This window comes from Liolophura sinensis, chromosome 1, assembly GCF_032854445.1.
Source record: "Liolophura sinensis isolate JHLJ2023 chromosome 1, CUHK_Ljap_v2, whole genome shotgun sequence".
NCBI classification, from domain to species: Eukaryota; Metazoa; Mollusca; class Polyplacophora; order Chitonida; family Chitonidae; genus Liolophura; species Liolophura sinensis.
Window position 1 is genome coordinate 5,958,198 of NC_088295.1, and position 144,179 is coordinate 6,102,376.

Consider the following 144,179-nt stretch of genomic DNA (forward strand, 5'->3'; position numbering starts at 1 on the left):
TATTGTGTTACCAAGCGTCATTGTCACACGATTATTGCCGTGTTACCAAGCGCCATTGTGACACGATTACCGTCTTGTTGCCAGATGCCATTATGACACAATTATAGCCGTGTTAACAAGTGCCACTGTCACACAATAACAGCCGTGTTACCAAGCGTCATTGTCACACTATTATATTCGTGTTACCAATTGTCATGCGCTTATTGTCGTTTTACCAAGTGTCATTGTCATACGATTATTGTAAATTTGTAATCTAATAATTCTTGAGTGTGGCGTTAAAACTCAATGAAATCCAGTAACCTCAAATCAAGCAAAGCTGTTAGTGGTGTTCACGTACATCAACAATGTTTTCTATTAGTTTACTACGAAGACATACTAACATGCCTAATTCTGTCATCAGAGAACCATCTTTATAAAGCTTATACCAACGGAAAAATTGGATAGCGTGCCTGGTTTAACTCTCAATGCTGCATTCATGGATATTATATTTAGCTCATTTTGAAGGGCTGTGGCGAGTGGCATTAGGTCCTTTTGTAGGGCTGTAGCCAGATACCTTAGAGCTCAGGATAAGTGAGTGATCGGCTAAGTACACTCTTCAAAAAAAAAAGAAACGCAAAATGAAATTCAAAAATGATACTTACAATTTTGTACACATATGTTAACTCAAACAGTTTTGTAGGGTTGCACATTGTTACTGGAATGTTTCAGAAGATCATCCTTGACCAAACGCTGATCTACACGTCCTTGAATAACATCAAATTTACATTGATATTTGGGTTTTGCGTTTCTTTTTTTGAAGAATGTATTTAGAGATGTGACGAGTGATTTTGGCTTACTTTCCAGGACTGTGGAGAGTGACTTGGTTCCGGTTATAGTGCTGTGGTGAGTGATTTTAGCTCAGTTGATAGATGAGTGAGTGAGTGATTAGGGATCAGCTTCTAGGGCTGTGGTGAGTGACTTTAGCTCAGTTCTAGAGCTGTGGTGAGCGATTTTGGCTCAGTTTCTAGGCTTGTGGTGAGTGAGCTCAGTTTATAGGACTGTTGTGAATGAATTTGGCTCAGTTTATAGGACTGTTGTGAGTGAATTTGGCTCAGTTATCTACGGTTGTGGCGAGTGAATTAATCTCAATTTCTAGGGCTGTAGTGAGTGACTAAGGCTCAGTTTCTGGGGCTGTGGTGAGTGAATTTGCTTCAGTTTCTAGGACTGTTGTGAGTGAATTTGACTCATTTATCCTGGGTTCTGGTGAATGACTTTATCTAAGTTTCTGGGGCTGTGGTGAGTGAGCTTGGCTCAGTTTCTAAACTCTTGTGACTGAATTTGGCTCAGTTATCTACAATTGTGGTGAGTAACATTATCTCAGTTTATCAGTCTGGGGTGAGTGACTTTGGCTGAGTTTTAGGGCTGTGGTGAGTGACTTTGGCTGAGTTTTAGGGCTTTGGTGAGTGAATTTGACTCAGTTTCTAGGGCTATGGTGAGTGACTTTGGCTCACTTTCTAGGGCTGTGGTGAGTGAACTTGGCTCAGTTTCTGAGCTCTTGTGACTGAATTTGGCTCAGTTATCTACAATTGTGGTGAGTAACATTATCTCAGTTTATCAGTCTGGGGTGAGTGACTTTGGCTGAGTTTTAGGGCTCTGGTGAGTGAATTTGGCTCAGTTTCTAGGGCTGTGGTGAGTGACTTTGGCTCACTTTCTAGGGCTGTGGTGAGTGAACTTGGCTCAGTTTCTAGAACTGTTGTGACTGAATTTGGCTCAGTTATCTGCAATTGCGGTGAGTAACATTATCTCAGTTTATAGGGCTGTGGTGAGTGACTTTGATTGAGCTTCCGGGGTTGTGGTGAGTGGATTTGGCTCAGTTTCTAGGGTTGTGGTGAATGATTTTGACTCAGTTATCTAGGGATGTGGTGAGTGATTCTGGCTCACCTCCTAGGGCTGTAGTGAGTAAATTTGGCTCATTTTGTAGGGTTGTGGCGAATGACTGGCTCAGTTTTTAGGGCCGTGGTGAGTGACTGGCTCAGTTTTTAGGGCTGTGGTGAGTGACTTTGGCTCAGTTTCTGGGGTTGTGGTGGGTGACTTTAGCTCAGTTTCTAGGACTGTGGTGAGTGACTTTGGCCCTGAATCTGGGGTTGTGGTGACTGACTTTGACGCAGTTTCTATGGCTGTGGTGAGTGACTTACCCAACGAAGCAGAGGATCAGACAAATGATCCAGGTGAAGGTTCCGGTCGTGTACGATGTAGCGGTGACGACGTCAGCGTTACAGTGTGGACACTTGGTCCGGACGGGGGACTCTCTGTACCCCTGTGCCACGGCGATGACAGGAGGAGTAAGGACAACCGTCGTCGACCCCTGAACTAAAAAAGCAAAATGTACACTATGATAACTATAAACGCAAACGTATATTGTCTGTATGGATCACGTCCGCTGCTCGATCAAAGCTCTGTGCAAAGAGTTTTAACCAGTTATGGAGAGATTCTGCAATGAGCCTACATATAGAGCCAAGTAGGGCTCTTAACCAAGTAAGGTTAGGTCCTGCAGTCAACCTACATATAGAGTCAAATAGGGCTCTTAACCAAGTAAGGTTAGGTCCTGCAGTCAACCTACATATAGAGTCAAATAGGGCTCTTAACCAAGTAAGGTTAGGTCCTGCAGTCAACCTACATATAGAGTCAAATAGGGCTCTTAACCAAGTAAGGTTAGGTCCTGCAGTCAACCTACATATAGAGTCAAATAGGGCTCTTAACCAAGTAAGGTTAGGTCCTGCAGTCAACCTACATATAGAGCCAAACAGGGCTCTTAACCAAGTAAGGTTAGGTCCTGCAGTCAACCTACATATAGAGTCAAATAGGGCTCTTAACCAAATAAGGTGAGGTCCTGCAGTCAACCTACATACAGAGCCAAGTAGGGTTCTTAACCAAATAAGGTGAGGTTCTGCAGCCAGCCTGCATATAGAGCCAGTTCGGGCTCTTAACCAAATAATGTTACGTTCTGCAGGCAACCTGTATATAGAGCCAGTTAGGGCTCTTAACCAAATAATGTTACGTTCTGCAGGCAACCTGTATATAGAGCCAACTGGGACTCCTGACCAAATAAGGCGAAGCTTTGTAGTCAACGTGCACCGAAATCCAGCGAGAACAGGACGCGGAATGATGGAGTTTTGCGGTCAAGATGCGATGCTTATTGAGATATGCGGACTCATTGACGAAGGCTTCAAGCTCTTGAACCTGCATGTGCAAATCTGTCGGGGTGTGTGTGTTGGGGGGTGGGGGGGGGGGGGGTATGGGGCGGCGGTAGTGAGGGTGCGTATTTGTTTGTGGGGGGAGGCATTAATGTAATTGCGATAAAGTTAGTCGGCTGTTGTGAAAACGCAGTAAAACTATAAACAAACAATACAACAAATATAATCCCTCCTGAATATATCTTACAATACATAAAGCGTGGTAAGTTTGAATTAAACTTAACCCATTCCCCAATGGTACCCGATTACATACTGGTCACTTACTTGGCTGGCCATAGCCAGGCGGTGGCTGGGCGTAGGCCGGTGGAGGTGGAGGGCCATTGGGAGGATAACCTGAGAAGAACAAACATGTCAGTAAGGCTGGCCAAGTGAACATCAGAATACCGTGGTATTCCATCTTTACACCATCTCCTCATCCCCTCTCCCCAAAATTAGCATGATATGAGGACATATACATGTATTTTCAAACATAGATTTTTACAGATACGCCTATAAATGAAAGTACACATTTGACAGTGATCATTGAGTCATGAGAGATATCTGGAATATAAAACCTGTTCAAAGAATGTCACTCACATATAATATAATCAATGTGAGCCCTTCTATTACGTCTTTCCTGGATGTTCTTTTAGCCTTAAATATTTTAAAAAATCTTTGAACTGAAAACCTTCAGTGATATACTGGTAATATAGCTTTTGTAAAAGTACCATAAACCTTCAAGTACCTATTTTAAATCTGTTTTGATAAATGAAGGCTATTGCGTAGTTAGTACCTTAAAAATGTGGACATTGAGGAGCGCATCTTTGTATTTTACAGCATTTGTAAGTATTTTCAATCCTTTGTCAAACACTTTGATCAATTGGAGAAGTCAGATCCGTATGATCGATTGCTTCACTTGCCGTTTTGCAAGTTCTGAAATATTGCTTTAGAACATAAACGATTGTGTGTTTTTTTTTTATGTATACTTCTAAGTTTGGCTTCTATATGTTGTACAGTCAGATGTTGTAGTATAATCCAGCGGTACACCTTCTTTTGCTATTTTCTCACTTTACTAACTCATGTTCTGCATTCAATAGTTCACAAACACTTCCTGAGAAGTGCCCGTGCTTTGCAGGACGGTTTGATTCTTCCAAAGCACGCCACTTTAAGGCTTCAAAAGACACGACTTTCCCACCAGTATTTAATGTATCTCTTACATATCCTGTATCATAAAGGTTCGCCAAGGTATAGTTACGTGTACTTATCGTATTACACGTTAACTAACCGTAATTACATTTGGCGAACTTTGTTGCACATTATTAGTATATTGTGCCTAAAGTAGATTTAAAAATTTTGAAAGCCACAGTAGACCTATACGATGTCGTTATAAGACAGACAGTTGACAAACGGTCATACATAACGTGTGAAATTCGGACTCTCATCAATTTAAATCCATTAGGGGTTTAATCTAACTATATTATTTTAATGCTTAAATAGTAGCATATGTTTATTTATTTATGTGATTGTTGTTAAACGCCGTACTCAAGAATATTTCAGATATACGACGGCGACCAGCATTATGGTGGGAGGAAATCGGTCAGAGCCATGCGCAGGCTGTTGGCAGATATTCCCATGTACAGCCGGAGAGGAAGCCAGTATGAGCTAGACTTGAACTCGCAGCGACCGCGTTTGTGGAAGAATCCTGGGCTATTGAGCCCTACTAGCGTAGCATATACACACGCCCAGTTTACCATTGCGGCTTAAGGAAAATTGGATTAAAATAGCAGTGATCTCAATTGCGATTGCATTCACTTGTCGGGAATTACTCAAAATGCAAAATGTCCATTAATCAAGGCCACAACCAGGCTGTCAGACTATGGTAAATTTCATAAATGTTAGAACCACTAGCACGGTGCATATCACACGTTACACATGGTAAAACACCGCCAAAAGGAATTTAGTACTTGTCTCAAAATGGTAGATGCGGATGCTCGTGGGTTTCCCCCGGGCTGTGCCCGGTTTCCACCCACCATAATGCTGGCCGCCGTCGTATAAGTGAAATATTCTTGAGTACGGCGTAAAACACCAATCAAATAATAAATAAATAATAATCTTTGCTGAAAAAAATCAACGCTTGCAAGAAATGGATAATAGTAGCAGCGAAGAGGACATTCTTTTAAATGAAATTTTCAGAAGAAAGTTGAGGAAAATAAAGGCGTACAAAAATGTTTAGCGCCATTAATCACGAAAGAAACAAATTCGGCCAGTTCACAACGTTGATAAGTAGGGAGCTTATGTCCGACTCTGCTTTGATTGGTCAGAAGAAAAAATCGGTCACGATTTTTCTCCCTGGAACGACAAAAATAGATCCGATTGCCATTTCCCCGAATTCGGTGTGCGGAAGGAATTTGGTGCAGGAGTGATGTGAACGGATGTATGTTTTAACTATAATATCCATTTCCTCACAAAATCGTAACGAAATTTGCTTCGCGGTCCGGACGGAATTCCGTGCTGGCGTGAACGCACCTTTAGAGTAGAGAGGAATTCTTAACATACCTCTCTCTTTGTTACTGCCGTCTATCGATTTTTACCAAACAAGAAAAAAAGATCCAAAAACAAATGTTTATCTCTGAAATTGTAGTCGGCTGCACGTTTTTAACAATACAATAACAGTGTATTCTTATGAAACAAGTTTCATAACTAGTTTGTAACTCAATAAGGTTATGTCGGGGACAGTTGGTTACTGTGTCGGAGCTGGTACATGAGTACTCTCTAAAAACGACTGCGTATACATTTGCACATCCACAGTGACGTGTATCAGCGGTACACACATATATAGGCCTACATAAGTCACTGTGCATGTGTTACATGAATTACACAATTTGTGTACGGCTGATAAACAAAAAGAATCAGGATGTGAATTTTTGTCACACCACTGTGTGCCACTACATACTACTTTTTAGAGAGTACTGAGCCCAGGTAGGAGAGAAGCCAGGCACCGGTTCCTTCGCCCTCCTTTTTGGTTATACATGTGTAATACTTTTATGTTACCGTCTTTTGACGTAAGAAAGTATAAATAAACAAAGGACTCGAAACAGCGTCTCCATTCAGAGTCACTCTATTCCCTCACTTCATCACCTCGAGCAGTCCCGTAGTATGTTACTTACGTAATATTAGCGAATCGCTATGCTGCAACGTCATGAATATTAATATAGGGGAGCTGATCATGTGATGTAAACATACACATGTGCTATGATGTAAACAAACGCACGTGGCAAACTATGATAATATCACAACATGTAGTACTGTTTCATTTTATTAAATATAATAAAACTACAATTTTATTGTTTTAATAAAATCACTTCCGTATGGAAACCACTTAGAACAGGTAAGATAGTAATCGAGGCTTCTCGTAATCAATTCTAAATTCAACATACACATGTAACTCTTAACTGGTGTCGAAAATATCTTAATATTGATATTTATATTTTGCCAAAATTTTACTGAATAATTTTTAAGAAGTTTCGGGCTTATAAGAGAACAGCTCTAATGACAATGGCCAACTTAATCGCTATCAACTTATCTGGTGAACCGAATGTGTGTTCAGTGCTGCCTACATACAGAATCTGTGCTGGTATGCTTTTCTTTCGGCTTACAGACCGCCCGGATCAATTATGTTAGTTTCACACTAAACTCTGTACACATGCGCAATAAGAGAATAGTTTCTTACCAGGTTGCTGCGGCTGAGGCTGTGACATGTTCGCGGGATTAGGCTTATAATACAGAGAGGAGACGTAAAGCTGCCAGTCCGTCTGACAGGCGAGAGAGTCGAACTTGAAGCGGACTGATCCGGTGATTCGCAAAACCCCGCACTATAGTAACGTACTAGTGCCATTGATCTGTCTATCCATAACTGTTTGTTGATCGGCCACCATGGCAATGATGTCGGTATAGCGCTATCAATCTGCTCACCTTGTATTTAAACAATAATCGACCTTAATTGATCTCAGTGAACTGAATAGGCGTTCTTTCGCACGAACGACCTACGATTGGTGGGCTAGGTGCAGTGTGTCTGTCCATGGAATGCATGACCAAGTATTGTTAGCAATTTGATAATGGCGGCCTGTGCTTTTCCTCTAATCCCCGATAGAGCTCAGTGATATGTCCTATAGCGATAGTCCATACTGGTAGTGCATGGGATCGGGCCGATCGACACTGGTGAAGAAAATACCAAAGGTACTCAAAATAATCATCCAGATCGAAAATCAACAAGATTTATATAGGCCTACCTAAATACCACCGCTGAAACCAATAAACGAGTTTCGTAACTTACTTGATATATATATACCACAACAGTATTATGCCATGTTTTGGAATATTTCACTTTATGGGGTTCGTGTCTATGGGAAGAGAAAACTATCGCATTTGACTGCCCAGGTATACACTTTGCAAATCTCGTGGCGTAAAGCTGCCGCCGAGATTGCGGTTGGACTCGAGCCTGTGTCCTCATTAGTTACTGATGTGACTTGTTGATCCACTGGTTGGTGCTTAACGCCGCTCTCTGGTGTAAGCAGACGACTAAGCTTTTAAGATGTGTAAGTCTGCACCGAATGAACATACCTTAGGCTGCATGTATTCACCCGTGTGCACATATAAACCTCTGAATGCTTATATAACACTCCATCATGTGCTACCCAGACGGATCGGTATAACACTCCATCTTGTGCTACCCAGTCGGATCGGCATAACACTCCAACGTGTGCTACCCAATCGGATCGGAAAGACAAAATACATGCACTTTGGTTCAAGCTTACAAAAATACAAAGTAAAGTGCCCAAGCTTGAAAAAAATCCTGTTTCTAGAACGCTTTTGAAGTTGCATTATACGTAGAATGTATCCTGGCATGTATTTCGCGGCTTTTATCTTAAAAGATGGACAGGTAAATGGCAAATTTTCTAGAGATGACGGCCCGTGTTCTCCGTTGAACTTCACGGAAGACTACTTAAACAGCCCAACAGGCGCAACCAATCACTCGTGGTCGACAAAGAATCGGGAACAGTGGATGAAGAATTTATTAATACATGTATTAGAATTGTACCTGTACTGTTTATAGTGTTAATATAATTTTAATGTTTGAAAAAGCTGTAATGCGACCCGCATGAGGAATTTTATTAGCGAGGTAGAGCTTTAACAAGTGCGCTGATCAGACGAGGCTGATATTTTGTGAAAGGTAATTATTTGGGCTATTCTAAAAAATAGCAAAAATTCGATTTGATTTTGCAAAAAACTCTCCTGCATAGTCTCTTCAAGAAAAACGCATATGTAGGCCTGTACTTAATCGATGTGTCGTATACTTAATTCTCGTATTTATTACACAGCTTAAGATTAAAATCATAAATTGTAAATGAAACTCAGAAAATGAGAGAGCTCAGCTTGTTGTTGATACGTCAGGTTGTTACGAACTAAGGAATCATTGCACAAATTTTAAACTTTCTACAGTAAAACATTTTAATAGCAGCTGTGTTTGTAATTTTGTCTTAAAACGTTTGATAAATACGGCCTTGTATTTATTAAGCAGCTTAAGAATTAAGTCATAAATTGTAAGTGCTAATAAACTCAGAACAGGAAAGAACTCAAATTGTTGGTGTTACATTGTTCTGCAGTAAAGAATCAGTGCTTAAAAAGCGACAAAAAAGAACTCAGACTGCGGCTGGTAAACTGTTCGCCAGTAGAGTCAGCATACAAATTTTAGACTCCCTTGAGCATTTTAATTGTAGCCATGTCTGAAATTCCGACCTGACAGATATACACTCTACCACAAGGATCAATGAATTGTCTTAGACTTAAGTCAAAGATGATCTTAACGTGTGGTATTTAAATGTAAACACTAAGGACCGGATATTAATTGTAACGCAGGGAATCTGCCCCAGCGCAAGAAATTGTGCACCTCAAGAAGCGAAACTCACTATAGGTGTGAGCGACAGCTGTTGACACGCTCGTGAGGATACTTCTTTTTTTCATTTTTTTTCTCACTCTTTGTTAACACTTGTCCTATTACATAACAAGCATATGACTCAAATGAATAAGGCTCCAAACATGCACTGCGGCCATGTATCTTTCTTGTATTAGACACTGTTGAGTGGGAAAACCACTTCACCACCAATGTAGCTTTCTTGTATTAGACACTGTTGAGTGGGAAAACCACTTCACCACCAATGTATCTTTCTTGTATTAGACACTGTTGAGTGGGAAAACCACTTCACCACCAATGTATCTTTCTTGTATTAGACACTGTTGAGTGGGAAAACCACTTCACCACCAATGTAGCTTTCTTGTATTAGACACTGTTGAGTGGGAAAACCACTTCACCACCAATGTAGCTTTCTGAAAAACTCTTCAGCATGTCGTTCAGCATCAATAAGTAATATATAACAAATACAACTCAATCATATAATTCCACTATGCACATTACCCACAGCATGTCAGGTTAATGACAGACTACCACATGTGCTCTCAAGCAGGCTTCACGTATGATTTCGCTATAGTTGCCATGTGGTATGTATCACCGTACCTTAACTATTATCCATTCTAATTCATAATAACATCCATTTAATACAAAATGACCAACTCAAACACAAGTATGTTTTCAAACAATACTATTAAGATTCGAACTCTTTCTCTACCTCATACATATCCCCACAGTGACTTACTTAGTTCGCTGCACTATGAAGGGCGCCTTAGAGGCTTGTGAAGACATAAGGATTTTAAACTTGCCCAAAGTGTTCACGTTATAAACTTCATGTTTTACATATGAACACAAACATTATTCCAAACGAAACTTTGACAGCACACAGAAATGCATACGGGAAAGTTTCGGTAGAAAATATTTTTCTGTTTATCGTCGAGCTTCCTACCGTAATTTAAAAACCATAGTGCCTCATTTGAGCCAAAACTTTGCGTTTTTGATCGAGCTGGCATTCTTGGTGGGTTATAACTAAGCAACTATTTGTTTCATGGTCATATATTTTTTGATGTCGTATGTTAAATGTGATGACAATACAGTATTTTGAGTAATTCTAGACCCGTCACGTCTTATAAATTGCAATTAACATCACTGCATTTTTTAAAATCTAATTCTGCTTAAGCCATGGTTCTCGGGGTCGTGTAAACTGCTACTATCTATGCATTTACATTATCAATCACCTGTTGACCTACATTCAGTACACATGCAGGGTATTTCGAAATACCGGTCGGCCCACTCAAAGTTTGTAGGTTTATAGGGAACTATGATAAACTCGGTGATGACACAGCACAGCAGCACTTTTGGCACAGCTATGAAGAAATCACAGAGTGTCTGCACAGTCGTGGTATTATCTATTCAACGAGTGTTGATTAAAGCTTATTAGTTACATTTGGCTGTATATAGTACCACTGGCTATATCTACATAGTTAAATGCACAGTGCATTATTCAAAATATTTAGACTGCCCTGCACAAACTTATTTATTCGCATTTAACGGTTTTGTGAAATGCTTTGCCGCAGCATTCGTTAAATAATTACTGATGGGCCACTATACCAGTCACAAGACATTGTAGCCTTCATTCTCAGCAACCATGCCTCTAACAGTGGCATAGGAAGGAAATTGAAAATGGGGAGACGGGAAGTATCTATCACGGCACAATAGGCGAGGGTCTAGGGGGCCGCTCAGGCCCCGGAAACTGCGCAACCATAGGTTGCCGGAGGTGAGATCTGAGGCATGCACTTTCGGGCACCGACAGATGTGGTTTGAAGATTATAAAGCCGTGAAAATGACAAAGAGTTATAAAAGTCTCCGCGATCCTACATTGCCATAGACGTATTCTTGAATAGCCAGTCAAAGTTGGAAACCGAAGTATGCGGTTTTAAGAGTACAGAGTCCTAAATATGACATGGTTAAGCAATAGTGTGTGTGTGTGTGTGATGGTGGTGGGGGAGCTTAAATGTCCATCACACCTCACTATGCGGGGGTCCACGGACCCGCTTGGCCCTGGAAGCTCTGGGATTCTAGGCCGTTTTATGGAAGATTTTTCCGCAATTCAAAGTTAATTAATGCCATGAGACGGGGGAATGTCTAAAAGAATGTGGAGCCTTAAAACCAACAAAATAAATAAATAAATAAATACTAATAAAACATTAAAAGCCAGTGCCCCAATTTAGGACATTTGTGCTCCGAGTTGAAAAGCTGAGGCTCCGACTTTAACATGACAGCCACAGATGAGGGCCTTTCGCGAACTTTTTCACTACGTAAGTCCCTTTAAAAAGCTTCGTAAACGGCCTTAACTGTTCTCGAGAAAATAAAGAGTTTCAAATAGTGCTTCCATGCAGTTAAATAGCTGGGGCTCCGACTTTTAATATGACGGCTATTGGTCAGCTTCTTTGGTAAATTTTTTTCATTATATCCCTTTGAAAAGCTTCGCAAAAAAACTTGACTGATCTCCAGAAATTAAAGGATTCAATACTTTCTAATAGTATGTTGAATAGTTTCTAATACTTGACGTTATTCGTGAAAACCATATAGAGAATCTAGCTCTCAATTGTATGGTAGCCACAGTTGTGCATTTAATCTAACGCAGCTGTAGATAAATAAGAATCAGTTATGTAGGCAGTTAATCCGTTTGATTAAAAAGTAATGATTTTATCTGGCTTTTTTGGAAGAACTGAAAATTTAAAACAAGCCGCTGCGTTACAAGTATATACCATGCGTTTCTTGGCGGAGTAAATTTTCCCTCACACACACACAGTGAGGTGAGCTGGAGACCGGTGATAATATACAGCTTGTTGCACGTTAAGGCATGCGTAGACAGGCATGTGACTCGGGTCAACGGTTTCTTGATCTCTACTTGTGGAACAGATATCCCGAAACATATTCGTTGAACCTTTATATGTAGGCCTTTACCCGAGGACCCACCGCATGCCCTTACTTGACAAAACACCGTGACACAAGCATGTAAATGTGAGGAACCGAGAGATTTTGCACCGTCATATGTATGCCTGTAAACCACCATACACAATCATCACAGAATGATTTGAGGAACCGGTAGTTCAATGTCATGAGTTGTAAGAAAATTATTCTCACACCATTGCTCTTGTGGTTAGTAAACTTGGGTAAATAAAAATTTCTGACTGAATTTATAACCGAGTGGTGGTTATATACCATATAGCCTACTTCGACAATTACGATGAACACAGCAAAACAAGTTTCGTCGTATCGACCTGTGTGTGAAGGCAAACAGTTATCACATCCTTATGGATGTAACCCCTCTTCGCCAGGTAAAGTGGAACGTTGATCAGGAGCCGCCATTTTGACTTCACTTAAAGGAGAAGAAAATGTAAAAACTGGCACTATAGCCTGAAAATAGCACATTTTTTTCTATCTGGTGGTGCTGCATAATTTTGCGATTTTTTCTGGCCATACATGTAAAGCCTGAAAACGGCAAAGCTGGCATAAATCGCGGAGTCCATCGCGTCCGCCATCCAACACCCTGTAATTTATGCCGGGGGTGTGTTGCCTCTCAGCCAATGAGAGTCGTTAAAACTGCCGGCTTGTTCGTGTAAACTCAGACCCTACGTCTAAAGGGCCGTTTCCACCAGAACCGCAGCGATTCCCGCTACGGGACCCGTCGCGTTTCCCGCAGCGTGAACGGTTTCCACCGAATGCGGTTCTGGCGGGAAATCGCAGCGCTGAAAAAAAATACCCACAGCAAATGAAGACCCGGCGGTGAGCTCTAACTTTATAGTCGATATGGAAAAGTCAGACTCAGAGTTCGAGGATATTGTCTTGTTTACGCCGTCGCTCGTGTGAAACGAAAGCGCAAACATCGATTTTGGGTGCACGAAATATTCAAAGCTCGGAAGATTTACGGAGAGTATCATCACCTGGTGAGAGAGCTGTCCTCATACGAGGACAAGTTTCACGAATACTTCAGGATGACTCCACAGCAGTTTGAGGATGTATTCGTTAAGATCGAGAGCAATATCAACAAAGAAAGCACAAATTACCGCGAATCGATCACAGCACGACAAAGGCTCGCAATATGTCTAAGGTGAATTTATATTCAGATTTTACAGGTGTACACAAATAAAACCGGTTTTACACAAACGGCAGTTTAATGGGTTTTGATCTCAAATAAATATCAGAATGTGAAACGTCACTTAATTTGCATGTAGGCCTTCAGCTCTAGTGCTTGTACATATTAATCGGGTATGCATTCGTCTCGGGGCTGAACATCATAGAATCATAGAAAACGACTGATTGCTGATCTGAGAAGACGGAGTGTCACTGCGCTGATACGGTGGATCGTACATTTGACAACTGACACCCTGCGATCGGTTAGGGTTCGCCACTTTAATAGGGGTTAGAGAGAACGACTGTTTTAGGTACAGGTATTCCACTTCGGCATCATGAATGATTTTTGAAATAGAAAATCGAACTTCCGCCTGCCTCGGGGTGGTAACTTTCGGATGGTAGGCGCGAGAGACTTCAAAAACATCATCATATCGTCATCGTCGACTTGGGGGGCGCGTTTTGGGCCCTCATCGGTTTTTTTCTTGATGTAATCTATTATGGCCGTATCCACACTTTCAACGGGGAGAGAATTTCGCCTTTTCTTTGGCGGGGGTCGGGGTGTAGGCTAATGGTGCTCGGTTTAGGCACTGTTGCCGGACTTTGTGCTGCGTTTTCCGGTTCCACCTCATCGATGGCAAGCTGTGTATTTTGTGCATCGTCCAGCGTAAATCCATCGTCCTCGTCCTCTGGTCCAATGTCATCGTTTAAGTTACTGCTAGTTGCCCTTTCATCCAGAGTTGGAATGAGAAACCCGAGGATATGCTCATACTTGTACGGTTTTTTAGCGGTAGCTGCCTGGCCACTCTGGGTCTTGTTCTTCTTCACATGTTTCGCCATGCAGTCACGAATGTTTCGCCATTTCGTTTGAACATCAGGACCTGAAATAAAAATATACAGTTTTGTTTAATATTTTTTTCAGGTTCCTGGCGACTGGAGAATCATATTGAACAATATCTTTCAGCTACCGTGTTGGGAAATCTACGGTTAGCAAGATTGTCAAGGAGACGTGTGATGCTATCTGGCGTAGGCTGCAACTCATCTACATGAGCGAACCGACTACAGATGACTGGGAAAATATAGAAAAAGGATTTTCTGAGCGTTGGAATTTTCGCAACTGTTTTGGGGCACTAGATGGGAAGCATGTTGTAATCACTGCTCCCCCAGCTTCAGGATCCACGTATTATAACTACAAGGGTACATTTTCAATCGTGCTTCTCGCCTTGGTGGATGACCAGTACTGCTTCAGCGTAATAGACGTTGGTGGGTATGGTTCGAACAGTGATGGCGGGTTGTTCAAGAGCAGTGCTTTAGGTAAAAAGCTTCAAAATCACACACTCGGCCTTCCCAATGACAAACCGTTTCCGGACGCCCCAGAACTAGGGTCATTGCCTTATGTACTGGTTGCCGATGAAGCTTTCCCACTCACGACCCACACAATGCGCCCAGTACCCGGCCGTGGACTGAATGATGAAGACAGGATTTACAATTATCGCCTTTCGTACGCTCGACGAATTTCCGAGAGCGCATTCGGTATTTTAGCAAGTCGATGGCGAATGTATCAGAGGAAAATACCACTGAGCCCAGAAAACGTGGATTCCGTTGTGCGAGCGACATGTGTGCTTCATAACATGTTGCAGAGTCAAAACCAGCAAAGCTACTCCCAAGCAGTTAATGAAAATGAACCCATACCAGACGGTATTTTGAGGAATTTGAGTCACCGTGGATGTCATGCAACTAACGACACACTGGAAGTTAGAAACAAGCACAAAACGTACTTTTCGTCAGCAGCTGGCGCCGTCGCTTGGCAGCGAGAATACTGTTTCGGTCGTGCTAATTAAATTCTCACCATAGGATCAGGGCTTGAATTTAAATGTTTTCAATCTCTAGACTGCATGGCTAGTGCGACAAGAAATTAACTAGTCCACTGAGCATGTAGCTAGCCCACATCTTTGAGGAGTTGGAAATCACTGACACATGTACATGCCTGTTAACTTACAAACTGGTATTTATGAACAATATTACAGGTGACAAGTCTTTATTTTTCTGATGGATCATGGAGATCATAGCCAACAGATTAAAAGCCGATCATAAAGAATATTGAAAGTATTCTGATAGTTTACTGTCCATTCTTTACCCTGACTAGTGATTTTATGTATTCAAAATGGCTATAGCCAGTAGGGCTAGTGTGCCATAAAATGTACTAGCCCAACAGCAAATTTTACTAGACAGGGACTAGGGGGCATATGTTAATTTCTTGCCCCGAGGATTGTCTATAAAACGATGAAGTGATTTCCACATAATTTACTCACCTGAAATTCCCAGCTTTCCCCCAATACTTGACCAGATGTCTTCTTTCAAGTCCGCTCTTTTGTAATTCGGATTCGACTTATCAAATAATACCGGATTCTTTTCAACTTCCAAAATTATTCTCTCCTTTATGTCCATGTTTCTGTTATGTGATATTGCCACGTCTCGCCTACAGTGGATGTGCACTGAGACACACCCAGGGTTAGTGCATTACAACCTCTACCAGCCAACCCCACGTAATGACGCAACAGAAATCGCGGTGAAATCAGTCGAGCGAGCGACTGGATGCGGGAAACGCAGCGGCTTTTTGCAACGCGATTCCCGCAGCGGTTTTGGTGGAGACAGTTGTAAACATTTACATAGAAGTGATCGTCTGCGGCTGCCGCAGCGATTATCGTGCTCGGTGGAAACGGCCCTTAAGATTTTGGTTTCCCGATCGTCAAGCGGAAATCACCGAAGCAAGGTTAAGTATCGGCAGTTGGCAGGTGAAGTACATTTTCTACCGGAAATGTACGAAGTGCACTTGGGCGGTTTCCGACGGAAATTCTCCTCCTAACACAGAAAACTTCGCAACTACTTCTTAGGCAAAATGGAGTCGCCCACAGCGGATTTTGGCGCTGAATGTATTCATAATTTATCAACATGAGGTACATATTAGAATTTTCTTTAAGGCATGCACATGCGAGGAAATGCATACTCTTTTCAATGGTATTTGTTTGATATTTACATTTTATTCTCCTTTTAATGATTTTTCTGTCGTCACAGCACTAGTACTTGGAACTATTACTTGATACACATCCTTATTATGAACTTACCTGTATCAATCTACACATTTCCTCATTTAACCACGTTGCCTGCATTACAAACCACAGCTCAGGAAATTTTCATTCGCCGAGTCGCTAACGTATTATAACTTTCACTTTCTGTCAAACCAATCACAAACACCAACGATGAAAATATTTTGTTAAACTTATTTTATTTTGGACTTTATGTTCACTTATTATTGATATTTAAACACTTTCAACAAGGATCAAGATTTACATTATTTAAAAATATGAGAATTCTATTAATAATATCCCCATTAGTTTGATTGTAGCCGTTTGTACAGAGTGGCGGCATTGGTGCTGCATGCCTGAAGGCACTCTAATCTAAGAGCCGTGAGTGAAGGGTAGAAACATCCGTGTCAGCCTTCTATCACTGCTTTGTCCCCACTCACAGGGGCACTGAAAACAGGCTAAATGTTAAAGTCTGAGCAATTTCCCCTTATTTCTGTTCTCTTCTCATGCAAAAATGCTGACAGGATATCATATATTATAAGAACAGGATCCAATAGACAATACACACAACCCCATAAGAAAACAATACCATACACAGTTAAAACATTAGAAAAAAGATCCATGATATATTGAGAACAGGATTTCATACATGTAGGCCTACATTGTAAGACAACAGCTAGGCAAACCCCTCAGCATGCTCATACTGTTACATTTATATGACATGTCCCAAGCAGATTACCGCCAGTCAATTTAATGGTTTACATGTCAACAAAAGTTTTAAACTCACAATCATTGCATTCAAGGCCAGTCATGCCAGGCTACAAAACCTATCGTAAAATTTCTAACAGTGGAGAATATTTTTCAGCTGGTAGCAAAAGCCAAACCTCCATCAGGTAAGGCTTAAAATAAAACTATGTACATCAAGGGTAAAAAGGATGCATATAAAGAGGTTACAATCTACATTTGGACAAAATGTTGAAGGTAAAACGAATGCCTAATTAAAACTTCATAGACTTCTAATCGGCTCTTATCAAAACAAAGAAAGTGTAACAATTGTTGATTAATTGAGCTGAAATGTACTCCCACATAGTTCAAATTACAAACGTAAGACATCCAAATGGGACAAGAACGAATGACCCGTCAAATAATTTGGTTCGCAAATGTATATAATCATAATAATTAAAGGAAAAAAATAATGGTCAAAATATTTTTAACCTGCACTTTTTTGTGTTCATATTGACTCCAAAAAATGTGACTACTTAAAACTTGTTAGCTGGAAAGTAGGTGGTTTTCTAACACACACTGACAATGTGGAAATAGGTGTACAAAGTTGCATACAATGCAATGTAGCAGGCATCAATCACAGAACAGCTTTAAGTATCGCCAGTGGACTTGGTGGTGTCTATGAACAGACACATAACAGTCTTGTTACAGACTGCTTCCTTTGATCATGACAAAACACAGCTGGACAGGCACAGGGGTTGGAGATTAGTTGGATGCATGATTATATGGCCAAAAGCCTTCAGTTCTACTGCTCTGATTCTCACAGGGTATACCTCTCCTTATTTCCTCATCTCTAAACAGTACACACCAAATGTCTTCCCCTCAAACACTTTTATACACCACTTAAAACCTGTATTACACACTACAAAAGGTAATAATAGGCTTAAATATAAAAATCAATGCAATTCGTTATGAATTTTGTGGTATGTTGTACTATCCATGTACATGCACAAATCAGGATAAGATATGCCTGTGATTAAGATAGATGGAAACTGGTATATGAATAGTTAAGCTTTTGCATTCCATTAACTATGCAGCACAAGTATATGTCTAAAATTGATCAAGCTGGTAAACCACAGTGTGATATGGTTACTACATCTGTTGTTACTTACAAAAACATGGTTATTTTCAATATCTTCACTCAACTGAGACAATGAAAAACCGGTGTTAGTATCTGTCACAAGGTAACTAAGGGAGGCCTATCAAGCAGAGGAAAGCAGATAGAGAGGCTGAGCTGTGCCCATCACCAGTGACGAGGAGAGAGAGGCGGGTTACATCCTGTTCCAGCGAGCGATCTGCTGGCGACAGTTTGGGCAGGAGTGGACACAGTCCTTGCAGCCATCCACACAAAATGGGATCAGGCAGCAGCCCAAGTCACATCTGTAATCAAAGAAACAACATTTATTAGCATGTCATAAATCAGGTAATCATCATCAAGTTAAAACAGAGAATGTTTCCACAGTACAAAACTAGACTTTGACAGGCTCTTGTTTTTACATGCTGTCTTTCATATCTGAATAAAAAAAGACATTTAATATAAAGAAAAGCATAAATTCATGCAGATGCTGATCTAGTACACTGTATTAAGTCAACATAAGGCTTAAAACATAACACACGTACAGCAATTAAACAGCAAAACAAACATGTTACTCCTCGTACCACATGTCAATATAAATCCATGCATTTACCATTTTAATACCTATATATGCATGGGTCTTGGTTGGACCTCAACCAGGTTTGGTGGTCCCCATTAGAACCATGTATGGCCTCCTATGACAACCAACTGCTGGGCCATGCTACAACCAAGATGTGTGGGAGCATATAACCGACTGGTGCTACAAGAACCACCTGAAGAACCTCATGATAAGCAAGTGTATGTCCCACTTACATCCAGCTGCTGAGTACTTGGAGGCAAAAGTGTTAGCATTATATCCCACAACAGGTTACGATTCACTGATTATCATCATTGTATTGCATTATATGGCTTAGTAGGTCTGTCAGCCAAAAGGTAGACACTAGCAAAAACGTGCTGTAAATGGGAAGGATCATGGCACAGCAAAGAGCTGTAAAGATAATCGTAAGAGAAAGTGATTGGATGATCCGCTATACGATCAGCATATATAGTGGCGCTAATCTATGACTTGCAAGGGTTGAAGTATCTGGTAACAACTAGCAGCAAGCTATACAACAATAAAACTACATGAAATTCATGTATATCCAGAAGCTTCTTGTTGACATATTGTAATCCACAGATACATATATTACAGCTATACCTATATGCAACATGTATATGCATGTTTGATCTGAGATTGGTGTTAAGACATGAATGAACATGGCAGATCTCTCTTGGGTGGCCAGATGAAGCAGGTGAAACAGAAAACAAAACCAACACAACAACAAAGAAAGACAAGAGAATAAAATGAGAATAAAAAAGAGCATGCAAATAATTGGTGTGAATGAAAAAACTGGGTGTTACATTCCTACACCTCATCTCCATCTTTCCTATTTCCACACTTCATATCTCATTCTCACACCTCATCGTAGTTTCTGCCAGTCCCACACCTCGCTATTTTTCCCATTCCCACACTTCACCTGTTTCCCATTCCCACACTTCATCTGTGTCTCTCACACACCACATCCATGCATCTCCCCTTTAAACAATACATGTATATCCCTTTCTCTCTAATTCTCACACCTCACCCCTAACCTCCACATCTAATTCCTCTCTTCATCCCTTTCTCTCTCAATCCCACACCTCGCTCAATCCCACACCTTATATCTCCCTTGTTAACTTCAGAAAAGATGAAATGCAAGCCAATACTGTCCCTAAAACTTTGTAACTAGACAGACACAATTAACAGTAACAATACTACAGCATGTTAAGTGGACAGGACTAGAGCACAGAAGAGTGGGCGTTTCCCCAATGTCCAGGGAATGATGAGTCACAGACAGCGACAAATGTGGACTTCTCCAAAAGAGTGAGAACAAAGAGAACACGGTGTATATCCAGATATACACCACACTTTGGGTAAACTTTGGGGTGAATTTTAATTGTTTTCCACTCTTCTGAACCCAGACTTCCTTGGTCAGCAATACACTACAGACAAGTTTGCATGAAAGTTTCAACTATGATCATACATTGGACTATGTCCGCTCTGGACTGGGCTATCACATTCTGTTCCAGCGGGCTATTTGATGGCGGCAATTGGGGCAGGAGTGGACACAATCTTTACAGCCATCAACACAGAACGGAATAAGACAACATCCTAGTGAGCAGCTGTGGAGAAATAAAAGGTACAAACAAACTGTAAAATATACCCGTCTATATTCATGTGTACAAACAATCACCCTCAACGTGACCTTCAAGTACATCAACTGTCAAATCCACGTGACTAGCGGAGAACACATACAACATGCCTAACAGACGCATGCCAAACATGGAGAAAAGCATATAACTCAAACCACAGAAAGCCAAATCTGTCCAATTTTCAGACACACTAACATGAATGCCACTTGAGAAACAAAAGATACAGATATGACAAAGTATCCACTTACACAACTACATCCACTACAGTCCTGATAGTAAGCCCATCATCTGTAGTCTAAACACACACAGTTTCTATAAACTGATCACACTTTCTGACTCAAAGTGTTACTGTGGAAGAATGTTATTGTACCAGTGTGTACAGAGACAGCATGTTAATGGAAAAACGTTTTATTGTAACATTGTGATACTGTAGCTTCAAGTTATTGTAAAAAGGTTAACAAAATTAATAAATTTAACAAATTATTACTGTAGCTGCTTAGAAGAGGTTAAATGTCTTTCACCCCACACATATTCAACTGTAATTCCTTCTAAACTGTGCCCATGTGTATAGAAAAACATTATGAAAATCAACAATTTTTTTGGAAGAACTAGCATTTATTTAAAAATAACAAATACATGTATATTCAAGGCAGTAGCATATTATGAAGTTATTTTGCAGAGTTTGCATAAAGGGAATCGCTTGCTAAGCCAGATATTCATTAAATTGCTTATTACTTTGACTAGGTTTTACATGATCACAGATCCCATCGCTTCCATGCCAATCTCTCCCAATTCCATTTTCATAGATGGATGAAACTGATCCTCAAAATGAGGACATTCCCACACTTCATTAATATCATTCTGTTGTCTTCCTATCACAGGAAGAACCGATTTACAAAGTGAGCTGTATGAAAACGGCCAGTACGAAATGAGATGGAAAATATCAGAAAATCTTAGAACTCTTGATGCCAGGCATTGTATTGATGTCCAAAAGTACACTGATCAGCTAACAGAAGAGGGAAAAGCAATTAACCCAAAGCAAGACAACCAGAATGAACTCCCAGTACTTCCTGGCTACGTTTACTCAAGAAAATAACTTCCAGGAAAGTAACGTCATTTATATGTATTCAACAAATTAATCTTCTGTATACAATAAATGTTTCTTTTTTTACTGGACAGATTTTAAATTAACGCGACTAGACACATCATTAAGTGTACTACCAAAGTCAGGCCATTAGCTTTTCTATATCTTGTCTAACAAACAATAAGGCTTTTATGGTGCATCAGTTCCAATTTGACCGATTTATGTCAAGTGTTGTACTTGGAAGATTATTTACATTATCATAAAACAAAGGCCTCCGCGGTTAGCATGCAAGTGCAACACAACTATCCAGGAGCCTCTCACCAATTTGGTCTCAATTTTGTCCAGTTCATGCTGGCTTCCTCTTCGGCCATACATGGGAAGTCAGCAACATGCACATGGTCATGGGTTTCCGCTGGGCTCCGCGCGGTTTCCTCCCACCATAATGCTGGCTGTCGTTGTATAAGTGAAATATTCTTGAGTACGGTGTAAAACACCTTTCAAATAAATAAAACAAGTCACACTGATTTGTGTAATGTAGAGGTCTGAGAAGGAATATGCCCTGATGCTATCCAGTATTGGTGCTCCACTCATTAACAGAGGGTTCTAACAGCCATGGGGTTCACAGAATCATGGAGTTCACAAAGTAAGGGAGTTATTATCACCAAACGTTTCAAATGGCCAGGAAATTAGTTCAAAAGTCAACCACACTGAATTATCAAAGTAGCACTGATCCACGGTAAATGTTATATGCAAATGATACAGAAGTTCAGATACATACCCCACAAAACACAGGATGAGGCAGATGATCCAGGCAAAGGTTCCGGTCTCGTAGTAGGTGGCCGTGACAATGTCCGCTCCACAGTGAGGGCAGCGTGTGTGTACAGGCGACTCCCGAAACTGCTGCACCACAGCAATTGGGTTGGGCTGAACCACCACAGTGGTGTTGGAGTACCCACCCCCAGGTTGGCCTAAGTCCAAAACACAGTACAGGTGATCATTCATGTTACAGAAACAAATCTACATTGCATGGCATACTTAACGGTCAGCATACAACAGAGCAGTTACCTACCCAAACAAGTGTAGTCAGAAATTAAAATGCACATGTTTATTGATTTATTTATTTGGTTGGTGTTTTATGCCGCAATCAAGAATATTTCACTGATACAATGGCAGCCAGCATTAGGGTGAGAGGAAAATGGGCAAAGCCTGGGGGAAACCCACGACCATCCACGGGTTGCTGGCAGACCTTCCCACATACGGCCAGGGAGGAAGCCAGCTGGACTTGAACTCACAGTGACCGCATTGGTAAGAGGCTCCTGGGTCATTTGGCTGAGCTAGCGCGCTAAATTCACTTTTATTTGCTTGTCCAACATCAAACATACATGTGTCTGCTATTTACTGAAACTCAAATTAATCACATTAAATATTATACACTGGCTAAATTTCAGCATCCATTTCCACATGTACATTTGTTTAACAGATCTTATTTTTCATTACATGTTTTCTGAAACACAAAATCACCTGTAGATAGCACTAACAATTCCCAACTGTTACATTTAAAAGACTATATATGGTCAACAGTACAACTACATACATGTATGGACAAAACGCTTGAGTCAGAAAGAATATAGTTTAAACCAACATAATACGTATACGTGTACATGCATTAATACCAGTTATATCACCTGACTACAGAGCTCACTACTGCTTAGTAATCATGCTGGCTATTCAAACAGTACACATATACACTAGTTATCACCTACAACTCCAAAAATGCAAAATCCAATGCTCTTGTACAGTACAGCTATGGCAATTGTGGATCCATGTTCAAACTCTACCTTCATCATACGTGTACATTTTGTATGCTCAGTCCTTTACACTAGCATACCTATGACACATACATGTATATCACAGGCAAATACTATGACTATTACACTAAGCCCATGACAAAACGGTGAGACGTACGACACTACCTATAAAGTGCTGCAATTCTTCAACCTATCCGCATGTATGCAAGGTTTTTATTCAAACATTATTATGTGTAGACTGGTAAGATTATACTTATTAGTCTGAAACTGGCCGATCCAACCAATTTGACCTAATGAATAATCTCATGACAGCTGTATGCTACGGCAATCTCATGGCAGCTTTGCAATCTCATGACAGTAGTACAATATGGTAATTTCATGGTAGCTGTGCAATTTCATAGCAGCTGTACAATCTCAAGGCAGCTTTGCGATCTCATAGTAGTAGTCTAACATAGTAATTTCGTGGCAGCTGTGCAATCTCATAGTAGTAGTATAACATGGTAATTTCATGGCAGCTGTGCAATCTCACAGTAGATGTACAATCTTAAGACAGCTGTGTAATCTTATGGCAGCTGTGCAATCTCACAGCAACTGTACAATCTCAAGAAAGCTGTGTAATTTCATGGCAGCTGTGTTATCTCTGGGAAGCTGTGCAATCTCATAGCAGCTGTACAATGTCACGGCAGTAGTATAACATAGCAATTTCATGGCACCGGTGTAATCTCACGGTAGCTGTACAATCTCATAACAGGTGTATCATCTCATGACAGCTGTACAATCTCACAGTACCCATACAATCTCATGGCAGCTGTACAGTCTCATGGCAGTAGTATAACATGGTAATTTCATGGCAGCTGTGCAATCTCATGGCAGCTGTACAATCTTATGGTATAGTATAATATGGTCATTTCATGGCAGCTGTGTAAAATCACGGTAGCCGTACAATCTCATGGCAGCTGTACAATCTCACAGCAGTAGTATAACATGTTAATTTCATGGCAGCTGTGTAATCTCACGGTAGTTGTGCAATCTAATGGCAGCTGTGTAATCTTATGGCCGCTGTACAATCTGATAGCTGATAATCTCATAGCAGCTATGCAATCCCATGGCATCTGTGCAATCTCATGGCATTCGTGTAATCTGAAGACAGCTGTGTAATCTCATGGCATCTATATGATCTCTTGACAGCAATGTACAATGATCTCATGTACTACGGCAATCTCATGGCAGTTACAAAAAAAATCTCATGGCAATAGTATAATATGGTCAGCTGTACAATCTCAGGGCAGTTGTACAATCTGATGGCAACTGTACAATCTGATGGCAGATGTATAATATGGTAACTTCATGGCAGCTGTGCAATCCCATCGCAGCCATGCACTCTCACGGCACCCTTGTAATCTCAAGACAGCTGTGTAATCTCATGACTTCTATATGATCTCATGACAGATGTATTCTATGGCAATCTCACAGCAACTGTACAATCTAAAGGCAGTAGTATAATACGGTAATCTCATGGTAGCTGTATAATCCCATGGCAGCTGTATAATCCCATGGCGCATGTATAATCCCATAGCAGCTGTAAAATCCCATAGCAGCTGTAAAATCCCATGGTAGCTGTATAATCTCATGGCAGCTGTATAATCCCATAGCAGCTGTAAAATCCCATGGCGGATGTATAATCTCATGACAGCTGCATAATCCCATGGCAGCTGTATAATCCCATAGCAGCTGTAAAATTCCATGGCGGATGTATAATCTCATGGCAGCTGTATAATCCCATGGCAGATGTATAATCCTATAGCAGCTGTAAAATCCCATGGCGGATGTATAATCTCATGGTAGCTGTATAATCTCATGGCAGCTGTATAATCCCATGGCAGATGTATAATCCCATAGCAGCTGTAAAATCCCATGGCGGATGTATAATCTCATGGTAGCTGTATAATCTCATGGCAGCTGTATAATCCCATGGCAGCTGTATAATCCCATAGCAGCTGTAAAATCCCATGGCGGATGTATAATCTCATGGCAGCTGTATAATCCCATGGCAGCTGTATAATCCCATGGCAGATGTATAATCCCATGGCAGCTGTATAATCTCATAGCAACTATATAATCTCATGACAGCTGTATAATCTCACACCAGCCATATTTTCTCATGGCTGATATATAATCTCATAGCCGCATCAATTTTTTATTTTTTAAAAACAATCTAAACTTGCTAAAAATATCAGCCAAAAATAGTCAATATGAAAATTGGAAATAAAGCATAACTTTTACAGTTGTGATGTTTTCACTACATGTGGCACAGTGCAGCATGCTCTGTTCATGCCATGCAACACAATGATGGAGACTGTACACATACCACCACTGGATGGGCTGGTTATGGGAAAGACTATTAAGGTGCAATACCTGGTGCAGGCTGGAAACCCAGAGAGGGATCTCCGTAATATCCAGCTACAAACAGCAACCCACAAAATCATAAATGTGCTGATCAGCCTACATTTACTTCTGATGACTACTGTCATACATACTCTTTGATTCATAATCATAAAAACATGTTTAGTCAAAATCATCCATTTTAAAATAAAAGCAGTCCAGGAGAAAGCAACAATACAACTCCATCCTTAAAAAGAAAAAAAATCTTGTTTTCTTTTACTGTTAAGTGAAAGAAGTAATGTACATGTATTTAATTTTGCTATATTATCTACTTGTCAGAAAGTCCTTATCATGCTGAGCACCAAACCACAATAGTTCCAGGATTGCTAATCTTTTCTGAATTCTTGGGTATGACTAGGCAATTACCGATTATGCAGACTCAACATAACAATGCCAAATCAGCACCTTCAGGAGTCAAAGGAATCCACAAAATGTACACTCTTTGGTGTATTACCAACAAATCTCCCCATCCAATCACCTGTTCACCACCAATCACAGGATAACCAACCAGTATTTCAATGTTACAGGGTAATGAGCATCATTTATGTAACACAGAGAACAGAACAAGAAAATATACAATTACAAACATGGGTTGGTACACTCATGTACATGTATAAACAGTGGGTGAATCAAACTGAATTCCAATGTAAATTAAGCTTCAAACCCAATTTCACAACAGAGTTCTGGAAATCGGCATGGCTACTGCCTGCTTAAATGAACTCACAACTGAGCTGACATACATCCACCAAAAGCTGATTTGCTCTAACATGTGTTGAAGTCTTGTGTCATTAAGATTCAAACCAAACATTATTAAATTAGGCTAAGACATCACAATACCACATTTACTTGCCTGACCAATGACAATGGGTGAATGAATAGATGGATATGCCCGGACAGTTGATGAAGAGCTATGTTTTGAAGCTCAAACACAAATTTAGTGACTATCGGTTGATTGGTTCAGGAGATATTGTGCAAACAATGTAAAACCACATAAATGGGGGCCTTATCATAGAGGGGCCAATTACTGTTTTAGTTTGGGGTGGGGTATGACAGGAATTGTTACTGAACTTTACCATGGGATTACTCACTTGTCAGGTCCGATTTATATCCACCCGTAAGAAATCTCAAACATTTAATACAATGCATTAACTAAATAATTATTAGAAATTAGAACAATATCACTTATATGCAGGTACACCACATAGAAAAGCTACAACAACTGTACATAAGTCCAACTAACACAAATAGTCAATACTACACACTCTAAATTAAAAACACTAACATGTTTGTTCAAGCATACTCTGAAGGCCTTATTCTGTGTTGACTAATAAAATTATGCTTTTTGTGAAGCCCTGAAACTTGTCAATCCAACCAACATTGTTTTATCTCCAAAATCAAACTACAAAGTTGCATAAATTGCACTGAAATTTTCTTTTCATATGGCAAAAGGTTGAGGAATTAGGGTACCACAACTTCTCAACCATACAGGTAAATACACACATGCAGGCACATATACTGTGTACTGACTAGCCACTAGATAAACTACATTGGCATGTATCCCCAAATCCACAACTTTAATCTTCTTCGTAACACAACTGGATGCCCAAACACAGCTGTACTACCACAGAACAGAATCAAAGTTAAAAATTTTATAGATTTGATTCACATATTTAGGAGTTTAATTTTAGGCCAATACCCAATATGCTTAGTGAAACAGGCTCTTGGTATACGTGCATGAAATATCATGCCTGACAGTGTTCCTTCTACAAAATTTGTATATACCTTAGTTTATAATCAATAACAGAGCATAAATCTTCCTTTGGTATACAGTTCACAATAATTTAGCTGGCAAGATCATTCATATGAGGGCGTCTCTAAAAATGTTTAATGTAATCCTTCCTACCCACCACAAAGGATCTTACTTGAATGTTTTACTAAGGTTTCTTCCAGAAAATTCTTTTTACCTTTTTTTTCAGTTTCAGGGCAATTTGCCAAAACCGTACATGTACTAATCACTACTCATGCAAAGGAATAGAGCTATATACTGTACATGCAAGTTTGCCAACATGCTTCATAATGCACACCTACCTGGATAACCTGGGATATATTAAAGAGGGATAGATAGGAGTCAGAAGGGGGTTAGTCCATAACATATACAAGTACATGTAGAATGCAACTTCCAGAAGACCAATCCAAATATAAAAATTGAAATCGCATGCATAAGGCGTCTGGAATTGTGTAAACAAAACATGTGGAAACAGTTCAAGTACTATGTAATGCACGCCAGTTTAGCTCCACAAATTAAATCCTTCACTCTTCTTACTGGTGAAATTATAAAACTGATTTCCACAGGAAATGTGGCTCTTCCACCCAGAGATGTGCATGTGACATTGTAGGATGGACAAGATTTCATTAAAAGTGAGACATGCTTGAAAAAGGAGATTTGGAGGTTTGGGAATCCTGAAGATTGGAAATCCTTCACCCATTAATCAACACATATACTAATATAATCCCATTTAGAATATGAAATTTAGATTAGAAATATGTGTATTTTATTTCTTTACTTGCAGATATTTAAGGTTTTATTTATTTTCTTTTTTTGTTCTTGATATTCCTCAAGTGTTTCACTGATCCACTTAATTATGCTATATTTAGAACTAACAGTAGCACAGGTGGTCATGCCCTTAGATGGATGTCAAAAGAGACGTTTTATCTGGTGCATGCTCATAGCATTCTTGAAGTGCAAGGTGTACATGTAACAGATGGTTAACACAGACTAATCCGAAAAATTTTCTGGATGAATTTCTGATGCCACATTATAGTTGAATGTTATAGGACACCATCAGTTTGGGTAGACAGCCACCTGCCAGGAGATAGAGGGGGAGGGATAGCATAGCATGTAACAGAAGAACACACAACAAGGAGAGGGATGAATGGTACCTGGTGGAGGCTGGTACTGTTGTCCCGGGGCCGGATAATACCCAGCTACAAGAGTAATCCACAAAACATCACATATCATACAGCTACAGTATATATAACAGGGATAATGCTTGTACAGTACCCAGATCAAAGTCATTCAATACTCCTCGATTTATACCTGTAAGGTGTCATCAGGGTAAATGCTGTATTACGTACAGGGCACATGGTCAATTTAAGCATAGATAAGCATGTTACACAAATAAAGGCATAAAAACCAATCAAGTATTCTGTAGAATTAGCAGTGCCAGAGCAAGGCTGTCATTGTCTGTTACCTGGTGGTGGAGCATAGCCTCCTGCAGGTGGGTAGCCAGGCTGGGAAGGTTGTGCTCCTCCATGGGGCGGACCATAGCCTGTGGTAACAGAACACGCATCAAAATATAATAGGCATATATATATGCAGCATTGAAAGTCTAAAGTGGCATAAAGCCATAATCATTCATTAACTGCACTGAATAATCAATGGCAAACTATGAACTACACATTTGCCCACAGAGTGAGTGCGTGCTTAACGATATACAACAACAATTTTTCAGTCATATGACGATGTAGGAGTTCTTAGAGTGAATGTAATGTGGCCCCTTGTTGCAGGACAGATTTCCACCGCTCTTTTGTCTAGTGCTGCGTCACTCAGATGACCTACCGGAGGCAAGTCAGCAGCCCCACCTGAGCCATTATACTTATATACATGTATGTCAACCAGTCGTTGCACTATTCCCTTAATGCTGAACGTCAAGCAAGTAAGCTACAACTTTCTCTTTTCTCTTTTAAGGCCATAGGTGTGACCTGACCCAGGATTGACCCTGGATCTACCGCCTCCCGAAGTGGACACTCAACCGAGTCATCGTGGCTGGTCATTTGCCCAAAGAAATCATTTACATGCACTGCTCTACATGTACATACTGCAAGTCAGTGACATTAGATGTAAAAGAGGTCAGTAGTGCAAGAAACCCATTCATTACATGTACATGCAAAATGGTCTGGACAGTTGACTTAAACTGTCACTATTTCATGATTACTCTTACTAATTACATGTACATCTGCACAAATCACACTTTTTGGCATGGGCATTTTTGGTATTTCCCTTTGAGAAGGCCAACACAGCTACATCACAAAGTTATCATACACGCAAATTCAACTGCATACCAATTTCCGGCATACTGCTTGTATAGTTCTTTATCAAGGTGGAAAGTGAGGCTAAACATAAGGGTCAGGTCACAACCAAGAACCAGTACCAAGCCTGTGCAATGGTACCTTACTCACCACATCAAAAGAGTGAAACTTCTACAGGCTTTCTTTGTGAAATATACACTACTTATCCCATGTATAACTTGTCTTAAGATAAATTACCAACCAGATTTTCACAGGGTTAGAATGAGCTGAATTCTTATCATGTTATGTTGGCAGGTGTAAATTTAATGCCTAGTGGTTTAATTTCCTAGCCCTGTTCAGTGGCCCAAGGTTCCTTCAGACAGGCATGTGTCCAGGCTTCCACCAGCAGAAAAATATGTTTAGCCACTGTGGCTAAAATGTGTAAAACATTTTTAGGATGGAAGGAAACCAGAGTACCTGAGGTAATCCACTTCCCTTTTCGCCAGGTACCATGTACAATTCATGAGATAAAGCACAATGAATGTAGAAATATGAGTCTTTATACCCAGCTCCATGCTTACCCTAATTATTCAAACTTTTTGCACATGGAAGAGCAATTTTCAATACAAATTATGCTCATTTTGGGGACATAACCACATTCGTTGGATTGGCCAGTTTCAGGAGTTCACCAAAAGTATAATTTCACCAGTCTACATAGAATATTGCCTTCAGAAAAGGTTGAAGAATTACAGAAATCATAGGTGGAACAGCCATTACATCCAAGACAGTGATATGGCTTTCATAAAGCTTACATGCACATATTTAGCTGTGACCTACATACATGTACATGTACTCAAATCTAGAATGGTGTGCATTCACAGCAATTCACCTTATTAACAGTGTACAAGTGAGGTGAACAAAATACTTGTGACAGACAGTGCCTCTGTGTGTTGACCTAGTTAATACAATACTGACAACCTGTATACACAGTCTCCATTTTCTAAATGTCTAAGAACATGTACCAGTAGTTTAAAAGAAGTACATTTAATATATCACATTACTTGTACAAAGATTTACAAGCTACACAAACTTTTTATTAAAGCACAACATTATTTCTATTCCAAGCCTGGAATAATTTTAGATGCTCCAGAACATAATGGCAAATCTTCCAGCTCTTCACATTAGGCCACACCAACTTAAAAGGTTGTTTGAGAGACAGAATAAATCTTTTTTCAATACTGAAGGGTATTAAAATTAACCTTGGGTTATCTTATTTGTTGATAATGTGGTCTATTCCTGCAATTTTTTCCTTCCTCCATCAAAATAAGGTAGATTTTCAGTTTCACTTTTATTACATTTTTAAACCATTTATGGTGGGCTTGCCTGTAAAACACAAGATAAAACTTGTGTTGCCTTATTTAAAAAGCTACTTTATTTACACAGCAGTTTTGCTCTATATCAAAGTTATATAAGGAGGAACAAAATGAGTGGTCAAAATTTACAAACAGGTTGACAAATTTTGATCACAAAGGTTAGTTTATACATGTATATATATATATATACAGTAATTTTTACTTTAATGTTAAGGAAACAGCAGACAGGGCTTGATCTACACTACAGCCTCAAAAGAAAAGGCAGTACAATTGGCAAAGAACACTTAGGATCCAAAGTCTGACTAACCACTTAGCACACATAGCTCACTTTCCGATACATCATTTGTCCTTGCCGGATCACTGGTTAACTTTTGAAGCATAACTATAAAGTATATTATATCTGAAATATTTCTGTCAACAACTGTTCACAGCATCATTGCTCTTAGTAGTAAATAAACATGACTTCAGTCTGTTTTTATATATCCACAGTAGGCAGTAGGATCTGTCCCAGGCACCCCTCGCTCTCTGCACATTTTATTTCAGATCTTACCCATCGTAGGGGGTGGGCCTCCTTTATCTCCACCAGGTGGGGCATTATAATTCCCCGGGTATGGAGGTGGCTGGTCAGACATTTTCACTTCCTCTGAAACATTATACATGAAACCGTAATTGATACTTATACATTCATGCTGGTTTCAGAGAGTTCATTTTTTCTACCAGTATTTAATGTTGCTATCAGTCCAGAATATTAATTTTATTTTATTGTTTTTGAACACCATGCTCAATTTTTTTTCCACTTTAATATATGATGGCAGTGAGTATTATGGAAACTAAACAACTCGCGTAAATCACCAACCTATGGAAAGTTACTATGAACTTTCTCATGCGTGACATACAGATCTGCACGCCATATTGGTATAAGACTAGCTGTCTTTAATAATTGTAACACTGCATATATGAGGTCAAGTGCTTGTTATTATCCTAGCTAAGTTCATATGGCAAAGGGAGGTATTTCTGAGAAGGCTTATTCAGCACTGCAGCTAGCTAAAGACAAACAACAATGTAGGTTATACCAGTTTTCTCTTTACACATTAAAACAGTTAAATGACAGTGAAAACAACTTCCACTTTCAGTCTTGTTTAAGAAATTATGGACAGAAGGTAGTCTAGATTCTATGAATAACAACTCCATTCATTCTACATGTACAGTCATGGAAAAAATTATTAGACCACCCTTGCTTTCTCCCATTTCTTGTTCATTTTAAAACCTTGCACAACTGAAGGAACATTTGTTTGGGCAAAGAAAGTGATGTAAACAGAAATAGTTCATAAGGGTTTTATTTAAGAGGTGATATCTATCAGTTCTCTATGACTTTCTTGACAATGACCAAAATCACTTAAGTTCATACATCTGTAGATGTGGCAACTGTATTCTCAAAAACATTTTGGCATTTCATTTTTTCTCCTGTCTCCTAGTCACGTAGTCACATGACTCTCAGTCTCATACGGGAGTTAGTGCTTGATTGCATGCCCATTGTTTTTGATGACTGCAGCCATGCACCTTGGCATGCTCTCCACCAGTTTGTTACATTGCCCTGCGGTCACAGTAGCCCATTCCTGTTGCAAAAATTCGAACAAATTTGCTTTGTTTTTGGGCTTGTGGTTCTCCATTTTGAACTTGATAATATTCCACAGGTTTTCAATTGGATTCAGATCAGGTGACTGAGCAGGCCAATTCATGGTTCGAATGTTCCGGTTCTCTATCCAGGTTTTAACTGACCTTGCCGTGTGGCAAGGGGCATTGTCTTGTTGGAAAATCCAGTCATTCGAGCCAGGAAAGAGTTTAGCAGCTGATGGAAGAAGACTGTTTTCAAGAGTAGCTCTGTATGTGACTTGGTTCATTCTCCCTTCACACAACTGCATCTGTCCTGTTCCACCCATACTGAAACAACCCCAGATCATCACTGCTCCACCCCCATGCTTTACAGTAGGAGCAAGGCAGTCTGGTTTGTAGGCTTCCCCAGGCTTCCTCCTAACCAGTAAGTTGGCTGGAGTAGGCATCAACTCAAAATTGGATTCATCACTGAAGAGAACTTTAGCCCAATCATCAACAGTCCAATTCTTGTGATCCCTCGCAAAACGCAAGCGGGCCTTCCGCTGCCTCTCATTGATGAAGGGCTTCTTCCGTGCCCTGTGCGACTTTAGACCAGCTTCAAGAAGTCGGTTTCGAACTGTTCTTGCTGAACAAGTCACATTTGTTGACAATGCCCACTCATTTCTAAGGTCTCTGGAGGTCTGACGACGATTCTTGATACAGGACCGGATGAGTGCTCGGTCATCTCGTGGGGTAGAAAGACGTTTCCTGCCTCGACCAGCTAGCAGTTTTGTAGTACTTGGTGTAATGAACTGCTGTCTTAGAGATCTTCAGTTTTTTGGCCACTCGTCGCTCGCTTAATCCAGTATCCAGCTGTGCCAAGATGGCTGCCTTTCTGGCTCCACATAAGTCTTTCGTTTTAGGCATTATGGGAGCTGACAACTACCGAGTTGTGCTGCGTCTTAATATATAAACAAGAGACCCCTATTTATGTAAGCCTACATGTAAACAGGAAACCACTCTTTATGTAAGTCTGCATGTAAATGGAAAGCATGAAATTGCCTCGCATACACCCTAGGAATACAACTGACCTTAAAGCATATCAAATACGACAAAGTATTATGGAATCAGCTGGATTTTTGTCGTATTCATTGTAATCTTCGGTTAATACACCTTTAGGGTTGCCAGGCATTAAAATGAACAAGAAACCAAAGAAAATATGAGTGGTCTAATAATTTTTTCCATGACTGTATATCCAGGTAATATTTTGGCATCACTGTAGATATCATCCCATTTCTGAAGCAAAATGCTTGCCCCAGAGATAATGGTCTCAGAAAAGGAGAATATTGGTTGGGCTTTTGGTGTTTGTAAAGTTTAACTGCGGACAGTTCTAACGGGGTCCCTTCGTCTAGTATCTACAAGTTATCATGTTCGCTATGTTCTTAAAAACAGTGTTATTCACCAACGCATTGGCACTTGGGAGTGTGTGTGTGGTTTGTTTTCTTTTTTGTGTGTTGTTGGGTTATGTGAATATGTATGAGCTACTTTATATGCCACCTACTTATCTATATCCCGACAGCTGATGATGTCTCATGAGAATCATGGCACTCTAATTCACCTCCTCTGCTCACTGATGTGATTTTATGGTGGAATCTCTAATACTATTCTCCTAATTTACTATCCTCACCTATGAAACTAACTGACTCGCTGCGTGGTGGTCACACTGACTGCTAGAACTTCGTCAGTGCCTAATGCCTTGTTGTCAACAGTGATTTTGAGGCGTTGTGTGACCTACTTCTGGGTATGAAATGCAACTGAGGTTTGGTAGTGAAGTCCTCAAGAAAACTATTACATTTCGTTTGCCCTCTCCAAGAACAACTTCAACCTTCTTAATTCAATTCCTAAAAGTTACTGCGGGCTCTGCCTGGTTTCCTCCCACCATAATGCTGGCAGCCGTTGTATACATAAAATATTCTTGAGTACGGTATAAAAGACCAATCAAATAAATAAATAAATAAATCAATGCAAAAGGGCATAAAAAAGAACTTGAATTTTTAGTGCTGGTAAGTTTGGGTGCCGTGAGTGCAGACCTCAATGAGATCGGCTCCAGCGAGCTGGAGTGCGCAGACATGGGGCGATTTGTTTGAGAGGCATTGATGGACTCAAAGTTACAATGAATGTCCGAATTTTAAAATAGCAAACTGAGTCCATCTAGATGTACTAGGTATGTTAGTACATCGTAAGATCTGTTGAGCAACACACCTGGCTTCAACTATAGGTGGGTCTCGACCAGGTAGGTTTAACTTTTATGAATATGAACTTAAAATAACGTACTTGTATAGTCCCACATGTATGCGCAAGGATCAACAAGTGTGTAACTTAACTTCTGCTAAAGACCGTCTAATTGGTTGGAAAGCCCATGCGATACGGTCAGTGTGTGGCTCCTACCAGGACAATTACAGTGTAATCAGTGATCTCCAGGAACAAAATGGCGGAAATAGTTGTCAACCACAAACGCAGCCCCATTGAAAGTCTTCGTTACCGATATCAGCGCACTTCTAAGCAGCTTCGCACTTTGTTTTCGAACAGATGATGGGAGACGACACAAAAGAAGTGAAAAATATGGCGTTCCATTTAAGATGACAATACTTACGAGGCACAAAACGAACACTGGATTGATCGAGTAAGTTTCCTGCGGTAGGGTTGTTGCCGTCTGATGTTGCAAGTCCGTCTTCCGGGAGGGTCGTGTGCAAAGCTAACACCGCGTGGAACTGTGGGTAACGGGGGTTCTGGATATTAGTATCAGCGTACAAAAATGATGGTATGGGGGTTTGAGGAGCGTTTATGAAAGACCTACCAACACATAAAACAAGAAGCAGTAATATTTATTATTTACATTAGTCCGGAACATTTGCGAAAGTCTTTGTTACCTTTTGTACTCGATCGTGCACTCGTGAGTCATGTGGCCTAGTTGAATAGATCTGAATTTCGCAATCGAGGAAGGCCCGCCCCAACAAGAAGGAGTTCAGTTTCAGCCCGGCTTTGTATTGGGTGTATACATTACATTATGATTGACGACGACAACACAACATGCATGACATCGAGGCGAAGCCGAGGTACAATAATGTATCGTCTAAGTGAAGTCAGCCATTGGCTGTATGGCAAGTCTTGATACGATATTGTTCAATTAAAGGGCCTTTAGGCCCTTCAATTAAAGGGCCTATAGGCCAATAAACATGTAGGCCTACAGTGAAACACGTGAATGGATCATGGTAATGGCTTAAATAGGCCTATAACGTTAGTTGCTTGGAAAATTTTCTTGTCCATCTTTTCACTTTAGTAAGGCCTATATGCCCATTCAGTGAACGGATAGACAAATTTAATAATTTGTTCTGATTATATAGCGCTCTCTCTCCTTACGTGATGCATCACTGGGCACAATTAACTGGACGGAAGTACGCGTAGATCAACGGAACTGGGTATAACTGGATGCTTCGAGTCGCAGAAAAGTAGAATAGGTTTAATTCCGAGCAACTGCTGAGTTGACAGTTGACGGTGATTGCAAGCGCGCATAGATCAACCAAAACCGTAGTTTCTTTCAGTTGGTCCTAGTTGCTTCCAGTCGCCAAAATCCCAGTTGCTACTAGTCGCAAGGTCGATCTACGTCTGGCTTGATGGTGTTGTAGATGCGACAGCATTAAGAGGGAAGACTTCCTAGAACACTTGTATTTACAATCCCTGTGTGCATAACACGAGTTTAAGGGGATTTTTGACCGTCTTAAGTATGAAATTTCCCGTCATGTGCACGATCTTTAGTGTCTACTTACCTAGCGTATATAGTAGGCCCTAAGTCGAGCCTGCGGCGATGTAACGGGTTCCAACTTACTGCTATATAGGCCTAAGCCCGCCGTTTTTTGGATCTTAGAATTTCATTTGTTTTATATATACCTCTAAGAGATCTACTATACACAGAGTACTGTATTAAATTTTGTTTCTAATCACACACTCTTTCGCTCCAATCTTTGTTTTTGGAGATAGGCCTAGATTTCATTAGGACAGGGGAAAAAGTCCTATCTGAGCGCCGAACGAGTTCAGGCCAATAATCTCTGGCACATTGCTCGGATAGTCTATGGTGGAAGGAATGCTGATGTGACACGCTCGTAATAATCGCGAGCAGGGGAGGCAGGCTTTGTGAACATGGAAACGCATATGTGGTACCGATGTATCTGATTGCACAAGACCAAATCCACCTGTGAACCTCGGATCAACCTCAACGTCTTCACTGCCAAGGTTTATCAAGCTGAGCAGTGAATAAACTAACTGCAGACTGACCTCAGCCCCTACTATTTATTTTTATTTAAATTAAGATTAATACAAAACTAGGAGGGTAGTGATTAAAACTGTTTATATTTGGAAATCTTTGCTCAGGGTTTGACAATCTGAACACACTTCACTGTGTACAGGTAATATCTCAGTATGTAATGTTTAAGGAAAAGACCAACGGAGTTGGACTGGGTTTCAGTTGTTTCTAGATGCTTTTTCATGACCATAACACCAGCGTCCACTTTAATCAGTTTTAATATCAGCGATTAATTAATGTAAAAGAAAGTTAAAATATGAGGTAAGGTTCATCATACGGACAACTGAAATTATGCGTAAAAATACTTTCATTTATTTTTTTTCAGATTTTTTAACGACCGTTGAAAGGCATTCAAAGATTTGAAATCTATGGTGGGCTTATGAGCCATACTGAGTGACTGTATCTAGGAACTCTGACGTCACATCACCTTTTTCCCTGATGTTCACCAGAAGAAAGAAAATTGTGGGAACATTATTTCAGCAATCTTTTACTCATGGGTAAATGAGTTATTCCAACATTCAGTGTCGTGATTAGAGCAGGATAAACGTCCTGTGACGTCAGAGTTCCTAACCTCGGATAATATGGTCCTTATAACCAACCTTAGAATTCAGATGCTTGAGTGCCTTTACCTCTTTTCACAAAAATCACAAAAAATAAATGAAAGTATATTTATGCATAGTTTTAAGTGGTCTATTTAGTGCAGTCTCAAGCTCTAAACCAGACCGGCCTAACCTACGTACGGTACCCTACCGGGTTTCGGCCTGTCGAAATATGAATTCGTATACAAGTGGACCGTGATGTAATCAGTGTTAGCCAATGAACGCTCCGTACGAGAAAAAAGCCCTCGCGGAAGAACACACATTTTCATTGGTTGAAGTCGGGGGTGGGGGGGGGGGGGGGTGTCTTAATTAATATTCATCATCAAGTAAGAACTGTCAAAAGTAAGTTGTCGATCGAAGAACACGAATTCGAGGAAATTAGCAGAGAAGCCGAGGCCCTTGTTTGCCAGAAATTGGAGATAAAGGAGCAGCACACATTTCAGAGACAGTGTCTGCAAGCAACTGTACCGGGAAAAGATGTTTTTGTGTGCCGGAGGACTCGAGCAGGGAAATCATGTTTTCAGGCGCTGACAATGGAACCTTATACCAACAACAACCTCAACAAAACTCTAAAGATGCCCTATTGTAATCGTTGTGCCTTCCTTGATGAGCCTTATGAAGTCTCAAGTGAAAGCTCAAAACAGGAGAGGCATAGCGGCAGCGTATATAGGGGAGGACTACGAATTGGAGGATAATGCAGATGGCAAATTCCATTATGCAGTTGTGTAATGAGAAGAACACTTGTTTTAAGTATGTGATTTACTGCAGGAGTATAAAGCACTGCTCTGATCTGTTTTCCGAGTTCATGGAGACACTTGAAGAGAAGTCTTTTTATCCACCAGGATCCAAAAGCACCTCACCTTGCAGACTGTTCAACAAGTACCACTGGACAACACCTGATCATATAAAGGAACAGATTATGACAAGCCTTGCTGATGTAAATACCCTGAGAGTGGTAATTGCTACAAATGCATTATGAATGGGACTAGACTTGGGGTGCAGTATTGTTATATCGTATGGCCTAGCTGGGGACTTCGACTCCTATGTGCAGCAGATGGGGCATGTTGTGTGAGATGGAGCAGGTGCTCACTCCATGCTTCTGCATCATGAGGAACACATGGTAACCAGCATAGATAAGCAAATGATATTATTTGTGAGAAATCGGGATACTTGTAGGGGAAGACTTTTACTTTCATTGTATGGTACTAGTATTGAAGAAACTAGGAGCATCGTTTCCCACAACTGTTGTGTTATTTGTTCAAGAAGTTGTATTTGTGGCACAGAGGAGTGTTCAACTTCTGCCTCTCCATGTTGGTGCGGATGATGATCATTGATTCAGATACTTTGCAGAGAAAGGTATCAATTTTGCAGAGAAAACATCTCAACATTCAATTACATGCGTTACAAGCAGAGTATGATGGACTTGAGAAAGCTGATACAGATAACCTTATGTGCCATTCTTTGTCAATTTTCGTGGCTTGGGACATTATTGAGTTCTGTTCTGATCATCTCATCAAAAAGATTTTGAAAGTGTTCTGAGAAATGTTTGATGACATTTGTTCATCAGATGCTGGATCGTCAGACCAAGAGGTCATTGACTTTGATATTGATGAACTAAGAGACTAGATGTTGTTTCTTATACCCAACTGGCTAAAATGTGGTTAATGAAAGTATTATACATGTACATCAATGTGCTAAATTGTTCCTTGCAGCAGAGTATTTGTGTCAAAAACAAACGAAATAAGTCCTAAATATTCACACATCTACAAATGTATTATCATGATAGCATGATCACATGGCCACAGTGGGATAGCTAATAATGTATTATGGTTTATACACGTGTGCTAAATGACCCAAAATTTTGTCCATGACTTACTTGCGCATGTTTTCTGATTGAGAGTTCTATTGATTTTATAAAGGCGTTGAGGTTTGCTTGGCACATGAAGCGATGTTCCATCTCTCTTACCTTCCTTGTTCAGAGTCTGAATGTGATATGTTAAACCTAAAATATATATGCATTTTTTTCTTCTACTCTTTATTTATTTATTGTTTTTTTATTATTTATTTTAATATATACTTATATGTAATATTATAGAAAACCTTTTCGTAAGGCTAGGTCCCTGTAACACTCTTGCACACATGTGCATTGTTCAAACCAAACAGGGGATGGGAAAGGGGCCACCCTCCACTCACCTGATTTGTGCTCTGTTCATGTGTGTTGGGAGATTCAGTCAGCAGGGGGTGCAGGAAGGGGTCGGTGATGGGCCGTCTCCTACTACCCTACTCCTGCAGCTGGTTGGGAAAGTTGTAGTGACAGCACCATTGGTTATGCTGATGTTTTTTTTTGATAAGTAAAGATAATATTATTATTATAATATATGACATTCTACTGGGAAATAGTAAGTTTCAGCACCAAAAGTAATATTTTATAATAGCATTCTTGTAATAAAACTGAAGCTATGACTTTTTGGTATACATGTGTTGATTTGTTTCATGTACACTAGAAGATAATTATTCATCAATCAGGCTAAGGCTTGGTACGATGTTCATCAGCCTTTTGATATATTAAGACTATACATGCATGTAATGTGTTGTGATGGCAGTAAGGCCTTTTTCCAGATTGAGTAACTTTTAGGCTTTACTAAATTGTCTAGACCATCTAATATTCTGCAGATACTGTATACCCATTTACATGTATGTGGTTTAGTTATTGTCAAAATCCGACCAGTATTTATGGTAGTTTAAATTAAATCATAAGCTACACATATATTTTGTGACTTTGTGAACTGATCAGTGAGTATTAGGTTTATTTTGTTCATTGATCTTTGAACACCATACTCAGAAATTTTCACTTGTACAATGGCAAGTAGTCAGTTTTATTATGGTTGGAAAAAACTTGAAATTAACCGCTCTACTCATCTACTCCCAGGCTTGTATTCCAAATAGTTAGAAGACAGGTGGTCTTCAGTGAATATAAAACCAGTAACCCTTGAAGCACCACTTATTGTCACAATGAGAGCAAGAAAATTCCCAACAGCCTGAACTGATCGTGCACATCATGTGCTAGAAATTGGGAGTTCAGCTCAAAGAGTGATGACCTGTACCCTGCTGTTAAAAATAACTTTAAGACACATGTAGAAGCAGTTGGTGATGGCGTGGGATAAAGGCAGAGTTAACCTGCTGCAGAGAGGGTTTCACTTAGCCATAATATATTTCTACATGTATTTATAATTGTTCTGGTCAGTGCTCTACCAGAACCCAGCGTTGGAAATGATGAGGTACTGCATGAAAACATAAAAGAGAAACAGTGTGACTAAGCCGTATTAAACACCTGTGTACCAGGTTTTACCAGGTTTATGTATTTGATTGCTCTTGAACAACACACAGAAGAATTTTTTCAACTGTGGAGGAAACCAAAGTGCCTGATGTAAATCACCAACATTTGGCAAGTTGCTGACAAACTTGACCTCATTTGGTACACTGAAATGCACACCATATGAATTGTCCAAGACAAATTGGTCTTTGACTGCTTTAACAGGATGGGTAGGTTTCCACCAGACTCTGCTCGGTTTCCTCCCACCATAATGCTGGCCACCGTCGTGTAAATGAAATTTTCTAGAGTACGGAGTAAAACACCAATCAAATAAATAAATTAACAAGATGGGAATGTAAGATAAACAGAAGACACTGACACAACATATCTGATCTTGATATGAAATCGTTTTACTTTGGTAACATTTGGATTACCACAAATGAAAACGAAACCTAGCTCATCTGTACACAGTATCAGTGCAATACTTTCACATTACAGATGCATTCTTACTCTGCTCATGTCTTTTGTTCTGAACCAATGCATGTATGTATATGTTAAACACACCATATTCCAGGACTCCCTACTCGTAAAAGGTAAGAAGATCAGCTTATTGATATAAAATGCATACAAGGTATATTAAGCTTTTCCTATGTCATTGTCATCTACTGTGTGTAGTATGTTTTCATAAATCTTACGGAATGCGTCTACCTGAGCATGCATATATCGGAGGTGGCATCATTTTTTTCTTAAAAAAAAGTCTTAAGAATACTTTTGAGCTAACGGTATTTTATTGCCCCCCTGCATTTAATGGATACTTTAAAATGTCTACTTTTTTTAATCTGTTCATTGTATCGCCTAATTATTAAACGCTGTGAGAATATTTTTCTTTGTAATCTAAAAAAAAACTCTTTCTTTTCAGGTGTTCACGTTGATACAATTTTATAAGGGTGTTTTTTTTTTTTTTTTTTTTTAAGTCAGAGGCCATCAAGGCAGGCTTGTAGTCTCTCTAAACCAGATCGTCCTAACCTACCAGTCCTTTCCGTATAGCCTTTTCTAATTTACTTAATTTCAAGGAACATGGCATGAAGACATCGCCCTCATCTTTTACCACAACAACGTCAAGGAAGCCGAAGGGAAAAGCGTCGAGGACCTCCTTAGAAGTCTTACTTTCCGTCGTCAAATCAAGCCTTTGGGCTGTCACAACACGATTATTTACTGTGGATACGAGCTGAGCTAAATAAATTCTACAGTAAACCTTGAAATACAATAGTCTTTCCATTTCTTTGGCGTGGCCATCGAATCGCATGATTGTCGTACATAGAACACATGTCGACTGTCACTTACTGTTTACGACCCCGCCAGGAGATAGTAGAGTCGTTTCCATTGGTCGGCCAGGATTTTGTTAAATCGCTATGTTCACGTCACCGCAAGGGAGTTACGCAGGCTTGTCAGCAGAGGTTGAGTAGACTTAAACGATGTTGGTTGGACCATTTTCTGTGGATGTCATGTTAGGATATGATTTCCTGGCACGTCATGGATGCTTAATAGGCTCCAAAAACTACTGCGTTAAGCTTGACGTGAAATAGAAACCATGTGAAGTAGTGGGAAACTTTGATTGCTGCCGGTTGTCCCTTGCAGAAACCTTGAGCGTACCACCCGCCCAGGTGAAGGCTGCTGTCTCTGGAGAGATTGAGTCGTGGAGTGTGAATCAGTATTTACTCAACGGACAGGGTTGATGTCGACCTGGACGTTCTCTCGTGTCAGTGCAAATGGTGAGATTGCCATTCGAATACTCAGTCCGTCTAACGACAACTGCAGTTGTCCAAGCTGGCAGTTCTAGGGGAAACTGATAACGACAGTGTGAAGACTGAACAAAGTGACAAAGTGGTGTCCTGAAAATTTAAGAGACCTTAAGAAACGTGCGGGTAATTTGGACGAAAACTGGAGGGGCGAAATGGAACGGTTGCTTATGAGTGAGTGAGTGCTTGGGGTTTAACGTCGTACTCAACAATTTTCCAGTCATATGACGACGAAGGAATCCTTAGGGTGCATGTACGTGAAATGTGCCTCCTTGTTGCAGGACGGATTTCCACCGCTCTTTTATTTAGTGCTGCATCACTGAGACGACTTACCGAAGCAGACGCTCTACCAACTGTGCTATCCGGGCCGGTAGGTTGCTTAATGAAGTATTCGAACCTGTTTGCTGTGGATGATGATGGCATTGGGCGCACATTCACTGTGCAGCACCACATTTAGACCGGTAGTGCACCAGCGATTCGAATATAACCCAGAAGGCCACCACTCCATGTTAGAGAGGAGATTGATCACCAGGTGGAAGATATGCTATGTCGTGGGTCTGCCTCTGCAGTTCTAGATAAGAAGAAGGGCGACAAGGCTAGATTTTGTGTTGACTGCCGATCCCTTGTCACCGAGAAGGATGTATATCCGCTACCCCAGATAGTTGATAGTCGGGATGCACTCCAAGGGGCGCAGTGGTGGCCAGCTTTGGATTTGATGTCTGGCTATTGGCAGATTAACCTTGCACCTAAGGATCGTCTAAAGTAAGCATTTGCTACTCGCCCTGGACTTTATCAGTTCCATCGACTCATACAAAAGGAAAAGGTTCTCCTTTTGAACTGCCGAGTGTCAAAGGCATTTGATGTGCAAAAGGAGAAACTTTGTTCCAGTGTTGCTTTGGGCATGCCGAAGAACCTTTCATCTTGGACACGGATGCTAGCTGTTGGGGAATCGGGGCGGTTTTAACCTAGAAGGTTGATGGTCAGGAGAGAGTTGTAGCTTACGGCAGCAGGACTTTGTCCAAGATGGAACGCGCGTATTGCGTTACTGAAAGAGAACTCCTCGCTGTTGTGATCTTTGTTAAATACTTTAGGCATTGCCTATATGGGAAGCAGAAACTTTTCCGCACAGATCTCGGGTCACTGCGGTGGCTATTAAAGTTTAAAGACCCAGAGGGGCAGTTGGCTCGCTGGATTCAATCTCTCTCCACCTATAAGTTCGAGATAGAGCATCGTCCTGGTTCAAAACATCTGAGCGCCGATGTTCTGAGCCGCCGACCTTAAGGACAGTGTGACCTCAATAGCAGGAGACACAGAAGACTTTACTGCGCAACAATCAAAAGATCCAGATCTGGCTCCTGTTATCTCACTGGTATAGGCCGTGGCAAAGTCGAACTTGAATGACGTTTTCCAGCATAGCAGCGTCAATAAAGCTTTATGGGGAGCCTTTAATACGCTAACTGTTGCAAAGAATCTCCTGGTCCGTAGTTTCCATGATAAGTCAGGAACATAACTCTATTTGTTCCACGGCCCCTTAGAGAACAGTACTTCAAGAAAACCACGATGAACCTGCTGGTGGACACTAGGATATTCACCAAAACGTTGAAATAGATAAGACAGACATATTCCTCTACTGGTCTTCAACAGGATGTATGACAGTAGTGCCGTAGTTGTTTGATCTGAAGTCGCCACAAAGGATTCGGCAAGGGCCGTAGTCCAGGTGTTTTGGGAAACGGAGACTGGCGCAATCAACTGACTTGAACAGGCATCGTCTTTGTCAGATCAATGAACACCTCACGCGTTGGAGCAGTGAGACGGGTCGGCTCCGTTGTGGTGACCCCGGGAGGCAGGTGCACAGAGACTGTCGTCTCCAGAAACCCCACACCCAAGAACGTGGAGGATCCTGCAGTTGGCCTGAAAATTCCGGCTGATGAAACTGTACTGATGCCAGAAGAGGTGCCGCAACACGACCAGGAGCCGTTTAGCGCGGAGGTACTCCCGTGCCGGATACGGCCCGTCTAACGGCACAGAACGGAAATGAACCCCTGGATCCCAGTATTCCAGTGCTCACACTTGTCCCTGATTCTGGACGTGCACTGCCAGAACCAGTGCTGTCCCCGTGTGAGCATGTGGAGAGGTCTCTTCTGACGCCATTTGGGGGTGGCACAGTACCGACGCTCATATACAAAGTACGTGTGATCCCCTGACCAGCACATAACATACGTGGTCTGCACAGAGACTTTCTCAAAGCGGCGTGTCATACCTTTGTCGTACGATATTTTGTGTGTCACTTTTAACGTACCATTGTCCTATATGTGCGATATGGTTCAAGTACGACATCTTTGTGAAAGTGGTCCCTGGTGGTGCGACCCGCAAAACAAGCACACCTGAATACTTTGTTGGGAAGTATGTCTCCCTGCTACATGAACAACATTCAGCAGAATCCAGCAGGCCGACTGAGGACTACTCTAGACAAGCGTTCAATGTACAGAGTGTCCGAGAGATGACCCGAGAAGTTTTCGGAAGAAGCATTATCAGCCTGTTTACGTTTTGCTTGGGTGGCGAACTTTCGACGGGGACGTCGTGAATTGTATAGGCGGGGATAACGATTACTCAGCGCACAGGATACACAACCTGTGTCGTTGTTGTAAAGCTGGTGGACTGCTGTGTATGAAACCAGGATTCGGATTCGTCCGGGAAGTGCTGGGAAAGAGCCGCGCGCTCTGATTAGTTAGTCGTTGGGGCGAGGACGAGAGGACCAGACCGCCTGGATCGGATCAAAGATCGCCAGACACAAAGGCCGCCCGCCAGGGTATAAACCTTGGGAGTCGTCAGGACTGCACAGGCCGCCGTAACGCCGCCGCCTCCTGATCCAACATGGTGACGGAGGCATCGTAGTATGAACCCGGCTACAGAACCTTGTTATTGCTTTTTTTTACATTCATGTACTCCGCGTTGTCAATACATATTGTTTTCTATTTGTATAGATACTGTGTTTGTCCCATTTGTTTTTCTCAATATTATTAACCTTCACCTCAACCTCCTGATCCCACGCGGTGAAGGAGGCCACGAAGTACAAATCCGGTTACAGAACGTGTTGCCCGCAATTAGCCAGGTGTACAGGGCTACCTGACCGCTCGACACGTTACAGTAGTGTTGTAAACGGTTGGAAATATATCGTGGCCCGTCAAATGAGTTTTATTAGACATACACAGGTATATGTGGCCAGACAGCATTTAACTTGCTGACTGTTTACATTCATACTATAAGTCTTCTGGTGAATGTCACGGCATTTTATGCTAGACTGTGATTCATTATAGCAGTAAGCCTAGCCTAAGTTGTAGGCTTCGGTTTCAGGTCTGTCCGTTCACATGCACAGCGAGTGCACTCGTTGGTCTGAGCCCAGAACTAATTCTCTGAGCCCAGAGCTACGCTTGAATGCTAATTGCTCCCTCCCTGGTGACTTAAAGCAAGGCCATAAATGACTGAACACTCTAAATATGTCGACATTTTGGCCTTGTCAAATACCGTCTTGAAATAGACGAAGTGACGTTGAATAGAAATATGTCGACATTTTTGCAACGTGCGATACCCACTTGAAATAGACGATATGATCTTGAAAATAACGTTAACTCCCAAGCAAAGAAACGAAAAGGGGATCTCTGTTCAAGCAAACCTCTCTCCTATATGCTGTACTTGCTGAACGAAACAGATGTATTTGTATATAAGTGTGAACTGGACACAATTCTGTATAATCAAAAAATAAATACCGAATTGCTTGTCATGATTCACCCATTAACAATATGCTGTGAATGATTAGGGTTAGATGACATATGTAACCTATTCACGAAGGCCTATACCGTCATACCAAGAAAACGCCAGAACATTTTGAGAGCGTAAGTTCTATGCTCGCTTTAATATGGCTCTGGTTTGCATTACCTCCCTTTGTCCACAGCTGGGGCGTATGTATTTCATGTATTGTAATATCCATATTTATCAAAATCTTTTGTACTCTTGATACATAGAGTTTTACATATGTAGTATGCTGGATGTGTATGAAGCAGTGTCATGCACAGTCTGGTTAGTGCTTGATGTCGTATCATACCCCGCCCCATTCAAATCTAACGCACACCAATGGAATGTCGTTTTGCCCCTCCCCCACCATTTGCACAACCTAGTTATTTTAGTTCTTGTGTACAGGTCCGAATTTTGTGCCTCTTGGTACTGCGTCGATGACAATATATTTTTAGCCCCTCTCTCCATAAAAATTATCCAATACCCATACCAGGTCAGTCTAATACCCATACCAGGTCACCCCAATACCCATGCCAGATCACCCCAATACCCATACCAGGTCACCCCAGTACCTATACCAGGTCACCCCAATACCCATGCCAGGTCACCCCAATACCCGTACCAGGTCACTCCAATACACATACCAGGTGACCTCCATACCCATACCAGGTCACCCCAATACCTATACGAAGTCACCCCAATACCCATACCAGGTCACCCTAATACCCGTACAAGGTCACCCCAATACCCATACCAGGTCACCCCAATAGCCACCTATACGGGGCCTCCGTTGCTCAGTTGGTTAGCGCGCTAGCGCAGCGTAATGACCCAGGAGTCTCTCTAAAAGCGGTCGCTGTGAGTTCAAGTCCAGCTCATGCTGCCTTCCTCTCCGGTCGTCCGTTGGAAGGTCTGCCAGCAACCTGCGCATGGTCGTGGGTTTCCCCCAGGCTCTGCCCGGTTTCCACCCACCTTAATGCTGACAGGCGTCGTATAAGTGAAATATTCTCGAGTACGGCGTAAAACACCGATCAAATAAATGAATAAATAAATAAATAGCCATACCAGGTCACCCAAATAGCAAACCAGGTCACCCCAATACCCGTACCAGGTCATCCCAATACCCATGCCAAGTCACCTCAATACCCATGCCAGATCACCTCAATACCCGTACCAGGCCACCCCAATACCCGTACCAGGTCATCCCAATACCCATGCCAAGTCACCCCAACACCCATACCAGGTCATCCCAACACCCGTACCAGGCCACCCCAACACCCACACCAGGTCATCCCAATACCCATACCAGGTCACCCCAACACCCATGCCAGGTCACCCCAATACCCGTACCAGGTCATCCCAATACCCATGCCAAGTCACCCCAACACCCATACCAGGTCACCCCAACACCCGTACCAGGTCACCCCAACACCCATACCAGGTCACCCCAACACCCATGCCAGGTCACCCCAATACCCGTACCAGGTCATCCCAATACCCATGCCAAGTCACCCCAACACCCATACCAGGTCACCCCAACACCCGTACCAGGCCACCCCAACACCCATACCAGGTCATCCCAATACCCATGCCAAGTCACCTCAATACCCATACCAGGTCACCCAAACACCCGTACCAGGTCATCCCAATACCCATACTAAATCATACTAAACTTGCATTAACGACTGATTTTGGATCATCACGGTCATTTGTACCAAACCACCTTCCTAATAAGATCGCTTTCGTTACATCGATTCTTCTGCAATTCATAAAGAATTCATCCGATCACAAATGGATACATTGATATATCCTCACGAGTGGATACATTGATATATCCTCACGAGTGGATACATGGACACCACCGGTCAGAATACGTTACCTTATGAACTACAAGAGTTTCCGGGATATACCTGTCCAAGAGTGGATATATGGACTCCATTGATCAGTTACCAGTCCTTGATGTATGATACCTTCTGAACGCACTTTTCAGGGATACACCTACCCAAGAATGGACACATGAACTCAACCGGTCAGGATAAGAAACCTTCTGATCACCAGCCGTTTCCGGGATACACCTACCCATGAATGGCTACATGAACTCCACCCGTCAAATAAGTCACCTTCTGAACACCAGCTGTTTCAGGGATACACCTACCCAAGAATGGAAACATTGACAATTTCCAATTCATAATGTATTGGACAGAGCGCATTTGGCCCATTAACCATCAAAGCGAAGCCCGTTACAGGATGATAACAGTGACTACCGTGTTTTATCGCGTTTGCTTTGTGAATCGACACCATGTTCTGTAGAGTGTCGTAATGAAAGTATCCATTCTCCAAGTTGAAGTCATCAATTTGCTGTCTTGTAAGTTAAACGTAGCCTTGATACTAGAATGTTTACAAGTGTGTTAAAAGGCGAATGGAAGACCTTTTCTGAACAAGCTTGTAAACTTGCAATGACAAACTGTGGCGTTGGATTCCCCCTGTTTATCTTACAAACTGAACTTCCTGCAAATCGAAGTTAATTGTACATGGCGCAAATGTTTTTTTTTTTTAATGGAAGCGAAGTTCGTGTAACCCATGGAGTTATTTTTAAGGTACATTTAGAAAGCGACGCCACGCTATAATCATAGCAAAAAAAACCCAAAGTTTCAGATGGATGAATGAGGAATTTTGACGGATTGAACTAAAGCAGTGGTATACAGAGTGACTCAATGTTAAATTGATTGGTTTTAACTCCGGAATAATTCTTCAGCGATACATGTTTTATGGCGATAATATTTGTTGGTGGAGGAAATCGGAGGGCCCGGAGTGAACGAATGTCCACGACAGGTACATGGCAAATCTCCTGACTGAAAGTTGCTGCTGAAATATTTTTGGTGACTAAGAAATAGCGAGCGCTGGATTCGAACGCCTGCTTCAGTGGTCAAGGGCCAGGCAGTCGCAGCGAGCCAACGATTAATGGTCTGAGCCGACGAGAGCCCCAAGTCCCAAAACTGAACTTAACTGAATAGTGAAAAAACAATGAGTATTGTTTAATGTGGATTGCAACTGTATTGAAACAAAGCTCGGGTGTTAGCTATTTAAGCGACAAACTACGGGATTGGTAGAGCACCTCGTTAAGAGCACAAGAAAACACAAACCTCAAGTCGTATAAGGTAACAAGGCTGTATTATTTTCCTTCAACCACTGTACGTATATATTACAGTAACCATGCTGTCTATAGTTACAGATAGTGTGCAAGGTGTGAAAAGTTACGTTATAAGTAACAGTATGCCTGGTTATACGTACGTGCGTGGACAATTCAGACAAATTAACAACATTAAAATACAAAGCTATTCGTTCACCCAGGTTTTCAATGCGAGCAATCCACTGAGTTAACCAATCGGTAACACTTGTTCTGATCTCGAAATACTTCTGTATTCAAACACAGGAGCTGATTCCACAAACGCTGTTTTTACTTCAGTCAAAATTCAAAATGAGTTTATAATTTATTTAATTTTAAACGATATCTGTTGTAATGGAGAACACTCAACAAATGCAACATTAAGACAAGTATTTCAACAATAGAGACCTTGTGCACAAACTTATCACACGTGAACAATGTATCAGCCGCAATTTGAGCTCTTTCCTGTTCTGAGTTTGGCATTTTAAGCATTTCCAATTTATCATTTGAGTCTTAAGTTGCTTAATAACTACCAGCTCTGGGACCGATTCCACAAAGCGATTTCTGACATATGTCAAAATTTGAAATACAAGTTTAGAGCTTATTTTGACGACTAAGAAATTATCATTTAGACTATCTTATAAATGCCACCCTAAGATAAATTTATAGAAAAAATTCAACTTACAGAACCTAAATATTCGCATTGTGATGAGATTTTATTCTTTGACTCAAGTCAGAAATGACTTTGTGGAATCGACCCAAGGTATCACAGTTTTAAATTTTAAACTTAAGTCAAAATAGCTTTGTGTACTCAGACTCTGGTAAGCATTGACTCTAATTCTAGTAATTGTGGGAAGATTCTGCTCCTTTTAGCTAGTATACATGTAATTGTAAGAAAACTACTCATTTTCTTTTTCCTCAAATGGTTAACCATCTAATCAATATATCTTTATTTTTCTGGAAAAACTGAGAGAGTAATGACAGCTTTTGCTTTCTGTGCTACAAATACCTGTCCTAAAAATTAGAAGAATTACAACAAGCTGCAGTCGCTGGTCTCGTTAATGCAACTATATATGTAGATGCATAGATACACTCTCCAGACAGATCAAGCTCTCGATGCAGTGTGCTATAGCACTACGATATTTTTTACTTTCCCGAATCACCGGTGTATATGGTACATTTAATACAACCTTAAAACGGTGTGACCTGGTAGACACATATGTAACAGACACATACGTAACATGTGATAACCTCATAAACAAGAGTGATTGGATCTCTAACATAGTCTAAGATTCTGGCTTTCTATAGCTAGACGGTGAAAACGTCACCTAAGGACCTATGGCTAGTCTGATTTTAGTGCCCACCTGGCATTATAGGCACTCAAATCTATAAAGTGTAGACAGCCTGTGTTTGAGTTCAACAGAACAGAGGTAGTTTAGTAACCGTCGATCGGAAGTTCTGGATTAGAAGAACAGTGTAATATGTAACTGACAAATTTCCACGGTCAGATTGCATTGGAAGGTAAATAATGTATAATGCGATACAGGTTGTAGTACAGTCTTAGTGTTCCCCGGGGTGGGGGAGGGGAGTGTCACGGAGCGGAAAGGTTCCCCGAGTACAAAATCTCAACCCAGTTAGATAGGCCTTATTGATTACACCCCTCACAACACGGTGTAGGAGTTACAGTGCAAACCGTGCCATAAACTACGCAACCACAGATGAAACGTCTCAACAAATGACTATCCAAAACATCAAACAAACTCAAGTTGAATGATTCTAAACATAATTACCGAACATGTGTATACGACAGGAAAATGGCGTAGGTCACAAGTGATTCTGTGATTACCGGTTTGTTACGGCGGAGGTCACATGTGATTCTGCAGTTACCAGTCCTTGATGTATGAAACGCTATAACAAATGCAAACAATGAAGGCCTGGTCAAATCCATATCACAACATAAAGAGGTTCACGCAGTGTTTGTAACACAAAGCTATGTAACAATTAAGGGACCAAAATTCCTGAGGTATAGTTTAACATCACAACAGCCCTTCCAAACATTGGTCAAGTTTTTGTCAATGAAAACGCTCTAGAGATTTATTCTGGTCTACAGTTCACGTCTGGAATATCGGAGTGATGAGTTGAAGAAGAGGTGTACATTATTACACCTTGATTGTTATTCACACAAATGAAGAATATTCTCTTCCCCTGCATTACACACAGATATGTAAACATCAGCCTCTTGTGTTTAATACTCCACTCAGTTTCTGCTCTTTTCAAGAAATTCACAGTATCTAAGCACACTGAAATACTGAAACAATGTCGCACTGAATATCGTCACATACATATTTTTTTCAGTCACGAATGCAGTCACGACAACCACATTGTGTTCCTCATCTTACATCTCAAAGTCAGGTGTCTCATCACTCTTCTCGTCACAACCCGCGTCACGCAATTTCACACCCCCCTCACGTAACTTCTAAAATGTCACTGCTAATACATGTACGTTATTCCTCACATTACTTCTGACATCACTCTCATTGTCCCTCTTCACGTCATTCCTTTAGTGACGTTGATCATGTCATTTCTCACGCTACTCTCAACTTGTAAGTTCGGGCATTACGTTACTCCATCACATCAAACAAGGCGTGTTAGGCTATTCGGGATGTTTCCAACTGTAGTAACATTTTAGTAAAATCGCGATAATCCAGATATCAGCGTATTATAGCAGCCGTTCCCATCATTCGAGCACTAGGCAGCGAGGATTGTTTTCCTTCAGGTACTGACAGACGTCTGGTGTAGCACCGGGACAGTTTGTAAGCTCAAGCTCCTCCAGGTAACGAAGTGAGACCAGTCCAGAGAGACCGTGGCTGGAGAGGAGACAACAGCCTGCAACACAACAAAGGTCAAGGTCAGTGTGGCTAAGGATAAACTCACAAGGATATGAAAACATGAAAAACACAGAACAGTGGCTAAAGTAGAGAGATTGGACCATGGTCAACGGAGTAAAGGGAAAGGTCAACAGAACAGTAGACAAAGGCCAGCAGAACAGTAGACAAAGACCAACAGAACAGTAGGCAAAGGCCAACAGAACAGCAGCCAAAGGCCAGCAGAGTAAAGGGCACCTGTTAATTCTATAGAGCACTATGAACTAAATTCCGGGAACTGTGGGAACATATCGGCGAAGAAAAAAAGAAACAAAAAGAAAAAGCCTCAGTGCAGATCAGTAGCTTAAGTCAAGGAAACATTAGGCACAGATAAGGGAACAGCGAGAGAAGCGCAAAGGGAAAGGGTCAACAAAAAAGTGGACAATGAATAACGAACATTCGACAAAGTCAACAGAACAACGGACACGGTCAAATGTAAACACTGGTGAAACGGCAACAGAATATGGGGAAGAATAGAAATCGTTCATGTTCATAAACATAAGATATCTAACAATCGTCTATCGTTATCAACAAATGACTTAATTCATAAGCAATTAACGAGATAAATTATCAAGAATATAGGGTTTGTACAAGTACAAATTGAAAAATATTGGATAATGTAGTGGAAGAATCGTGCAATTACTACTAACGCAAAGTAAATGACATCTGTTGTTTGTGGTATCCGTCATACGAGCACTTACCTGCCACCGAAAGAACTCTAAGATGCTTCATGGAATACACGTGCTGAAGACCAAAGTCACGGATTTGAGTACACCAGCGCAAATAGAGCTTCAGCAGTGACGTCATCGTGGACAGGTAACCTACGCCTATGTCTGTAATGTGGTTACACCTGTGATAAAAACAGAATGAGAGGAGCAAATGTAAGCTAAACACAGAGATGTGACATGGCTAACAACAAGAGCATGTTGAGTTAGAACATAATCGTTTTTAATTGAATCGCTCGCGAAATACGCTGACGGTATTTGCAGCACAGTTGCAGACACACTAAGCGGATTTTTCCTTGATCGTGGTCAGTAGGTTATACCACGTGACAAAAGCCAAATGTCACAGGTCATCGCGAATCCATGTTGTTTAATTGGTCACCTCGACCGTCAGGATCGCCGACACTCGCCGGATCGGATATACTTCGGGGACAGAGTGAAATCGCTGGCGTATTTCTTCGCTAGTATCTGACATAAGTTTGACACTAGGGAATTTCGGAGCAGATAATATCGCCTACTAAATACGCCGTCTCTGGAGCGGACACACTGGGCGGACTTTTAGAAATTCACAAAATACGCATGCACGATAATTCACGTCCAGTGTGTCCCACGCTTTACACTGAAATGAAGCGCCGATAGGTGTATGGAAATTTAATCACCATGAAACCAATAAAGGCTCTTTGATGAACCTGTTGCAAGGAACCTTATACGAATGGCTCTTCAAAAGTCCTTTAAAAGCTCTTCCTTAAACAGATTGGTAATGGTTCTTCAAAGAATGTTCTTTCGCTTAAAGTACCATTCACAGTTATTTGCAGCACTTTAAATGGTCACTTTTAAATATATATATATATATATATATATATATATATATATATATATATATATATATATAATAGCATTTAAGTGAACTCCACTGTCTTACACGCTTTTAATGCTGTACCTCCTGAATGTTTACCATTGACTGGGTACAGACTGAGGATCACTTGTGGTCAAAATGCGTGAATAGCTAATCCTAGGCTAATCCTAGGCTATTACCAGTCAGGTGTATTGTTGCAACGTCAATCCATGACTTAATTTTGTATACATGGTAGGATTACCGCCTATACATGATCACCCATGCCGAAAATGAAAACTGTAAATAAATGATATTGTCGTACGGATTCAATTCTTCGCTTAGACTGTGCATTTTGAGTCATACACTGCAGTTGTGATAGTGTTACATATGCAAATCTGGCGAATCATTTTCTCCGATAATTGCATCACCACGAATTACCGCATTATTAAGCACCCGCTAATTAGCATACATACTCAATTCCAGGAATGTAAATGAAGGATACAATCATCATAGAAACCAATACAATCAGCTTATTCTCTAAAGCAGTACGGTGGGTAACCCTGACGCATTAGTGGCATTCTGAATAAACATGAGCAGAAATCATTGGAACCCCCCCCCCCCCCCCCAAAAAAAAAGTAAACATTTTTGAAACAGTTCTTTTACATTTTTACTACACTAACCACATAACACTCACTACCAGCACCTGTATCATTATGCTATAAGGATCCCCCGACATCCGATTTCCTCCACTCATTACACTGGCCTTCAGTATATATGTATCAGTATGCTATATGGATCCCCCGGCCTCCGATTTCCTCCACTCATAACACTGGCCTTCAGCATATATGTATCATTATGCTATATGGATCCCCGACCTCCACTTTCTTCCACTTCTAACACTGGCCTTCAGCATATATGTATCAGCTATATGGATCCCCCGGCCTCCGCTTTCCTCCACTCATAACACTGGCCTTCAGTATATATGTATCATTATGCTATATGGATCCCCCGGCCTCCGATTTCCTCCACTCATAACACTGGCCTTCAGCATATATGTATCATTATGCTATATGAATCCCCCGGCCTTCGTTTTCCTCCACTCATAACACCAGCCACCAGCATATATGTATCATTTTGCTATAAGGATCCCCCGGCCTCCACTTTCTTCCACTCCTAACACCGGCCACCAGCATATATGTATCATTATGTTATATGGATCCCCCGACCTCCACTTTCTTCCACTCATAACACTGGCCTCAAGCATATATCTAAAACATTCCTGAGTAGGCCCTATGACGTTAATCTACGATCAATTAAATAAATCAGTTATGTTACACAGCATCCGTTACGTCAACGAAGTTATTCTTTTGAAATAACCGAAAAAGTCTGTCGTATATAACACAATTATTTGTAGCAATATCATACTATATTTTGCCGAACCTAGAATACATAGCATTCTGTTAGTTTGACATATCAGTTTTTAGAGTGTAAATACACGGACATCGATGAAGCCACGTGAAAGCTACATGTGTCCTAGAGCTTTCAAAAGTTTCTGCAATAGTTTGGGTGTAATGATCTGGTTTCCTTTATCATACACTGTTGTATAGGTCGAAGACCACTACGATTCCATTCAAAACGCGAATCCATATAAATGGGACAAGTCTTGAGTGACGAGAAAATTCCACCGAGGAAAGCTGTCTCCTTACCATAATTATATGTAAACCTAAACCATGTGCTGCTGTTCACAAAAGAAAAAACATAAAAACTAAACAATACTGTGCGGTGATTTCATGTCGGTACTGCATAGAAGACTCACAGTGTTTCTTGACAGTCGCACGGCATGGTGCTGTTCATTTCTCTGCATGTGATTGTGAACCACATATCATAAAGAATCCGCAAAATAAGAGAGTTATAGGGCACTACCGTGAGGTGGTTCTTTAGAGTAAATATGGTTTAAAGCTATGTGTTACCGTGTGTGGAAATTCCTGTTCAGTGATGTACGCAGGCCGATGCAATGACACATCATAAGACTGAAGTATTACAGCACTGCAGAGTGTAAATGTTATCACACATGCAGTATGGTAGTAAAATATCACAGTACAGTGCCACCGCTACAATGAAACAGTGAAGAAACATGGAAGTAAAGTATCATGACACGGTACCGACACACCGCTAGAATGACGCAGTGAGGAAACATCGCAGCAAAGTATCATGACACGGTACAGGAAGACCGATACAATGACGCACTGAGGAAACATGGCAGTAAAGTATCATGACACGGTGCAGTGCCACCGGTACAATGACGCAGTGAGGAAACATGGCAGCAAAGTGTCATGACACGGTATAGGAACACCGCTACAATGACGCAGTGAGAAAACATGGCAGCAAAGTATCATGACACGGTACAGGGACACCGTTACAATGAAACAGTGAGGAAACATGGCCGCAATTTATCATGACACGGTACAGGGACACTGTTACAATGAAACAGTGAGGAAACATGGCAGCAAAGTATCATGACACGGTACAGGAGCACCGATACAATGACGCAGTGAGGAAACATTGCAGCAAAGTGTCATGACACGGTACAGTGCCAAAGGTACAATGACGCGGTGAGGAAACATGGCAGCAAAGTATCATGACACGGTACAGGGACACTTTTACAATGACGCAGTGAGGAAACATGGCAGCAAAGTATCATGATACGATATAGGGACACCGTTACAATGACACATTGACGAAACGTGGCAGCAAAGTATCATGATACGATATAGGGACACCGTTACAATGACACATTGACGAAACGTGGCACGGCACAGGGACACTGTTACAATGACACATTGAGGAAACATGGCAGCAAAGTATCATGACACGGCACAGGGACACCGTTACAATGACACATTGAGGAAACATGGCAGCAAATTATCATGACACGGTAGAGGGACACTGTTACAATGACGCGGTGAGGAAACATGGGAGCAAAGTGTCATGACACGGTATAGGAACACCGCTACAATGACGCAGTGAGAAAACATGGCAGCAAAGTATCATGACACGGTACAGGGACACCGTTACAATGAAACAGTGAGGAAACATGGCAGCAAATTATCATGACACGGTACAGGAACACCGATACAATGACGCAGTGAGGAAACATTGCAGCAAAGTGTCATGACACGGTACAGTGCCAAAGGTACAATGACACAGTGAGGAAACATGGGAGCAAAGTATCATGACACGGCACAAGAACACCGCTACAGTGACACATTGAGGAAACATGGCAGCAAATTATCATGACACGGTACAGGAACACTATTACAATGACGCGGTGAGGAAACATGGGAGCAAAGTATCATGACACGGTACAGGAACACTATTACAATGACGCGGTGAGGAAACATGGGAGCAAAGTATCATGGCACGGTACAGGGACGCCGTTACAATGACACAGTGAGGAAACATGGCAGTAAAGTATCATGGCACGGTACAGGGACACCGTCACTATGACACAGTGAGGAAACATGGCAGTAAAGTATCATGACATGGTACAGTGCCACCAATACAATGATACATTGAGGAAACATGGCAGTAAAGTTTCATGACACAGTACTGATACTGTGACACCACTACACTGACACACCGAGGAAACATGACAGTAAAGTATATCGTAACACATCAGAATGAAACCAGCCAATGCACTGTCCATAACGGTAGAAGAATACCTCGTACAACAACACCATACCAACATAAGGAATAACAGTGAGGTACGTATCACGTAATGCGCACAATGCCACCGACTCTTATTCAGCAGAAAAATGCGATACGATTGGCCCTTTGAAGACTGGAATGTCTGAATTACACAGTACAGAAAGCCCTCTATCAGTAACCGTTAGATACGGTTGGATCGCAAGAGGCAAGATGTTCAAAATTGTTTTTCAAGTTGTAATACCTTGTTCCTAAGTCACCCTCAATAAACTTTTACAACAATTTACTACTGCACATGTATAACACTGATCTGCAAAGAAATTCCTCCTGTCATGAAGTGTTATCTGATTCACATGTCCTAAAACATAACTTTCTTGAATACATATCTCTTGTATATGTAACATGTCACTGTTTCGTTCCGTTGTCTCTCAAAGTCTTGGTAAGGTTTATTTTGGAAGCCCGCAAGTATGATATTTACTTATATAGCGTTGTATGTTGCATTGATAAAGTCACAAGTTGGATAAGACCTTATGCATGTCTTCTCCATGCTGTACATCTTAATTATATTCGATATTTATACTATTGTTCAATTAAATACGTTATTCCTATACATGGACAAAATGGTCAACACAAGAAGACATTGAAATGGAATTTAAATTGAAAATCTCTTCTTTTCATGCACGGTACTAAAACATCACCGTGCAGTTTTCAATTCTTTACTGGTTTTATGGTTGCTCAGAACAGCTGTCTTGAAGCAGTGCGCCTCACTATTGATGAAAACACCAGCTACAGCATAGCTGGGGCGAGATACCCCGAGGAGTGGGTTCTGTGGAGGGTTCGAGGCCATCGATTTTAAACTTCTATAATGAGACAATAATTTCTCTATAGGTGACGTATTTCTGTTTGTAGATTAACAGTCGTCAGCTCCTGTAATGTTAGATTTGTGGGTGAGAAGCTCGAGTGAGAAAAGCTTTCGTAGCTATAACAGTTAATTATGCTGCTCCGGAAATGGACCAGTAATGGATACGCCTGTCTTCAATTTTAAACGAGTTCAAAATAAATAAAACGTTAAAGACCGGTAATGGGGATAAATTAAAGCATCATGTGTCTAGAAGTCTCACGATTTGCTCCAGGAAAATGCAATGCATAACCCACACTGGTTCTTCCACGATCGCATGTTTACGCGGCGTAGTCAGCGCGTAATCCACTCCCATGTAAATCCCCTATAGCGCGTTTATCTAGTCAATATATAATCCACCACTTGTATATGGTGCATGGTTGTCAGGGGTCTGAGTGTGTGTTAGCGGAACTATAACTATGTCTTCCTTTTCTCCAATATACAACTACAAACTCCCAGAATATGTACATGGCTTAAATATGGGCTTATATGTGGTATATCAGCTGTTCGTATCTGTGAGATTAGTTGTATCGTCGCGCTCTTGAGCGACTTCAAACACCCTTAATAAATGTAAGTGCGAAAGGAACCAATGTTGATCTGCTTGAAAGCCAAACCCATAACCAACCGGACCCTCCAAACAAGCTCAGGTGCACATGTACTCTTAATTTTTATGATTTTTAGGCACACCCATTCCCTTTTTATCCAAAGGTCTTTTCAGTAAATTAGGGACTAGCGCCTTGTTTGCAAAGAACGTCTACAGAGAACTATAACAGGCCCACAGAATGTATATATATATATATATATATATATATATATATATATATATATATATATATATATATATTCGTATGATAATGAATTATATATACCATATAATAATTATAAGTCACCATATCCTTTATATTAATACATTACACCCCCATTATTAGTACACAATCTCAAATTGTCAGGGGTGTTATATCCATCACAGCTCCTGACACACATTGTGTACTAGAGGAATCAATGCGCTACATGACTGTCTAGCACATTACGCAGTTTTCATCTATATTCAGGAAATATCAACGTGTCTGAATCCTCTGAGGCTAGCGCAGGCTCGATTAAGCTCGGCTTTCTTTGGGTTTCATGCCAACCAGCGTCAGCAATACATTATAGGCTGTCACTTGTTTATGAATTATTAATACTGGTTCGTAGCTTTTGTAGGCGCCATGTGCCATGGGTCCTCCGCACCTGTGCATGATATGGCCCGACTTATATCCTGTACGTAAAAGATGTACAGTGGTTGAAAAGAAGCAACTTTTGGACTTCTTAATTAGAGTGAGTTCAGCGTGTACTTCTGACATTCATGTTCGGCATCTGCTTGAAAAATAGGAAGGCCTATTAAAACTCTGTGAAGTCTGCCTCTGCTTAGAGGGACTGATTCACCTCATCCGTTTGATATTATGGACAATACAAGGCGTGGACGGTGGGATAGACACCATGACGATTCTCCGGGTAAACACGATCTGGCGCCGACTAGTCCCACTATCTTCCCAATACACTCCCTTATTTCCCAAGGCAGTACAAATACATGTATGTGGAAAAACGTACTAAAATTGAGCTTGCGTGAATCCCTCTCATGGGTTACTTTGCGGAAGTGAGTTGTTATATTTCCAGGCATTAACATATTAACGACTGGCTGATTCACGACTACATTGTGAGCAATGCTAGGACGTGACATTGCACTGAATATCAAACTGTAGTCGCGCCCTAACATTTCACTTTATTCATCGTTTACCTACATTGCCATCAAATAACAATCTTCTATCTTTAGAGCAAGGGCAGTGCTTGACATACACCAATCAAATAGATATAGAGCGGGGTGAATCCAAAAAGTAAAAGTTGATGTTAGTCGCCACGGTCCGGTTTAGTAGAACTTAAGCACTCATTCTAAGAAAGGCTCCTAAAGTTTATTCCTTAATGTGTATGAAATCTTTTGGAGAAGACTCCCAGTGAGACCCCAAAGGACGAGAAGTTTTGACGTACCGAACGACCTTGTGATTCCGACGTGGTAAACCTCCAGGAAGAGCATCTAAAGGACAGAGACCTTTTCTTTCGCAGCTCCAAATGCTGGAAATAGGCCTTTAACAATAGCCATGATATCTCTAAGGCTTCGCTGTTCACGCATAGATCAAAGACTCTCAGCTTAAGAACCTTGTGCAAATGACAAATAGCGACATAAGCAGCATGGAAATGGCTTCTTGTCAACCTAGATTTCCATGTCAGAGATAGAATCAACCGCGTCAGAAGAGGGCACAGCAGCCATTACAACCGCAAATATCCACTTTTTGCAACACTGAACATTAAACAAAAAGCTGAAGGAGGTTGGAGTGGGTGTGGAGGCCTACAGGTTTATATCTCGATGTCGGATATTAGCAGAATATTAATAGGACAGGAAAAGGTCAGGCAGGGAGATTGGTTAGACAACCAGAGAGTGCTCACAGGATTGTAAGCAAGAAGAGTAGTGGTGCTGGTGGTTGAGGGTGGGTCACGGTGGAGGAGGGGGGGGGGGGGGGGGGAGAGATTGAATTAGGATGATCAGAAGCGGACGCAACAGGTTTATAGATTTTCATCCATCTTGGCTGCAAAACAATTTACCCGTTTAAAGGTATGACTATTTGTGATCAACACGAGGGGTCAAAATCTGTGGTGCAAACTCTTTATAGATTGATGTATCATGACTGATTTGGCTGAGGAAGTGGCACCAAGGATGGGAGGAACAGACGGGGTGTTAGCACAAAGTGTAAAGCGGTAAATAAGTCGCAGGAAAGCCGGATGGTGGTCTGTGTGAGATGATAGGGTGATCATCTTCCCCGTTCTTCTCCCCGAGGCCAATACCCACAGGGGCACAGGTTACGAATGCCGGCTAGCCATAGGTGGATGGAGGCAGACTGAACTGTAATCTGGAAAGATACACACTACTAAACCTTACCTTTCGAACATAATCATCTTGGCCTTTGCAAGTCTTATGCACTCAGCTCCGGGCGCCCAAGCCGACAAACAACACCACTTCGTTTTATTGACGGAGGCCGTTGGCATTTCCCTTGAAATTCTCTGTAACTACCCGTATGTAACTGCCCGTATTCGAACGATGTTATTGTAGCATTTCCAGCCACTCTCAGGTAGCCTAATAGAAACCCGTCCGTCTAGATAGTGATGGAACACGAACTGAGGGAAGCCCGATGTAAAGTATATGTTCGGTACAGATAGAGTTTAGTACGTGTGAAACAGTAATACTGTCAGGGTTGTAATATGGACAAATGATCAGCAGCACAACACTGATTAGCTCAGGCATGTTTTTCTTTGTTCAAAAAAAATTTTGACTGCATGACGCACTATGTCCACTTGACCGGTGACTGGTAGTGTTCATGACGCACCATGTCGACTCAGCTGGTGACTGGCAGTGTGACCCACAGTGTTGACTCGACCGGTGACTGGTAGTGTTCATGACGCACCATGTCGACTCAGCTGGTGACTGGCAGTGTGACCCACAGTGTTGACTCGACCGGTGACTGGTAGTGTTCATGACGCACCATGTCGACTCAGCTGGTGACTGGCAGTGTGACCCACAGTGTTGACTCGACCGGTGACTGGTAGTGTTCATGACGCACCATGTCGACTCAGCTGGTGACTGGTAGTGTTAATGGCGCGCCGTGTCGACTCGACTGGTGACTGACAGTGTTTTGGCTCACTATATCGACTCAGCTGGTGATTGATAGTTTTCATGACGCACCATGTCTACTCTGATGGTGAATAGTTATGTTCATGATGCACCATGTCGACTCGACTGGTGACTAACAGTGTTCCTGAAGCACCATGTCGACTCAGCTGGTGACTGATAGTTTTCATGACGCACCAAATCGACTAAGCTGGTGACTGGTAGTGCTGGTGACGCACCTTGTAGACTCAGGTGGTGACTGATAGTTTTCATAACGCTCGATCTCGACTCGTCTTGTGACTGGTAATGTTAATGACGAACCATGTCGACTCAGTTGGTGACGTAATGCTCATGGCGCACTATGTCGACTCAAATTGTGACTGGTAATGTTCATGGCACGCCGTGTCGACTTAGCTGCATGGTGACTGGTAGTGTTCGTGACGCACGATGTTGACTCGGTTGGTGACTGGTAGTGTTCAAGACAAACACCCTCAACCAAAAACGTCAATTTTTCGTTCAAACGAAGCACTGTGCTTTCAATTTACAGTATGAAGATCAACGTTAACCAGAAAAATATTTTTACTGGAACTTTCAGGTGTGTATTTCTACGTGCTGTGAAAGTTTCGCTTTGGTTAACGTTTGTTTTAACATGTAAAACACAAACCTTATAACGTGATCATTTTATTGTCACATTTTGCTAAGTTCAAAATCCGTATTTCTGTCAAAATATTTAAGGTATCCTAATGGTACCATGGACAAACCAACTCGATGTGGAAAACACGTAGCACATAGAGAAAGAGTTCAAATCCTCGTCCTTTTTTATTTCTTTGAAAACATACCCCTCTGTGAGTAAATATCCAGACCAGCTTGTATTAAATATATGTTTTCATGAATCTGAATCAATAATTATGTATTCTGTGTATGTATACTTGGGGTTTTACTTCATAGAATCAATAGCTGTTAAGGTATGCTAATAGGCAACATATAGCAACCATGCCCAAATGGTACCGGTATATGAATCCTGGCTGAGAGCCTATGTGGTCGTCTTTCATTGACTTGTCAGGCTATCTATTTGTAATATGTACCGGAATTATATGTCCTGCAAAAAGGAGGCAGATTACAAGCACTCTAAAGACTCAACCGTCATCATATGACTGAAAAATTGTTAAGTACGACGTTAAACCACAAGCTCACTCACTTTTGAGGCACACGCTTTCTTCAACTGGGACCGATCCCTTGCGATGCCATACCATGTACTTTATATGTGTCCATGCGTTTGCACACCAGATGGCAAAGTTTGGAAAATATTTTCTGTTCAAAATCAATATTTAAGATACCTGATCAAACTTGAAAAGTGGAAGATGAAACAATAGACTCTTTATTTGTGCACTGTCCAACTGTTCAAAGTATTTTGCAGGACTTTATATGCATCCGTTTCATAAAAACCAAGATGAGTCTAATACTGTGGCTTGGACATATGAAAGGAGCCTTCGGATTCTCACGTTTCATGGATAGGCCTACAAGTGTACCGCTAAGTTTTCTAAATCGTAAACAGAACTATGTTAAATAATTTTTTTCCCTTAAATAAATACAGAATATGAATGTTTTCCTTTGCGAATGTCAGTTATAGCACTGGGGATAAATTTTAACATCGATACTTCCATTCTGTTTCCTATACCATCGGCCCAATGTTTACCTTTACTCAGTTTTCCAGTTAATCCTTTAATTATTTGCGATGAACGCTGTTTTGTAAAAAGAGAAAAAGAGAGCCTTCCAGTGTGTTTCTGGAGTTATGCATGTGCTTTTGAAGCTAGATTGTCCATCAAAGTCATAATAAATGGTTATGCATCGCACTGGAGCGATGACAGACGTGGGTATTGACGCAGTACCAGCGATAAGAGGACAAGCCTAACATATACCTTCACTATGACAAGGCTGTATCCCACGTCTGCTGCACGTCACGTATTGTGTATATAGCCTAGGGACAGCTTATGTACTCAGAAATGCGCTGGGGATAAATTTTAACATCGATACTTCCATTCTGTTTCCTATACCATCGGCCCAATGTTTACCTTTACTCAGTTTTCCAGTTAGTCCTATAATTATCTGGGATGAACGCTGTTTTGTAAAAAGAGAAAAGGAGAACTGTTCCTAGGCTATGCCTGCGAAACTGACAGGACGGGACGAATTTGTGATATACATTTCATGTGCATATACATAAGGCCGATTTAAGATAATCACAAATTTATTATATTTAAAGGCATACCGGTACGGTTGTTTGTTAAGACGGGAGTGGGAAGCTACGCCCGGTTCTTCTGTTGAGGTAGCCGTTTTGTACGAAAGCCTCATGACGGGTGGAATGTGATGAGATTGGTTGTAGCATTCATTATTAGTCATATGACGGGTGGCATATGATGTGATTGGTTGTAGGATTCGTTATTAGTCATGTGACGGGTGGCATATGATATGATTGGTTGTAGCATTCATTATTAGTCATATGACGGGTGGCATATGATGTGATTGGTTGTAGCATTCATTATTAGTCATATGACGGGTGGCATATGATGTGATTGGTTGTAGCATTCATTATTAGTCATATGACGGGTGGCGTATGATGTGATTGGTTGTATCATTCATTATTGGTCATATGACGGGTGGCATATGATGTGATTGGTTGTATCATTCATTATTGGTCATATGACGGGTGGCATATGATGTGATTGGTTGTAGCATTCATTATTAGTCATATGACGGGTGGCATATGATGTGATTGGTTGTAGCATTCATTATTAGTCATATGACGGGTGGCATATGATGTGATTGGTTGTAGCATTCATTATTAGTCATATGACGGGTGGCATATGATGTGATTGGTTGTAGCATTCATTATTAGTCATGAACAATCTGCCTCATGGATATGTTCTTAGAGGAATTAAACTACGTAGCTATTACATGTAAATAACGTTAATTTAAAGACGTTGTACGTATGGAGGCTAGAAGGGGTAGTTGGGAATATAGACATAAAGTATGCATCATGATTATAGGTACCACCCTGCGGACATGGTTCTCCTTTCGCCTGTAGAACAGGAAAAAAATGGCAAGCCTTCCTGATGTTTAAGTACAGCAGCATCTGTCGCGTGAAATGAACGTGCAGCTTTGAGTCAAACAGCAGATCGACTGAGTAAAGCACGACGCGTTCGGTTAACGACCTAGCCGTCAGGTTTATATGACAAGGCTGTTTAACCATGGGTAGAAGCTAATTGGCGGGGGAGGGGGGGGGGGGGGTGCATCAGAGTGAGGGGTAGAAACATCAGATAATAACAGTGGGATTTTCAGACCAAAAGCCAAGACGATACCTCTTTGATCAACATGATGACTCTTCTCGTGATACAGTGAAAGCAAAGCTGATCACCCAGTTTCACCCTACATATGATTATCATTACAAATAATCCCTATAGCTGTAGACGGTGTAGGAAGGTATGAAATTATATCGTACCGCCAGTCCATGTGTATGGAGGTAAGAGGTAATCATAGGTGTAACACCCGTGTGCATGTACCACCAGTGTGTATGAGGCCAGAACCAACATGCTGCACATACCGCCTGTTTGTAGGAGGCCAGAACCAACATGCTGTATATACCGCCTGTCTGTAGGAGGTCAGAACCAACATGCTGCACATACCGCCTGTCTGTAGTATGCCAGAACAAACATGCTGCACATACCGCCTGTCTGTATGAGGCCAGAACCAACATGCTGTATATACCGCCTCTGTGTATGAGGCCAGAACCAATATGCTGCATATACCGCCTGTCTGTATGAGGCCAGAACCAACATGCTGCATATACCTGGCTGTAGTTGGCCAGAACCAACATGCTGCATATACCGCCTGTCTGTAGGAGGCCAGAACCAACATGTTGCATATACCGCCTGCCTGTAGTATGCCAGAACCAACATGCTGCACATACCGCCTGTCTGTAGGAGGCCAGAACCAACATGCTGCACATACCGCCTGTCTGTAGTATGCCAGAACAAACATGCTGCATATACCGCCTGTCTGTATGAGGCCAGAACCACCATGCTGCACATACCAACTGTCTGTAGGAGGCCAGAACCAACATGCTGCATATACCGCCTGTCTGTATGAGGCCATCTACCATCTGCAGACAAGGTATCGTATGTGTAACTAGGGCAATAGGCACTGGGAATGTGCAGCTTACAAGTTCCTGTTTACAGACGATACAAAATGAGGATAATTGTACTACGTGATGTTAAGGTACCGAATCGTCACTGAATACATGTGGACAAAGTTTTCATGCGAACTGCGCCGTTATCCCTAATGAGCTGGGTAGTGAATGCCGGGGTGGAAAGGTTACATGCTGGAGCTATTGTTATAGGATTGCATACACAGGTAAATGTCAAACACTGATGTCTGATAAACACCCACACCCCTGTACATTCTTAATACACTAATTGAGCTGATATTCTCAGCCAGATACTGTATATGTATGATTGGAATACAGAGAATGAGCCTCACCTAGACAGGCTACGTATACTCCGCAGATAACACTAGGTAAACAGCACCCATAGATGACGCTAAAATGGTCAATGGCAAAAATCGATTTATGTGGCATTGTACAGGTAGTCCACTTTATCAGTTAATGCGAGGTTAGAAACAGGAGCTTGCTGGGTTGAGTGTCAATCACACAATCCCATCCATACAGACCCCCCATTTATCCAAACCTACCCATAAAGGCCCGTCACTTACACAAATCCACCTATACAGGAACGTTGTTCACAGAAACTCACGCATACAGACCGTCACTCACACAAACTCCTCCATACAGACGCGTCACTCACACAAACCCACCCAAACACACCCGTTACTCAGCCCACGTATACAGACCTTCTCTCTCACAAACACATCCATACAGACCTGTCATTCACACAACCCATCCATACAGACCCGTCATTCACACAAACCCAACTATACAGGCGCGTCATTCACACAAACCCAGACATACAAACCCGTCATTCACACAGACCCACAAATAGAGACCTGCTACTCACACAAAACCACGCACACAGACCCGTCATTCACACAAACTTATCTATGCACGCCCATCACTCATACAACCCACGTATACAGATCAGTCACCGTCAGAAATCCGCCCATATAGACGCGTCATTCACACAAACCCACGCACACATACCTGTCACTCACACAAACCCGCCCATACAGACGCGTCATTCGGACAAACCCACACTAACAGACCCGTCACTCACACAACCTACCCATACAGGCACGTCACTCTCACAAACCTTTTCCATACAGACCCGTCAATCACACAAACCCATCCATACAGACCCATCATTCATACAAACCCATCAATGCAGACCCGTTACTTCCACAATCCCACGCATACACACCGCCATTCACACAAACCTATCTATACAGACCAATCACTCATACAACCCACGTGTACAGACCGTCACTCTCAGAAATCCACCCATATAGACGCATCATTCACACAAACCCACGCACACATACCTGTCACTCACTCAAACCCACGCTTACAGACCCATCACTCACACAACCCACGTATACAGAACCGTCAATCTCACAAACCCATCCATACAGACCTGTCGATCTCACAAACCCATTCATACAGACCTGTCATTCACACAAACCCATCAATACAGACCTTTTACTTTCACAACCCACGTATACAATCCCGTCACTCTCACAAACCCTACTATACAGACTCGTTACTCACACAAACCTATCCATACAGACCCGTCACTCACACAACCCACGTATACAGACCCGTCACTCACACAACCCACGTATACAGACCCGTCAATCTCACAAACCCATCCATACAGACCTGTCATTCACACAAACCCTTCAATACAGGCCCGTTACTTTCACAACCCACGTATACAATCCCGTCAGTCTCACAAACCTACCCATACAGACCCGTCACTCACACAAACCCATAAATACAGACCCGTTACTTGCACAAACCCACGCACACAGACCCGTCCCTCACACAAACCCATCCATACAGGCCTCTCATTCATACAAACCCACGCATGCAGACCCGTTACTGTCACAATCTCACGCATACAGACCCGTGACTCACACAAACCCATGCATGCAGACCTGTCATTCACACAAACCCACCCACACAGACCCGTTACTCATACAAACCTACCCATACAGACCTGTCATTCATATAAACCTATCAATACAGACCCGTTATTTTCACAATCCCAAGCATACACACCCGCCACTCACACAAACCCATGCATGCAGACCTGTCATTCACACAAACCCACCCATACAGACCCGTCACTCACACAAACCTATCTATACAGACCCGTCACTCACACCACCCAATCCATACGGAATGCCATTCACACAAACCCACCCATACAGACACGTCACTCTCACAAACCTATTCATAAAGACCTGTCACTCACACAACCCGCGTATACGGATCCGTCACGCACACAACCCACGTATACGGATGCGTCACTCTCACAAACCCACGCATACATACCAGTCACTCACACATACCCACCCATACAGACCCGTCAATCTCACAAACCCATCCATACAGACCTATCACTCATATAAACCCACCCATAAGACCCGTTACTTTCACAATTCCACGCATACAGACCCGTCACTCACACAAACTCATGCATGCAGAAATGTCATTCACACAAACCCACCCATACAGACCCGTTACTCATACAAACTCACCCATACATACCCGTCACTCACACAAACCCACGCAAGCAGACCTGTCATTCACACAAACCCTCTCATACAGAACCGTCACTTACACAAACCCATGCATACAGACCCGTCACTCACACAAACCCAACTATACAGAGGCGTCACTCACACAAACCCACGCATACAGACCCGTTACTCACACAAGCCCACCAACACATACACGTCACTTACACAAACTCACGCATACTGATCTGTCATTCACACAAACCTTCCCATACAGGCCTGCCAATCACACAAACCAACTAGTAGATACCTGGTACTGGAACAATGAAGGCTAGGTACCTATTCAATATATGTTATTTTGAATACATTGATTATCTCTTTACCTTTATACATTTATTTGATTTGTGTTGGAATATGTAAATGCGCATGTATAACGGAGGTTAGGTTTATGGATTACGCTTACTGGGGGTAAATCATCTCCCTTAGCCACGTACAAGTCGTCAGTAAGCCTTCTAAGTAAAATGGCTAAAAGACAACTTTTTTCTGTGAGCATCGTTAAGATGGCTAGACTGAACAAGCCTAGTTACACACCGATCACTAACAACCCTTAGGACCAGAGGCGTCCTGGCCTGCTGAAGTGAAATCCCTGATTGATACTGCACAGCCTGATTTAAACCAGTTACTTTGAAGGATGCAGGACTATCATGAAAATCTGTATTCAAATGCATAATACTGGACGTTTTAGAAATAACTTACTGTTTAGACAGTTATGTTTAAATATAACATCCGTTTACTCAAACAGGTGATTTCTTTTTCTCTATAGATATTTTATATAGATAAGTTTTGGTAAGAGGGCACATAGTTCCTAGCTTGATATTTTTGAACCGGGAGACGTAGGCGGTTTATGTGAATCAGAGACCATCTTACAAAATAGCTGCACCGGTCACTTGTAACAAATGTCCAATGGCTGTATATCCTGACTGTCTCGCACAGACAATCTATCTTTGTAATTGTGATCACGGGGCGCATAACACCTGTACATGCGAGTCTTACATCAACAGGTAATCTAACACGCGAGCCAAATGTATCATCTTTCGTTATATTACGTACTCAGTAACATAGAGGACAGGACTGACCCTTAGTCTACATTACTTGATCAAACAGATGCGTCACAGGACACTCATTTAACCTATAATTATTGACGACTCAACCCGTTGATTGACGCCAGATACATGAAGGTGTTCGCCCTGGTTACCCACGTGATGTGTATGGAAGGTGTTGATTGGTTTTAGCGGAGGTGTTGCTCTGTCATAAAAAGCCTGATAACTCCTCTAGACATTTAACGCCCACATGTTCATAAAGATCAATCATTTCGATAAGGTGCGATTCTCATGAATATATATATATATATATATATATATATATATATATATATATATATATATATATATATATATATATGTTTGTGGTTTTAATGAGAAGTTTGACCAAATGTCAGTCAGCCAGCTTCGAGAAAGAGCCAAGACCTTTAGATACAGATGTAGTTATGCTATATGATAAAAAGCCTTTTCCACTGGAGTACATGCGAGTCCAGTTCGGAGAAACATGAAATGGCTAGGAAGAAGTCGAACTTTACTAAAATTGTTTAAAGGAAACGACAACCGTCTTAATCTGGACACACTTAAAGACTGTAAGCCATCCTTTGTAGTCAATAGGTGCATGTTCTCGTAAGTAAGTGGCTTCAAACCCTGTTTAAAATATAAACATGTTCTAAAACCAGTGTGTCAGGAATAACCACGAAACCAGGGAATGATTGGACAAGTAGATGATTTGGTGGTTAAAGAAATACATGTAGTTAAAATCTAAGCGTTAACTCCGATATTCGTATATCACTTGTTGACCATGGGGGGAGCTCTAGCGTTTTAAGTCCGTGATTGTCAGATCCATTTACAGAAGGTTGAGGAATGGCTTGGAGACAAAGAAATGATTAGACAAATGAAGTATGATTAAATGAATGAGGAATGGTTGAATATAACAGACTATAGCATACAGAGTAAAACACGCGCAATGACGTCAATGTGATAGTTGACGAAAGGTCACACATATTACGGTGAAATTCGGCTTATGGTAAATTTACCTCAGTTATGGTTTTATTCTAACTATTCATGTACATTGAACCTGGCCTCGGGGATGCTAAATCTACAAGCATATTCCTGCTTTCCGCAGAATACAGTATAGAGACTTCGGAACACAGAATAAAACCAGAGCAGTGACGACAGCGTGAAGACCTGTGAAATCCGGCCGCTTATCACTTTAGCCCTGTCCCGGTTTTATACCGACTGTTCATGTGTATGCTTAAAAAGTGCCAAGCTACACATTCCCTTGGACCATAGCTTACAGGAAGGGAAACATAAAAATGATGCCAAAAATCATATGAAAGAGCGTGAAAACTTATTTGCAAATATCAATTTTAATGTTTTTCTTTCTGGAGAAAGGTATTTGAAAATATTTTTGTATGTTGGGTATTTGGAACCTCTAGCTATATATCATCTTAGCATACTGATGTTCGAAATAAGGTTGTGATGCATATCTAATACAGTCATTTGAATTTAAATTTGTAGTTTATATCCAAACACATACATTTAATCTGAGCTGTAATCATATTTATTTAAGATATAAATATGATAAAAAACACATCTGTTAGCGGAAAAGACCAAATTCTAGAGCAAATATATTTATTTATCTTGTATTAGATCCTTATTTACTAAGCAAAGACAATATATACCATGTGGTGGTTCCAAATGCTCGCCAAACAAAAATGATTTCTACCGCCTTTTTTTCAAAGAAAAATTTATAAAAATACTGAAGATTTATAACTAACTTTTCGCACACTTTCACCTGAACTTAATGTAATTTTTCTGTTTTTTCTCCCTTAGGCGATAACTGGGAAATGGTTAGACGGTTGAAGGATGGTTAAATGGTTGAGGAATGGCTAGATGAATGTAGAATACTTAGATGACTAAGGAACGGTTACATGACTGAGGAATGACTAGATGGTTGAGGAATGGCTATATGACTGAAAAATTGTTAGTTGACCTAGGAATAGTGGCGTGGTTAAGAAATGATGATATGGTTAAGGAATGCTTAGATGACTGACTTATAGTTAGATGACTGAATAGATAATTAAGAAATCACGGTTAGATGACTGCGGAATGGTTAGACGACTAAGAAACTGCTACATCACTGCGGAATGGTTAGATGATCAAGGAATGGTTGCATGACTAGGAAATGGTTAGATGTCTTAGGGATGGCTGCATGACTAAGGAATGGTTAGATGACTGAGTAATGGTTAGATGACTCAAAAATGGTTACATGACTGGGGAATGGTTAGATGACTGAGTAATGGTTAGATGACTGGGGGGTGGCTAGATGACTCAAAAATGGTTACATGACTGGGGAATGGTTAGATGACTGAGTAATGGTTAGATGACTCAAAAACGGTTAGATGATTGAGGAATCGTTAGATGACCAAAGAATGGCTGTATGACAAAGGACTGGTTGGATGACGGAGTGATGGTTACAGAATATAGAGGAATGGTTAGACGACTGAGAAATGGTTAGACGGTAACGGAATGGTTACATGACTAAGGGACAGTATGACTGAGAAATGGTTAGATGACTAAGAAATGGTTAGATGATTGAGTATTGGTTAAATGACTGGGTATTGTCTAAATGACTAAATGGTGAGATAGGTTAAATGCAAGCCAGGTAATTTCCAAACCAAAAACAAGTTAATTATTCACGGTCAGAATCTCCAACCACAATGGATCAGATTCCTCGATTTACGCGGGCCGAAATGCATCAGCATTGCTGTGCAGTAGGCCCTCCCTGCGTACCAACTCTCTCTGCTAGTATTTAATATGTGAAGTGTCAGAACGGATAATGGCATGCAGCGGGCTGCTACACAAATGTATTTACCATATGTACACGCTCAGGCAACTGTGGCACGTCCACAGATTAGAATACACTCGCAATTTATAGGGTTCTGGAAACATGCAGATGTATGTCATACGTAGTATAATACGAGCGATTGTGCCATAAAGTGTAACACAATGACGTCAACACGCTAATTCTCTCAGTGATGGTGTCAGGTGTGTTTGACATAACCATTCACCACCAAATATGATACTGTTTACTAATTAGCAGCAAGTCAGAGAGAATAAACATGGGTTTAATATTTAAGTCATTACAGAAGCATTAATCGCTGTATGAGATTTGTAATGAAGTATGGAATAAGGTAACCGTTTTACCTGTCCAGCACGAGTTCTTCCAGCTGTCCTAGATCACAGGCTATGTACTCCAGGGAAGCATCGGACAGCTTGGGGCACCAGGAGAGGTCCAGAATCCGTAACTTCTTCAGGTTCTCGGAGATTAGCTCGACTCCGTCGTCTGAGATCTTGCTACAGCCGGACAGACTGAGGATAGTGAGGTTGGGAAGGGAATGGACAATGTTTACAATGCCGTGATTTGTGATTTCCCAACAGGACCGCAGTCTCAGTACACCAACCGTATAGCTTTGCTTGGCGCTGAAGAAGGACAGCGCTGTATCGGTGACGTGATATGCCTGTAAGTTCAGCTCGCACAGAGACGGCAAGAGTTGGGAGATGGCACCGAGAGTGTCATCGGCAACGTTAATACAGTCACTAACACTTAGGGACACAATCTTAGGGTTGAGGATGGACCACAACCCTGTCTCAGTGATGTCATTACAGCCCGACAACTCTAACCGATATATACAGGCCATCTTCTTAAACATCATGTCCAGTCCGGCGTCGGTGACGTTCGAACAGCGAACACTTACGGAGCGTATCGTTTTTCTGCAGCCCTGGTAGTTGTTAACAAAGTCAGCAACATCTGCATCCGCCGCAGCAACGAAGCATATTGAATCAAATCCTCTAGATTCTAAGCTTCGGTAAAAACGTGCCCTGTCAGCACCATCTCGGTGCCATTTTTTACAGTTCAGCACGGGCATAATGTCCATCCAAAAAATATTTTGGTATAAAATGTCTCTCCACCTTTTGCACACACAAGCAATAGATACTCTCTCTTCTATGGAGAAATACCAAAAAAATTTTAACAGAAAAGCTTCATTAATCCAAAGTTCTTGAACGGATTTTGCGGCATTTTTCGCATGGGCTTGCAGCATTGCTTTCAGTCTGGCCGATACCCTATGTCCTCGCACCTGTCGACCGAGTACGGCGTTGGCTAGTGAACCATTACTCTTTGTGACGTTATCTTTGTTAGAAGTAGATGGGACAGCCTGTGTTTCCAGAGATTTAGTCTGCTCCCTATGCAGCCTCAGTCCCCGTATGCCGTTAGAAATCTCCATGTAAGCTCGCCTAATGGTAGACATTTTTGGCACTGTTACCCTTAAACACAACCGATGTCAAGATGAAAAATATCACAGTCTCTGGATTTGTTGTCGATTAAAAAACGATTTCCCAAAGCTTCTGTAACATCACGGCCAATTTAGCGCGTCGAGATGGGAATGAACTTATCCTGGATCACCACCACTGCAAATACGTTTCGCACAGCGCTGGGAATATCTGACGTATTACAGAGGTGAACGTTAGAGCCATGTAAAACCTGATACAATCTGCAGATAGCCTATAACATCGGAATGGCAGGAACAGTAAACATGTAAATGATCTTAGCAGCGATCTGACGTAAACACTTGTGCTATCCTGAAACCAGTGGGCTTATACGGCATTTTGGACAAGACATGCAGCATCTTGGCCCCATTCACCGTTTCTCCGTGCAGCAATCGATTAGGTCTCATTCACGCCAGCCACTTGCCTCCCCAACACGGCACATGTGACTCTATTGTTTAACAGCTGAGTTGGTTGATTGGAATGCTCTGTTCTTGATATAGTTGAAATCTTGGTCTTAACTGCCAGCTCCAATAAATCTTCCTGGTCCAGAAATGATAACAACTCTCAGAGCACTGTGTATCAGTGTCAGTGTCAGTGACTGCTGCGCACTGCTATACACGTTTGTATATACCACTCTGTTCGATCAGACTAACCCGGAATAATGGATCTATCTAATGCGATGCTAGGTCAGTCCTGCGGCCAGTTTGAGCTACGGAGGCTGATCTATGCATTCACAAACATACCTGCACGCATGAATAGCTGTTAGACACATCCAAGTACACCCACACCTCCCCGACTTCGTTCATTGACCACCTGGTTACCTGACATCTGAATATTATCAGACTCCGTCCCAATGCCCCTGCAAGCGCGATCGAAGTCAGGATGTAGAGCTGGGGCTGTGGGCATGCGTGACTTAGTCAGGCGGCCCTCAGCGACTACAGCAGACGATCGATTTATACTGGAAGAAGACTGTGGTATGACGTTCTTGTGGCAGTGACCTGTCATGCGATATAACGCTGAGCGTACATTGCGGTGCTGTAGCATACAACACCATCCATTACAGCCGGAATCGTCAGCCTCATTGGCGAGCAGGGAGCAACAGTAAGGAAGGCAATCTATTATGCGACATGTTACATGTACACACTATATCATGTAGAATCGTCATCGTCGGCTTCACTCGGCGGAGAGAGCACTGACCATTTGCTCCTGTGTTAATATACACGCGTCGTATAAAGCGGTCCGAGCGATATTGTGGACAAATACCCTGACACGGCCGTTTCATGTTAATTGTGTATAAACTGAGTATAAATTTAAAACAAATGGGCCTAACTTGTATGTATGTTATGCGACTAAGTTTGCTGATCAGACATAACAGTTTGAAGTCAGTGTAAAATGCATTCTCTAGACCAGATTGAATAAAAACAACACGGCCATCCATATACATGCACATGTACTTCATCCTACATTTGACGATATACTGTGTCCTATCACTCGGCTGTTCCTGATTAGTATCAGTACAATTTTCTTTGGCGTAAGTTTTTTCTAAAGAAAAAACCCTATCGAGGAACGAGCATATTTAATCACTACTCTCTAAAATCTACTGAGTACTAGTGATACACGGTGTTGTGGCAAAAATGCACATCCACATAATTTTGTACACCAGCAGTACACAAATTGTGTTATTCATGTAACACATCCACAGTGACCAGTGTATATATGTGTGTACCGCTCAAGCACTGTACAAACATATGTACAAATTCAATGTACAACATAAGTTGTAAATAAATATTTGGCGGGATTAAAACTTATAGGATTTGCTTAATCCCATTCACTGATACATTTTTATGTTATTTATTGCAGTGATCAGTAAAGAAAAGTGATATCACAAAGAGTATATAAACATATCAAGGTGAAACTAAACGCCTCCACATGCTGACCGCTGGTTCAATTCAGAGTTAATGGCAAAATGAAATATAAAAAAACGTGTCGCACAATAATATAAATATTACTATACCACTTACAACACTCTGGTATTTTTTTTATTCAGTTAGAAAAGCTTTATCTTCGCGCTTAAACAAAGAAATGGAATTTGGGAGTAGGAGGAAGATCATTCTTTATAAGGCAGCCTTTAATTCTAGCAGGATGAAAAGATAAATTAGATGAGTAGATTTATTAAAGATATTATTAAAGATAATAATAAAAATTAAAAATTTATACTGCCTTTTCTAGTACTGTATTTACAGATATCAGAGAGCATGGTGATATTAGCAGTGAAAATGAATGATGGAAGTATTTATGCACTAAAAACAGGATTTGGTAAAATATATACCTGAAACAGGGTTAGTTTTTATAGCTTTTTAAATATTGGTCCTGTATGTTCAAGTCAATTGGATTGGTTGACAATTCTAACTGCGCGTTTTCTGAAGGATATGGGGAGAGGTCAGATGTGAAATATACATGTATGTAACACTAAGTTGCAATATTACAGGTACTGGAATATAAGAGAATGTTACAAAACAATCAATATTTTTTTTTATTCAGACAAGATTTAATATTATTAATGACGCCAAGATTTCTATGTATCTTCTCAGGCAATTTACTTGTGTACTATTAATATAGACTCCTAGAAATTTGTAGTTGTCAACTTTGCCAATATGAACGCTGTTAATGTTAAATGATAAACTTTTAATATTCTTTTTATTAGGGCTAATTATCATAGGTTTGGTTTTACCTTCGTTAAAGGGAGAGTTTGTTACAAAAAAGCCATGCAAAAACTTTGCCCACTTCAAAAGATGTTTGATTAACTAAGGTAACAGGGTCATTGTTACTACGGGTTGTACTTGTACCTTCAGCAAAAGAAGAAAATCTAATAGAATGAAGCTTTTATTGATGTCATGTATATACAGTAAAAAAGAAAATTGAACCCAAAACAGATCCCTGTAGTACCCCGCATTTTACGTCACCTCTAACCAACTATCTTTCAGATAACGCCTCAACCATCCATTTGAAATACCTCTAAACCCATAATCATTCAGTCTAGATACCAGAATTTCATTGTTAACTGTGTTAAAAGCTTTAGACAAAAAATGCTAGAATGCTGATTTTGTAAAATTCTTTCGCTTGAACAAGTTAATCGTGTAAATACAGAACAGTCAAAGAGGTTGAGTAGTTTGCCCTGAATCCATACTGACTGGAAGAAATTAATTCTTGATTCTCAACAAAGGAAGATATTTTGCCTCCAACTACTTTTTCAAGAACTTTAACAAGGCATGAGAGAATGGATATTAGAGGATAATTGGCAAACAAATGTTTATCCCGTGATTTATGTGCCGGTGTTACTATGGGACAGTTCTCATTGCGTCTGGAGAATGATCTACATTAAGCTGACCCAAGGTTGATGAGCACTCAGATTTCCTCTCACATTAAACTTATTGCCATGGTGTAAATGAAAAAATCTGTTTTGTGACGTTAAATAAATAAATAAATAAATAAATAAATAAATAAGGGGTCTGCAGGAGCTGGGCAACAAAGGAGTTCATTACTGTGGTGTCGAGCTCCATTGACGCGCACATTTGTTTCTTTTAGAGATTGGTGTTTTTGTGCGCATGCTCTAGAGATGTACGTGAATCCTCAGGTATAGTTGTTGTTTTGTCGGTAGGCAGAGGATCAGATGTGACAATTAACACCATATTTCCAAGTTGTTTCATTGCACTGTTTGCTTTAGTATGATGACACATGAAATTACAAGCCGTGAAGTTGGTATTGCCCATTTTGCTTGGTCAATTACCCCTTGTCGGCTGTCTAACGGATTGAAACCCACACAACTAAATAATGATAATCAGAAACCGCATTCTAATAGAAAATAGATCTACAGTTGTAATTAACAGATGTAGACCTTGGTGCATTGGCGTGAGTGTGTACGTCAATGTCGTCCGAGGGATTTCAGAACAATGCCGTGCGAGGAATTTCAGAACGGTTTACGGGTGGAGGTGTTTACTGTCGTGCACAGTCACTTCTGACTTGCTTACCATTCTCGGAACACTCAGATCTCATTATTTTTGTGACTATAATGACTTGTGTGTCATATTCAATGCGCTCGGGTAATATTTCCGCTTATTTCAGAATCTCTAGCGACCTTGGCAATATCAGCTTGCGCCTTATATACCAATATTATTTATCTGATTCGTACGATGTATTATTTACAGTGAAATAAACTGATAACTTGATTACTAACCAGGCTATGTCTCTGGCTGAGAAGCACATGACCGGTACACAGAGGCTACATGTACTTATCAGGCTTCGTGGGGATCTTGCTATTTACCCAGTAGCCGTGATCTAAGCCTTTATCGATATACCGTTATCGCCGTCACCCAAAAAAATGGTAAGTTTTATAAAGCATATTTGGAGTTTGTTGGTGCATGCAACTGAAGACTGGTATCTCCATCGAGCTGACAATATGTTTCCTGAAGATGCGTCTTATTAGGCCTAAATTATGTAAGGTGGGATGGCTTAGTACAGGGAATATGCCTGACTAGCTGATTAACGATGGCCTTTGTATGAACACACCAGTAATCATGAGTAGGACACATAGCACGTATCAAGTTACCCGGAGATGCTCGTCGTGATATGCCGTGCCATTATCATGGCATCAACGGTTACATTACAGGCGTGTTGTAACTACAATGCATCTGTGATATTTTTGATGTGTGTATACTAGACTCGGTCATTATTGGTTAAGTCTTAGGAGCTCGTATCGATTACATGCCTCTTGTATTGATCACGTAGTTTTGACGTCGGAGGATTTTATTACCTGCTTCCCTCGCATGATTTCTGTCTACTTTTACAACGAATTCAGTTGCTGTGATCTTTAAGACCTTTGATGTTCTTACGTTCATTAATAATCTTTGTAAGTGAGTGAGTGCTTGAGGTTTAACTTCGTAATCAACAATTTTTCAGCCATATGACTACGAAGAAGTCCTTTGAGTGCATGTAATGTGCCTTCTTTTTGCAGAACGGATTTTCACCGGTCTTTTATCTACTGCCGCCCTTTTGTCTAGTGCAGCTTCACTGAGACGCAAGTAATCGAGCCATAATGCTGATACAAGTAGTTGCACTATTCCCTTAATGCTGAGCGCCAAGCAAGGGAGTTACAACTTCATTTTTTAAGGTGTTAGGTCTTACCAGACCCAGGACTGACCCTTGATCTACCACCTCCCGAAACGGACGCTCTACCAACTGTGCTATCGGGGCTGGTGAGGCTCTGTACAGATACCACATATGCCCCTTGAAACAAGGCTTTATCAACAATGTTAGGGCAACAACATGTGGTGGATTTTAACTCACAGCAATCGCACTGGTGAGAGGCTCCAGTACGCAAACCTCTCGGCCATTGAGGCACCCGTTCATATTTTTAGTCCTGGTATCTGGTCTCCAACACCTGGTCTCCAACACCTTGTCTCCTAAGGCCTCATATGCAAACACTTAGCTTACTAATACCTGGTCTCCTAACACATGATATACTAACACTTTTCTCCCCTAACACATGATATCATAACACACGGTATGCCAGCACCTGATATGCTAGCACATGGTGCCCTAACACCTAGTCTCCTAACACTGATAACCTAACACATGATCCCCCAAACACCTTCTCTCCTTGTATCTGGTCTGCTAACACCTGATAACCTAGTCTCCAGAGACCTGATACCCTATAGTCTCCAACACCAGTTAACTTGGTCCCTAAACACATGATCTCCTACAGCCTGGTCTCTTAGTACCTGATTTCCAACCACTTAGTGTCCTAACATCCGGTATCATAATAACTGGTTTTCTAACACCTTTTCTAGTAGTACCTGGTCTCCTTACACCTAATAAGCCTATCGCCTGATATCATAACACCTGGTGGGCTTAACACCTGATGTCTCTCTCACCTGGAATAGTTGTCTGGCTGGATTATGGACTGGAAGTCTGGTTATATTGAATACGAACTGGGGCCTGGTTACATTACGGACTGTAGGTCTTTTTGTATTGAATACGGACTAGGAGCCTGGTTGTATAAAGGACTGGAGGTCTAGTTGTGTTACGGACAGGCGTTCCAGTTGTAACGGACTGGAGGACTCGTGGGGACCCAGACTAGAGGCCTGGATCTGGTGGTTTGAGGCTTTGATTGCTTTAACGACTTCAATGCTGGTTGTGTTCAAGATTGAAGGGCCCCATGTATATGGTTATTACATATGTAATATTATGGACTGATAGCCTTATATAGTCCTTGCTGTATGAAGGACCGGAACTATGATTTTGGACTGGATGTCTGGGTGTATGCACTAACTGCAGTCCTATATTGCATTACGGATTGGAGCTGTGGGTGTAAAACAGATTGGAGTCTTGCATGCATACTTGTAAATGTAGTTTTTCTTTTTACTTGTCACGTATATTCAGGTATCTGCAATACTACTCCAGCTCATTATACGGTACCAAAATTACTCTTCGCCAGTTGCAAGCAACAGCACGACATCGGATTAGTTGAACATCCATTCTTTCCTTAAGCAAATGCTATTAAATCACTTGTAAATTCATAATCTTGTTTCCAAGACGAAGCCTTCATTGCCTCGAGTCATAACTTTTAAAAAAGGGGACATTTTGCATTAAACGATTTTTTAAAAACTTATAAATGTTAAGATGAATGTATTTCCACAATCTAAGCTTCGTTTGACGTTTGACAATTAGGCACGCGAGAAAATAAGGACTTAAAAAAATTTCAAAGTAAAAATGGCAAAGTGAAATCGACCCCGGAGGCTTGGTAAAATTATGGGCGTATCGGCGTATCAAAGTCAAGCATACATATACAGTGTACATGTATGATTATAGACTTCGTAAAACACATTGCATCACATGTGATCACACTTTCTCTGGTGTCCCAGGGCTTGGAGCCTTTGCCTTTTAGGAAATATATCACAATTCGTAACATAATACACTATCAGATGTTTTCTAGATAGTAGACATCTGTAATCCAAGGATAATATAGCGGACAATAATATATATATATATATATATATATATATATATATATATATATATATATATATATATATATCACGCATATCACGACGAGCATCTCTGGGTAACTTGATACGTGCTATATATATATATATATATATATATATATATATATATATATATATATATATATATATATATATATATAGAAGTCGAGCAAGCGCTTTATTGATCAGTGTATATATGGATCCTAAAAGGCGTGGCGTGCACGGGCGGACTTAATCATGAATGTATTGATGTGTTCCATGATAAGTATGTGAACCAGAGGCATCTAGCCTTCCGGGAATAAACCTGCTTGGATACACGTGGAAATCAACACGCATATAAACCAGTTACCACATTAGAATTGTTTACATGAAAAGAACTGCAAATTCTTAGCTTTACACACGGAACTACATGTAGATCTACTAGTATGTGATACTGACAACATACATATATTAAACACTGGCATGAAAATGTAGGCTAATAAATGATATTTCAAATAGGATCGTATGAATCTAAATAATTTCTTACAAAAAGAGAGGTCTGTCAGCAAACTGCGGTTGGCCGTGGGTTGGCTGCGATCGTATAGGTGAAATATTCCTGAGGACGGCGTAAAACACCAATCAAATAAATAAATAAATAAATAAATAAATAGCAAAAGGTATGCGTGTACACACAGTTATAACCGTGATGTAATTAGGTATTTAAAATAACTACGTACACAGTAATCCTGTCCGGCACATCTTATATACAACTCACTCAGTGAACGATAACTTGGATGCATGCTTAATTTGCCATTGCGTATATCGAGAACAGCATTTCTTTCACAGAACCTCTATTTCACTATCTTGTAGTGAAGGGGCATAAGAACCCTTCATAGCAAGCTTCAGCGTCTAATAATTTGGCCTGACAGAAGAAACTATTAGAGCTAGAACTATGTATTGTCTTACCGTACGCGCGGCATAACAAGGGCCGAGCCTTATTTAACTATCAGAACAAATTTCACTACTTATAAACAGAGTTTGGTGTGACAGAAGAGCCTTATTTCGCTCATATAAATTAATACTCTCATATCCAGTGTGGCGTAACAGACGAGCCTTACATCACTCAAGTTTTGTCAACTCAACAATAGTCAACGTAAAGTTGGGTGAACAAGTTGAGACGTGTTGACTCGTGTAGTTGACTGGAGTAGTACAATTAACACCATATTTCCCAGTTGTTTCATTGCATTGTTTGCTTTAGTACGATGACATACATGAAATTACAAGCCGTGAAGTTGGCATTGCCCATTTTGCTTGGTCGGCTGTCTAACGGATTGAAACCCACACAACTAAATAATGATAATCACAAACTGAGTTCTAATAGAAAATAGATCTACAGTTGTAATTAACAGATGTAGGCTACACATTGGTGCATTGGGGTGAGAATGTCGTCCGAGGATTTCAGAACAATGCCGTGCGAGGGATTTCAGAACAGTTTACGGGTGGAGGTGTTTACTGTCGTTCACAGTCATTTCTGACTTGCTTAGGCTACCATTCTCAGTACAAGGAGATCACATGACTGTCGTTCACTGTCATTTTGGCTTGCTTACCATTGTCAGTACAAGGAGATCACATGACTGTCGTTCACAGTCATTTTGGCTTGCTTACCATTGTCAGTACAAGGAGATCACATGACTGTCGTTCACAGTCATTTCTGACTTTCTTACCATTCTCAGTACACTCAGATCCCATTGCTATTGTGACTGTAATGGATTGTGTGTCATCTTCAATGCGCTCGGGTAATATTACCGCTTATTTCAGAATCTCTAGCGACCTTATTGGAGGAAACCGCCAAAGTCACATGGGTAGTCGTGAAAACTCCTGCGCCTGGAGAAGCCATCTTACCATTTTTCTTGTCGAAGCCGATCACACCGATCATTGTAAACTGCATGCGGTTTCACCGGTTACGGCAGTTATTCGTGCTGCCCCCCAAAATCTTTGTAGGGTAGGCACTGGGTGGATCGATCCTGGGACTCTGACAGGGTATGTAGACACTGATTTTTTTTTTATCATTGTAGTAGCGGCGAAATGAGTCGGGCAGTTGCTGTGTGTCGCTAGGCAAGATATGCGAGTGATCATATGCACGGGTTTCGAACTCGCCCTCGTCTTTTTTTGTAGTGTAAGTAGTAGGCTACATGTATGTCGTTAACATGGTTAAGAGTTCAGTTTGTTCACATAATTCTTTGGAAGTTGTCATTTCCACAGTGTTAACGTGTAGAGATTACAGGATGAATCACGTTTCACAATAAAGCTGCCAAGTCGTGCATTTTAGACTGGCACGACAAACAGCAGGTGTTCTTATTACATGTAGTTGTTTGTGGCATTGATAGGTCCACGCTCTGATGAAGTCACAGTACATGTAGGGAGGGACAGTGATGATGTGATCCGTATGCATTCTGCCAGGAAGTCACAGGGGGTAAATATCATTTCACCGTGTACATGCTTTATTGTGTTCAAATTCTGAATGACCAGTGTCATAAGACTGATAACCTATATGGTTCTGCGACACAAATGTTTCATAAGACTGGCGAGCTTTATGGTAACTGTGGCAGTAATGAATGTTTGTGGACTGCAGAGAAATCCTAATGGTACTATCAACAATGATGTTACTGTGAACTGTAACCTGAATTACAAGTTACAGTTATGAACACTGCCGGTATGTGAGGTGTGTGTTATTGTCAGTGCAGACAATGTCTAATCTTAAGTTTTATTTTATGTTTTTTATCAGGTTTGTCTTTTGTCGTAAATTTTACACTAAAAATAAGATTCTGAAGTCCAAACGAGCTGACCTGAGTTATTCTGTCACAAATCAGTGCCGCCCCCTTGCTCTAATCTCTCAGCGCTGAGCTCCAAACGAGGCAGCAACAAGCACCATTTTTAAAGTATTCGAAATGACCCGACACCTCGTTTGATACCGCGTATCTCCCGACTTTGAGGCGGACGCTCTAAACATTAGGCCATCGTAAGAAATAAGTAGAATTACCCATATAGGCCTCTCAGTGTACCGGAACCCAAATAATTCGAACCCTTTTCCTCACCCCTATATGGTAGGTTCATCCTGTCGTAGCTAGGCCAACGTCAATATTCTTGAGTAGGACCACCTGGTGGTAAACCTCGAGGAAATGAATAAATAAATAAATAAATTTGCCAATAGGAAAAATATGTCATCCACGAGAGCAAACAATACGCTATACACACAGACACACATATGTAGGCCTATTTATGGACAATAACACCAGCCTTTGGTATCAAAAATAAAAACTTGGCAGGCCAAAGCCAAGAAATCAAACATCGGTACCAGTATTAAAATGCATTTTTTTCTATTCAAGAAAGTTTTTGAAAAAAAAAAAGATAGAAGAAAAATACAAAACAAAACAAAAAAGAAACAAAAAAAAAAACAACAACATGAGATATGGCACCTTTACTTACAGTTTCTGTGATGATAACGACAGGCATTTTTTCTTGTCTTTCCCTTCAGGCCTCGATTTCGTTGACATGTTATGAAAGTATAGACACCGACTCGGCGTAGATCTCCCGCCCCCTCTGTCATGCAGTGTCAGCCAGCCTCGTTTCTGCTCAAAGCAAGATGGCAGAGGTCCAGAAAGGGTGAGAAACTTTGTGTGGAAGAAGTTGTGTAATCATTTTGGGTGGGTTGGTAAATGAATCGAAATTCATCGTGTGCAGGTTACAAGCCTACCACGCAAAAGGTGCACAGGCGCTACGTTGCTTTGACTGTCCCTGCACTTTGCTGGCCAGACGCGGCTAAAGTGTAACGGAAACTGGCTTCTCAATGGAGCTCTGTGGGAAAGTGTTGTGCTTTGTTTTACCAAATATTGTATGTTTTTCACATAATGAGGGTGGCTTTTTGTATCCATTTCAACATAAATTAAGTTTTAAGGATGCACCTGGTTAAAGTTCTGTTAGAAACTATTCTGGATTTTGTCAACGATGTTTGCTTTTCAGTCATACTAATTGGTCTTCCAAATGTAACTTGTGGTTGTACCCATTTTAGATTCAAGCTTACGGTTGGAAATATGTTTGTCATTGTTGTCGGAAGGAGAAAAAAGACTTAGTGTTAAAACTCCAGAAATGTGTTTATATTTAGTGTGAGTCAGGCTGCTGTTTTTTTAAAAACAAATGTTGCTTTCTACTTCCAGGATAGAGAGGGAGGAGGATTATGTCATTATCCGTGAGGTGTATGAGCATGAAGAGGCCCAAGAAGAGTTCGAAAGTGAGCTGGAAATTGCACTCGACAAACAAGCCAACATTATTATTATAGAGCCATCAAAGCTTGGGGATGAAACTGCTCGCTGGATTACCGTAGGCAACTGTCTTCACAAGACAGCTGTGCTGGCAGGACTTAGCTCTATAGTCTCGGGGCTGGTGTGGCCAGATAAGCCGATCATCAGCGCCCCTCTGTGTGCCGTCAGCCTTACCTGTGCTGGAATCTATGCAATCTCCTGGCAGTTTGACCCCTGCTGTAAATACCAAGTAGAACATGATGTCAAAAGATTACAGAAACTGCCTCTGCATCAGTTGACTTCTAGCTCACCAGTAGTGCTACTGAGGCGAGATGACTCAAAGAGGAAAGCATTACACAATCTGTTTTCTCTGTCTGCCACTGCTTTGTGTGCTTGGAAGTTTTATCAATGGTATTATAGGTAGGAAATTATGAATGAAGTTAGTGTGAAGAGATGTATGGATTACATGCTGGTTTTCAGTGGTAAGGTTCTGCTGTCTTTACCACATAGGATGTGATATTCCATGGAGAACTGCGTTCCAGTGTAAATTTCCCGGTCAGTTTGATCATTCATATAACTGTGTTAACTCTGTTGATGTCATTTGTCAATTAATGGATATCATATGGTTCACACTTGGATCTTGATTATTCTTTTCACATTTAATCAAAACCTTGCATTTTGTGACCAGTAAACAGAAAATGACAAAAGCGACTTTCCAATAATTTACAAAGATGTGCTTTGACTGTTCTCAGCGGACAAGTCCAGGTGACAGGTATATTTCTGGTTCAAGTTCATACACAATTCTGAAGAAACTAAGGACAGGCTGGTGATGCCCGGTTTTAATAGCATGAAGTTGTCAACCCAGATATTGTTTCCATGGCAGAGTCAAGACTCTTGTAAGGATGATGTCTTGAATTAAATGTTTATTTTGTGAAGCCATATGAAATTCAATCTTTCCCCATTTTGGTGTTTGTTCTTCATTTTATATGTACATACACTAGTTGACAGATTGTGGCATGCAGTCAGAAGGCTACATTAATTGATGCGAAGTGACTGACAGCCATGTTTAAAACTGGGTTGATCGAAAATGACAGCAGCATAGTCACATGAAGAAAAGTGGGTTGATTTAAAGTGAATGTAACATGTATCGAATGCATATATGTACACAATGGTTGATTGATAATAGCTGTACAGTGAGTGATATGTCCATGCTAAGTATCAAGTGAATATGGCATAGTGACGTGTACAAGTTGGTTGATGTATAAAAGTGACTGTTACATGTAGTTTCAGGACTTCCTACAGCAAGCAACTCATGTCTTTTGAAAAAGCAGTGTCTTTTATACCTCTCCCCTCTTTTTTTTTTCCCATTACTCGTAATAATGACTTACCTACACCTTTTTGAAATGGGTATGCCTTTGAAATGGGCCCAAGTGAATTACATGTACCTCCCTTGAGGGCACTCTTCCATTTAAATGGTGTCTTTGAAGGAGCAAGTTGTGGTTAGGCGGGACCACTTAAAATGGCAGGCTACGAGTGAGTTTTGAAGTAAAAGTGGAATTAGATACTTACATACACAGTAGTTGAAGACCTAGTTTCAAGAGGTGCATGTTTTACCTAATCTTGTGTTTGTTATTTCTCTCTTTTTTGTGACAAGGGAGGTAACTCAGAGGAGGCGTGTGGAGAGCACACTGTCAAAGCCACCAATACAACAGCTATTGAAAATCGTGTACAAATGATCTCTTGTAAATTAGCACTGCAGAGATAGGACAATAGGAGAAGAATTGGAAAGGAGACAAGGAAACAAAACTGCATTTGGACAGTTGGATTAGCCAGTTTCAGGGCTTCACAGAAAAATTTGATCAGTCAACACAGAATACTACCCTCAGAATAGGCATAACGCTTGAATAAACACCTTTAAATGTTTGCTGTGATGTCATGCCATTGTGCAGTTATTTATTTTTCAAGAATCCACACTTGCGAGTGTGTGCTTTGAGTGGTGATTGTTGACAACTTGTACCACCTGAGTGTGCCTTCGATTGGTGTGCGGTAATGGAACTCAAACTCACGAACACAAGACTTTAAAACATTCCAATATCTCACTGAGCTATCCGGGAAGACCATAGAACCTTCTCCTTTTCGATGACTTGAAACGTTTGTTGTGACATCAATCCTCTGTCTAACGTAAGAATGTTATATATGAAGGGTCCATTTGTTTCTTATCAATGTGAAATTTATTTTCTGACAGTTCCATTCTTTGCTTTCATTTCAAACACACCCAATGTTGCCAGTGTGAGAAAAGGCAGAGTGGAGTCATTAATTCTCTTAGGCACTATAAGGAGTTTGTACCAAGGTGAACTGGTGGTTCTAATTTGTGGCATTCTGATTACAAACATTGTGGATATTTTTTGAGGCCTTGATATGTCAATGTGATAGAAATTGTGTAATCTACTATCAGACCTCACCAGATTATATGAAAGCTTCCATCAATTCAGATTTACTTTCCCGCATAACTAATCATGGACCGAGTCACTGTCCATAATCTTACACACCCAGTGTACATGTATGTTCAAGTAGTAACCTACATAGAGTACAACAAACTGAGCTCCCATTGGCTAAAGGCTCAAATGCTGTTGCTCTATAACTTCATGTAACGCTGTCACGAAAGATCAACTATGCCTCGTATTATTTTCAACCATGCAAATACAGGCATTCATTGACCCTAAATGTGATGTAACATCTTTTTTTTATTTCCTTGAAACGACACCGCAGGATTCTTGAAAAAGAATTGATAGTTATTTTGTTACTACAAACACGTGTAAGTAAGAGAAACAACTCACAACAGTTGATGCTCCATTACATAAGCATGCAAAAAGGTTGTAGAATTGCGGTAACCTGAATCAGCTGGACCAATGGATATTGTCTAGTTTTAGCATTGTGTATAATTCCATCATGTGTGTGCTGTTATATATGTCAGCAAAAGGAGTTTAAGGATACCATTCTTACAGTAAGCAGTCTGAAGGATAGTTTGCTTAGTAATTGGTGCAAGCGTGATATCCACATGATGCAGTACTTTCACCCTTGGCCAGTACAATATGACCAATGCTAGTAAAATGCAGTTGGAATGTGAGCATGCCGCCACTATGGCTATAAAATATCTCCATTTAGATGGACTGATGGCTATCCTCAGCTCAAGTTATCCTATCTACAGTACCTATATGTAACTCTGAAAAGAAGACAATTTAGTTGTACAGTGCCAGAGAAGAAGTTTTTACGGTATTCCCCAGTTTGATACACAGCCACGTGTAATGTCAAAGCAGCACAGGGTAAGGACACCATAAACAAAATCAAGCTTCATAGCTACAAAGCATTAAGAGATTTTAATATTTCACAACCAATCTATCCTTGCCTAAAAGCATAAGGACCGGGCACAATGATGTAGGAATCTGCGCCCAGTTTCATAGCTGCATACTTTTTTTAATGTACACTTGTACGATTATCAAATGATGTCTTTGTGAAACTGGCCCCTGGAAATCAGCACCATGTACACTTTTATATTGATGAACTGTATACAACTGCATAGCAACTTACTTGTCCTGCACAACTGACTACATCAATACCATATTGTTGGCTAAAATGTTTTGATTAACAGTTGTATTTTAAATATTTCAAATGCAATTACGACAAATAAAGCATTTGAAACTTGCCATAATTTGAACATCCAGTATAACGTCCATGTTGAAATATTGCTACATCTATTCTTATCACTATATATATATATATATATATATATATATACATACACACACACACAATCACAATACACTATTTGTTTTCACTTCTGCACTATTTGTTCTCATCTCTGTATTTTTTGGCCCGTTTTAGCATGATCCAGAAGAACAAGGATGGTAGCAGAGTCCTGATATATATAGCCAGCTTATGTGTTATGGACGAGAGCACAACATCCTGATGTCTGTATGTCACAGTCTGTAAAACTGCCTGGGCTGCTTCCTGGGGTGTCATCCCAGAGGCTGTGGTCTTGTCAATCACTGCAAATGTAATGAGCACATCTACCACAAATTTCACCTCAGATAACACAATCATGAACAAAAAAATGACTCGGTGTTTCTTCCATCTTTTTCTTCGGAACTTTGTTAACACGAGTTTCAAAAAGCTGTCAACAGTGTGCTGCCGAAAGCCATTATGTTGTCTGAATGTACATCTAATGTGTTTACCACAGAGTACTGAATGACGACAGCTTAGGTTGTATAATATAAATCTGAGTTTTGACAGACATAAGTGCCATGGCTGTTATAATGTGTATGCGTATATGGCTGTTATAATTCCATACCTCCATGTAAAGAGCCATCTCCCCTGACAGCATTGCGGGAGAGGTTCGTGCTGATGTAGCCTGGACTGACCACGCACACATCCACACCTCTCTCGGCTGTCTCTGCTCGCAGACAGTCTGAGAAAGCCTGAAGAGCGTGTTTTGCTGAAGAGTCTTAAGGAAACACAAGAGACAAGAATGTACATGATCATGTAGACTAACCACCGATGTAAAATATAGTCTAATTTATAGAGACATATCTTTTCAGAAATACGTGTATGTCTTTTGGCTTCAAAAATGTTATGGATTCTTAATTTACTGGATGGTGATTGTTGCTAAGAAAATATTCCAGTAATTATCCCCCAACATGTAATCTTGTCTTATTTTCATCTGCAATACACGACAAGGGAGATAATCCAAGTAAAACTGGAACAAGGGACATAATTTTGGGATCTTATGTTCCAATAACTGTACCACATTAATACAACTCCCTTTTACGAGTTTAACAATATGAAAGCAATGTAAAGCTAATACGTGTGAATTGCAATATATGATTTGATCAAAGGCTGACTCACATGCAGATCTGTAGGGAATGGAAACCTTTCCCTGCATACTGCTAATGAACACTATCATCCCCTTCTTTTGCTGGACCATAACTGGTAGAATTTCTGGAATGAAAACATCCATAAACTTCATCAAGAAATATACAACATCTAAAGGCAGAACACTACTATTCGCACAGTGTATGTAAATAGATTCAGGTAATATTATGCAGAGCAAAACTACCATATGCTCTATGTTAAAGCCTATACATCGAATGAGACACCCTCTCATGTTCTCACTTGGAATTTGTGTTCACAGTAATACATGGACAGTCTGTGACATATCAAGTGACAGAGTAATAAGACTCCAAATTTTCTGTGATCCTGGTGGCCTAGAACTTGTTCATTGTTGCTCTCAACTTTCTTTAATGTTGACATATCACACAAAACAGTGTATGGAGTCTTACAGATGTAATTGGCTAATTTTAGTTAGCTACATATGCAATTGCAATTTGATTTAAATAGCTAACAAAGGTTGTTTCACAGATAGAATGATTTTGAGGGGCCTTGTCCTTAAACTTATATGGTAGAAGAATATGCTAATAGCCCAAGATACATACATGTACAGTACAGAACAGGGCCCAGTTTCTGGTTGCCGTGAAAGTTAAGTGAACGTAACGTTATAAGAGTGCTTCGTGAAACTGAGTCCAGGTACATTTCTACAAACAATTACCTTTAGTCAGTGCAATCTGGCCAAAAAAATTAACCTCCATCAATTTTCGGTACACATCCATATTTGTGTGTTCTATCTCCCCTCTGTAGCTGATGCCTGCATTGTTGATGAGGATATCCAACACACCATATAAAGCTACAATTGATGCCATTTTTTCCTGGAGGGATGAAGCATCTGTGATGTCTAAAACTGCTAACTCTGGTGGGTGAACCTTTCAAAGAAGAAAATAACACAATGGTACAGTGATGCTTTATGAAGTTACATGTATATGTATGTACACATTACAAAATACATGTATTCCATTTTTTTTTTTACACTCACTATTCTAAAATTCTTAATTTGTGTGACAACTATCAGGTTTATGGACAGGTGAAGCTGTTTAGTGCACAGAAGAGACCCATGCACCTCAAAACAGCAGGTACATCACCAAAATACGGAGCCAAAACTGCTGTCAAATTGAAAAATTGGGAATTGAAAACCTCCGATAAGGTAACAACCATCCTAACATGATTGTTACTTTATATCGTGTAGGCTACTGCATAAACAACCAAAATCTTCCAGTGTTGCTAATACTTTGTCATTCTTGACGTCAGTTTTAGTCAGCAGATCATCTTTTACACGCTGTAATTCCTTCCCTCGCCTTCCTGCTAGGATCAACTTGCAGCCTGCTCTATAGAATGCGTGGGCACAGGCTGAAACAAATACACGGAAATACTCTCTTAGTGTAGAATTCATTAAACATTTCAGCGGTCATTTTGTTTCATATTTCATACCCACAATAATAATCCGTAAAAATTTCATTTTTGTATGCATTACAATGAGTCATTCACATATCATCATATATTCACATTTAATGATTTTTCATCAAGTTATGACCCAGGAGTCTCTCACCAATGCGGTCGCTGTGAGTTCAACTCCAGCTCATGCTGGCTTTCTCTCCGGCCGTATGTGGGAAGGTCTGTCAGCTACCTCCGGATGGTCGTGGGTTTCCCCCGGGTTCTGCCCGGTTTCCGCCCACCATAATGCTGGCCGCCGTCGTATAAGTGACATATTCTTGAGTATGGCGTAAAACACCAATCAAAAAAAAAAAAAAAAAAAAAAAATCAAGTTATGTCTTGATTAGCTTTGGACAGGATGGTGGTGAGCTCTTGCAGAAATTCGGTAGACCGTGGAGGTGTTAGCAGTTTATGGTTTGGTAGATTTTGGTATTACATCACCACTGCAGTGCTGGGCTATCACATGGACCCAGACAAAAGGGTACCTACCTTCCCCTAGACCGGAACTCGCCCCGGTAATAAGGACAACCTTGTTCCTCAGGCACAGTTTTTTCCTACCACAGAATCTGATGAGCAGATAAACGATGGTAATAGGGAGCAGAAAGCTCCCTGCAATTTTCCACACCAGAGCCATGTAACTGCCTATAATGTGGTACGTAGGGGTACTACTACTCGTGGTATTACTGTACTAGCACTCTGGGGTAATGTAAGTGTAAACTATATGGTATGGTAACCCGTGCCACATTGGGGGAATCTCAATGACAAACGCCTGTCACTGGAATATATTTACTTGCATCCTCCTGCGTCATCCAACATAACGTCTTGACAACATTTAACAAAAACTACAATTAGTTTCATGCTGACAATGAAACCACAGAAAATCTCTACTCTTCCATTCCGTCGGCGTACACTACGCGCCACAACATACCCAGTAGTACATCTAAATTCAAGAACTGAATTTGTGATGGAACGGATTCGGTGGATAATTTGATGGTAGTATTGCGTGGACTCTTTGTTTCTTTCTCCGCCTGTGCATTTTGGCTACTGTGGAAGCTGGATAAGACCATCCTATTACCAACGTTCCCTTGTCCGGCAATGGCACGAAGTGATATGTTACAATGATGCGGAGCGATGGCACAGGGGCACGAAAACTAGAGACTGCACGCAGCGATGGCACGATTATGTGATCGTTTAGTGCCATCGTACCGTAGCCTCGTGTCATCGTGGCATCGCTTCGTGACATCGTGCCATCGCTTCGTGCCACCGTGCTATCGGCTTTAAGACAAGTGACGCGGTGCATCATGGTATGTACACTTAATACTATGGTCTTTCAGCCGCTTGCATTCAGCTATTTGTAAAAATCATGTGTAGATCAACTTGTGTTGTTAGGTGTCGCTGATTAAAGACATGGTTCGATGGCACGATGATGGCTCTATCCCGCTTCCATAGACTATAGATAAAAAAAATTGCTAACAAATTTGTTAACACTAACATTTTAGTTTTGACTGCATGAGTTGGGTTGGTCCTAAACATGCATGCATTTAATTGTGCTATTCCATCCCCTAGGCCTAAGGCTACTAGTAAATTGCAAGGTAGCGTAAGTTGTGGTGTAGCTACAGGCATATTCAGACCTTTTGAACCTTTTGAATGTACTTTTGCAACAAAGTCTGCATTCATGCTTGGGGTTTTACGTCGTATATACTTATCTAGACAGGCTCAACAATTTTTTTCTGTCATTAGCTGTCTTGTGTACCAGAGTGAGCCCATGCCGCCAGAGTGCTACTGCCACTAAAGTATCATGACGAAGATATCAGACACGACACCCCACCATGTCACATTATGCTGACACCGGGCTAACCTGTCCCATTTTCTTGCACTATAACCTCTCAGTGATGTGCCATTTTCAAAGACCCGATCATGGTTACGGATGCTGTAACCAATAGGCAAGCAAAGAGGTGGCCCTGTAAGTGCAGTGTCGGTCTATATATACAGCGGCGAAGTCAGACATCTCTTAAAAAAAAAAAAAACAACAACGTCGTTGTCATGCTCACTTTAGGTTAAAACAAGCAATATCACTTCACTGACCTAATGCATGGTTGAACCTGGGATCAAACCTGGCTCGGGTCATACCAAAGACTTTAAAAAAAAAAGGCAAGTGTTGCTGCTTCGCTTGGCGCTCAGTTTAGAGTAAGGAAACAGGGCTGGTTGAATGTAACGTGACGCAGTATTTGTACATACACATAGTGACTCCTCGTCGTCATATGACTGAAAAATTGCATTGTGCAACGTAAAGCGGCAGGCATAAACATACTGGTACATACATAAAACAAAGAAGGATATAACAACGTACAGGCAAGAGCAGATATGTTGTCACACTCTCTACAGGTTACAAAGCAATGAACGAAATAACAGGGTACAAGCAAGAGCGGATACCTTGAAGTTGTCACACTCACAATGGGTTACCAATTAATTATTTTTTATTTATTTGATTGTTGCTTAAAGCCATACTTTTCACTTTAGCGTATAGAACGAGTGTGTTCTGATGTTTAGGTTTGAAACCTGAGTTCAAAATTTCGGTTTTATTTAACCCATTTTCAAAAATGAATTTCTTCAAAATGGTTTTAGTAGAGTCGAAAAATAACATATTAATATTAAATAAAGCTGTAATGTGAAGAGAGAAGCAGTCGACAGTTCCCTGCTCTGCAATTTGTGGTTTGGGTAGAAATGGGAAACAATTGGTCAATGTCCAAATGTAATATCTGGTAAATATATTTAACAGTGCGAAGCACGACAAAGGGTTCGAAACCCGAGACTGGTAATCTATAGAATCAATAAATTCCAAAGGAACACTATATCATTGGCACAGTTTCACGTGTACGACGAGTAAAAACCGCAGATTAGTTCGTCGAATGTCAGTTTTGCATCCCGTGTCAGACTCTTTCTAATGAACCTCCAAAAACACAAACCATTGAAGACATACTTTGACTGATCTTGCCATCACCTCCCCAGCTGAACAGTCCAGAATGTACTAAACCCTAGCCTAGAAATATCAACAAAGAGGAGAGTATCACAGTAAACATATTGAGTAAATCCACAATTAAGAAACGTTGAAACTTAAAAACAAAGTTACATATTGTATTGCTTTGTAATTTTATTCGAAGTAAACCGCATATAACATGTCAAGCTGTATGTTCTTCCGCAGAGATATATTTCACCACATGTGTAGACCCAGTCAATGTCACCAAAGCACTAGAGACAAATCTGCGGAAAGGGGCGACCTGCTGACGGTGCAGGCCAGCGGAAACCCGCTGGCGTGTCACAGACAAAGGATTGAAGCTGCAGAATAAGCCTTGGGTTTAGATTTGAACGATTTTAGAAATCAGAGATAAGGCCTTCAGAACTCTAGGGCAGGTAACCGAGTTTGTTTTGACAAATTATGCAGTCCTGCAACATCTTAATTATTCAGATTTCTGGCGCTTCCAGTACCGTTCACACAATAACATACTAGTAGAATCAAGATGGCGACCAGCAGAGACAGTTTGTATTTGTCCGTTACAACACTAATATTCTTACCCTGTGTCATATCTAGATTATCCCACGCCAGAAAACCTAAGATTGGTAAGTCAAACAAGTTTTGTCTGAAATATTCTCTCACAGTTAAGAAATTAAGCTACACTTAAATTTCATTTGTGTCCTGAATATCAACACTTCTTCCAATGTGTAAATAACACATACCCATCTCTGTCCCAATGATTCAGGCATGCTGTACAGGGGTGCCACACGGCCATGTTTCTCCGAGGGGAATGTCTGATCCACGCTGTCTCTGGTCGAGGATGGCACGAGTCCACAGGTTCTGTGGCGTGAGGTGAACCACACCAATTCTGTGCTGGCCGCTAGAGATGGTGAGTGCGAGTTTCTGAGATCGCGGTAGCTAGTCACGGGAAATACACAGGAATAGCGCAACATGGCACGTAACTGACGATATGCCTAAAACAGATTGTTGATTCACCACCGTGAAACCCTGTTAAGACTTCTCCATTTTCACATTAAGCTGAACAATTATCGGATTTAAATTGGCCAACACGAGAGTGTGTTTTGCTGCAGATTTCCCTCGTGGCAGCTTCATGTGGTACTAACTTCCTGTCAGTACAAAGTCATTGTTTCGGTGAATTCATTCGCAATGTGTTCTGTGTTAACAGTAATATTATAAATATATGAATATTTACTTAGTATTTTCAGTGTGCTAGAACATGCGCTCGTGCACCAGACGAACATCAAGACCGTGCATCAAACCTCAGTGCAGAAATTAAGACCACGTGTTTAACTTGAAATTTTGGACTTCCCCTGCAAAACAGTTATAGACATTTCCCACAATATAGAGCCTGCGGATTTTTTCCGCATAGTGGCCGTTTACCTGTCTCATCTTTCATTCGTTTTCTGTTCTCTTTACCTAATTCTATTGTGTCAAGGGCTGGAATGGAAAACAAAATATTTTCTTCATTATTGTTATTTATTTGTATTATTGTTATAGATAGTTAAAGATAAATACTGGGTTATATAACTCAAATTCCTCAAATATTTGTGACAGTGTGTGATCTTGTGGAGGCGGCTGTCCGGGGCCTGATCACAGTCCTCCCTCACACACAACAAACGACGGTCATCTCACAGGCTGAGGCTCTCCACCTTCCCAACTTGGTGATTGACTTGCGGGTTTTCAGGTCACCACTTGGAAGAGATTTCTCTGTTGAGCTTAATCAGTCATCCGCCATCAACAGTCACATGGTCAAAGACATTCTTTCTGCCGTCGGCTGGACAACAGCGGCTGTCGTTTGAAGTCATTGGTAATCATTTGCTTCATTTACTTTATTTCATTTCACAGTATCACAGAATGTGAATATATGCATGAATTACATCAGCATCAGTACAGGCCAACGTCTTGATCTGTCCATGGACAGTATTCACGCTGCACAAATTGCCAGTACAGGCCAACGTCTTGATCTGTCCATGGACAGTATTCACGCTGCACAAATTGCCAGTACAGGCCAACGTCTTGATCTGTCCATGGACAGTATTCACGCTGCACAAATTGCCAGTACAGGCCAACGTCTTGATCTGTCCATGGACAGTATTCACGCTGCACAAATTGCCAGTACAGGCCAACGTCTTGATTTGTCCATAGACAGTATTCACGCTGCACAAATTGCCAGTACAGGCCAACGTCTTGATCTGTCCATGGACAGTATTCACGCTGCACAAATTGCCAGTACAGGCCAACGTCTTGATTTGTCCATGGACAGTATTCACGCTGCACAAATTGCCAGTACAGGCCAACGTCTTGATCTGTCCATGGACAGTATTCACGCTGCACAAATTGCCAGTACAGGCCAACGTCTTGATTTGTCCATAGACAGTATTCACGCTGCACAAATTGCCAGTATTGGCCAACGTCTTGATCTGTCCATGGACAGTATTCACGCTGCACAAATTGCCAGTACAGGCCAACGTCTTGATCTGTCCATGGACAGTATTCACGCTGCACAAATTGCCAGTACAGGCCAACGTCTTGATCTGTCCATGGACAGTATTCACGCTGCACAAATTGCCAGTACAGGCCAACGTCTTGATTTGTCCATAGACAGTATTCACGCTGCACAAATTGCCAGTACAGGCCAACGTCTTGATCTGTCCATGGACAGTATTCACGCTGCACAAATTGCCAGTACAGGCCAACGTCTTGATTTGTCCATGGACAGTATTCACGCTGCACAAATTGCCAGTACAGGCCAACGTCTTGATCTGTCCATGGACAGTATTCACGCTGCACAAATTGCCAGTATTGGCCAACGTCTTGATTTGTCCATAGACAGTATTCACGCTGCACAAATTGCCAGTATTGGCCAACGTCTTGATCTGTCCATAGACAGTATTCACGCTGCACAAATTGCCAGTATTGGCCAACGTCTTGATCTGTCCATGGACAGTATTCACGCTGCACAAATTGCCAGTATTGGCCAACGTCTTGATTTGTCCATAGACAGTATTCACGCTGCACAAATTGCCAGTATTGGCCAACGTCTTGATTTGTCCATAGACAGTATTCACGCTGCACAAATTGCCAGTATTGGCCAACGTCTTGATCTGTCCATGGACAGTATTCACGCTGCACAAATTGCCTGTATTGGCCAAGGTCTTGATCTGTCCAAATACAGTATTCACGCTGCACAAATTGCCAGTATTGGCCTACGTCTTGATTTGTCCATGGACAGTATTCACGCTGCACAAATTGCCAGTATTGGCCAATGTCTTGATCTATCCATAGACAGTATTCACGCTGCACAAATTGCCAATATTGGCCAATGTCTTGATCTGTCCATAGACAGTATTCACTCCTAAAAAAGTTGCCAGTACAGGCCAACGTCTTGATCTGTCCATGGACAGTATTCACGCTGCACAAATTGCCAGTACAGGCCAACGTCTTGATCTGTCCATGGACAGTATTCACGCTGCACAAATTGCCAGTACAGGCCAACGTCTTGATCTGTGCATGGACAGTATTCACGCTGCACAAAATTGCCAGTACAGGCCAACGTCTTGATCTGTCCATAGACAGTATTCACGCTGCACAAATTGCCAGTACAGGCCAACGCCTTGATTTGTCCATGTACAGTATTCACGCTGCACAAATTGCCAGTACAGGCCAATGTCTTGATCTGTCCATAGACAGTATTCACTCTGCACAAATTGCCAGTACAGGCCAACGTCTTGATCTGTCCATGGACAGTATTCACTCTGCACAAATTGCCAGTACAGGCCAACGTCTTGATCTGTCCATGGACAGTATTTACGCTGCACAAATTGCCAGTACAGGCCAACGTCTTGATCTGTCCATAGACAGTATTCACGCTGCACAAATTGCCAGTATTGGCCAATGTCTTGATTTGTCCATAAACAGTATTCACGCTGCACAAATTGCCAGTATTGGCCAAGGTCTTGATCTGTCTTTTGACAGTATTCACGTTGCACAAATTGCCTGTATTGGCCAACGTCTTGATCTATCCAAATACAGTATTCACGCTGCACAAATTGCCAGTATTGGCCAACGTCTTGATTTGTCCATAAACAGTATTCACGCTGCACAAATTGCCAGTATTGGCCAATGTCTTGATCTGTCCATAGACAGTATTCACGCTGCACAAATTGCCAATATTGGCCAATGTCTTGATCTGTCCATGGACAGTATTCACTCCTCAAAAATTGCCAGTATAGGCCAACGTCTTGATCTGTCCTTGGACAGTATTCACGTCGCACAAATTGCCAGTATTGGTCAACGTCTTGATCTGTCCATAAACAGTATTCACGCGGCAAAAATTGCAAGTATTGGCCAACGTCTTGATCTGTCCATAGACAGTATTCACGCTGCACGAATTGCCAATACAGACCAGTGTCTTGATCTGTCCATAGACGGTATTCACGCTGCAAAAATCCCCGGTATAGGCCAACGTCTTGATCTGTCCATGTACAGTATTCAATCTGCACAAATTGCCAGTATTGGCCAATGTCTTGATCTGTCCATGTACAGTATTCACCCTGCAAAAATTGCCAGTATTGGCCAATGTCATAATCTGTCCATGTACAGGCCAAGGTCTTGATCTGTCTTTTGACAGTATTCTCGTTGCACAAATTGCCAGTATTGGCCAGTGTCTTGATCTGTCCATGGACAGTATTCACGCTGCACAAATTGCCTGTATTGGCCAACGTCTTGATCTGTCCATGAACAGTATTCACGCTGCACAAATTGCCAGTATTGGCCAACGTTTTGATTTGTCCATGAACAGTATTCACGCTGCACAAATTGCCAGTATTGGCCAATGTCTTGATCTGTCCATAGACAGTATTCACGCTGCACAAATTGCCAATATTGGCCAATGTCTTGATCTGTCCATAGACAGTATTCACTCCTCAAAAATTGCCAGTATAGGCCACGTCTTGATCTGTCCATGGACAGTATTCACGCTGCACAAATTGCCAGTATTGGTCAACGTCTTGATCTGTCCATAAACAGTATTCACGCGGCAAAAATTGCAATTATTGGCCAACGTATTGATCTGTCCATAGACAGTATTCACGCTGCACGAATTGCCAATACAGACCAGTGTCTTGATCTGTCCATAGACGGTATTCACGCTGCAAAAATTGCCAGTATAGGCCAACGTCTTGATCTGTCCATGTACAGTATTGATTCTGCACAAATTGCCAGTATTGGCCAATGTCTTTATCTGTCCATGTACAGTATTCATGCTGCAAAAATTGCCAGTATTGGCCAATGTGATAATCTGTCCATGTACAGGCCAACGTCTTGATCTGTCCATGGACAGTATTCATGCTGCAAAAATTGCCAGTATTGGCCAATGTCTTGATCTGTCCATGTACAGCATTCATGCTGCAAAAATTGCCAGTATTGGCCAATGTCTTGATCTGTCCATGTACAGCATTCATGCTGCAAAAATTGCCAGTATTGGCCAATGTCTTGATTTGTCCATGTACAGTATTCATGCTGCATTAAGCATATTTTTGTTTGTTTATTTGATTGCTGTAAACAACGAATTGAAAAATCTTTCATTATTGTACTTCCAATGTTGATTCATCAGGTCTATGTGTGGAGGAAACCAAACCCGTTGCCAGGTAACTGAGAAACCAGTCATTCACAGAGAAAAACTGAAAGTGTTGAAGTTTGTATTTCAATAGTTAAAAAAATACACAGCTCCTTACAATTTAAAGAACAGGGTACTGTGGTTTAAGATCATTGAAATGCTGTTATTTCGTACTGTAAGTTAATGTAAGTCTTATTATATAATAGTTCGTGAAACCAGGAACCAGTTTCTGGTGATATATTTGTATTGGTAGGTTTCATTAGTAGATAATAGGACAAGGAAACAAGAAAACCAGCAACCAGTTTCTCGTGATATATCTGTATGGTTAGGTTTCATTCGTGGACAATAAGACAAGGAAACCAGAAAACGAGGCGGTATCGTTAGTGGATAATGTCATATGGAAGCAATGAAGCCGTGTCTCGTGATACTTCTGTCTGGGAGTGTCTCGTTAGTGGACAATGTCACAGGGGAGCCAGGAACACGTGTCTCGTGGTATTTCTGTGTGGGAGGGTCTCGTTAGTGGGCAATGTCACTAGGAAGGCATGAACACGTGTTTCGTAGTATTTCTGTGTGGAAGGTTCTCGTCAGTGGGTAATGTCTGGAAGCCAAAATTTATGGACAATGTCACAAGGAAACCAGGAACCCGTGTCTCCTGATATTTCTGTCTGGGAGGGCCTTGTTAGTAGACAATGTCATAAGCAAGCCAGGAACCCGTGTCTCCTGATATTTCTGTCTGGGAGGGCCTTGTTAGTAGAAAATGTCATAAGCAAGCCAGGTACCCGTGTCTCCTGATATTTCTGCCTGGGAGGGCCTTGTTAGTAGACAATGTCATAAGCAAGCCAGGAACCCGTGTCTCCTTGAATTTCTGTGTGGAAGGGTCTCTTTAGTGGGCAATGTCACATGAAAGTCAGAAACCCGTGTCTCGTGGTATTTCTGTGTGTGTTGGGAGGGGTGGGGGGTCTCTTTAGTGGACAATGTCACAAGGAAGCTAAGGGCCCGTTTCACAAAGCTGATATGTTATGTGAACGAAACTACCATAGGCAACTGTAGGTATCCCGCCGCCATAGTAGTTACGTGCAGACATCGTCTCGTTCTCAAGATAACAAGCTTTATAAAATGCTATTATACTTTATACATGAAAAACTAAGTTCTGTTTGTGGTTTCGAAGGTTTCAACCTGTTTAGTGCATGACCTTTTCCATGTCGTTTTGTCACTAGATACCACAAAGCGTGATAAACTTTTGCGGGAACTACGCCGGCAACTTGTACACATGTGCGTGTTTTCGTTAACGGCGACCTCTGGACACTACATAAAGGTCAATCCGGATACGATATTGTTCCCAGGAAGCATTTGGTTTACATTGGTAGAGGCGATATCTGGAGAAGGTTCGCAGGTATGGCCAGGGATACATTTCATTGTCGCTCAGTGCAGGCACTGGGAGGTACTGGGCATAATTTGGAACTATCACTAGGAGGAATACCAAAAAAAATAATTTTGTAATTTGTTGAACGCAAAAGTTGAAGCATTGTTAACATATCGATCTGAAATTTGAGAGCTGAAGTGTTTGAGACATTATTGAGTGCTTCCAGTGTCGGAATTGCAAGCAATAACTTCGTTGGGGAAAAAGTGCAATGTAAACTTATCCCCCTGGGTGCATGCGGAATATACCCATCCGTGAATAATTCTTCCGTCACCGGTGCCAGGCATTTGTTAAATTTACTATCGAAGAGTGAATTTAACTGTATCTGCAAAAAGAATACATATTCAATGGTGTAGGGTACTGGCAGGGCTCACGAGAAATAACGGTGTGAAAAACAGTAAGAAATAGAGCTCGTGATATTTGCAGGCGAGAGTGGGATGCCGTGACAAATAGAAGTAGTAATTGTTATGAACCTTGGATTGATTGGTTTATGATCGATGGTTGTTTAACACCATATTCTAAATTCTGGATCTAAATGTAGATATGACGTCCTTAACACACAAATCAATATAACTAACAAAGCTTAGGACTGGAACTAGTGGTCTTGAGCTGGACGCATGTAGTTGGCGCCTTAAAAACCAAATGGACTTCATGCTTTTGTCCGACGTACTAGGACGTTTTTAGTGTTTGACACTATCTAAGTGTCTGTGCCTGGTGGAATCGAAGTATAATGCAATGGAAGGCTGTGTAGTTTCAACCAAGCACGATCTTAAACTGCATATGTAAGCTGACAAAATGCTAAATCAGTTCTGACTGAACAGTTTCATAAATATGAAAAACATTTGAAAATAAAATGCAATAACTACTCTATTTGGGTAAAATACCATTCATTAATTTATGATGTCCTCAGACAAACACTAAATTTGGCAAATCAACACTTTTTCAAATAGAATACGTATTTATAAATGCAGATATAGATATAAACAACCTGGAGCAAAGGCAAAGCACCATCATGGTGCTGATATGTCCGATAATTAACCCATCCACAGAGGTGACCCTGACTATACGAGCGGAAGCCCGCTACAGTTTGGTAATACATTGTGGTATGTTGGTGGATCAAAACCTGCCACTGAACTAAATCATGAGAAACATGTTATATATTAAGTAACATGATCAAAATTGACCAGAACAAGAAATATTTATGTTCCGTCTTCTAATTTTATGTTTCTGCTGACGAACCTATGGGGGCCTCCATGACGGAGGTGATCACAGTGCCAGAGCGGCGCAATGACTCGCGTCTGTCACCAATGCGGTCGCTGTGAGTTCAAGTCCTGATCAAGCTGGCTTCCTCTCAGGCCGCAAGTGGGACGGTCTGCCAGCAGCCTGTGGTTGATGGTGGGTTTCCCCACACCAGATGGCTGGCCGCTGTCGTATTCGAACCCGCGAAAAGGGATATACTCGCGAGTTCGTGGTTAAAAAAACAACAATCAAATAATTAAAAATAAATAGATAAAAAAATAAAGAACGAACCTGTGATTGTGAATTTGGGTAATTCAAAACAGCGATAACAGTATGATGTTTTTCCTTAGGTGTTGAAGGTGGAACATTTTATATATGTAGGCAACATATTTGTTGAGTGACGTGCGTTTCCGGTTCGTCATTTCTGACGTAACGCCACAGGAAGCCCTTGTGACACGCAAGGCGGATGTACACGCTAATGTGGTGTTTGTGACAGAGAAGTGGAGAGATTGTATGCGGGAACAAAGGCGGGAATGGGTGGAAGTTAAACACCTGGTGACAAGTGATCAAGCCAACCCAAGTGTAAGTCAACTGTATGGTGGTAGAATTTGGCGGGTGTAGTACAAAACTTATTTCCATTTTAGATATTGACGAGACGGAAAAGAGGTAACTGACAAAAAGTGATTGTGGGTCAACAACTAAATATTGAAATAGGGAAAAAATGACAATTGGGACAGAATTTACGTCAACCAAGTTTACTCAAACGCTCACCTGATATTGGACATCTTGTTACCAGACACCTTCGCACTTTATACAACATGGGAATCCACTTATATTTTTTCATACATTAAACAGTTACTATACTTTTCATCTTCAGACTGTTTTACCACGTGGAGGTGCTCAAACCTTTTCCATGTTTCAGCTATTGAACAGCCTGCTGCTTGAGGCTATCAAAATATTTTGTCAAAAGGAGTTTGCGCTGTGTATCTCTATGCTTCAGACATTGGCTGTCTTGTTTGCCTCAGGGAACTTTATCAAACCTCTCCATGTTTCAGATATTTGACGGTCTATTACCAAACACCTTCAGACGGCTTTGTCACACGGAGCTTTATCAGCACAGTCTGTTACCAAACACCTTCAGACGGTTTTCTCACATGGAGCTTTATCAGACCAGTCTATTACCAAACACCTCCAGGCGGTTTTGTCACACGGAGCTTTATCAGCACAGTCTATTACCAAACACCTTCAGACGGTTTTGTCACACGGAGCTTTATCAGCACGGTCTATTACCAAACACCTTCAGACAGTTTTGTCACATAGAGCTTTATCAGCACTGTCTATTACCAAACACCTTCAGACAGTTTTGTCACACGGAGCTTTATCAGCACAGTCTATTAACAAACACCTTCAGACGGTTTTGTCACACGGAGCTTTATCAGACCAGTCTATTACCAAACACCTTCAGACGGTTTTGTCACACGGAGCTTTATCAGCACAGTCTATTACCAAACACCTTCAGACGGTTGTGTCACACGGAGCTTTATCAGCACTGTCTATTACCAAACACCTTCAGACAGTTTTGTCACATGGAGCTTTATCAGCACTGTCTATTACCAAACACCTTCAGACAGTTTTGTCACACGGAGCTTTATCAGCACAGTCTATTAACAAACACCTTCAGACGGTTTTGTCACACGGAGCTTTATCAGCACAGTCTATTACCAAACACCTTCAGGCGGTTTTGTCACACGGAGCTTTATCAGCACAGTCTATTACCAAACACCTTCAGACGGTTTTGTCACACGGAGCTTTATCAAACCCTCTCTATGTTTCAGATATTTGACGGTCTATTACCAAACACCTTCAGACGTTTTTGCCACACGGAGCTTTATCAGCACAGTCTATTAAAAAAACCCTTAGACGGTTTTGTCACAGGGAGCTTTATCAGCACTGTCTATTACCAAACACCTTCAGACGGTTTTGTCACACGGAGGTTTATCAGCACTGTCTATTACCAAACACCTTCAGACGTTTTTGCCACACGGAGCTTTATCAGCACAGTCTGTTACCAAACACCTTCAGACAGTTTTCTCACACGGAGCTTTATCAGCACAGTCTATTACCAAACACCTTCAGACGGTTTTGTCACACGGAGCTTTATCAAACTTCTCCATGTTTCAGATATTTGACGGTCTATTACCAAACACCTTCAGACGTTTTTGTCACACGGAGCTTTACGAGCACGGTCTATTACCAAACACCTTCAGACGGTTTTGTCACACGGAGGTTTATCAAACCCTCTCCATGTTTCAGGTATTTGACGGTCTATTACCAAACACCTTCAGACGGTTTTGTCACAGGGAGCTTTATCAGCACAGTCTATTACCAAACACCTTCAGACGGTTTTGTCTCACGGAGGTTTATCAGCACAGTCTATTACCACACACCTTCAGACTGTTTTGTCACACGGATCTTTATCAAACCCTCTCTATGTTTCAGATATTTGACAGTCCTGTACCAATCACCTTCAGACGGTTTTGTCACGTGGAGCTTTATCAAACCCTCTCCATGTTTCAGATATTTGACGGTCCTGTACCAATCACCTTCAGGCGATTTTGTCACACGGAGCTTTATCAAACCCTCTCCATGTTTCAGATATTTGACAGTCCTGTACCAATCACCTTCAGACGGTTTTGTCTCACGGAGCTTTATCAAACCCTCTCCATGTTTCAGATATTTGACAGTCCTGTACCAATCACCTTCAGACGGTTTTGTCACACGGAGCTTTATCAAACCCTCTCTATGTTTCAGATATTTGACAGTCCTGTACCAATCACCTTCAGACGGTTTTGTCTCACGGAGCTTTATTAGACCATCTCCGTGTTTCAGATATTGGACAATTTGTCACTAGATGGCTTCAGACTGTTTTTTTTTATCACTTGGATTTTCCTTCATTTATCTCTGTGTTTCAGATATTGGACAGCTTGTTACTGGATGCTTTCAGACGGTTTTGTCATATGGATTTTTCTCTGTTTATCTCTGTGTTTCAGATGTTTCAGATATTTGACGGTCTATTACCAAACACCTTCAGACGGTTTTGTCACACAGAGCTTTATCAGCACGGTCTATTACCAAACACCCTCAGACGGTTTTGTCACACGGAGCTTTATCAGCACTGTCTATTACCACACACCTTCAGACGGTTTTGTCACACGGAGCTTTATCAGCACAGTCTATTACCAAACACCTTCAGACGGTTTTGTCACACGGAGCTTTATCAGCACAGTCTATTACCAAACACCTTCAGACGTTTTTGTCACACGGAGCTTTATCAAACCCTCTCCATGTTTCAGATATTTGACAGTCTATTACCAAACACCTTTAGAAGGTTTTGTCACACTGATCTTTATCAAACCTTCTCCATGTTTCAGATATTTGGCGGTCTATTACCAAACACCTTCAGACGGTTTTGTCACACGGAGCTTTATCAAACCCTCTCCATGTTTCAGATATTTGACAGTCTATTACCAAACACATTCAGACGGTTTTGTCACAGGGAGCTTTATCAGCACAGTCTGTTACCAAAGACCTTCAGGCGATTTTGTCACACGGAGCTTTATTAGACCATCTCCGTGTTTCAGATATTGGACAATTTGTCACTAGATGGCTTCAGACTTGTTTTTCACTTGAATTTTCCTTCATTTATCTCTGTGTTTCAGATATTGGACAGCTTGTTACTGGATGCTTTCAGACGGTTTTGTCATGGATTTTTCTCTGTTTATCTCTGTGTTTCAGATGTTGGACAGCTTGTTACTAGATGCTTTCAGGCGGTTTTGTCATACGGTTTTTTCTCTCTGTGTTTCAGATGTTGGACAGCTTGTTACTAGATGCCTTCAGACTATTTTGTCGTGGAAGTTGGGCACATCCCCCATAACTACACCGAAAGAAGCTGTACTGTGTTCCACCCTATTCCTCTTCCCAATGTAACCAGCCTCCCCAATCTTCTGGTAACTCCCCTTACTTTTCCTTAAGGTCAAGCCTTCCATTTTGTACTCAGCCACCAAATAACTCTGAAATAAGAAGTTAAATGCTGACTATATCCGTTGCTGTTATACTCTTTCTTTGGAAAATTGCATATGCTGATGGGTTTCTCTATAATCTTGAACATAAAATATGACATAATATTGGTGTTAGCTAACACACTTGTGAACAACCGAACACTGTCTTTGTGTTGATGTGATAGTCTGTGGTGATCGGGTATGTTGTGGCGATAGGAAAGGCTGTGGGTGTCAGGAAAGGCTATGGTAATGTGATAGGCTGTGGTGATCGTGTAGGCAGTGTCGGTGGGGTGGGCTGTGATGATGAGATAGGTTATGATGATAGGATAGGCTGTGTTGTTAGGATAAGCCATGATGATGGGATATGCTATGGTGATTTTAATAGCTATGATAATGGGATAGGCTATGATGGTGGGGTAGACTATGATGATTGGGTAGGCTATGATGATTGGATAGGCTATGATGATGGGATAAACCATGGTGATGGGATAGGCTATGGTAATGGCATAGACTATAATGATAGAATAGGCTATGTTGATGAAATAGGCTTTGATGATGGGATAAGATATGGTGATGGGATAAGCTGTGTTGATGGGATAGGCTGTGTTGATGAAATACGCTATGGTGATGGGATAGGCTATGATGATTGGATAGGCTATGATGATGGGATAAACCATGGTGATGGGATAGGCTATAGTGATGGTATAGACTATGATGATTGGAAAGGCTCTGATGATGGGAATGGCTAGCGTGACGGGATAAACCATGGTAATGGGATAGGTTGGCCTGGATAGTTGTCTCAAACGAGAAAACTGTTGAGAACAAAAAAGTATGAGATAGTCTAATTTAGTGAAAAATTATTACATAGAGTTAATGGGACGGCTACAATCAACAGAGGTCACTAGCGGTATTTCCGCTCAAACACAAATCAGTGAACTTTATTGCAGGCCAGTCGTGTTCAAGTAATGTATATGCCCGGTTTACAATTCCCCTCTATTACTTGCTATTCTTTCGTACTTCAAGTTCTTTTGTTTCACATCTCTTGATTTTCTGTCGCTTTATTAGGTCAATACAGTTCATTGTGTAAGTCACCCAAAAGTCGTTTGTGAACGTAGTGAGCATATCTTGAAAATACTTTTGCATTAAGCCTCTCGACTAATTCACTTACACGATGGCGATCGGCATCATAGTGGGAGAAAAGCGGGCGTAGTCCATCGAAAACCTACATGTGCGACCATCCCAGGTTGCTGGCTGACCTTCCCACGGAGAACTCGCACTTGCACGGTGGGGATAAGCATTATAGTGGGAGGAAAGCGGGTGCAATCCAGGGAAAACCTATATGTACGACCATCCCAGGTTGCTGGCTGACCTTCCCACGGAGAACTCGCACTTCCACGATGGGGATAAGCATTATAGTGGGAGGAAAGCGGGTGAAGTCCAGGGAAATCCTACATGTGCGACCATCCCAGGTTGCTGGCTGACCTTCCCACGGAGAACTCGCACTTACACGGTGGGGATAAGCACTATAGTGGGAGGAATGCGGGAGCAATCCAGGGAAAACCTATATGTACGACCATCCCAGGTTGCTGTCTGACCTTCCCACGGAGAACTCTCACTTGCACGGTGGGGATAAGCACTATAATGGGAGGAATGCGGGTGAAGTCCAGGGAAAACCTGCATGTACGACCATCCCAGGCTGCTGGCAGACCTTCCCACGGAGAAATCTCACTTACACGACGGCGATCGGGATTCTAGTGGAGGGAAATCGGGTGCAGTCAAGCGAAAACCTGCATGTACGACCATCCCAGGTTGCTGGCTGACCTTCCCACGGAGAACTCGCACCTACACGATGGCGATCGGCATTATAGTGGGAGGAATGCGGATGAAGTCCAACGAAAACCTACATGTACGAGCATCCCAGGTTGCTGGCAGACCTTCCTACGGAGAACTCTCATTTACACGATGGCGATCGGCATTATAGTGGAGGAATGCGGTGAAGTCCAACGAAAATCTACATGTACGAGCATCCCAGGTTGCTGGCAGACCTTCCTACGGGAGAACTCTCATTTACACGATGGCGATCGGCATTATAGTGGGGAGCAAAACGAATGCAATCCAGCGAAAACCTGCATTTACGACCATCCCAGGTTGCTGGCTGACCTTCCACGCAGAACTCTCAATTACACGACGGTGATCGGCATTATAGTGGGAGGAAGCGGGTGCAGTCCAGGAAAATCTACATGTACGACCATCTCAGGCTGCTGGCAGGCCTTCCCTCGGAGAACTCGCACTTACACGATGGCGATCGGCATTATAGTGGGAGGAATGCGGTGTGAAGTCCATCGAAAACCTACATGTACGAGCATCCCAGGTTGCTGGCAGACCTTCCCACGGAAAACTCTCAATTACACGATGGCGATCGGCATATAGTGGGAGGAAAGCGACCATCCCAGGCTGCTGGCAGACCTTCCCACGGAGAACTCTCAATTACACGAATGGCGATCGGCATTATAGTGGGAGGAAAGCGGGTGAAGTCCAGGGAAATCCTACATGTGCGACCATCCCAGGTTGCTGGCTGACCTTCCCACCGGGAGAACTCGCACTTACACGGTGGGGGATAAGCACTATAGTGGGAGGAATGCGGGAGCAATCCAGGGAAAACCTATATGTACGGACCATCCCAGGTTGCTGTCTGACCTTCCCACGGAGAACTCTCACTTGCACGGTGGGGATAAGCACTATAATGGGAGGAATGCGGGTGAAGTCCAGGGAAACCTGCATGTACGACCATCCCAGGCTGCTGGCAGACCTTCCCACGGAGAAATCTCACTTACACGACGGCGATCGGGATTCTAGTGGAGGGAAATCGGTGCAGTCAAGCGAAAACCTGCATGTACGACCATCCCAGGTTGCTGGCTGACCTTCCCCACGGAGAACTCGCACCTACACGATGGGCGATCGGCATTATAGTGGGAGGAATGCGGATGAAGTCCACGAAAACCTACATGTACGAGCATCCCAGGTTGCTGGCAGACCTTCCTACGGAGAACTCTCATTTACACGATGGCGATCGGCATTATAGTGGGAGGAATGCGGGTGAAGGTCCAACGAAAATCTACATGTACGAGCATCCCAGGTTGCTGGCAGACCTTCCTACGGAGAACTCTCATTTACACGATGGCGATCGGCATTATAGTGGGAGCAAAACGAATGCAATCCAGCGAAACCTGCATTTACGACCATCCCAGGTTGCTGGCTGACCTTCCCACGCAGAACTCTCAATTACACGACGGTGATCGGCATTATAGTGGGAGGAAAGCGGGTTGCAGTCCAGGGAAAATCTACATGTACGACCATCTCAGGCTGCTGGCAGGCCTTCCTCGGAGAACTCGCACTTACACGATGGCGATCGGCATTATAGTGGGAGGAATGCGGGTGAAGTCCATCGAAAACCTACATGTACGAGCATCCCAGGTTGCTGGCAGACCTTCCCACGGAAAACTCTCAATTACACGATGGCGATCGGCATATAGGAAAGCGACCATCCCAGGCTGCTGGCAGACCTTCCCACGGAGAACTCTCAATTACACGATGGCGATCGGCATTATAGTGGGAGGAAAGCGACCATCCCAGGCTGCTGGCAGACCTTCCACGGAGAACTCTCAATTACACGATGGCGATCGGCATTATAGTGGGAGGAAAGCGACCATCCCAGGCTGCTGGCAGACCTTCCTGCGGAGAACTCTCACTTAAACGATGGGGGATAAGCATTTATAGTGGGAGGAAAGCGGGTGAAGTCCAGGGAAAGCCTACATGGTAGGTCCATCCCAGGTTGCTGGATGACCTTCCCACGGAGAATTCTCACTTACGCGATGGGTATAAGCATTATAGTGGGAGGAATGCGGGTGAAGTCCAGGGAAAACCTGCATGGACGACCATCCTAGGTTGCTGTCAGACCTTCACACGGAGAACCCTCACTTACATGACGGTGATGGGCATTATAGTGGGAGGGAATGCGGGTGAAGTCCAGGGAAAACCTGCAAGTACGACAATCCCAGGTTGCTGGTAGACCTTCCCACGGAGAACTCTCACTTACACGACGGTGGATCGGCATTATAGTGGGAGGAAAGCGGGTGCAGTCCAGGGAAAACCTACATGTACGACCATCCTAGGGCTGCTAGCAGACCTTCCCACGGAGAACTCTTATCGACCGCATTAGTGAAAGATTCCCGAGTCATTGTGTTGAGCTAGCCAGCTAACCACTCGGCCACGGAAGCCCCAGCATGTTTTTTCTAGGTGTAAAGTTAAATAGTTGCTCCCGATAGACTCCCTGAATTCCATTTCAAGTCATACAGTAGACGATCCTAGACTTTTCGATCAGATTGATTCCGATTCTGTGTATATATTTGCAGAAAGGTTCCTCGTTACATCTCCGTAAAGTACGAACGATGACCACAGACTTTCAGGTATTTCAGCCCCTTCCATGACACTGGAGTGACGCTAATCCGCAGCGGGAGTGGAGTGTAACACACGGCCTTGTGACTCACAAGAGAAACCTCTTCCTGAACACCTTCCACGACACCGGAGTGACGCTAATCCGCAGCGGGGAGTGGAGTGTAACACACGGCCTGGTGACTCACAAGAGAAACCTCTTCCTGAACACCTTCCACGACACTGGAGTGACGCTAATCCGCAGCGGGGAGTGGAGTGTAACACACGGCCTTGTTACTCACAAGAGAAACCTCTTCCTGAACACCTTCCACGACTTTAGGACCGAGCCCGTCCTCGTAGCCGCCACAGAGGTATGAAGGCGGTGGCTAAGTTAAGTTGACAAATGTAAAGGTGGGCAATAAGTACATCGGGTGAGATCTGTGGACATGCTCTTTCTACAACGTTCAGTGTCAAAGCTTTTAGGCAGCCATGGAACAGATTTCAGTTTGTTGTTTGTTTAAGAAATAAAACGCATTTTGCTATGCTCAAATGGTTGTTCACTCGGGAGGCCTGTGGCCCCTCGTTTCTCAAAACAGTGGACAACTTCCGTCTGATGTGCATTATCTTGGTGATTTGAGCATGGTGAACTACGTTTTTATTTCTATTCTTACACACAATTATGAAATAATGGTGCCATTGTTGTTGGGGGGAAGGGGAGGGGGATAACACCGAAAACAACCGCTTCTCTCCTTTTTGTTAATATGTAACGGTCCTAGGTTGTGTTGTTATGATTTTGGGCAAGGTCATGCCACTGGAATGGGTGGGAAATAAATCATCCAATCAGAGCGAGGCACATTTCCAGCCAGCACCTCTCCATGTCTAAATGTGAACATAATATTTTTGTGACGACAGAGAAATGATGATTGTAAGTCAAACTAATAAAAAAACTGTCAGAAGTCAACGATTTGTTTCGTGGAGAAACCTGTACATTCAGCTGAAGCTTAAATGGAAGGTGCTTCCTGAGGTGGTAGTGTAACCGAGAATTTGATTACCATGTGGAGCCGTTTTCGAGAGACTCAGGCCTATAACTTCCTTAAATCGGGTAACACTCTGTGTCTAGGTGACGGTAGGAGTAGAGCCAGGCGCGCCGACACAGGTCACAGAGGCAACCGACGATTGGGAGGGAAGAAGGGTTGAGTGTAAAACACTACTCAAAGAGCGGGATTGTTCTTCAGACGGTCTCTAGATGTATGTAACTCCTAAGACTGGATTCGTTCCTGTGACTAGTTACGGATATTGTCCCCTGTATGCCAACACTAGCGTGCCTCAGAACAGTGGCTGCAGTGGCGCGGAGACAGTGGTGTGTGTACTGAATGTTGCATCACGGGAGGTGCCATCATCGAGTATAAGCTGTTCATTCCCATCGCTTGCTGATAATACCAGCAATCCACCGATTTTAGAGGTGTTAGATCGTTGACAAAACGCATTGCCGTTGCCCATATTGCGCTTATCGAGATATACTACCTAGATACTTGTTGTTATATGCCACTTCTTTATATCTCATACGCGGTATGAATGCCTCTTGGCCACATGATGTCGGTGATGGTAAATAATTAACCTTTAGACTTAATTGCCTGACCAATTATATGCAAATTTATTTTGCCTTTGTCCTTAAAACATGTGAGCTGTCAAATTTTGAAGAAAACAGACGTTCTGACAGCACAATCCAGCTTCCCTTTTTTATTAGCGAAATGGATCCGCCCAGCGACCATGACGAGGACGGCAACTGTGTATAGATTGTCAATTTGAGCACACTGCGCTCACTATTGCTTTTAGTGTTAAAGTTTTTGGAGGAATGTTAGAATTCTTAATTAGTCATGTTTTGGTGTTGATTCTGGGATCAGTTTGGTCTTTGGCAACCAAAACCCCGACAACCATTAACTAAACTGGTTGAATCGTTCCCCCATTTTCGCCTTCTAATACATCAACATGCATGAGGCAGTTCAGTTTCTGATTTATATACTGTCAACTTGCCATGTCAATCTAGGGTCATGGGATCTTCTCACATCTGTGTGCTGGGGTTGACTGTTGATACAGGCACCACCATTTATCATGCGAGTTCATCACGACAACAGCATCAGCTACACTGGTTTCTCCATCGACATTTTGGATGAACTGGCGCATCAGATGAAATTCAAGTAAGTTCATTGGGCAGGTGAGTTGGTATCAGATACAATAGTGTGAGATGTGTACGTTTATAACAGAAAGGGATGAAGGAATATTCGTGCTTTATTGAAAATCTTAATTGCATTGGCGAGAGGGCGTGGGCCTCTGTATATACAGAAATAATGAATAATAGACAGAGACGACGATATAATAACTGATAGCCAGGGTTGTACATGCTCATAATAATGACAACCAGCTACTGGGTAACACCACTTGTACAGATGTCAGTAACCATGAATGTATAATGATCACAGATGCAGCATATCACCACAGAGGGATACATGAAGCGAGTTATCTCCCGTGAGCCACCGACACGGTTTCCATCGTTACGTAGTGATTATATAAGCATTTCTAGGAAAGAAGTTCTACATTCCGCCACTATATTGGTGGGTGACGTCGCTCGTGATGTAGTTTGTACAGTCTTACGTTACTACAGTCTGGTTGTCATGCACCAGTATGACCCCCAAATCTCTCTTTCAGACGTAAGAAAGTTTGTCAGTAAACTGCCAGGGTGTATATAATGGTTTACGATGAATACGCCAGTTTCCTTATACCATAAAACTGGCCGACATTGTTTAAAACAAAATTAAGCCATTAATTGCGTGTTGTATTTAGGTTATAAATTTCGGATTAAATTTCGTTGAACTGAATCCGCTACTGATATTACTGGCGTAGGGTAAATAGCTGAGAGAAAAAACAGTTGCGACGTCATGTTGATTTGAAAATGGAAATGTTGATATTTTATGTATATATTAACAGACTTTTAGTCATAGATTTGTTAGCATAAGCGATTAAGGGGAATATCTTGTTTTCAGTAGGCCTATCCTATGAGATCTGACAGCTACGTTTTGTATTTCACCAGCTACATCATAATACAACCACCGGACAACTTTTACGGTGCCCCGAATGCTGATGGAACTTGGAAACGGCATGGTGGGCATGGTATACAGAGGCGTAAGGAGAATTTATATTTCTGTTTGTACAGAGGGGAACAGGGGATTTATGTTAATGTGGTATATAGATAGGTAAGGAGTATTCATGTTACATGGTGTAAAGAGGGGTAAGAAGAATTTATGTTACACGGTATAAAGAGAGGTTAGCAGAATTCGTGTTACATAGGATACTGAGGGTAAGGATAATTCCAGTTACATGGTGTACAGAAGGATAGAGAGTATTCATGTTGCATGGTGTTTAGAGGGCTATGGGGAATTTATGTTATATGGTATACAGATGGGCAAGGAGGATTTCGTGTTACATGGCGTTTTCCAGGAAGCGGAAATGGCTATCGGTCCCCTTCACCATTACTTCGCTGAGAGAAAACGTCAATGACTTCAGCGTTCCCTTCTTAGAGGACAGTACCGGTATCTTAACGGTCTCCCCGGGGTATGGGAGCAACAAGAGTCTGTTCCAGACAATAAAGTCTTACTCCGTTCAGGTGTGGATCTGTGTTCTCTGCTCTGTTTTTGTTATTGGCGGTACCTCGCTGGTTGTGAACCGATTTACGCCATTCGGGAGGAAACCAGAGGCTCGCCCCTTTCAGGCAAAGTACGAGTGTAGCCTGGAGGATAACATGTGGATGGCGTACAGCTCAGTCACAAAACTAGGTAAGACAGCGCCCAGTAAACTCCAAGATTTGGTAAGGGTTTTTGTTTTGTATTATGGTGAAGACTGAATAGGCTAACTTTCATACTTAGATGTCCTGTATACTCATAATTGATATTTCATCTTCCCTAGATGTTTTAAGCAGTCCTCAGCACATTTTGTTTTGTAGGTATTCAACACAGCCCAGAAGCCGTTTCCGGCCGCTGTCTGATTGGATTCTGGTGACTGTTCACCATTCTGCTGGTGACCACCTACACAGCCAACCTGGCCGCTTTCCTCACCGTATCCCTGCCACCACCGCCTATTAACACGTTGGGGGAGCTTCTAGCTCAAGATAAGATACAGCCAATCGTCCAAGCGGGAAAGAGCTTTGAGACCGTTTTCAAGGTGAGTGTTGACGTCTTTGAGATATTTAAGTGTCATCTATGAAGTGTTCAAAACATTTATTAAGTTTATGGCTGCAGGTAAAGCCCATGACACTGTGGGAAGCAAAAAGTGCCGTCTGATTACATGTAGGACAGCCCTTTCATGATTTGTCCCCACGTTAGTCAGGGAGCTGTTCTGACTCCGGGACAGTGTGTGAATATTAACATTAAAAACGATTCTTACCACAATGGCGCATACGAAATTATGTAATTACTCCATTCCGTTAAGACCACGTCTTGAACAGATCAAATTTAAATACGGATGCATGTTCCTTTGCAGTGGGTGCTCTGAATAGAATAATGTGACCAATGCTTGAAAGTCATTATGACCATTGTACTAGCGGGACCTACAACCGATGTATAGGTCCATTACACCAAACAGAGCGTTTTGTCTGAAGTGTTTACAATCTACCTAGACTGAAGACGTTATTCATTGTTTCTATAAAGTCCAACCATACGTGCATCTGTTTGCTAAATTGAATGACAAATATAAGGTTCAAATGGCGGGGGCGGGGGGTGGAGGGTAGCAGTACTAATCTGTGTTACAGCAAAAGTAGAAACAGCGGTGTTAGGACCTTAGAAAATTGCCATGGGTATCACTTATAATGTATAATATAGCACATACTTTAATTGGTAGTAAATATCTGTAGTGGTTGATGAAGCTGGCATTAGCTTGTATGACTTGCTTTCACCTTGTGCCATGCTTGTTTGTTAGGACTCCACATCAGAGCTGTACATGACGGCCTGGAACAGGATGAAACACTCTCCACAGATTCCTGTACAGAGTCAGATTTTAGATTTGATCAGTACGGGGCAGTTTGCTTATGTCGGGGACAGGCCATTGCTAGATTACATCGCCAGTAACAGCTGTCTTACGTTCTCTGTAGCCGCGGGCAGTTTTGATGCTATGAGGTACGGGATGGTGCTTCCACAAGGAGCTCGCTACGCACGGACCGTCAACCACCTGTAAGTTTCTTCTGGAAAGCTTTAGCTGTAAGCTTTTAAGTTAAGGGTGAATCTTTCTGTGACAGCTGCCTTTCTCCTTACCGTACCTCCACAGTTTCTGCTTCTATTTCCCTGGTTTTTGCTTGTCTGTTCCTAGTTCTTGCTTTCGTTTTCCCAGTTGTTGCTTGCCATTCCCTCATGTGGGGTTTGTGATTCCATAGGAAGGAGACATGGGATCAAACCCGAGTGGGGTCATAGCAAAGACTTGGTACTTTTTCCTGCCTCGCTTGGCGCTCATCACTGGGAGGTCAGAGAAAGGACACGGTACTGGTTAGTCCGATGTCATTGTAATTAGACTAGAGGTAGTGTCATGCCGGGTGTCATCGACATGGTCCTTTAGTGCAGACATTGTTAATTACGACGTAAAACCCAAACATATGTGCATACATCTTTTCGTCTTCTCCATGAATTTTCCGTCGCCAAATCTTACCTAACATTAAAACCAATTCAGTTTATCATCATTCACTCATCATTTGTAGATATATACACTTCTAAACTCAACAAACAGTGTCTTCTCCCCTTTGTTCTTTATTTATTTATTTGATTGGTGTTTTACGCCGTACTCAAGAATATTTTCACTTATACGACGCCGGCCAGCATTTTGGTGGGTGGAAACCGGGCAGAGCCCGAGGGAAACCGACGACCGTCCGCAGGTTGCTATCAGACCTTCTCACGTACGGCCGGAGATGAAGCCAGCATGAGCTGGACTTGAACTCAAGAAGAAGATGCAAGAAGCAGGATTGTTGGGAAAGTGGAAGAAGAAGTGGTGGGCTTTATCTAGTAGGTGTGGCGGCCCTTCAGATAACATGGCTAACAGCTTGGGACTGGATAGCGTGAGCGGGCTGTTCTTGTCATACGTTGGCATCATCGCTCTGGCCTGCGTGTGTCCAGTATTGGAGATCATTATGAAGTACTGTCGCGATGTAACACTTCTCTACAAAGGGACGCCTTAGGGAATCTCCGTCACCACTTAGGGGGCATTGTTTTGTAAATTCTGTATAACAAGGACTGCTGTTCTACAGAAAGCTAAAATGTTCAGAAATAGCGAATATTGATGGACATTCCCAATTTATAGACAATGTGTGTACCACTGGAAAGAAGTGCACGTCAGATGTTATCCACGGTCACGGCGGCTGCCGCTGGGAAATAAGTTTAAATGTGTGTATGCACTTTTATAATGCTGGGTGATAAACATTAGTAGATTAGTATCGTTATTACTTCTGCCCACGTCAGTTCTCAAAGATGAAGGTGTTAAAAAGTAGAAATTGTGTTCACAAGTCTATTAATGAAATAGGTTACGTGATAGTTGTAGTTTGCAACATGTCTGCGTTAATGGCTTCATTTTGTTATAATAGAGTCAGTTGTGATAAAGGAGAAGAACATGACACTATAGGCTGAAAAGAGCACATATTTTTCCTATCTGGTGGTGCCTGCTGCATAATTTTGCGATATTTCCTCGCCATATACGTAAACCCTGAAAACGGCAAAGCTGGCATAAATCACTGAATCCATCGCGTCCTCCATCTTTAACACCCTATAATTTATGCAGGGGGTGTGTTGCCTCTCAGCCAGTGAGAGTCGTTAAAACTTCCGGCTTGTTAGTGTAAACTCGGAACCTACGTCCAACATTCCGGTTTCCCGATCGTTAAGCGGAAAACAAACTGTACTGTTCGCTACCTTATGGGAAGAAGAGTTCTACCGGAAATGTACGAACTTCATTTCGGCGGTTTCCGACGGCAATTATCCTCCTAACACAGAAGACATCAGGACTGACAAAATGGAGTCGCGCACGGCGGATGTTGGCGCTGACTTTATAACTTATCAACTTGAGGTACATATTAGAAATTTTTTATGGTGGCACCTGCGAGGAAATACATACTCTTTTCAATGTTATTTGATTGATATTTAAATTTTCCTCTCCTTTATAGAATTCAAATATCATGACGTGAAAGTAAAAGTGTAAAGTAAACAAGTGAACAATGTGATTAACTGGTTTGAAATGCAGACAGTAAATATTATTTCCATTAGACGTCGGACACATACATAATGCATCTGCCAGGATAAAGGTGCACTAGAATTATAATGATTGAGTAGGTAGTGAAAATTGGTCACTCATGCAAGATGAACAAGAATAAAACCTTTGTATATCATTTCACTAAGCTGCACAGTGCTTTATTAATGATACTTTCACTGACGCCAGTTGGAAGGTAGAGATATTGATGCCAACTGTAACGTAGAGACACTGACACCAATTGTAAGGTAGAGATACTGACGCCAGTTGTAATGTAGAGACACTGAAGCAAATTGTACTGTAGCGACACTGACGTTAGTTGTGAGGCAGAAACATTGATGCCAATTGTAGGATAGAGACAATGACACCAATTGTAAGGTAGAGATATTGATGCCAATTGAAAGGTAGAGACACTGACACCAATTGTAAGGTAGAGACACTGGCGCCAATGGTAAGGTAGAGACACTGACGCCAGTTGGTATGGAGAAATACTCCCAGCATTAAGGGTTTGAGTTAGATACAAGCTCTAACTGTGGCTGCAAATCCGTTTTAGAACGCCTTCCCACAATGCGCGAAAGAGAAAGATCAAAATGGCTCCACCGGCTACGATAATATAAATGATGAAGACACCTCCCAGTTTATTGAGTGCCAGCATTTGTCTTGAACCGGAACGGGTTGGACATTTCACCTGATCATGCGTCCACTTCTTCCACCATACATCAACCAGACCGGCCTCCACAATCTTCATTATGCTTTAAGACAAGAAAAATAATTGCCAAAGTTAATTGCCAACGAGTATATCTGCGTTAATTGCTCAGAACAACAAATATTTTGTCGTTTATCATCATAAAAATATATTCATTCATCTATTCTTAAACTGTTGTCAATATCTCACACTCAGAGCTGCAATAATTTATGTCATTTATCACAACCAAAACATGGACCATATCAAACCTACTTGAAGTTGATTGCGTCCAGATACGGGGCCCCCTTAGGCAAAATAAATGCATAGGAGCCTTTGTTGAATCTCTCTTCTGCAACAACGAAACGCCCACATGATCCAGACGCTGTCCATTCTAAACCCAGGGAGTCCGAGATGAAAGCATAAGGGCCTGTTCGTACCAACTCTAGGGCGTCCTTCTCAAGTTCCACCAACGGTGTTCCTTGGAATTTCTCCCACACTTGTTGGTAAGTTGAGATCTTGGAATCCTAAAACAAAAACGAAAAGTGACTCAATAGCCTGTTATTTGGATACCCTTATGTTGTACCCCCAAAACTCATGTGGCGCATCCAAAGGCCTCTTTTTCAGTAGAATTACTAGAAACGAAGGTCGTGCTACTTCTTATTGGCGTCGACAGAAGGCATATTTCGTTGTATTGCACAGTATTACTGGGTTTGGAAGGAGATAAGGCGGTAAGGCGGGGATTTGACCCATTGCTTATCAATTAAATTGATCGAAGAAAATGCTAAAAATTAAAAGAAACCATAACGTATGAGTAAATATCTGTTTGTAATAAAGTGTCAGTCTTAATTCCGTTTGAGATCTTACAACCAACTAAAAATTGCCCAGTGCTGGTTCCGATCAGCTTGATGCAGTTGGAAGTCTTAACTTACAGATGAATAAAGTTGTGCTCTAGTCATACCACATGATTTGTTTTTAATACTAAAAACAGATCTTTTTTAGGAGGACGCCTCGCTAAAACACTTTTTCATGATTTGGAAGACATCTCGTTTGCCATTATACAGACTAAACAAATGCCAGTGCTTAAGTCCGTTCAAAGAGTTGGTGTGGACAGCGAGATCAATTGTTTTTTGAACAGGATAGATCGTGAACTCCAATTACCGCGTCCATTACAAATTTACATCATAAAATGCTAGGGCAAAACTTCACGTGTGAATTCAGAAATGCTATTACCCTAAAGAGGCTGTAAGTATTACTCCCGGTAGTCAATAAGACCTTGATCTCTGACTGGGCGACAAGATCAGAGAGACTACCTATGTGGGGTGGCGTTGACGTGACAGTGAGGAAGGCAGCTAGCACGGCCGTGTACATAGAGACCACGAGAGTGGAGAAAACCCACCAGACACCCATGATGCAGCGGCCTGATACAGAGGCTGGGTGGTAGATTGGACCTGTAGTACATAGATCAGAGGGTTGCGTATCAAAACTCAAGGAAAGGGGACGTAGAAAATGATTCACATGTTCTTGCAAAGCTCACGTATTACAAGGACAGGGGTTTACCGATAGAGACTTTCCATCATTTCAACTGACTGATTTTTCATTGATCGTGTATCCACCATATTTTCGCACCGTAAATATTTGCAATGGTTATTAAGCACACTTTTTACGCGACAATAAAAGTGGGATTTGATGCCATTCGGAAATTTCCCAGTGGGATTTAATAATAGCTGCATCAATAGGAGTAAATATACGGTTTCACATAAAAGCACGTAAGATTTTAAGCTTCACCTACCTTGGTCAACCAGAGAACTATAGACAGACCAGATGTTCTGCCATATGCTCTCTTCATACACAGACAGGATGGGGTTGTTTCTTCCTGCCTGGGAAGGGGAGCACCGATTGATTAATGCACACGAAAATCCTACAACAACGACGGCCGCTGCTATCGACGACCATATCTCTATTGGCAACGGTTTGAAGACCTGGTACAAGTTATCGGACTCTGCGTTAATTTTTCTGCTTATGATAGATGAACTAATTTCCATGAAGGATTTAGAAAACTCAACGACCCTGGCCCTCTCGGCGGTCACTGTGAACGGTGCTGCTGCCATGAATACTTCCTGTAAAACAGTTAGAAGGAAATGTAGAAAAAATGTTTTTTATAAATTGCGGCAGTTTCTGTTAGGAATTTGAAATGAGTTATCCAATTTCTTGCCTATGAGTAGAGGTGAGTACTGTGAATCGATCCTTACCCCTCTGGTCACCATGCCAACCATGCCATTCCAGGACGCGTTGCTAGATGGTCCTTCTAGGGCACCGTACTGATTGTCAGGGGGCTCGATAATTCGGTAACTGTAACAGGTAGGCAGTAAGATGTGAGCTGCATGGTTAATTCCTCTATTAGAAGAATAGTACTGAATAGTTTCACACATCACTAGATTGTCAACATATACCGTGATATTCTTACTCCAATATGTAACGGGTTGAGAAAGTCTGCAAAAGTGGCCATGAATCCGCTCAAATTATAACATATCTCTTACCTGAAATTCAACCTTTTGGCCAACTCATCTACTATGTCCATAATAAAGCCATGGCGCACTGAAAGATTGCCATTCATTTCGATCACATGGAACGGACTATGCTGTAAAAATATACGACAATATAAAAATACAGGGAACTGTATACTTCCTACACAAACAATCTGTTTTATCTGTTCACATGTAGTTTGTCTTTCCTTCTACATGTAATTTGTTTCAAATTTCTGTGCGGTGTTTCTGATCTTTTTTACGTGGTTATAAATGTAGACAAGAATGGCTGTCTGGTTTTTAAAGTATCCCAAGCTGAACATTAATTAATGTCACCACAGAACTAATATTCCAAGCTGTGCATTATTCAATATCACGATTAAGCTGATTTTCCAAGCAGTGCATTATCTAATATCAAGACAGAAGTGATATTAGAAAAATGTGCATTAATTACTGCTACACTCAAATCGCGAATTATATGGCTATTTTACTTAATGTGACATTAAATCTATGCCATAACACAAACCACAAGTGCTGCGATAGGTATCTCCAGTCCACCAAAATCCACAAACTTGTTGAGAAAGAATCTCTTGTGCAGTGAGATGCCGTGGAGATTTGTCCAGTCTCCAATCACAGATAACGACTGGTCGGCATGTTTGGATGTGCTGAGCAGGTCATACATGGTAGCTCGTGGGTTACCGCTGGCATCGAATCCACTGACCACGCCATATCCATCACGTATTCTCTGTGTGCAAGAAGGATAAATATCCCTTCATTCCCACGCTCATAAAACGAGAATACAGATGGCTGTATTTCAAATTTTGAAGCTTTCTTACGCACAACAAAATTGTAAACATAGGTTACCGGCACTGGATTGGATGAAGGACCAAGTCCGTCACCGAGCGTCAGCTAAGCGGTGTTATACGGCTCTATATTACGTGTGCCTGACTTGGGACAATAATAATACGTTTACGCCTACTTTGCGTCAACCAGGCGATGTGTACCTATCGGTTGTTTTTCTTTTTGCGACTGGGGCTTTGAAGTTTTGTCTATGTTTGTCGATGTTTCGAGGTTTAAGAACGGAAGATGAGCTTGTATCTAATTCAAATGATGTGCACGTTTAGTCGTCTTGGTTATGTGTCAACGGCCATGGCTATGTGTCAACCACCATGCTTATTTGTCAACCGCCATGGTTATGTGTCAACCGCCATGGTTATGTGTCAACCCCCATGGTTATGTGTCCACCGCCATATTTATGAGTCAACCGCCATGGCTATGTGCCCATCGCCATGGTTATGTGTCAACCCCCATGGTTATGTGCCACGGCCATGGTTATGTGTCCACCGCCATAATTATGAGTCAACCGCCATAGTTATGTGGAAACTGCCATGGTTGTTTGTTCACCGTCTTGGTTATGTGTCAACCGCCATGGTTATGTGTCAACCGCCATGGTTATGTGTCAACCGCCATAGTTATGTGTCAACCGCCATGGTTATGTGTCAACCGCCATGTTATGTGTCCACCGTCTTGGTTATGTGTCAACTGCCATGGTTATGTCAACCGTCATGGTGATGTGTCAACCGTCATGGTTATGGGTCAGTCGTCATGATTATGTTTCAACCGTCTTCGTTAAACATTGGAGAATCTTGGTTAAGTATATAATCCGCCATAGTCATGCGAAGGAAGCCTTCTCTATATTACCGACGTTCTTTATTATGTGTCATCTGTCTTCGTTATGTGTCAACCGTCTTCGTTATGTGTCAACCGTCTTCGTTAGGTACCAGCATTTTTTATTATATACCTGGCGGTTTCGTTGTGTGTCAACGGTCTTTTTTGTATATCGGCCTTCTTCTCGTCGTTATATTTCGGTCGTCTTCGTTATGTGTCAACCGTCTTAATTATATACCGGCCGTCTTCGTTGATGTGTCAACCGTCTTTATTATATACGACCAGTCTTCGTTATATACCCGACCCATTATTTATGTGTCCACCATCTCCGTTATAGACCGGCCGCCATCGTTATGTGTCAACGGCCTTTTTATTTACCGGCCTTCTTCTTTATGTGTCACCGGTCTTCGTTAAATACCGGCAGTATTCGTTATGTGTCACCGGCCCAGATGGCCTAGTCGGTAGAGCGTCTGCTTCGGGGGTGGTAGATTCAGGGTTAATCTATCGGATCGGGTCACACCTAAGGCCTTAAAGGAGGAAGTTGTAACTTCCTCGCTTGGCTTTCAGCATGACGGCGATAGTGCAATGACTGGTTGACCCGTATCAGTATAATGGTTCAGATAAAAGAGCGGTGGAAATCCGTCCTGCAACAAGGAGGCACGTTACATGCACTTTAAGGTCTCCTTCATCGTTATATGACTGAAAAATTGCAGAGTACGATGTTAAACCCTAACCACTCACTCACGAATGGCTCACCAGTATCAGAATAATGGTTCGGGTGGGTCGGCGTACTTGCCTCCGGTAAAAGAACGGTGGAACAAGAGAGCACATTACATGCCATCTAAGGACTCCGTCGTCATATGACTGAAAAATTATTAAATACCACGTCAAACCCTAAGCACACACTCACTCGTTATGTATCAATCGTCTTCGTTATGTACCAACCGCCATAGTTACGTGTGAGCTGTAATTATTTCATACAGACCGTTTTCGTTATATATTGGCCGCATTCCTTATGAACTTTATAAATTCACAGCACTTTTATGGTGGAATTAACCTGATTACCCGATGTAAACCAACTGGGATCGGCTAGCTTACTTTCCCAAAGGGGGCCTCCGTGAAAGAGAGGGTCAGCACGCCAGCGCGGGACAATAACCCAAAAGGCTCTCACCAATGCGGTCGTCGGTTTTCCTTGGGAGAAAACCACCATTACCCTGGACGTCGTGGAATAAGTGAAATATTCTTGAGTATGGTGTAAAACACCAATCAAAGATTAAACAAATAAATACTTTCCCTAGTGCAAAGAAAGTAATATACGACAAACTTCATGTGAGGCAACAATATAGAGTGTCTTTGCCATCAAGGCGCAACCAATGGAAGCAGGGAAATTTTAAGATTCCATGGAGCTGAACGCACATCTCAGGTGACATAGCGAAAGTGAGGCAAACAAACTAATCCCGTAACCATGACCCCCGTGCTGATTGATATCTCTGTCAAATGGAATTCATGTTAAGACGTTCGTCTTTCAAGGAGCCTTAGATATTCTTCAACGTTCAGTAGTATCGGGACATTGATGATCTTTGGGGATCATTTGCTTTTCATCGATCGCCTGTTCCCTGGAAAAGGGCAGGATTTAAGGTACACAAGTTCACTTCCTCCCACGCCGTATTCGGCCCAGCTTACCTCGTGAAGCTGTTCTATCATATGGGATGCCCAGTGATCTCCTTCACGCTTGGAATTCTTAAATGATGGCGAGCTGACAACAGAGGCGGTCCTGTACAGCAGACTTAAAGCCTCCAACATCTTTATCTCTAGCACCTGTGAAAAATGAAAGATGTTTTCCTATGACTGCCCATTTTTGCAAGCTCTTCGTTTTTCGATGCATATATAGATATTCGAAGAACAGTGGAAAGCAATATTTATATGTCCTATTCAGTTTGCCTGGTGTGTGGTGACGAAACATAAATAGGTTTTGTAAATTGCAATCTCATTGCCAATAAGTCACGTTGCACAAAGCTGTGATTTTTGGCGATTTTTTGTAATAAAGAACAAGACACCAAATATAGAAGGAAAAACTGCACCTCTTAAAGGTGAAGTTGTAATTAAAAATCCCTTGAGTTCACTGATTTGGTTGTAGACAAATGTTACACATCGTCCTCTAATAGCTGATGTATGGCAGTGGACATGAGTACAGAAATTTGTTGAAAGCTATACAATATTACCTTCTGGCACAGCAGAGTTCAGGGTCAAATTACCCGAACATGGTGATCCTCTAGAGTTTTTAAAATCGTAAAAAGTGATGAATGCGATCAAAGGAAATTTTTTTTGTTTTTTTTTTTCACTCAATATCGTTGAACAGTTTGCTATGCTTTAAGGATTTAAGTAAACTGTTAATGTTAGTTTTAAGTAGATGCCACTAAATTTCAGGCAGACAGATGCTGTACGATCATGAGAATGCTCACTGAGTTGTTGGGGAAGCGTGAAGGCAGGTTGTGACGGTTGGAATAGGGATCGCAGCAGGCAGTGAACGGCTCCCAGTGATGCATGACCACGAGGGCGTTACCCAAAGACAAGGGCTTATATACTTTTTCATGCCTTTCCACGAGCGCGTCACCAGGGAAAAATATCCAAAAATAGCTCAAACTCAGCATATCCAATGATTCTGCCTGAATGAAAACAATTCATTCCCCATGTGTTACATAAAACTTACTGTTGACGTCACGATACTTCCATAGATGTTCAAATTACAAAGAATATAATAATTTTTTCGCAATCTTTTACAAATAAACTGGGAGTGAAGATAATGATGGTTTCGTAATGTTTTACAAATACACTTACAGTAAACTTAGCGATAAAAATATAACAAATTTCAAAATGGCAAAGAATGAAAGAATTCAGCAATATAATGTATTACACATAAACTTACAGTGAACGTTCTGATTCTCAGTAAAGACACTTCAGAGCTTAAACAGAAAAGAACTCCAATAATCCTTTGATTACCTGTTCTATTACACGTTTTTGTGTGTTTAACGTTGCCAGGACAACCACACATTTGCATCCCTTTAGCTGTGCTAGAGTTAACATATCTCTGAGCTGCTGATCCTGGGTCCAGCTATCAATCTGCAACAATCTCGCCTCCACATACAGCTTCGTGAGGTGAAATATCAAACCTTGTAATGTTGAGGCAGCTACAAAACACGAATGACAAAGATCGTTTAATCAAAGTTCAATTGGTATACTGACTGAATACCAGTCGTGATTATTCTAGGCAGCCTGAAGTGTACTCTTTGACTCGAGGTATGGTGGACAGTATATTATAACTTGATTGACTCAAGTTAGATAAATGAACAGTTTGAATTAAAACGTAACTAATGACATATTTTGATTAACAACATTTGACTTAGCACGATACATGTTATTGACACTGATTTAAAATGTTGACGGCTTCAGTTTTCATGAACCCGTCATAATTTTTAACTTTGCATACATCTTAGTTCTTTGGTGGTATGTCTGAGTTTTCTTGGTAACTGGACGTGCGAATACCTCTGTTATCGGGACATTGATGACGACGTGTTTATGAATGCCTGTTTCCTCATCTAGGTTCAGGGCTAAATATGTGCATTATAAATCAAGTGACTCCATGCGAAGTGTATGTCATTATATTCAAATTTACATGTAAGGTTATTCAATTAATTTGAGGTGTAAAATGCACATCGTAACTCAAAAGATTCAAGGTAAGCATGTTGTTGTTTAGAAAATGAGTCTTTATGATTATCGATTTGGAGCGCTCCTTTACTTGTCCATCAAGGTAAGGACTTCAATGCAGCTATATTGCATTCGAAACCATCTCTTTCCGTATGGAAGCATTAAAAACAGTTCTTGTTCTTTTCTTTGTGGGGGCTTAACATGTGCTTTGAAGGACTTGTGGGATATCTAATGCCCATACAATTCATTACCGGGTCAATTCATTGACCAGTAATCTCATCATCTGTCAGTTCAAATCTTCTACTTTGCCCATCGTTGGCCATGACGAATGTGCCGTCTATGAGTTCAATGTATGACCAAATACATCATGACGAGAACATCATAAAATAGAGAAAAGTCCAACTAAAAACCTGACGTTGTTGTAAGTGTCCAACATAAAATCAGAAGAGATAGTTACCATTTACTCCGAACTATAACGTTAGAGTCTGTCGGTTAGGTATGTAATAATGCTGTCTACACATGCAATGTCTACTCTGAATATGGTCATAAACGCAAGAAATCAGTGACATTTTTATGCTAATAAAGATTAAATGTATCAAACTGGTCAAGGATTGGATCACTTGTACTGTTATCCGAACAATGTGTACATACGCACCTTCACCATGCACCACGGCTGTATACCTGGACTGTACAAAGACCCCAAGCAATCAAAGGATGCGACCTGTTGGGCTTTAAGGACTCGCTTAATTTTTAGACATCAGTTTCTGTTTCAGTCGTAATCATAATGAGAATAGATACACGTATGTGGAATGGAATCTTGGACCGGTGATATTGTAGTCTTTTACCTGGATTCTGCTGGTGGAATGAGACCCCGAGGCCTGGCCCTATGGCAGTGTTTTCACACGATTGTTTACTAACTGCGATGACGTTTGAGTAAATCTAGACCAGTGACGTATAATAAACTGCAATTAACATCAGCGCAGAATGGTTACCTAATTCTGCGTGAGCCATGTTGCTAGGGGGCGTAAATGTGGCCACTTTTTATGCACTAACATGAACAGTTAGACTAAAACCCGAAGTGAGGTAGGTACATGTAAATTGGCTGGAGGCAGTATTTCTACGGGTGCACGTGACCATTTATCGCACTCCACACGGTCGTTTCTGCTTTGGGTTTACTCTCTATGCTGATGTCATTTATTTTGAATTATGAAATGCTGTTAACCTGTTAGGCAGCTGAATGTTGTAAAACTTGGTCAAAGGCATCACGGTAAGCTACATGTACCTCATAGGTTCTGACAATAATGCAAGGCTGAATAATGAGGTTCTATAAATGACGGACAGCACAGAGGGCAAATCCAGGGCAGCGACTACAGTGAGTGAGTGAGTGATAAGGGTTTAACGTCGTACTTAAAAATTTTCCCGTCATATGACGACGAAGGAATCCTTAGAATGTAATGTGCCTCCTTGTTGCAGGACGGATTTCTACCATTCTTTTATCTAGTGCTGCTTCACAGGGACGTCTTAACGAAGGTAAGTAAGCCTCCTGCCCGAGCCATTATACTGATACGGGTGAACCAGTGGTTGCACTATCCCCTACATGCTGAACAACTTACTCTTTTAAGGTCTTAGGTGTGACTCGACCTAGGACTGACCCTAGATCTACCGCTCCTGAATCGGACGCTCTATCAAACGTGCTATTGGGGCCGGATAGCTGGCTAATGGTACACGTAACCAGTGAAATACGCCTCTTGCAAATTTACCTAAGGTAGGGTTTTATTCTAATTGTTTAAGCAAATGCATAAAAAGAAGTAAATAACACGCCCCATAGCACCATGGCTTCAGCAAAATTAGGTAAAAACTGCAGTAATTTTAACTGCAATTTATTCGACGTCACTGGTCTGGAATTCCTCAAAATGCTGCGTAGTCATCACATTTAATGTACAGTAAGATTATTGTGACTGACTATGTGCATGTAACACTACATTTAACAAGGAACGCCACTGATTTGCATGGCCCTAATTAGAAGACTCTCCATGGTCATAACCTTTGATGCTGTGGCTGTCATGATGCTGTTGCGAAAGTGTGACTCGTGCTAACAAGGTTTATACACAAGGTCGACGTTTGTAGCACATCTGCTGGTTATATTATTTGTCACTGAAACAAATCATTTTATAGATTAATAAAGAAAACAGGACATAGATGTTTAGTGATCAATCAATCGACCACAGCCGACGGAAGTGCCTCTCGAAATCAGTAACGGCGTATATTGATTTACTCTATTAAGTTTGTTGACGGAAACACAGGCCTTGGGTAATAACACTTAACATTACATAGCCGTGGAACTGACACGGAATTCCCGCACTGAACAAAACGAACTGCATCTTTAGGGTCTCCATACGGCTATAAACTTTGCAGGACTTGTAAGAGCATGACTATAGCTGTATTTCAAGAATGCCTGTAATGCGGACGAGAAATAGGTCGAATTTGAGATTTGATAACAGATCTTCAGACAGAAAACTTAGATGATAAATCAGTGTTCATTCAGGCTACAATATATATTGTCAATATATAAGGACTTACATTAAGGACGTATTAACAACATTGTTGATGGATGTGATGTAAATGAATCTCACTTGAAACAGAAATTCAGTGGTGTCGGATAAATCAGCTTGGATTTGATTGATTGGTGTTTTACGCCGGAAATCAGTTACGAGTCTTGATTATCATATCACAGCTAAAACATGTATCCGTGCAAGAGTTGTATTTAGACCTTTATAACTTTTGTAATGTACCTCATTAGAGAAAGCCATTTGGAAAGGAAATATGAAAATATGCAAATTAAGCACTTGGCATTAATTTTCATATTTAATGTCAAGTGCCAAGACATGTTACGCTAAATATTAGTTATGAAGGAGTTGGGCTTCATTGATTTTTTCCATTGATTTTACAGAAGCTAGGAAGGCTGAGACAATATGTATGGACCCTTCTGACATTCTTGAACAAACCAGCTTCTCTTTAGTGTGCCGTTATCTTTCGCTTACTATAGTCGAATGTTTAATTCTGTGAGGCTCGCTTCCCGACTGCTGTTTAGACTGTTTTTGGTTGCGTTTGTCGACTCAGTTAGATCACTTACCGGCTGACATATGGTATATAGTGTTGTTTATGAACGTAAGGTTTGCCTTCGTGTTATAGTTCTTCTCCTTGATAATTTTCCGTTGTTTGATGTACATGATGGTTCCCAAAGCACGTCTATGTGATATACCAAACATCATTACCTATATGCTGTATGGGACTAGGTGTTCACCTATGTACTATGCATGTACTCACGAAAGCTCTGATCTAGGAGGATGGTAAAGCTTTTCCAGTTATTCTCTCGGACGACAGCCTCCATCACACTTATCATGACGTCAGTGCGCGTGGATGCTTCGGGTGAGGTGTAAATCGTGTACAGATTCGGCCGCCTCAGTTGACCTGTGTCTTCACCTACGGCCACGTGAGGCAACTTGAGGGATTCCGTCGCCCGTACTATTCTGTTCTGCAAATGCGGTGAGAGGACGGACACCACGCCTTGTATTCCGTCTTTGGCCATCTCAGACAGTACTACAGAACAAAATGCCATGAACACAAGGAGACCAAACCTGAATGAAATTCGATACATATGTTTTCACGCAAAGATACGAACGGGCATTCATGCGTTACTGAGGGGGAGCAGAAACCAGCGCTTTGCGAACAAAAATGTCCTGCATACCTGAAAATTTAACGCTTTAACACTTTAAACGAATGTAAGGTTTTAAATTCTCCAACAAATCTCGGTCCACGTTGCATAGTCGCACTGTAGACCTTAAACGGGAGGCCATTATTGTTAAGCGCTATTGTTAAGCATGGTGTTTTTTTGCGTGCTTGTCTTCCCTTTTGCCCATTTCATTATCAAAGAAAACAATACTCGTGAAATTGTACGTTATGAACCCTGAGGGTACAGCAGAGCTTCCAGGCTGTTATAAGCACCACCGGAGTCAACTACGGCGGCAAAACACTGTGAATCTTGTGGTTGGTCAAATGATCGGTTAGGTTACATAGTGGAGTTCCCAAGTTAGCCTCTAGATTCTCATCACACAGTCATGTCTAAATCCAGATCATCTGGAAGTCGGGGAACTTTGACGTCTCTGCTAGGTCAAGTTATCAATTTCCCCGTCTTCATTAGACTTTGAGATCTACAGAATTTATCCGCATCTTAATCCCAGGCTTTTATCTCATATCTATCTTCTGACCTTCACATCTACAAGCTTGCCCAACTCTCCTGGGCTAGCGCCGAGCACAAAGGGATAGGCCAAATATCAGTCGGTTCCATGTGTTACGACTGAATCGGCTCATGTCGTGTGGTTTCCGCACTGAGCACGACTTTCTACATGGTGACACCGTGATGACATGATCACAACAATATCGAAAATGATGAAAAATCCGTGCAGCACATATACAATTAGTTTTAAATTGATATATTTCAGTATTAAGCATTGAGCAAGAATTTCTTAATTTTTATCTCGCTCAGATCTTATTTCAGTCTGATGGTTTAAGCCAAAATACAGCAAACTTTGCTGAAAGGCGGAGATTATAACATATGAGTTTGTACATTTACAGGGGAAAAATAACCAATTTGCTGCTTACCCTGTGTTATTACACTGTGTCTGTCACTGCCATTCAGTTGGCGCATCACCAGTACGGGTGGATATGCTGGACAGATATTTTGCGCTCGGAAGTATTTCTCTAGGTTTTCTATAATCCTAGATCCGTCCAGCCCAGCATCCATCACAATTCCTGTTTTGATGATAGAAGGATATTCTATAATAGTAGGCTGGCAAGTGATCGTGCCCAAACTCGATTAAGCTGACTTAGATGAAGTGTGCACTTATGTTTGTTTGCGCAGTGTTACGTTTGTCGAACCCAAAACGTTGACGTATACGTCTCTGTGTCACACTTGGTACAGCCTATTAGTTATGGTCTAACAATTTTCAATAAACGGATGAAGATCGTTAAATACATTTGGCGGAATATATTGTGTAAATCAAATATATCCTTACCAAAAGCTGTTTTTCCATGAGTAGCAACCACTTCACTGACACATACACTTTTCCACACGGACATTATAAGAAGAAAGGGTATCATTTTCCCCCGACATTCCATGACAGCAGCGATTCAGCGTTCGGTTATCCAGCCGTGCCTCAAAGTGTCTCTAAGCTATTGGAGCATCAACAAAGATTTACGGAGTACGGAGGAATATATCGATTTCATTTATACCATTGTGTAGTTATAGCTTTAGTATTTCAGTGCCCCAGTGCGTTAATACGAGAACTTATCAGCCTTAAATAATAATAAAATATGTATCGTTGAGAAGAGCTACCATCTGTGAAATGCCCGACGGATAATCCCCCCGTAAACCGCCTTGCATTTCGAAGGAAGAGCACGAAAAATGAAGGCTTTGGTATAGACGTCGATATTTGTACATTGATTCCTACGACAGTGTTCCCAAACTCAAACATTCTTTGCAAATCCAGCCTATTTTGGTCCAGGAGGCAAAAGATCGTGGGCAAATTTTGTTCCGTACAGTCATGTAGAAAAACCTGTTTACATATATCGCCATGGGCATGCTCTGGGAATATGGGTGTCGTGGTTTACCTTGCATCCGAATACGACGATGCCAGTTAAAGACCATGAAAAAGTAGCGTCTTTAAACCGGAGGGGGTCGATCAAAAGTGGTGACGGATCACAGCAGGCAGGATGGATGTTGGCCTTGGTAACGTTGGCCAACCAATCAGTGCAGAAATATTTTGTTTTACGTTAAAGCTGACGTACAAAAAACTTGGCGCCAAACAGATCAGGTTTCATTCGATCAGAACGACAAGTTTCATTCGCTCTTTTACCTGCATGAATAAAGAGCAATTCATGGAATAATGCACTGTAAGGATACACTGCACCGACAGCTAGAATTAATAATTTACACTACAAACAGTCTGTGCCTAAAGTTTAAGAACTCAATTAATTATTTCCAGTGGCGGTAGTTTACTATACAGTTTCTGCCACAAAAAACATGAGTGCGTCCGCATTAGTGATGACTTAACTCCTCAACTACCCAAACAATGGTGCCCACTGGACGCGATTGCAAATATTAGTTAGGGCAACCTTTTAAAGAAAAACATGATTTTTCATTCATAATGCAACACAAAGAATTTTTTGTTTCAGATACGGCAATTTTAATTTTATTATTCCTTTGTTCTCGTGTTTACAGCCTTGGACCGCTTATGCCAGAAATGAGATATTATTATGTTATTATGAATCAATATGTGACAATATGTGAGCAGTGGCGTGAACACCGTTATATCCATTTCTGCAGCCAGTAGTTTAATAGAAATTGACTTCAAAATACAGTCAGATGACAGGAAAATACACTTTTCTTATTTTGAATTGGTAGTAATATAAAAAAAAGATCCTGACCATTCAGAAATTGATAACACATGTACAACTATAATCGTTCTAGATAATCGTTTTGTTTTCATGTTCAGTTAGGCAAATTTCTTTATTTGCATTTTAGATACATTTTAGATCTGATTGACTATTTCCATGCAGAACTCATCTGCATAGACAAATAAACATACAGTATTTGAGTAGTAATTACTATAAAGATGTCTCCTGGTTTCAGTTTAGTGTAGGTTACTACATATTTTTTGCGCTAGGGGTGCTACTCGTACAGGACGTTGTACCTGGAGACTTTCTTCACGTTGCATATTTAAGTAGTGGTCAGCCGTTGTCTCATCCTGTGAGTATTTGCTCAGCGCTAATGAATGTAACATATTCAGAAAGACATAAACTTCTGTACCTCCAAATGTGAGAGACTGATTCTCCTGTAATCTGTTAAGAAAGATATACAGCTAAATGTACTACCTTGCTGGTTTGCATTTCGTTTTACTAATACTTGCCTTCCAAATAAGCAGCGTATTAACTTTCTTAATACTATTTAGTATTCTTTCTGATTTATTCATTTATTTACATATTTATTGTTTTAAGTTGGTGTTCATCGCCGTGTTTCACTAATATAGTACCGAGTTTCACCACCCTTCTCAAAACCTTCCGTGTTAAAATACCAGACAATCCAGTTGGAACTGGACTGGAAACTATGACCTTCCTAGCCAGGGGCCGATAGCCTTTCAACGAATGAGCAGTGAATGCGCTTTTGTAAATTCTAGTCTAATGATTGCAACATCGGGATCGGAGGCCTCTATGCGATTTAGCCTTCATGACTTTGTTCCCATCAGCTGAAGACTTGTAAAACAAGTTTTTTCTTGACAATCAACTATGTGACTAGAACTATCTTGTCAGCTAGATCTAATCCAGCCCCTTTTTAAAAAAAAATAACTTATCATATCTTTGAATATCAAAAACTGTAAGAACGTAATAGATAAATAGATCTAGCTGAAATGATAGCCATTGTCAGGAAGTTCATTGTTTTGTTGAGAAAGTCACAATGCATCTGTATATTTATAATGATCCACTGGCATCGCCTTACAACATGCCAGGTAACTGTATCGCTGCGTGCGGGTTTAACCATATCATTAATAAGCATATAGGCTTGTATAAAACTGCAGTGTGGCACGGAATTATCTCTTTCAGTGTTCTAGTGCTATCCGTCGTCTGCTAACAGGGGCTACAGATAACGTACGTGTACATCTAAGTGTTCCTACATTCTCATCGAAATTTACTTGCCAGTACGGTAAAGCGCTTTAAATCAAAGGAGCTGTGGCTGCCGTGACCAAGATGATAAGCGTACTAGCGCGGCGCAATGACTCAAAAGCCTCTCACTAATGCGGTCGCTGTGAGCTTAAGTCCAGCTCATGCTGGCTTCCTCACTGATAAGGTCTGGCAGCAACCCGCGTATTTTCGTATGTTTCCGTCGGGCTCTGCCCAGTTTCCTCTCACCATGCTGACCGCTGTCGTGTAAGTTAAATATTCTTGAGTACGGCGTAAAACACTAAGCAAACAAATAAATAAATAAACCAAAGCAGCTGTTTACTGCAACTGCCTGAAACTATAATGGTTGAGCCTATATTTTATTTATAATACAATGGATGTGTATAAGGCACAACGACAACGTCCACACACATACAAGCGATTAATGTATTTGGGGATTTTCAATGTGTGTTTGACAACGTATATGCACATATGCACAGTTACCACTACAAACATATATATGTATATAAATGTAGGAAGCTGTATGCATCTTGTACAATAGTTAAAACGTCACACCCTCGTAAGTTGTCAATAAGACTACCGGCTCGTCAGCTTTCGCCTGCAACCCAGGTTGTGGTAACAGATCCACGTTATTGCCCTTCACTAGTGTTCCTATACAGTTGATGTAGGCTGTGAACATAAATATTTACAGAGCTTTGAAACTGTACGAGACGATTACACAGATACATCTGACTAAGCATCTGGGCAATCATATTCAAATCAATACTGGTAGTTGCTGAGAACAAAAGAAAACTGTCATGTCTTGTCACTGGGAGGGGTGTCATGTCTAGTGATTGGGAGGGGTGTCATGTCTAGTGATTGGGATGGGTGTCGTGTCTGGTGTTTGGGAGGGGTGTCATGTCTAGTGATTGGGAGGGGTGTCATGTCTAGTGATTGAGACGGGTGTCGTGTCTGGTGTTTGGGAGGGTGTCGTGTCTGGGGTTTGGGAGGGTGTCGTGTCTGGAGTTTGGGAGGGGTGTCGTGTCTGGGGTTTGGGAGGGTGTCGTGTCTGGAGTTTGGGAGGGGTGTCGTGTCTGGTGTTTGTGAGGGGTGTCATATATAGTCTTTGGGAAGGATGCAATGTCTGGTGTTTGGGAGAGGTGTCGTGTCTGGAGTTTGGCAGGGGTGTCATGTCTGGTGTTTGGGAGGGGTGCTGTGTCTGGAGTTTTTGAGGGGTGTCATGTCTAGTGTTTAGGTGGGGTGTCATGTCTAAAGTTTGGGAGGGGTGTCTTGTGCAGTGCTTGGGAGGGTATCATGTCTAGTGTTTGGGAGCGGGTTTATATCTAGTGTTTTTGAGGGGTGTCATATATTGAGTCACATGGGAGGGACGCCATGTCTAGTGTTTGGGAGGGACGCCATGTCTAGTGTTCGGGGCGGGTACCATGTCTAGTGTTTGAGAGGCGTGTCATGTCTGGCGTTTGGGAGGGACGCCATGTCTAGTGTTTGGGAGGGACGCCATGTCTAGTATTCGGGGCGGGTACCATGTCTAGTGTTTGAGAGGCGTGCCATGTCTGGCGTTTGGGAGAGTGTCATGTCTGGTGTTTGTGAGGTGTGTCATATTTAGTGCTTGGGAGGGGGTGGATATTTAGTCTTCGGGAGGGCGTTTATATCTAGTGTTTTTAAGGGGTGCCATGTCATATCTTGAGTTTGGGAGCGGTGCCCTGTGTAGTGTTTAGGAGACGTGTTATGTCTGGTGTTCAGGAAAATTGCCAGGGTGTAGAGGAGGATCTTGTGACAGTGTTTCAAAGGAAAGCCTTAGTGATGTGACAGAGGAGTGTCATGTGATGGTGTGTGACGGAAAACCCCTAGTGATGTCACAGAGGAATGTCATGTGATGGTGTGTGGTAGAAAACCCCTAGTGGTGTTATAGAGGAATGTCATGTGATGGTGTGTGGCAGAAAACCCCTAGTGATGTCACAGAGGAATGCCATGTGATGGTGTGTGGCAGAAAACCCTTAGTGATGTGACAGAGGAATGTCATGTGATGGTGTGTGGCAGAAAACCCCTAGTGATGTCACAGAGGAATGTCATGTGATGGTGTGTGGCAGAAAACCCCTAGTGATGTCACAGAGGAATGTCATGTGATGGTGTGTGGCAGAAAACCCTTAGTGATGTGACAGAGGAATGTCATGTGATGGTGTGTGGCAGAAAACCCTTAGTGATGTGACAGAGGAATGTCATGTGATGGTGTGTGGCAGAAAACCCTTAGTGATGTGACAGAGGAATGTCATGTGATGGTGTGTGGCAGAAAACCCTTAGTGATGTGACAGAGGAATGTCATTCGAAAGTGTGTGGCAGAAAACCCTTAGTGATGTGACAGAGGAATGTCATGTGATGGTGTGTGGCAGAAAACCCTTATTGATGTGACAGAGGAATGTCATGTGATGGTGTGTGGCAGAAAACCCCTAGTGATGTCACAGAGGAATGTCATGTGATGGTGTGTGGCAGAAAACCCTTAGTGATGTGACAGAGGAATGTCATGTGATGGTGTGTGGCAGAAACCCCTAGTGATGTGACAGAGGAATGTCATGTGATGGTGTGTGGCAGAAAACCCTTAGTGATGTGACAGAGGAATGTCATGTGATGGTGTGTGGCAGAAAACCCTTAGTGATGTGACAGAGGAATGTCATGTGATGGTGTGTGGTAGAAAACCCCTAGTGGTGTTATAGAGGAATGTCATGTGATGGTGTGTGGCAGAAAACCCCTAGTGATGTCACAGAGGAATGCCATGTGATGGTGTGTGGCAGAAAACCCTTAGTGATGTGACAGAGGAATGTCATGTGATGGTGTGTGGCAGAAAACCCCTAGTGATGTCACAGAGGAATGTCATGTGATGGTGTGTGGCAGAAAACCCCTAGTGATGTCACAGAGGAATGTCATGTGATGGTGTGTGGCAGAAAACCCTTAGTGATGTGACAGAGGAATGTCATGTGATGGTGTGTGGCAGAAAACCCTTAGTGATGTGACAGAGGAATGTCATGTGATGGTGTGTGGCAGAAAACCCTTAGTGATGTGACAGAGGAATGTCATGTGATGGTGTGTGGCAGAAAACCCTTAGTGATGTGACAGAGGAATGTCATGTGATGGTGTGTGGCAGAAAACCCTTAGTGATGTGACAGAGGAATGTCATTCGAAAGTGTGTGGCAGAAAACCCTTAGTGATGTGACAGAGGAATGTCATGTGATGGTGTGTGGCAGAAAACCCTTATTGATGTGACAGAGGAATGTCATGTGATGGTGTGTGGCAGAAAACCCCTAGTGATGTCACAGAGGAATGTCATGTGATGGTGTGTGGCAGAAAACCCTTAGTGATGTGACAGAGGAATGTCATGTGATGGTGTGTGGCAGAAACCCCTAGTGATGTGACAGAGGAATGTCATGTGATGGTGTGTGGCAGAAAACCCTTAGTGATGTGACAGAGGAATGTCATGTGATGGTGTGTGGCAGAAAACCCTTAGTGATGTGACAGAGGAATGTCATGTGATGGTGTGTGGCAGAAAACCCTTAGTGATGTGACAGAGGAATGTCATGTGATGGTGTGTGGCAGAAAACCCTTAGCGATGTGAAAGAGGAGTGTATCGTTAAAATGCCCTATCGCAGAACTGCTGGCTATCTTCCCTGAAGTTGTGGACCGTGAGATCCAGGACCAGGCAAACAACCGACAAGACGATGATGCCGACGTAAGACAGGAACAATCCGCCCACGCTCTCCAGCCCAAGGCTGTTAGCCGTGTCATCACGGAGGTCAGAACATTGACTAGTCGGCTTCCACCACTTCTGTTTCCAGTTCTCTATCAAACCAGCCTCGAGCATCTTCATTATTCTACAGAAACAAGTAGGAAAATCGTGAACTTCTCAAATAATAGACGTTTCAGATAAAACATACCTGAAACGCTTTCATGTATTTTATTATGGACCCTTGTTTCGCGGGTACAAACGTAAGTCAGTTTATGTTATTCAGATTAGTGTGGGCTTCAGCGTAAGGCAAGTCCAGGTTGGGATGAGTTTGGACGGTCAAATTCCGGCATTAAACGGCCGCAGCTTTTTCCCTCAAACTGATACGGTTGCTTGCTGAATGAAAGTCTTCCGATGCCTCTAAATTTACGTTGGTCTCTGTTCACTCACACTGTACATGGTGTTAGGGCAACTTCCCTTTCGGATTTATTTACCCTTCAAATTTTAAATTTATAGATTTTTCATTGGTTTATATTGGTCCACGATACAGCAGTTCGGCCCATTGGTTGTTATATATTTCAGTGATATCTCAAAGATAATATTCGGGAGTGATAAGTTACTGTCAGTTGGCCGATCACCATATATATATATATATATATATATATATATATATATATATATATATATATATATATATATATATATATATATATATATATACACACACACACACACACACACACACACACACACACACACACACACACCATACGGTACGTGTATATATGCCAGGCGGTACATACATGTATATGTTCGTAATTTAAATACATTGAATGGTTTGGAAAACCGTTCTCCGATGTTGCAGAATCCCTGGAAAACGAGAAATGTCTGAGAATGTACGTGTCACTAAATTCTCTAATTGCGCCCGTGTCATTCCGTACACACAGGTAACATTCTGTCAAGATGAATGTGAGACCACTGCCTCATCGATCTAATCATAAATATTTTAATACTAACCTCGATAAATGGAGTTCTCTGTGGACACAGAACATACAAGAGGTAACACTCTAACCTTATAAATACATTAACAACGTCATGAGGTGAAAAAACTAAATACTCTTCCAATCACATAAAGATACGGAGTCGTAAAGTGATATGGCTGGCACGAAAAAAAAATTAAGTAGAAGAAAATACACGCACATGCACAATTATGTCATGCGCACGAGATCTGTGTTAAGTCGTGCGCACGACTTAATTATAAGATCTCGAGCGCACGACAAAATTGCTGTGTCGTGCACACGACGTACCAAAACTCTCGTGCTCACGACTTTACAAAGATCTCGTGCGCACTACATAACTGTGAATTTCTATTGGTCATTTATCTCGTGCTCTCGAGATCTTTATTAAGTCGTGCGCATGACATCTTTACTAAGTCGTGCGAAGGACTTATCAAAAAAGAAAACCTAAATGAAACTTTAAAATCTTAAAAGTAAAAGTTATGTTGTTATTTTTTTTCTGTTTACAATTTTTTTTCTGACCACTTTTACGGCTATTGGAGTATAAACGGAAAATTTTGACCAATTGGATTGTGCCTAAAGCCTAAATTCAGGAAAACAAAATTATGACTTTAAAATCGAGTTTTTTTTAGTTTTATCACAGCGGAATACTGATTATTTCAAATCAAATTATTTTGCAACCGGGGTTGAATGAAATTCTCCGACAAGAGAGACCCGACTGTGACTAGACTTTGTATCATCCCAACTATTTCATGTTCCACTAGGAATGCCCACATCATGCCAAAACTTGTTTCTTGGGAGACTACGGGGAGAGTAACTTACAGATGATTAACAGTCCGGAGGTAGGGAGCTCCCTGTGGAAGGACCATTCCGTACCCCACGGGATCAAAACTCTGGGTGGCCACAGAAAAAGCATAGCAGCTGTTACTGGCTATGTACTCGAGGGTGGGTTTGTCGGCGAGGCGGGCGTATTTGCCCGTCATAACCAGCTCATTGAGTTCACTCATTAGCGAGACCCGTGGGGATTGCTGCACTCGCTTCCACACCTTCTGGTACAGCTCAGACTTTGACTCCTGCGTGAAGGACATAGTGGTACGTCATGAGCATTGTGCTCAGACCAATAGGAAGCATTGTTAGTGATCTAGTTAATTTGTTTCCAATCAGAATATTCGTAGCTTCAAATTATTATCTTCAACTACACGCATGGGAGGGTAGATAACTCTGCAGACAAGCATTAAACAATAGTCACTGACATGACGAGAAAGATGCGCACCTTAAAGGTTGTCTCAAAGCTTGATCCGAGTAAGAAAACTGGCTGTATCTCGTCCTGAGCCACCAGTTCTCCCAGTGAGTTAATGGGCGCTGGGGGTAAAGACACGGTGAAGAAGGCGGCTAGGTTGGCGGTGTAGGTGGCAACCAGTAACGTGGTGAACAACCACCAGAATCCAATCAGACAGCGGCCAGACACGGCTTCTGGTGTGTGCTCAACACCTACAGGTATAAAAATGACTTTCATGAGTCTAATGCATTCTCATTCATCTTGTAAGTAAGACTATGCTAGTTGTAAAGTCAACAGCAGGAACACAATTTGCAAGTATATATATAGTCCATTGGAACAAAATACGCTATGAAAATCGTCATAGAAATGGCACTGGTATGATATGATGGGAGATTGGTGTTGCGATTACTAAACTATACTGCACTAAGCTAATTGATCCTGGCAATCTAAACAAACACAATAGATGACAAAGACGTATTTTCTGGTGTGTTTAAGAAATAATAAGACGTAACATAAAAAAATCCAACCAATGTTTTTACTGCATGTCAAACACGTAAATCCAACATTTGATTATTATCGGAAACCCAAGATAAGCCACTTGTCTTACCAAATTAAACAACCTGGTGTCATCAGATATTTTGTTTGTAAATAAAACTTTCTGGAAAATAAAGTATTGTCCTGATTTCCAGTAGAACGCAAGTTACAGTTTGCATATACGTAATCTTCAAACTTCACCCTGCCAATTTTTCTTCGTTAACTTTTATCCAACGGTCGTCTACAGGTTAACAACTAAGTGAAATAAGCGCAAAATGCCAAAGCAACAATCTTTAAAATTTAGCTGTTGAACTGAATAAGACGTTGAGATCTCGTGCCTACATCACTGAGCTCAGGTTAAATCAAATTTACTTCGCCGTGCCTCACCTTGTTCTGTGACTGAGCTGTACACCATCCACATGTTATCCTCCAGGCTAGACTCGTACTTTGCCTGAAAAGGGCGAAACTCTTGTTTCCTCTGAAATGGCGTTAACCGGTTAATAAAGAACGAGGTGACACCGACCAGAAAAACAGAGCAGAGAACACATATCCACACAGACACGGAGTAGGGTTTTAGCGTCTGGAACAAACTCTTGTTGGCACCATAGCCCGGGGAGAGGGTCATAATACCGGTACTACCATCCATGAAAGGAATCGTGAAGTCAATGATCCGTTCTCTCAGCGAGGTGATGGATATCGGACCGATGGCCATTTTCGCTTCCTGAAGACAATTAAACTATCATATCACAGCTGTGAAAATGTACATGAACAAGACAAAATCAAGGCTACTGAGTTTCATTCTCATTATTCATTCCTAATACCACTGTCCATATACAGGGTAACTTTGCAAACTTATCAGTTATCATAACAACACGACATGGCACAATTTTGTATAAGTTCGAGAAATATCATGATATACATACATATGGGTTAGTCGTACACGACTTGTATATCGTGTTAAAGAAACATTTCTACAACGCGTTCTCTTTACTCTTTTTTACACCATGTAATACGAATTCTCCTCACTACTCAGCGAAACCCCCATCCTCACTGTGCTCCGTGTAACAATAATTCTTCTTGTCCATGTATACACATGCATCATATCCTCACCCCTCTTTACCCCAAGGAGGATGAGTTATCCCAACCAGTCTCTACCCGATGCAACACTAATTCTCCTTACCGATACCGCTTTGTACACCTTGTAACAAAAATTCTCCTTACACACCTGTACATAATGTAACATGAATTCTGCTTACCCCTCTGTACACCATGCCCACCATGCCATTCCATGTCCCATTTTCGTCTGGAGCGCCATAGGCGTCATCAGGTGGCTTTATTATTGTGTAGCTAGGGCAAAAGGTCATATATTGTCTTGTTAATAGAGATTGTTAATAGATAAAAGATTGGGAGATATTGACCTGCTCAGAAATTGTAGCAGGCAGTGGTTTACGTTTTATATGGTAACATTCCCGATAACTGATCAACGCATCTCTGAATGAAACTCCTTTAAAAATACGTTTTTTATCTGGATTTGGTGTTAAATATTATAAAGGTGAATGATACGATAACTAATGTATAACATGAATCCGGCAAATCACCTTCATCCAATGCTCTATATAACAAGTGTCCTGATTGCTTATTTCATATTATTATATCCCACAGATTGATTCTGATTTCCATTGGTCAATACACGGTCACATGATATTCCGCAAAA

General features: G+C 41.5%; 8 protein-coding genes across 9 annotated transcripts in view; 3 read left to right on the forward strand and 5 right to left on the reverse strand.

Annotated features, from left to right (window-relative positions):
- The window catches only part of LOC135461993 (LITAF domain-containing protein-like), a 7,230-nt gene extending 260 nt beyond the window's left edge, over positions 1-6,970 (reverse strand). Inside the window, exons 1-3 of the mRNA XM_064739313.1 lie at positions 6,943-6,970; positions 3,498-3,566; positions 2,175-2,349 (exon numbers count right to left, since the gene is read on the reverse strand). Of these exons, the coding sequence (XP_064595383.1) occupies positions 2,175-2,349; positions 3,498-3,566; positions 6,943-6,970 (272 nt within the window). The remainder of the gene's footprint in view (positions 1-2,174; positions 2,350-3,497; positions 3,567-6,942) is intronic.
- Positions 6,971-13,812: 6,842 nt separating this feature from the next.
- On the reverse strand, positions 13,813-15,762 carry LOC135461994 (uncharacterized). Its single transcript, XM_064739314.1, has 2 exons — positions 15,627-15,762; positions 13,813-14,195 (listed from the first exon to the last, which is right to left on the reverse strand). The coding sequence occupies exons 1-2, from the start codon at positions 15,760-15,762 to the stop codon at positions 13,813-13,815; spliced, it is 519 nt and encodes a 172-aa protein (XP_064595384.1).
- Positions 15,763-16,583: 821 nt separating this feature from the next.
- Positions 16,584-35,712, reverse strand: LOC135462039 (cell death-inducing p53-target protein 1-like). Its single transcript, XM_064739374.1, has 6 exons — positions 35,512-35,712; positions 31,816-31,908; positions 29,076-29,153; positions 28,765-28,809; positions 22,353-22,542; positions 16,584-18,563 (listed from the first exon to the last, which is right to left on the reverse strand). The coding sequence occupies exons 2-6, from the start codon at positions 31,895-31,897 to the stop codon at positions 18,455-18,457; spliced, it is 504 nt and encodes a 167-aa protein (XP_064595444.1). The 5' UTR covers positions 31,898-31,908; positions 35,512-35,712; the 3' UTR covers positions 16,584-18,454.
- A 12,154-nt stretch (positions 35,713-47,866) lies between these two features.
- On the forward strand, positions 47,867-48,379 carry LOC135462000 (uncharacterized). Its single transcript, XM_064739322.1, has one exon. The coding sequence runs from the start codon at positions 47,867-47,869 to the stop codon at positions 48,377-48,379; it is 513 nt and encodes a 170-aa protein (XP_064595392.1).
- A 3,440-nt stretch (positions 48,380-51,819) lies between these two features.
- On the reverse strand, positions 51,820-75,574 carry LOC135480439 (F-box/LRR-repeat protein 16-like). Its single transcript, XM_064760276.1, has 3 exons — positions 73,720-75,574; positions 53,510-53,658; positions 51,820-52,770 (listed from the first exon to the last, which is right to left on the reverse strand). Exons 1-3 carry the CDS (start codon positions 74,820-74,822, stop codon positions 52,622-52,624), a joined length of 1,401 nt encoding a protein of 466 aa, XP_064616346.1. The 5' UTR covers positions 74,823-75,574; the 3' UTR covers positions 51,820-52,621.
- Positions 75,575-84,326: 8,752 nt separating this feature from the next.
- On the forward strand, positions 84,327-87,464 carry LOC135482316 (transmembrane protein 11, mitochondrial-like). 2 transcript variants are annotated; one of them, XM_064762240.1, is made up of 3 exons: positions 84,327-84,336; positions 85,399-85,526; positions 86,078-87,464. In XM_064762240.1, exons 2-3 carry the CDS (start codon positions 85,507-85,509, stop codon positions 86,583-86,585), a joined length of 528 nt encoding a protein of 175 aa, XP_064618310.1. In that variant the 5' UTR covers positions 84,327-84,336; positions 85,399-85,506; the 3' UTR covers positions 86,586-87,464. The 2 variants fall into 2 exon arrangements, 1 of the variants encoding a protein (XP_064618310.1); XR_010446220.1 differs by lacking the exon at positions 84,327-84,336 and having other exon boundaries at positions 85,500-85,567; positions 86,078-86,202.
- Positions 87,465-90,004: 2,540 nt separating this feature from the next.
- Positions 90,005-93,431, reverse strand: LOC135461323 (dehydrogenase/reductase SDR family protein 7-like). The gene is made up of 6 exons (XM_064738352.1): positions 93,029-93,431; positions 92,337-92,455; positions 91,764-91,974; positions 91,064-91,156; positions 90,510-90,662; positions 90,005-90,207 (listed from the first exon to the last, which is right to left on the reverse strand). The coding sequence occupies exons 1-6, from the start codon at positions 93,171-93,173 to the stop codon at positions 90,005-90,007; spliced, it is 924 nt and encodes a 307-aa protein (XP_064594422.1). The 5' UTR covers positions 93,174-93,431.
- Positions 93,432-115,819: 22,388 nt separating this feature from the next.
- Positions 115,820-117,561, forward strand: LOC135462002 (glutamate receptor ionotropic, kainate 3-like). The gene is made up of 3 exons (XM_064739327.1): positions 115,820-116,168; positions 116,426-116,553; positions 117,307-117,561. Exons 1-3 carry the CDS (start codon positions 115,820-115,822, stop codon positions 117,559-117,561), a joined length of 732 nt encoding a protein of 243 aa, XP_064595397.1.
- Positions 117,562-144,179: the final 26,618 nt, after the last annotated feature.

Coding starts and splice junctions, on each gene's coding strand:
- LOC135461994 (XM_064739314.1), bottom strand. CDS start 15,762: ATGGACATAAAGGAGAGAATAATTTTGGAAGTTGAAAAGAATCCGGTA. Junction 14,196..15,626: donor GGGAAAGCTGGGAATTTCAG/GTGAGTAAATTA, acceptor TTTTTATTTCAG/GTCCTGATGTTCAAACGAAA.
- LOC135480439 (XM_064760276.1), bottom strand. CDS start 74,822: ATGTCTACCATTAGGCGAGCTTACATGGAGATTTCTAACGGCATACGG. Junction 53,659..73,719: donor GAAGAACTCGTGCTGGACAG/GTAAAACGGTTA, acceptor TTTTTATCACAG/GTGTAACCACATTACAGACA. Junction 52,771..53,509: donor TAGAGTTCTTTCGGTGGCAG/GTAAGTGCTCGT, acceptor GTTGTGTTGCAG/GCTGTTGTCTCCTCTCCAGC.
- LOC135462000 (XM_064739322.1), top strand. CDS start 47,867: ATGCCAGATCACCTCAATACCCGTACCAGGCCACCCCAATACCCGTAC.
- LOC135461323 (XM_064738352.1), bottom strand. CDS start 93,173: ATGGCTCTGGTGTGGAAAATTGCAGGGAGCTTTCTGCTCCCTATTACC. Junction 92,456..93,028: donor GAGTTCCGGTCTAGGGGAAG/GTAGGTACCCTT, acceptor TATTTGTTTCAG/CCTGTGCCCACGCATTCTAT. Junction 91,975..92,336: donor CTGACGTCAAGAATGACAAA/GTATTAGCAACA, acceptor CTTCTTTGAAAG/GTTCACCCACCAGAGTTAGC.
- LOC135482316 (XM_064762240.1), top strand. CDS start 85,507: ATGGCAGAGGTCCAGAAAGG. Junction 85,527..86,077: donor ATGGCAGAGGTCCAGAAAGG/GTGAGAAACTTT, acceptor TTCTACTTCCAG/GATAGAGAGGGAGGAGGATT.
- LOC135462039 (XM_064739374.1), bottom strand. CDS start 31,897: ATGTCTGACCAGCCACCTCCATACCCGGGGAATTATAATGCCCCACCT. Junction 22,543..28,764: donor ACAGTACCAGCCTCCACCAG/GTACCATTCATC, acceptor TTTTGGACTTAG/GCCAACCTGGGGGTGGGTAC. Junction 18,564..22,352: donor CTCATCCTGTGTTTTGTGGG/GTATGTATCTGA, acceptor CTTTGATTACAG/ATGTGACTTGGGCTGCTGCC.
- LOC135462002 (XM_064739327.1), top strand. CDS start 115,820: ATGGCGTTTTCCAGGAAGCGGAAATGGCTATCGGTCCCCTTCACCATT. Junction 116,169..116,425: donor CAGCTCAGTCACAAAACTAG/GTAAGACAGCGC, acceptor CCACCTACACAG/CCAACCTGGCCGCTTTCCTC. Junction 116,554..117,306: donor GCTTTGAGACCGTTTTCAAG/GTGAGTGTTGAC, acceptor CTTGTTTGTTAG/GACTCCACATCAGAGCTGTA.